The sequence below is a fragment of the Schistocerca gregaria genome, chromosome 4 (genome assembly GCF_023897955.1).
Source record: "Schistocerca gregaria isolate iqSchGreg1 chromosome 4, iqSchGreg1.2, whole genome shotgun sequence".
NCBI lineage: Eukaryota > Metazoa > Arthropoda > Insecta > Orthoptera > Acrididae > Schistocerca > Schistocerca gregaria.
The window spans coordinates 290,268,359-290,412,537 of record NC_064923.1 but is presented as its reverse complement, the minus strand read 5'-3'; the positions used below and the strand labels follow the sequence as shown (position 1 = coordinate 290,412,537).

Here is a 144,179-nt window from a genome sequence, read left to right as displayed (position 1 = left end):
AACGTTCTCAATCTGGGAAGAGATCTGGCGACCTTGCTCGCCAAGAAAGAGTTCGGCAAGCACGAAGTTAAGCAGCAGATACTCCCGTCACGTGCGGCCGGGCGTTATCTTGTTGAAACGTAAGCCCAGGACGGATTGACATAAAGGGCAACAAAAAACGGCATAGAATATTGTCGACGGACCGCTGTGCTGTAAGTGTGCCGCGAATGACAACCAAACAGGTCATGCTACGAAACGAAATGGCACCCGAGATCACGACTCTGATCCTCGGGCCATACGGCAGGCGACAGTCGGCTGGTATCCCACCACTGTTTGAGGCGTCTCCAGATACGTCTTCGCTTGTTATTGGGGCTCAGTTCGATCCAGGACTCATCGCTGAAGACAATTCTACACTAGTCAATGAGATTCCAAGACGATAACGTGTCTGGAGACGCCCCGGACAGCAGTGTGATCCCAACCTGACTATCGGCTGCCATACGGCGCGTCAACCAGGAGTGGTGCTCTGGGGTGCCATTTCATTTCCTAGCAGGCAGCTTTAGTTGTCATCCGCGGCCCTCTTATAGCATAGCGGTACGTCGACGATATTCCACGCCCCGTTTTGTAGCCCTTCACGCCAACCCACCAAATGGTTCAAATGGCTCCGAGCACTATGGGACTTAAGATCTGAGGTCATCAGTCCCCTAGAACGTAGAACTACTTACACATAACTAAACTAAGGACATCACACACATCAATACCCAAAACAGGATTCGAACCTCTGACCGTAGCGGTAGCGCGGTTCCAGACTGAAGCGCCTAGAACCGCTCGGCCACACCGGCCGGCTCCAACCCATCCTGGGCCTAAATTTCAGCCGTATAACACAAGCCCGCACACGGCGAGAATTTCTACTGCTCGTCTTCGTAGTTGCGAAACCCTACCTTTGCCAGCAAGGTTGTCACGTCTCTCCCCAGTTGAGAATGTTTGGAGTATTATGGGCAGGACTCTGAACCTTTCCAAATTTTGACGACCTAATGCGCGAATTGGACAGAATTTGTTCCGATATCTCCCAGGAGGACATCCAACAATTCTGTCAATCGGCGCCACGACGAATGAAAATTTTCATCAGAGATAGAGATGCACCAACACGTTATTCACTTGCTCACTTTGTAAAGCTCTTTCTCCTGAATAAACCATTCAGTTTTCGTGAAATTGTAATCATTTATTTTCCTGTACATGTACGGCACATCTACCAATTTCCGGCCCAATCGATAATTTCTTCACGGCGCGTCGTTTATTTTTGTCATAGAGTGCATATAGATACAACGTACTTCGTCAAAGCTTACTGAACAACACACAAACACGGGCGAAGCTGAATATCGTGACAGAGAACTGAGACAACAACAAATGGCCAGTAGCTGATGCTATAGGTAAATTTCAGGTAGCAAATAAGTTGAGTAATAAAAAGAGAAACAACGCATTAGCAAAATAAAATGACATAAATATACCCGAGTGTTATGTCTTCACTGAAGAGAGTGCAAATAGGGATATGTATTTTTATTATAATCAGTAAATCACCGATTCTTTCAAGAATCGAACTCCCGTGTATAAAACAGTTTCAAACGTCTGATGACTACGAACGGGTTAATGTGGTAAATATTTGACGTCAAACATGTAATCGAGAAAAAGTTTTTAAAAATTTTGAAATTATTCTGTAAGTTTGTTGGAAGTCGCTAAGTGCTCTTATTACGAAATACTGGATGAATATAGTCTGGATAATTTGCACTCCATTTTTAGCAAACCCAGTTTTTCATGCACTTCAATGTTTATGACGTCATATCTACTAAACTATGTGTCCTACAACAATATAATTTTACAGGTAGATCCAGTGATATGTGTAAATATGTCTGCAAAGTGTGTTGCGGAGGCCGGCCGGAGTGGCCGTGCGGTTCGAGGCGCTACAGTCTGGAACCAAGCGATCGCTCCGGTCGCAGGTTCGAATCCTGCCTCGGGCATGGATGTGTGTGATGTCCTTAGGTTAGTTAGGTTTAATTAGTTATAAGTTCTAGGCGACTGATGACCTCATAAGTTAAGTCGCATAGTACTCAGAGGCATTTTTTTGTGTTGCTAACAGATCTAGTAGTGAAGAAGTAATAAATTAAAACATCATGCCTGATGAAGTTTTCCTGTGTGCCATTTTAAGCGAAAGTTAGTTTTTCATGCATATACATGTCAATGATGCCGTACCTATGGATCTATGTATAGTACAACGATATAATTTTGCAGATATTTTCAGTGGTGTACGTGGATACTGTCTGTAAACAGTTTTTCGATTAGAGTGGGCAGTAAAGAAACAATAAATTAAAACTTCACTTCTAGGCTGAAGTTTTACCGTACGAACAGCGCTAAAACGTAGTAAGCTACAATCTTTTTTGCTTTCGTCATTTTGTGTATGTGAGGGGGTGTCAGAGAGAAACAGTTACACAAAGGTTCGAATTACCTGCAAAGTTTGTTGAAAGTCGCTGAGTGCTCTCATTCCGAAATACACTGGTGTCAAAAACTAAAGCAACAAATGGAAATTTACATGTTACGTTTATTTTGCACACAAAACAGTATCAACATGTGATAGTAAATACACTCCTGGAAATGGAAAAAAGAACACATTGACACCGGTGTGTCAGACCCACCATACTTGCTCCGGACACTGCGAGACGGCTGTACAAGCAATGATCACACGCACGGCACAGCGGACACACCAGGAACCGCGGTGTTGGCCGTTGAATGGCGCTAGCTGCGCAGCATTTGTGCACCGCCGCCGTCAGTGTCAGCCAGTTTGCCGTGGCATATAACACTGGTAGCATGCCGCGACAGCGTGGACGTGAACCGTATGTGCAGTTGACGGACTTTGAGCGAGGGCGTATAGTGGGCATGCGGGAGGCCGGGTGGACGTCCGCTGAATTGCTCAACACGTGGGGCGTGAGGTCTCCACAGTACATCGATGTTGTCGCCAGTGGTCGGCGGAAGATGCACGTGCCCGTCGACCTGGGACCGGACCGCAGCGACGCACGGATGCACGCCAAGACCGTAGGATCCTACGCAGTGCCGTAGGGGACCGCACCGCCACTTCCCAGCAAATTAGGGACACTGTTGCTCCTGGGGTATCGGCGAGGACCATTCGCAACCGTCTCCATGAAGTTGGGCTACGGTCCCGCACACCGTTAGGCCGTCTTCCGCTCACGCCCCAACATCGTGCAGCTCGCCTCCAGTGGTGTCGCGACAGGCGTGAATGGAGGGACGAATGGAGACGTGTCGTCTTCAGCGATAAGAGTCGCTTCTGCCTTGGTGCCAATGGTGGTCGTATGCGTGTTTGGCGCCGTGCAGGTGAGCGCCACAATCAGGACTGCATACGACCGAGGCACACCGGGCCAACACCCGGCGTCATGGTGTGGGAAGCGATCTCCTACACTGGCCGTACACCTCTGGTGATCGTCGAGGGGACACTGAATAGTGCACGGTACATCCAAACCGTCATCGAACCCACCGTTCTACCATTCCTAGACCGGCAAGGAAACTTGCTGTTCCAACAGGACAATGCACGTCCGCATGTATTCCGTGCCACCCAACGTGCTCTAGAAGGTGTAAGTCAACTACCCTGGCAAGCAAGATCGGATCTGTCCCCCATTGAGCATGTTTGGGACTGGATGAAGCGTCGTCTCACGCGGTCTGCACGTCCAGCACGAACGCTGGTCCAACTGAGGCGCCAGGTGGAAATGGCATGGCAAGCCGTTCCACAGGACTACATCCAGCACCTCTACGATCGTCTCCATGGGAGAATAGCAGCCTGCATTGCTGCGAAAGGTGGATATACACTGTACTAGTGCCGACATTGTGCATGCTCTGTTGCCTGTGTCTATGTGCCTGTGGTTCTGTCAGTGTGATCATGTGATGTATCTGACCCCAGGAATGTGTCAATAAAATTTCCCCTTCCTGTGACAATGAATTCACGGTGTTCTTATTTCAATTTCCAGGAGTGTATTAATGACACGTGCGAGAGAGACAACAGACGAACAGCATGGCTCATGGCTGTGTGTTCAGAGGGGAGTGGATGTTGTACAATGGCCTCTGCTTGAGACACGAAGTGAAACATTAGCCGTTAAGTACTAACTCGGCGAAGATGGTAGATTATTGTCAGTCTCAGGCTTCGTGCAAGATCTGCTTTTCTGGTTTACTTAAATGGGACATGTTCTGCGTTCTTGTGGGTGGAGCGTACCTGCAACACTAATTAGGTTGGCAGTCTGGAAGAAGCCAACATCCCATGTCCTCTGAAGCCATCGCGGGAGAAAGGTCACGGGTTTTGGAGCAGTGCGAGACTCCAACTGGTGACGAAAGTGTCAGAGTAGAGACGTACCGTGTGGCCACCTCCATTATGGATGAACCCCTTGCTTCCGATGCCGGGTGTGTGTGCTGTTGAGATCACTATCGCCGCAGCAGCTCATGTTCCAGAGTGCAGGTACACTTTCCGTCTGTAGGAAAGCCATGGCGCAATTGTCCCTCTGTTTTCTCCCAGGCTAGCAGGATTTCTCTGCCTTTTTGTCATTATAGCTTATACATTGAAATAAATTAGTGACATACGTAGTTTTCAGCAGAATTCCCGTTTTTATAAACTCTTTTACATGACCACCCCAAAACAAACAGATTTTACAGCCCTGGAATCGGTTCACGGCATTATTACTGTCGAACTCTGAAAGTAATGTCAAGATCATTATATATTACAGTGCATAAATCTGGCGACTGCATTTTATGCAATCATTTCGGCTAGTCATATAGGTGCAGTTGGCTCCATCAGCAGCATCATCATATCTAATTTTGGCTTAGGCACTGTTCCCTGTTCCAATTTCAAGATGACTGCTACTAATCTTTCCATTTCTTCTTAACAAGCGCAACATTTTATTTCCCTTGAAGTGTATATTTGCTTAGTAAAACAGCTATTCGTTCATCTGATATCCTCTGAATGTCAAAATCTTAAACATGGCTGCGAAACAGCAACTGTATAAATCTGAAGAGATTGAAAAATCAGTTGCAAACAAAGTTTTACTAGCCCATGACCTAGGTTTCGATATTTGTAAAAATATCTTCTCCAGAAGTAGTGGGCCTCGTTACTTCACATGATGCTACATTAGATTAAATGAACCAGAGCGGCTCTTATCATATACAAAACTGACAAAACAAAAGTTATCCCAAACCATGGCTTTTGAATAGCAGCCAGATTACATATATCATACAACAGAAGAATTCTCGCTAGTAAATGCCCACAGGTAGAGGCTCTTGTCAACATAAAATTGTAATAGTCCTCGCGGGATAAAGTATTAGCATAAGTTGCGTGTACATCATGTCAGAGACAAAGGCCAGCTGTTCTAAAGTACCTTAGCTGTGGGCATTTACTACTGAGCATTCATCCTGAAGTACAATGTATGTAATTTGGTTGCTATTCTAAAGCCATGGCTTGGGATAATTCTTGTTTTGTGAATTTTGTGTATGACAAGAGGCGCTCGGCTTCATCTAATCTAATGTACCATCATGTGATGGAACAAGGCCCAGTACTTCTGAAGAAGGTAATTTTACAAATGTCGAAACGTGGGTCAAGGGCTAATAATCGTTTGTTTGCAACTGGTCGGCAAATTTTTCAATCTCTCCTCTGAATGTGTCCATGTCATTTCTTTCTGTATCCTTCTGTTTTCTGCCGTAAGCTTTTGGTGCCCAGTTCATACATAATTATTTCTACGATACATGTGCTGGTAACCAATCAGTGATCTTAGAAGTCTCATCTTTGCTGCTTTTTAGTACTACCGCTTTTTTAACTTTTTTGTGGAGTTTGCAATTTATAATACCTGTTAACTGTCGAAACTTCTGCATTTTGTATTCTTGACCATTGGATGCAATATATGAGATCTTACATCCCAGGTATTTAAAACTACTCATTTGTTTCATCAGTTTGTCATGAATTACGCTTTTCGCTGTTAAATGCTCCTTATCATAGGGTGTTATTATCAGACGAAAGCGCGCCGGAAAGTAATGCCTCCGAATTTTTACGCGAAAACTCAAGCTTTTTAAATAAAGCAGACTCTATTAACATTCTACATCTTTATTCTTCTTGCCTACATACACTGATGGAAATGGAAAAAAGAACACATTGACACCGGTGTGTCAGACCCACCATACTTGCTCCCGACACTGCGAGAGGGCTGTACGAGCAATGATCACACGCACGGCACAGCGGACACACCAAAAACCGCGGTGTTGACCGTCGAATGGCGCTAGCTGCGCAGCATTTGTGCACCGCTGCCGTCAGTGTCAGCCGGTTTGCCGTGGCATACGGAGCTCCATCGCAGTCTTTAACACTGGTAGCATGCCGCGACAGCGTGGACGTGAACCGTATGTGCAGTTGACGGACTTTGAGCGAGGGCGTATAGTGGGCATGCGGGAGGCCGGGTGGACGTACCGCCGAATTGCTCAACACGTGGGGCGTGAGGTCTCCACAGTACATCGATGTTGTCGCCAGTGGTCGGCGGAAGGTGCACGTGCCCGTCGACCTGGGACCGGACCGCAGCGACGCACGGATGCACGCCGAGACCGTAGGATCCTACGCAGCGCCGTAGGGGACCGCACCGCCACTTCCCAGCAAATTAGGGACACTGTTGCTCCTGGGATATCGGCGAGGACCATTCGCAACCGTCTCCATGAAGTTGGGCTACGGTCCCGCAAACCGTTAGGCCGTCTTCCGCTCACGCCCCAACATCGTGCAGCCCGCCTCCAGTGGTGTCGCGACAGGCGTGAATGGAGGGACGAATGGAGACGTGTCGTCTTCAGCGATGAGAGTCGCTTCTACCTTGGTGCCAATGATGGTCGTATGCGTGTTTGGCGCCGTGCAGGTGAGCGCCACAATCAGGACTGCATACGACCGAGGCACACAGGGCCAACACCCGGCATCATGGTGTGGGGAGCGATCTCCTACACTGGCCGTACACCTCTGGTGATCGTCGAGGGGACACTGAATAGTGCACGGTACATCCAAACCGTCATCGAACCCATCGTTCTACCATTCCTAAACCGGCAAGGGAACTTGCTGTTCCAACAGGACAATGCACGTCCGCATGTATCCCGTGCCACCCAACGTGCTCTAGAAGGTGTAAGTCAACTACCCTGACCATCAAGATCTCCGGATCTGTCCCTCATTGAGCATGTTTGTGACTGAATGAAGCGTCGTCTCACGCGGTCTGCACGTCCAGCACGAACGCTGGTCCAACTGAGGCGCCAGGTGGAAATGGCATGGCAAGCCGTTCCACAGGACTACATCCAGCACCTCTACGATCGTCTCCATGGGAGAATAGCAGCCTGCATTGCTGCGAAAGGTGGATATACACTGTACTAGTGCCGACATTGTGCATGCTCTGTTGCCTGTGTCTATGTGCCTGTGGTTCTGTCAGTGTGATCATGTGATGTATCTGACCCCAGGAATGTGTCAATAAAGTTTCCTCTTCCTGGGACAATGAATTCACGGTGTTCTTATTTCAATTTCCAGGAGTGTATTTATTTGTCGATATAGTCACGCTAGCGACGACCACATTTTTCCCTAGGAGAGACCGGTGTGTTGACACCGTTGTCGTAGAACAGGATATCATTGGCAAGTGGCAACAGCCAGAGGAGTACATCCACAGTAGGAAATAAAATAATTGTGACGAAGATAATAATTCTGCGAGAGAATGCTCGTATGTTAGTTTCTTGACTCTGACAGTGTGGTGGTCGTTCACGTGCGACCTTGTATCACACTCGTAACGGGAGCTGGGCTACTGAAGCGCGCCGAAGCGAGGCGGAACACTTGTTCCAGGACATCGGGGCCGGCGCAGCCGCCTGGACCGGCACGCGTAGCGTTGTCTCCGAACTGGCGTTCTACTTTACGGCCGGGAACGGGACGAGGGAGCCGGCGGCGGTGTTTTTTGCGCTGCTCCGCCACTGCCTTCCGGAACGAAAGGCGACACCGGCGGGGCGGACGCGGAACGCTCGGGACTCGGGGTCGTGCCTGCCGTCTGCACACACGTGGCGGCCGCTGGCGCCCACTGCGTCCACACACCTCTCAGACGAACGATCCACAGCGCACGGTTCCCGATGTACAGGGTGAGCGAGAAGTCCCCGTACCCCCTACTGTTGTTGTGGTCTTCAGTCCACAGACTGGTTTGATGCAGCTCTCCATGCTACTCTATACTGTGCAAGTTTCTTCATCTCCCAGTACCTCCTGCAGCCTACATCCTTCTGAATCTGTTCAGTGTATTCATCTCTTGGTCTCCCTCTACGATTTTTACCCTCCACACTGCCCTCCAATACTAAATTGGTGATCCCTTGATGCCTCAGAATATGTCCTACCAATCGATCCGTTCTTCTAGTCACGTTGTGCCACAAATTTCTCTTCTCCCCAATTCTATTCAATATCTCCTCATTAGTTATGTGATCTACCCATCTAATCTTCAGCATTTTCTGTAGCACCACCTGTCGAAAGCTTCTATTCTCTTCTTGTCTAAACTATTTATCGTCCACGTTTCACTCCCATACATGGCTACACTCCATACGAATACTTTCAGAAACGACTTCCTGACACTTAAATCTATACTCGATGTTAACAAATTTCTCTTGTTCAGAAACGCTTTCCTTGCCATTACCAGTCTACATTTTAAATCCTCTCTACTTCGACCATCATCAGTTATTTTGCTCCCCAAATAGCAAAACTCCTTTACTACCGTAAGTGTCTCCTTTCCTAATCTAATTCCCTCATCATAACCCGACTTAATTGGACTACATTCCATTATCCTCGTTTTGCTTTTGTTTATGTTCATCTTATACCCTCCTTTCATGACACTGTCCATTCCGTTCAACTGCTCTTCCTGGTCCTTTGCTGTCTCTGACAGAATTACAATGTCAGCTGCGAACCTCGAAGGTTTTATTTCTTCTCCATGGATTTTAATACCTACTCCGAATTTTTCTTTTGTTTCCTTTACTGCTTGCTTAATATACAGACTGAATAACATCAGGGATAAGCTACAACCCTGTTTCACTCCCTTCCCAACCACTGCTTCCCGTTCATGCCCCTCGGCTCTTCCATGTGCCTTCTGTACAAATTGTAAATAGCATTTTGCTCCCTGTATTTTACACCTGCCACATTCAGAATTTGAATGCTAACTGATTTGATTGAAACTTCCTGGTAGATTAAAACTGTGTGTCTGACCGAGACTCGAACTCGGGACCTTTGCCTTTCTACCATCTGAGCTACCGAAGCACGACTCACGCCCGGTTCTCACAGTTTTACTTCTGCCAGTATCTAGGCTCCTACATTCCATACTTTACAGAAGCTCTCCTCTACAAATGCTAGAAATGTAGCTTTGCCTTTCCTTACCTATTTTCTAAGATAAGTTCAAATGGCTCTGAGCATTATGGGACTCAACTGCTGTGGTCATTAGTCCCCTAGAACTTAGAACTACTTAAACCTAACTAACCTAAGGACATCACACACATCCATGCCCGAGGCAGGATTCGAACCTGCGACCGTAGTAGTCGCGCGGTTCCGGACTGCGCGCCTAGAACCGCGAGACCACCGCGGCCGGCTCCAAGATAAGTCGTGGGGTCAGTATTGCCTCACGTGTTCCAACATTTCTGCGGAATCCAAACTGATCTTCCCCGAGGTCAGCTTCTACCAATTTTTCCATTCGTCGGTAAAGAATTCGTGTTAATATTTTGCAGCCTTGGCTTATTGAACTAATAGTTCGGTAATTTTCCCATCTGTCTACACCTGTTTTCTTTGGGATTGGAATTATTATATTCTTCTTGAAGTCTGAGGGTATTTCGCCAGTCTCATACATCTTGCTCATTATATAGTAGAGTTTTATTAGACCTGGCTCTCCCAAGGCTGTCAGTAGTTCTAATTGAATGTTGTCTAGTCCCGTGGCCTTGTTTCAACTTAGGTCTTTCAGAGCTCTGTCAAACTCTTCACGCAGTATCATATCTCCTATTTCATCTTCACCTATATTCTCTTCCATTTCTATAATATTGTCCCCAAGAACATCGCCCTTGTATGATGTCCATACAATGTTTGATAGTTCATGTCTCCCTGTAAATAACAAATATAATATCCACTGGTAAATGGAAAAGAGGTCGGATTAACGAAAGATGGATTGAATAGTGAAACTGTTGCAGAATTTGTAGTCTACGAGCAATAACTTGTGCACTTGAGAATGAGCCTGGACACACAATGCACAAAAGAAAGGACGTTAAACAGTCTTCGGTTAGTTGGTTAACTATCTGTGATTACAGGCAACGTGTATTTGATTCGGTAGTTAAAACATCTGTGCAATGCATAATTCAATGAAAGCTCCTCGAAGTTTCTGCTATTAAACAACACAACCTATATTTATCTGCAAAGGATGATAAACATTTTATACATGATAAACATTTTATACATGGAGTCACAACCACCTGAAAAATGATGAATATGTTGATGATGATTAGAAAATAGACAAACAAGTCGAACAGACCACACGAGAGGGGGAGAAAAAGTAAAAGAACAGCTCCGGGTTGGGCCACCGAGCCCAGACATTTTACGGCCCAATCTGGGCGGAGGAAGCAGCAGAGTGTTCTAACAAACCCTCAGTTGGCGAAAGGGTTAAATGGCCCTCCCTTAAAGAGAGTGGTAAAAGCCCCCTTCATGAATAAAACATAACACCAAGTCAGCCGGTGGATCATCGTTTCTTAACACCATGGATAGTTAGTTGGGTAGTGCTTAAGAGTCTGTCAGAGGATGACTAGATTGGAAAAGTTCAGCAAAATGTAGACCACCATCATACAGTACCCACAAAGACAGTGGGATGGGTCCTCACGTTGGAGGAAATGACCCTGAGTCAGCCAAGCATGGCAGGTGAGAGGCCTGTAAGGTGGATCTGCACAGATTTGTAGTCTCCTTTATCTCCTACAGTTTCTTGATGAAGTCAGAGTAAGCCACTCCATATACCAGATTTCTAAAATTGTTTCCTAAATACTGATTTCAGGAGCCATCTTACTGGTAACCAGTTTGACAAGGCTATCAGCGAGTTCATTCTCTGGGATCCCAATATAGCCCAGGGTCCAGACGAAGGTCACTGAGCGTCTACATTGTTCAAGGGCGTATAGGGAATTCTGGGTAGCCATGGACAAGGGATGGCAAAGATAACACTTCTCTAGAGTTTACAAACTCCTCAAAGTGCTCCAACTGTAGATAAGAAAGGTTATAAGTACGGAAATTCTCAAGAGCATAAAAGATGGCTACCAACTCCTCAGTGAAAACACTACAGCTATCTGGCAAGGAGCACAGTTCAGTATGTCCAGCGAGAGTATAAGCAAAGCCTATATAAGCAGCAACCATCGAGCCATCAGTATAGGCTACTTTTGAACCCCAAGCTGCGAAAGGGATGGAGAAAAATTCCTGGTGGAGGGAGTTGTGATTAACCAAGTCTTTCAGACCTTGTGAGAGGTCATGACGTGGCTGTGGCTGAGGGATATACCACGGAGATGTACATGAGTGGGCCAGAGGAGAGGTGGAACAGGAAACTAATGGAGTTCAGAGAGGAGGAATCGGACGCGGATTGACATCGTAATCCCCGACCTGAGCCGCCATTGTGGGAAATGGATTTCCGTGTTTGGAAAGAGGAGACGGTAGTTGAAATGCTTAGGAGAGTTACGAACCTGAGTAACAGAAGTAACAAACTGTATTAAGCTGTTCAAAGAGCTGGTTCAAAAGGCTCCTGTCGCAGTTTGAACCTCACAGTGAAGTATTGGATCCAGTATCCGCAATGCTGAGACCGTATCCGTATCCGAGACTCCCATATTCGAGACAGGACTATATCAGGGCTTTGTAAAGCTACAGAAAGAAAGCGTAATCTGCACCACAGCTGACGTTACTCAGGCAGCGAAGTTTATTAAGCTGCTGCCAACACTTTCGCTTAAACTGGCGAAGATGGGGAATCCATGTCAAGAGCGCACTGAAGACCAGTCCTAAAAAGCGAAAAGTCTCCACCATATTTAGCAGTTGGTCATCGAGGAAATGTTCTGCTTGAGAGTGAACGGTATGATGTCGACAGAAGTGCATGACATGAGTCTTGGCGAAAAAACCATAAAGCCATGAATGAGAGACCACGCCTGCGCCTTTTGTATGGCGTCTTGCAGTTGACGTCCAGTAACGCTCACACCAGAGCAGCAATAGTAGAGGCAACAGACGTCAGCATACAACGTGAAACTACCTCATTTTCTCCTACCATGGACAGAGGGAATGGGGATACTGTCTGGAGTAGGGGCAGCTAAGACACAATGGTCCTGGAGTGAAAGGTACTATGCACAAATGGTTCAAATGGCTCTGAGCACTATGGGACTTAACATCTGTGGTCATCAGTCCCCTAGAACTTAGAACTACTTGAACCTAACTAACCTAAGGACATCACACACATCCATGCCCGGGGCAGGATTCGAACCTGCGACCGTAGCAGTCGCGCGGTTCCGGACTGAGCGCCTAGAACCGCTAGACCACCGCGGCCGGCTACTATGCACAAAAAATGGAATTTACTTTATAGACAAAACCGTACATCGGCACTTGAGCAATGTGCATAATGATTAAGAAAACAGCATACAATTGACATTAGCTACATTACACAACAACACATTCCAGTTGTCAATTTAATTCGACAAGATCCGTCAAGTCAGGGTTCTTAAGTTTCAATCAGCCCAAACCGTGTTTAATACAAATGAAACGAGCTAACAAATAATCCTAATTCAACTAGCATTTCGTTATTTATTTAGCGTATGGCTCATAACATCACAGTAAAAATTACAGAAGCAACACGATTTAAAAAAATCACATATGTATAAACAGAACAATAAATAACAGTTTGTATATAAGGACACCACCAACTGTAAATTTACACTCACAGAAGAGCAATCACAAACAAACGTCCAGCTTAGATAATATATAGTCGATTGTCTCTTGGGTCGTCATTAGGAAATCCTCTGGGTCTCCCTCATATGCCCTTAATAGGCATTCCTGCACGATGTGTTTGACCGCCTGCCTCTCAGCGCCACAGTCGCAACGGCCAAAGGAAGTTTACCCCATCTGTGTAAGGAGTTGGCCTGATTGTGCCTGATATAATACGCATCGGGCACACAGTTTTAATCTGCCAGGAAGTTTCATAATACGCATTGTTGCATTAAGTTGGTTATCTACAATGTGTGTGTGTTCGCTGTTGAGCCACACTGGGGCACAGTATTCTGCCACTGGATGATATCAATTCAAACATAGAGGTGCAACTGATGGCTAGACATAAACCATTATACCGTCACAAATTCCTCTAAAACAACGCGTAATGTGGTACTGTCAGAATATGTTAAAGATGGCCGAAAGAATAATAACAACAGCTAGGCGGCTCTAGCCACTCACGTATCAAGCAATAGCTCACAGGAAAATTTTCTTTGCTAAAATAGTTCAGCAACCTATGTCAGCCCCAAACGTTTAATTCGAAAAATATCAGAAATAACCACTCTGCTACCACAACAGCCACACAACAGACGATTTTAACGGCCTTTTAGCCACTCTGTGTTACAGATGATTTCCAGGTACACAAGTTTAAGTACATAGGAAGTGGCTATTCGGCACAAAACTCCTGTTAATTTTAGTTGCAATGCTGTACATTTGCCCAGTATGGCACAGCTCAGGAGTCGACATCAAGGTTTCCACATTTCTAGACAAACCCGTGCAAGATTCCGTACAACCTGATCCTTTCAGAACACAACAACATTAGTTTTATTTTTTTTAAATGTAGCTGATAAATTATCCAGGGACGATACTCGACGATGGTGTTACCATGAATATAGAAGTAGTAGCTCCCGTTCCGCACAGCCAAACCTTCAGGATTTTAACGGCCTTTTAGCCACTCTGTGTTACAGATGATTTCCAGGTACACAAGTTTAAGTACATAGGAAGTGGCTATTCGGCACAAACCTCCTGTTAATTTTAGTTGCAATGCTGTACATTTGCCCAGTATGGCACAGCTCAGGAGTAGACATCAAGGTTTCCTCATTTCTAGACAAACCCGTGCAAGATTCCGTACAACCTGATCCTTTCAGAACACAACAACATTAGTTTTATTTTTTTTAAATGTAGCTGATAAATTATCCAGGGACGATACTCGACGATGGTGTTTCCATGAATATAGAAGTAGTAGCTCCCGTTCCGCACAGCCAAACCTTCAGGATTTTAACGGCCTTTTAGCCACTCTGTGTTACAGATGATTTCCAGGTACACAAGTTTAAGTACATAGGAAGTGGCTATTCGGCACAAACCTCCTGTTAATTTTAGTTGCAATGCTGTACATTTGCCCAGTATGGCACAGCTCAGGAGTAGACATCAAGGTTGCCACATTTCAAGACAAACCCGTGCAAGATTCCGTACAACCTGATCCTTTCAGAACACGACAACATTAGTTTTATTTTTTTTTTTTAATGTAGCTGATAAATTATCCAGGGACGATACTTGACGATGGTGCTACCATGAATATAGAAGTAGTAGCTCCCGTTCCGCACTGCCAAACGTTCAGGACACCACCCACAGTGGCTTGTTTCGTCCTCGCCGAACAGCACCGCGCCTGGCGCCAGTGAACTCGGTACGCTGGTTCACCCGCGCCCTCCAGAAGTCCACAAGCCGACTAAGCTGCGGCGTGACACCTGTTGTGTGCTGACGCCTACGTTACAGTGATTCCTCCTATTATTATCGCGCGCGCCACACTCGTTAAACCCATGTTCCCGCGACCTCGCTCGCCCTCTAGTCGCCCAGCCAGCGCTGCAACTGTCGCTGGTGCGAATCGATAGCCAGAGAACTCAGTGGCACGCAAGACAAGGAGCTTGATACTGAGGATCCCACAGCTGCTGCGAGACGATTGATGCCTGCTAGAAAGAGAGTAACATTCAGTGCAGAGCCCTGCGAGACCCCATTTCTTGGGTATGGCAAGAACTGTGGGAGGACCAACTTCGGAAAATACGATGAGACAAGAAGTTCTGAATAAAAATCGGGAGGGGTCCCCGGAGGCCTCACTCATGTAAGGTAGCAAGGGTGTGGTGTCGCCATGTAGTGTCATAAGCCTTTTGCAGGTAGAAGAAAACAGCTTTAAGGACTTGGAGAGCAAAAGCTGTTCGGATGGCAGACTCTAGGTAAATCAGATTGTCAGTAATGGAACTTCCTTGGCGGAAACAACCCTGGAATGGAACCAGACGACCCCGAGACCCAACACAGGCGCTGGCTCAATATGCTTTCAAGCAACTTACAGAAAACGCAGATGAGACTAACTGAGCGATAACTATCCATCTCTAGAGGGTGCTTACCCAATGTCAATACTGAAACGATTATATCTTCTCACCATTGCGATGGGAACTCGCCCTCACCCCAGATGTGGTTGAAGATGGGAAGAATACGACGCTGACAAGCCACTGATAAGTGCTTGAGCATTCGGTTATGAACGCGGTCTGACCCTGGAACTGTGTCTGGGCAGTGGATTTGGACACTGCCAGATTCCCACTCGCAGTAAGGAGCGTTATATGGCTCAAGATGGCGTGTAGTAAAAGATAAGCTTTCGTCACACCTGCTGTTTTAGGACATGAAAGGCTGGTACATAATTCTCAAAAAAATGGCTCTGAGCACTATGCTACTTAACTTCTGAGGTCATCAGTCGCCTAGAGCTTAGAACTAATTAAACCTAACTAACCTAATGACGTCACACACATCCATGCCCAAGGCAGGATTCGAACCTGCGACCTTAGGACCTTAGCGGTCGCTCGGCTCCAGACTGTAGCGCCTAGAACCGCACGGCCACTCCCGCCAGCCATAAATCTCAGATGCAGAGGCTCGAGCATAATGCACAGCAAACCGTTCGGCGACAGCGTCTGGGTCAGTGTAGACAGTGCCATTCAAGGAAACACCATGTGCATCTGCATGTGTCCAGTAACCATAGAGATGTCTGATCTTAATCCAAACCTGCAAAAGTGAGGTGAGTGATCCGATGGTTGGCATGTACCGTTCACATGATTCTCGCTTCCATTGATTTATTAGGTGGTGGACCTGGGCACAGAGTCACTTAAAGGCAATGAGCTTCTCCATCAACTGGTGCTGCCTATGGCATGGAAGAGCCCACCTACGATGTCTAATGGTCTCTGCGATTTCTGATTACCAACAAGGACTTGTCTTCCGTCAGGTTGGCCCCGAAGAACAGGAGATTGCTAAAGCAGCTGACAAATAAATGGGTGTAGTTGCGTTCTGGACTCCCTCATCGATATCTCCATGCAGTGGAGACCTAAAGGCGACAGCAGAGGCGAAAACACCTCAGTCAACACTCTTGAGAGCCCATCTGGGTAGGCATCCAGGAGAATAATACTGAGGCAAGGATAGGAAGATGGGTAAGTGGTCACTACCACACATGTCATCGATGACTCTGCAGTGGATGGATGGGAGAAGACAAGGGCTGCAGATGGAAAGGTCAATGGCCAAGAAAGTTCCATGCACCACAATGAAGTGTGTGGGGCCACCAGTATTCAAGATGTAAAGGTGAAGTTGTTCCAGTAAGTTTTTGAGATCCTTACCAATGGCAGTGATCATACTTCCAATCCACAAACGATTATGGTCACTGAAATCACCTAAGATTACGAAAGGTCGGGGAACTGAGAAACCAATGCTAACCATTTGTTCTGAGACACTTCACCATCAGGAGGGAGGTAATCATTGCAGATGGTAACCGCTGAAATGCCCTTACCGCTGGAGGATAACCTTTTCTACATATTGTGTGGCTATGAAGGGATGAAGGAGGAGGGTTATGTTCTCGGGTCGCCTGATGCCACTGATTGAGGAGTTATAGCATCAACACATGTAGGTTCTGCGTTATAGTGCGACCTGGGGCCTCATGGGCAGCCAGAATCTCCGCTTCAGTCACAGAAATGGGAAAAGTGGGATCTGGTGGTGAGGGAGCTACTTGAATCTCCTTCTTCTTGAAGGCCTTCTTCCTACCTTTCTCCTCCTTAGAGGATTTGGATGATAGTGAGGTCTTCTCTGAACCAGTTTCAGTTAATGATATCGATCGCAAAGACCTGCAACCAGTTGCCTCTGGCTCCTTCAGCCACTGTCTGATGTGCAGTTGTAGACTGGCAGAAACCTTGGAAGGAAATGCCCAAGGGACCCCTTCCTTCTCGCTGGGAAAATTGTATTTCTAAAGCAGGAAACTTTGTGGAAAAATAAACTGTAACTGTATTTTGTGTTTCAAGAAAAGAATTTAAAAAAATTAAATCCTGATTGTATTCGATTTCGTCTCATAATTTGTGAGCCTAGATGCTTGACACAATATATCAGCAAGATCCGTTATTCGTGGCATTCATTACCTTGCATTAGATTACATTACAGCCATACCTGTTCCGTAAATCATGAATACAACATTTCGTAATGACGTGGAACGTGTCAAGTTAACATATTTTCTTCATATTAAATATATGCTATCACGAAAAGCTTTGGTCATTTGCCAAGTAGCATAAAACGTCTGAAAGACATCTAAAAAAAATTAAAAGAGAAGTGACAACTTCTACTCAACAGATAAATTTTTAGGTGTGAAGTATAGCTGTAATACATACATACACACACACACACACACACACACACACACACAAACACACACATCTCCCAGTACCTACTGCAACCTACATCCTTCTGAATCTGTTTAGTGTATTAATCTCTTGGTCTCCCTCTACGATTTTTTCCCTCCACGCAGTCCTCCAATACTAAATTGGTGATCCCTTGATGCCTCAGAATATGCCCTACCAACCGATCTCTTCTTCTCGTCAAGTTGTGCCACAAATTTCTCTTCTCTCCAATTTTGTTCAATACCTCCTCATTAGTTATGTGATCTACCCATCTAATCTTCAGCATTCTTCTGTAGCACCACATTTCGAAAGCTTCTATTCTCTTCTTGTCTAAACTATTAATCATCCACGTTTCACTTCCATACATGGCTACACTCCATACAAATACTTTCAGAAACGACTTCCTGACACATAAATCTATACTCTATGTTAACAAATTTGTCTTCTTCAGAAACCCTTTCCTTGCCATTGCCAGTCTACATTTATATCCTCTCTACTTCGACCATCATCAGTTATTTTGATCCCCAAATAGCAAAACTCCTTTACTGCTTTAAGCGCCTCATTTCCTAATCTAATTCTCTCAGCATCACCCAATTTAATTCGACTACATTCCATTATACTCGTTTTGCTTTTGTTGATGTTCATCTTATATCCGCCTTTCAAGACACTGTCCATTCCGTTCAGCTGCTCTTCCAGGTCCTTTGCTGTCTCTGACAGAATTACAATGCCATTGTCAAACCTCAAAGTTTTTATTTCTTCTCCATGGATTTTAATTCCTAGTCCGAATTTTTCTTTTGTTTCCTTTACTGCTTGCTCAATATACAGATTGAATAACTTCAGGGATAGGCTACAACCATGTCTCGCTCCCTTCCCAACCATTGCTTCCCTTTCATGCCCCTCGACTCTTATAAATGCCATCTGGTTTCTGTACAAATTGTAAATAGCATTTTGCTCCCTGTATTTTACCCCTGCCACCTTAAGAATTTGAAAGAGAGTATTCCAGTCAACATTGTCAAAAGCTTTCTCTAGGTCTACAAATGCTAGAAATGTAGGTTTCCCTTTCCTTAACCTATTTTCTAAGATAAGTCGTGGGGTCAGTATTGCCTCACGTGTTCCAACATTTCTGCGGAATCCAAACTGATCTTCCCCGAGGTCAGCTTCTACCAATTTTTCCATTCGTCGGTAAAGAATACATGTTAATATTTTGCAGCCTTGGCTTATTGAACTAATAGTTCGGTAACTTTCACATCTGTCTACACCTGTTTTCTTTGGGATTGGAATTATTATATTCTTCTTGAAGTCTGAGGGTATTTCGCCAGTCTCATACATCTTGCTCATTATATAGTAGAGTTTTATTAGACCTGGGTCTCCCAAGGCTGTCAGTAGCTCTAATGGAATGTTGTCTAGTCCCGGGGCCTTGTTTCAACTTAGGTCTTTCAGTGCTCTGTCAACTCTTCACGCAGTATCATATCTCCTATTTCATCTTCATCTACATTCTCTTCCGTTTCTATAATATTGTCCTCAAGAACATTGCCCTTGTATAGACCCTCTATATACTTCTTCCACCTCTCTGCTTTCCCTTCTTTGCTTAGAACTGGATTTCCGTCTGAGCTCTTGATATTCGTGCAAGTGGTTCTCTTTTCTCCAAAGGTCTCTTTAATTTTCCTGTAGGCAGTATCTATCTTACTCTGTGATATGCGCCTCTACATCGATACATTCGTCCTCTAGCCATCCCTGCTTAGCCATTTTGCACTTCCTGTCGATCTCATATTTGAGACGTTTGTATTCCTTTTTGCCCGCTTTATTTACAGCATTTTTATAATTTCTCCTTTCATCCATTAAGTTCAATATCTATTAGCCCTCGTCTTTTTACCTACTTGATCCTCTGCTACCTTCACTATTTCGTCTCTCAAAGATATCAATTTTTCTTCTACTGTATTTCTTTCCGCCATTCTTATCAATCGTTCCCTAATGCTCACCTTGAAGCTCTCTACAACCTCTGGTTCTTTCAGTGTATCCAGCTCCCATCTCCTCAAATTCCCACCTTTTTGCGGTTACTTTAGTTTTAACCTACAGTTCATAACCAATAGATTGTGGTCAGAGTTCACATCTGCCCCTCGAAATGTCTTACAATTTAAAACCTGGTTCCTGAATCTCTGTCTTACCATTATACAATCTATCTGAGACCTTCCAGTGTCTCCAGGATTCTTCCATGTATACAACCTTCTTTTATGATTCTTGAACCAAGTGTGAGCTATGATTAAGTTATGCTCTGTGCAAAATTCTACCAGGCGGCTTCCTCTTTCATTCCTTACTCCCATTCCATATTCACCTACTACGTTTCCTTCTCTTCCTTTTCGTAATATCGAGTTCCCGTCACCCATGACGATTAAATTTTCATCTCCCTTCACTATCTGAATAATTTCTTTTATCTCATCATAAATTTCATCAATCTCTTCGTCACTTCGTCACTATTCATTATTAAACCTACTCCTGCATTACCCCTATTTGATTTTGTATTTATAACCCCGTATTCACCTGACCAGAAGTCTTGTTCTTCATGCCACCGAACTTTACTAATTCCCACTATATCTAACTTTAACCTATCCATTTCCCTTTTTAAATTCTCTAACCTACCTGTCCGATTAAGGGATCTGACATTCCACGCTCCGATCCGTAGAAAGCTAGTTTTCTTTCTCCTGATAACAATGTCCTCCTAAGTAGTCCCCGCCCGGAGATCCGAATAGGGGACTATTTTACGTCTGGAATATTTTGCCCAAGAGGACGCCATTATCATTCAACCATACAGTAAAGCTGCATGCCCTTGAGAAAAATTATGGCTGTAGTTTCCCCTTGCTTTCAGCCATTCGCAATACCAGCACAGCAAGGCCGTTTTGGTTAGTGTTACAAGGCGAGATCAGTCAATCTCCATACTGTTCCCCTGCATCTACTGAAAAGGCTGCTGCCCCTCTTCAGGAACCACACATTTGTCTGGCCTCTCAACAGATATCCCTCCATTGTGGTTGCATCTACGGTATGGCTATCTGTATCGCTGAGGCACACAAGCCTGCCCACCAACGGCAAGGTCCATGGTTCATGGGGGGGGGGGGGGGGGGGGGGGGGGGTGGATATATACGCTATTTGGCAAATGACCAAAGCTTTCTGTGGCACATTAATTTACCTCTTTCTGTGCAAAAGTCAGATTTAGCCCAGAACAGTGACGATCATCCTTTCTTCTAGTGTTGTAACTATACACTTCGTTATTATTTTTGAATTGGAGTGGATTATTAATAACAAATTTTTTAAATGAATATATGTATTGCCAAGGTACTGTGAATATCCTGAGTTCCTTAAATAAATGACTGCAACGAGATCTTGGGTGGCCACCAGCTATTATTCAGGTTACATGCTTTTGTGCAATGAATACTTTTTCTCTTAACGATGAATTACCCCAAAATATGGTGCCATATGAGTGCAGTGGATGAAAATAGGCGTAGTACGCTAATTTACTAATGTGTTGCGCTCATAGAATAAGTCGCTGAAACTGTTTCAGTAGATCATCAATGTGTTTCTTCCAATTCAAAATCAGTGATCAGATTCAGAAATTTTGAATATCTGACTTTAGCAACAGACTTCTGTTCATAGTCTATATTTATCAACGGTGTTACCCGATTTGATATACAGAACTGTATAAACTGTGTTTTCTCAAAATTTTGTGGTAGTCCATCCGCAGAGAACGACTTAATAATTTTCGGAAAGACATTGTTTACAATTTCTTCAGCTGATTATTATTTGTTGGATGTGATTACTATACTTGTATCATCAGCCAGAAGAACTAGATTTGCAGCTTGTTAAATGCAGAGTGGCAAATCATTAATATATATTAAGAACAATAAGGGGCACATGACAGAACCCTGTGAGACACCATAATCGGTACCTTCCCAGTTAGAGGACTCTGCTGATTTTTGCAGACTATCTGCACTGTTAATTTCAGGATTATTCTGCATTATTTCAGTTGAATATCAATTGAACCATTTGTGCACTGTCCCACTCATACCACAATACTTAAGCTTATCTAGAAGAATTTCACGATTCACACAGTCAAAAGGGTTTGATAGATCTCAAAATATCCCAGTGGGTGACTTTTTGGCTATTCAGATCATTTAGTATTTCATCAGTGAAAACATACAGAGAATTTGCTGTTGAAAAACCTTTATGAACACCAAACTGACATTTTGTTAGTACTTCATTTTTACAAATATGTGATGCTACACTTGAACACTTCACTTTTTTAGGAATTTTGAATAAAGCTGTCAGAAGTGAGATTGGGTGGTAGTTGTTAGTATCAGTCTGTCTGGAAAAATGCCCTGTTTAGTGAGCCACTACATATGTGGCTGAGAATCCCACTTATCTGTTGAGAGCAAGCTTTTAGTACTCTATTGGAAATGCTATCAGTTCCTTGGGAGCTTTTACTTTTGAGTGAATTTATTATTTTCCTAATTTCAGTAGGAGAGGTGGGTTGAATTTCAGTATTATCAAATTGCATATGTATTGCCTATTCCAAACACTGCTTTTCTTTTTGTAATGAACAGTTGAATCCTATTTTCTCTACAACATTAAAAAATGATTGAAAATATTTTCTACTTCAAACTTTTCACTGAGTTTGATAGAAACACAGTCTTCCTGCGCTCTCGGTTGCCCTGTTCCCCTTTTAATAATATTATAAATTGTTTTAATTTTATTATCACAGGTGCCACTCTAAGATATAATGCACATACTTCTGTATTTTTTAATAACTATTCTTAATACAATGAAACAGCTTTTATAATGTTTCACTGTTTCTGGATCGTTACTCCATCTATAAGATACATTTCTCTTTTCTGTTTACAAGATTTTTTATCCCTTTACTAAGCCATGGCTTTTTAGATGGTTTCTTACAATTATATTTCACTGTTTTCTTAGGGAAACTGTTCTCAAATATACTTACAAAGGTACTCTGAAATAGGTTCCCTGTACATCTCATCCCAGTTTAACTGTTGCAAGACTTCCCTAAATTTTGCAATTGTTAAGTCGTTAATTGAATGCACTGTTTTGGAGGACTGTTTTGCTTTACTGTATGAAGCTATATCAATCTCACAGCAGGTAACTGCACCGGTACACGTTGGTTGTAACTACAACTTTGTCTGCCAGCCAGTCACATAGCCACAATAACAAATCCGAGCAGGTTGGGGGAGATCTGCATTAATCTAGCTTCTTCTATAGAAGATCTACCTCATTATTAACGTGCAATCCGTTGTATATTCCTGGAGTGCTGCATGAAATAAATATCTGAATGTGTCGTTGTTCAACGCTACTATAAAAATAAAATTGGTACAGTTTTAGCAGGACTCGAGCTCTGTGGGTTCCATACAAACTTAATTACGTATGTAGATAGTGAATCCATCCCAGGAATCGAGATTCTCCACGATTTTTGCCTATTATTGATATCGATACCTCGCCAGATATGAGTGTTGAGAATTCCAAGACTTTTAGTGAATTTTTAATTTTAAGTTATTAGTTAAAATCTTCTGTGTAATTTCGCGTTTTCTATTGTAATTACTGAGAAAAAGGGCTATCCTTTGATTGCATTTATTTATAAGCTAAAATTTTTTATGCAGCCAAGTGACCATACACCTTAGTGTATGACTCAAATTTCAACTTTATGTGTCTATCCGTTCCTGAGAAGAAAAGGGGCCTTAACAGACCGGCTGATAGAGAAGGAACTACAAAAAAATATTTTTGTAACTACAAAAAAATATTTTTTTGTTTGATATAATCACAAATTAACTATTTTCGGGTTTCTTTCCTTAACTTATACTGTAAACCTTGCGTCTTGCCAAATTTTTTGATTCTAGATCAACAGGAAGTATCCCAAAGGCTTTGATGAGAGAGCGATTATCAAAATATGTGACATAAATGGCCATGCCTTGATTACATACTTAAATTCCTTACACCGCCTAGGTACCATATACCTTGGTATGTGACATTGATCTGAACTTGGTACGTCTACCTGTTGCGGGAAAAAAAGGGGGTTCTTAAAAGTCGGACAGACAAACAGTTGGACAATGAACTGACCCTATATGGGGTCCGCTTTTACCGTTTTTTTTATGGAACCCTAAAATGCTCAATACTCCAGGATGACACGTACTTGTACTTTTGCTAGCTAAAAGTACTAGAATTGAAAAGTGTTCATTATGTGGCTGGACAATTGTAAGGTTTCAGGCAAATCCAACACCTTCCATGAAAACCCTGATATGATAAGCAAATCCAGTAGTATGTCACATATCTCCGAATAAATCGTGACATTAAATTAACCAGAGTAATACGAGTAACAAGTGGGCAAATGGAATACCACAGACTAACACAAGAATGCCTAAATGCATGTCATACCTTCCCACCGCGAGACAGACGCAGTTCCAAGGGGAGAAACGAGAACAGAAGCCGAGAGCAGAACCGTGTTGAGCTGGATGGCCCTAAGATAAGGGACGGACACCCACGTTGCCAGCTAACCGCTAGGACCACCCCAGCCGCAAGTTTTAGCGTGAGACTTTTTCGCGTCTCTGTTACGTCAGGACCACCCCTCAGGCCATGTTAAAAGATAGAGTCCTCCTGAAGAACAGTATAGATCTTACGATAACGCTAAAAGGACCACACCAGCTGCAATTTTTAGCGTGAGACTTTTTCGCGTCTCTGTTACGTTGCTAACTTTAAAAACATTGCCCCACCACGAAAAGTATAACGTTTCTCATTGGATAGCCAGAATTTTTTTAGGCGGAGCTTAAGGTTAACATTGAGACACTGATTGGTCAGATGCAAACACAGCCAGATAATTCTTTTAAACCAGCTTCGGTAAATTGTAGTAAGGAGAAGTTAGAAGAGAGTTGCTTAGGAGACGGCAAAGTGAGTGGAGCTGTGCTGCCCGACGCCCCCTGACGAACACCGACAAGGTAATGAACGCAAGCGATGCCGCATAACAGCGCATAAAGCTTCACTCAGAACTGCAGAAGTCTCATCTGTGACACCCCTTTTTGCGTAATGCCAGTGTCGATCGTCAATTAAAGCTCATGGTGTTCACATTTGCCACTTGAAGTAAAAATCTGAAACGCGATGATCTTTCTGTTATATAGTTATTGAAAAGCCACATCAGCCACTGTAATTTACGACAAGTTAGATAAGTAATTAAAGATAATTGAAGGTCACTGCAGACCATTTTGATAGTTTTCTCTTTTGTGAAACTTAAATTAAACCTAGATTACAGATGTGATATGGCATAGGTCATCCTTCGATCCATTGTAGAACTTGGAAACCCATTCAGGGAATATTCGTCAACATTTTTGTTGAACGCAATTGGTTTTTACCACCCTCTACTAAAACATTTCCTTTTTTAATAGTGCAATTTATAAACAATGTTTTGTGAGTAGAATGAAATTTCCAATGGTAAACTTAACTGCTCTTTCGACGTTATTTTACCAGCTAACTAAAAATAGGAAAGCCTTGAACCCCTTCCACTAAATTTAGTTAGTATTAAGATTCTTTTACAGGGAGTGCAGTGGAGCTGACGCTGAAATAATTAAGTATTTGGTTATATCATCGCTAGTCTCACTGAACTATTCTGAACTCTACATGTCATGTGTGGTCTGGCGTCTCCTTACCAGCAACAGGTCCCAGGTTCAAACTAGTCAATTCCCTAAAAAACACGCTCAGAGCGCCGTTGCGCGAAAGTGGTAGGGAGACAGGACTTAGAACAAACAGACACCACGCAGAATGTTAGACAATGTCATTTACTTTCACTCTGCAAAGTTCTAAATACAATTCAAAAACTCTACTGGAATAACCGACAACTCTATGAAAATTATACTACACAGAGAAACAAATTCGAACCCCCCAAATGTCCATCTTGAAATGCCATCTACCGATGTTACTAATGTGCGACAGTCTCAACCATTGTGCTATCCTGTGTCTTTGCAGCCAGTCGCACCCAGTGTAGTTACTCTTTTGTTTCGTTAAATTAAGTCTAAAACTATTAAAAAGTAAACGTCGTTTCCCTTAGTCTCTCTCTAACGAGTGGTTACGCTTCTCATGTCGCTACACCAGCTCCGCCTAACTCATTTCGAGCTGCCATTCTGAATTATCGTTGCCTGGAAGCTCTTTGCCAGCATCATACAATTGCTCATCTCACTCTATCTCCCGACTACTGTAGCAAGATGTAAATATCTTAATTGGCGAAAACAATCTTCGGTGAAAATAAAAGTAAGGGTGATAACATTAAAAGCGGAACGGGAATTCCACTCCTAAATACAGAGGAGAGAGCGAATAGGTGGAAAGAGTACATTGAAGGCCTCTATGAGGGGTAAGATTCGACTGATGTGATAGAAGAAGAAACAAGAGTCGATTTAGGTAGGAGATCCAATGTTGGAATAAGAATTTAAGAGAGCTTTGGAGGCCTTAAGACCAAATAAAGCAGAAGAGATAGGTATCATTGTACCAGAATTTCTAAAATCATTGCAGGAAGTGGCAACAAAACGAGTATTCAAGTTGGTGTGTAGGTTATATGAGTCTGGCGACATACCATCCGACGTTCGGAAAAATGTCATCCACACAATTCCGAAGACTGCAAAAGCTGACAAATGTGAGAATTATCGCACAACCAACTTAACAGTTCGTGCATCCAGGTTGCTGACAAGAATAATATACATAAGAATGGAAAAGAAAATTGAGGATGTGTTAGATGACGATCAGTTTGGCTTTAGGAAAGGTAAAGGCATCAGAAAGGCAATTCTGATGTTGTTGTTGATAATGGAAGCAAGACTAAAGAAAAATCAAAGCATAGGATTTTTCGACCTGTTAAAAGTGTTCGACAATGTAAAATGGTTCTACATGTTCGAAATTCTGAGAAAAATAGGGGTAAGCTATAGGGAGAGACAGGTAATATACAATGTGTACAAGGGCCAATAGCGAACAATAAGAGTGGACGACCAAGAACGAAGTGGTCGGATTAAAAACGGTGTAAGACGAGGATGTAGTCTTTCGCCCCTACTGTTCATCCTGTACATCGAAGAGGTAATCATGGAAATAAAAGAAAAGTTCAGGAGTGGAATTAAAATTCAGTGTGTAAGGATATCAATGATAGGATTCGCTGATGACATTGCTGTCCTCAGTGAAAGTGAAGAAGATGATGTCCTGAATGGACTGAACAGATTAATGAGTACAGAATGAGGATTGAGAGCTAATCGAAGAAAGGCGAAAGTGATGAGAAGTAGTAGAAACGAGAACAGCGAGAAACTTAACATCAGGATTGTTGGCCACAAAGTAGACGAAGTTGAATTCTGCTACCTAGGCAGTAAGATAACCAATGACGGTCGGAGCAAGCAGGACCTCAAAAGCAGACTAGCAATGGCAAAAAGGGCTTTTATGGCCAAGAGAACTCTACAGTATTCAAACATAGGCCTTACTTTAAGGAAGAAATTTCTGAGAATGTACGTCTGGAGTACAGCATTGTACAGTAGTGAAACATGGGCTTTGGGAAGCAACTGAGATGTGGTCGACTGATGAGGTAAGGAATGAGGTGGTGCTGCGCAGAATGGAGAGGAAATAATATGTAGAGAACACTGACAAGGGGAAGAAATAGGGTGATAGAACATCTGTTAAGGCATCAGGGAATGACTTCCATGGTACTAGATGGCGTTACAGAGGCCAAAACCTGTTGAGGAATACATCCAGCAAATAGCTGATTGCAAGTGCTACTCTGAGATAAAGAGGTTGACACAGTAGAGGAATTGGCTGTCTACGTCCACTCATCTGTGTATCTATTTTAGACAGTCAACACATCTGCCTTTCCATTTCAGTTTATGTAACTCTCTATCTTTTTTTATATATATTCATGTGCTACACTCATTTTTCATTCATCTTTATCTATATTTTAATTAATCACCGAATCAACCTTTTATGTTTTAACTTATGCAACTGACGATCTGCCTTTTACAGTACAAAACATTTATTTTTGTCAACCACCAAGTCCATATTTCATGTTGTATTTTTAAAAAATTTCTCTCAAGTTTCTGAAGAGCGGCAGTTGTATCCTCTGACAGCCCACCCCCTGCCCATATGGGGTTGTGTGGATGAAATAACAATAAAGAAATAAAGAGCAGCTGCAAGCAGCTGAAGACGGTGGAAAGCAGGCTGGAAGATGGCGGTGGAAGAAAGATCGGCTGCTCAGCGCAGAATCAGAGCAACAGCAGCTTGCGACTGAACGTTCCCACGGGAGTCTGAGAAGCCCGACCTCCTAGCTAGTTGCACCGGCGTGAGGCACCAGCTGCTTCGCAGTGTGTCAGCATCAGTGTGTGCTCTAGCCAACGCAGGCTGCAGTGGACCTGATTTTCTTGCTTCCTGCAGCGAATATTACGTAAAACGCTCCTTAATAGTGTGCAGCTGTTCGTAAACTACTGCACGCAACACGATAAGCCGAATGACAATTCTCTTCTCCAAAAGAGGCGAACAATGAAATGAACGTACCTGGCACTTAAAAACTTTGCGCAGTATCTGTACTGAAATCGGTGCTCTGCTTCTCAAATATTGTCTTCATGTTCAAAATTGATTTTGGAGGAGACTGAAGCGATTACCTCGAGGTAAGGAAATGGATATATAGTTTTGTGATGACATAAATAACTTAATACTTATACAAAAAACTTAAGCTCAGGGCAAGTGATATTTGGCGGTCACAGTGGATGTATTACATGGCACATGTCGGGTGTCGCACATATCGAGCCTGGTGGTCTAATGGTAAAGTGCGTGCCTGGAAATCGAGAAGTCATGGCATTGAGTCCCTGTCGGACCGTGGAAATTTTCAGTCTGCCGTTAGTCTAGCTTTCACCTCTCATCGATGTGAGGAGTTTGCAGAGAATGACATGTGGTTTGGATTAGACTTCAAAATGTCAGTCTCCTTTCCCCTGGTAGATAGCTGAGGTAGATTAGGGACACGCAAGTCACTGATTGGCGCCCAACTGAAAGAGTTGCACGCGTCTATAGAGCCACACCAAATTATTATTATCATTAACGTCGCACAAAATGTTGCGTCAAACATTCACAGATCCATGTTGTTTGTTGTAGAATGAGAGGGTTTCCTGTTCATCGCCAGGAGTCCTCCAGAGAAACGAGACAGGACCGCTCTCGGTCTCTATATACACAAATGATCTGAGGGACAGAGTGAACAGCAATCGGTGACTATTTGCTGATGAAGCTGTAATGTGCGGGAGAGTGTCATCGAAGAGTGACTATAGGAGGACAGAGTATGACTTGGACAAAACTTCTCTTTGGTTATTTTAAATATGGAAAAACGTAAATTAATGCAGATGAGTAGGAAAATGTTCGTATGCAGCAATAGAGGTGTTCTGCTCGACACAGTCACGTCGATTAAACATGTAGGCATAACGTTGTAAGGTGAAATGAAATGAAACGAGCACGTATCTACATCTACATCTACAGGGTGTTACAAAAAGGTACGGCCAAACTTTCAGGAAACATTCCTCACACACAAAGAAAGAAAATATGTTATATGGACATGTGTCCGTAAACGCTTACTTTCCATGTTAGAGCTCATTTCATTACTTCTCTTCAAACCGCATTAACCATGGACTGGAACACACAGCAACAGAACGTACCAGCTTGACTTCAGACACTTAGTTACAGGAAATGTTCAAAATGTCCTCCGTTAGTGAGGATACATGCATCCACCCTCCGTCGCATGGAATCCCTGATGCGCTGATGCAGCCCTGGAGAATGGCGTATTGTATCACAGCCGTCCACAATACGAGCACGAAGAGTCTCTACATTTGGTACCGGGGTTGCGTAGACAAGAGCTTTCAAATGACCCCATAAATGAAAGTCAAGAGGGTTGAGGTCAGGAGAGCGCGGAGGCCATGGAATTGGTCCGCCTCTACCAATCCATCGGTCACCGAATCTGTTGTTGAGAAGCGTACGAACACTTTGACTGAAATGTGCAGGAGCTCCATCATGTATGAACCACACGTTGTGTCGTACTTGTAAAGGCACATGTTCTAGCAGCACAGGTAGAGTATCCCGTATGAAATCATGGCGCTGAATCGAGGAAGTACAGTACATACTGACGAAATTAAATGAGCTCTAACATGGAAATTAAGCGTTTCCGGACACACGTCCACATAACATCTTTTCTTTATTTGTGTGTGAGGAATGTTTCCTGAAAGTCTGGCCGTATCTTTTTGTACCACCCTGTATAAGGTGTACAACTTTGCTTCCGCCATTTGCCGATAGGTGGCAACAACGGTAAGTAGCGGTCGAAAGAAACGTATCGCAGACGTCAGACAGTTAGCTTGGACATCGGTCAACATAACCTCATTCAGGCATTAGTCGATTTGTGTCTGCATCATAAAGTGTTCTTGATTGAAAATGTCAGTTTACGAGCCTAATTCTTGTCATTTGCGGGAGGTGTTACTGGTTTTTTTTTCAGTATGAAGAAAACAGCCGCTGAGTCTCATCGAATGCTCTCAAATACGTACGGTAAAGACGGTATTAGTGAAATAGCGTGTCGTGAGTGGTTTCAACGGTGCAAGAATGGTGATTTTAATGTCGGAGACCGGCATAGCGGTGGAAGAGAGAATGTTTGCGAAGATGCACAATTGGAGACATTGCTGAGTGAAGACTCTCGTCAAACTCAAGAAGAATTGGCACGATTAGTGGGAGTGACACAGCAAGCCGTTTCAAAACGTCTCAAGGCTAAAGGCATGATTCAGAAGAAGGAAATTGGGCCCCGTCTGAGCTGAAACCAAGAGACGTTGAACGGTGTTTGTATGTTTGTGAACAGTTGCTTCAGAGGTGGAACCGGAAGGGATTTCTGCATCGCATTGTGACCGGCGACGAAAAATGGGTTCATTACGATTACCCTATATGCAAAAAATGATGGGGATATCCTGGCCATGCTTCCACGTCGACGGTCAGAACTTGACAAGAAGAAGGGACCGGTTAGTAGGACATGTTATGAGGCATCGGGGGGTCACAAATTTAGCATTGGAGGGCAGCGTGGAGGGTCAAAATCGTAGAGGGAGACCAAGAGATGAATACACTAAGCAGATTCAGAAGGATGTGGTTGGAGTAAGTACTGGGAGATGAAGAAGCTTGCACAGGATAGAGTAGCATGGAGAGTTGCATCAAAACAGTCACAGGACTGAAGACAACAACAACAACAACAACAACAACAACATAGTGCTAAATCATAGATTAATTTTTCAGGTTTTTTACTCCATTGTCTTAAAAATTGGTAATGAAGGACTTAGTATCATAAAGTGAAACATTTTGGACCTTTTAAATTTCTGCTTTTCAGAGATTTTTCAGTAATATTTCTTTAACACGCCCAGCAAGTAAACAGTGGCCAAAAAAGAAATGGTTCAAATTGCTCAGAGCACTATGGGACTTAACATCTATGGTCATCAGTCCCCTAGAACTTAGAACTACTTAAACCTAACTAACCTAAGGATATCACACAACACCCAGCCATCACGAGGCAGAGAAAATCCCTGACCCCGCCGAAAATCGAACCCGGGAACCCGGGCGTGGGAAGCGAGAACGCTACCGCACGACCACGAGATGCGGGCAAACAGTGGTAAGTCAATGGTAATTGTTTTTTAAGTGCATCCAGTTCGCAAGTAAACAACGTTAAGAAGAAAATATTGGACAGAATTTATGACTTTAAAATTCTGCCATTACTTCAGAATTATTTGTAAACAGCGATTTATATGAATAAAAAAATCACAATTGATGTGCGTGAAATAAGTTATGAGATTTTGTTGAAACTTTATTGTGCAGTTTCACAAATCAACCGTCCTTTATCACTGCTTCTCTTAGAAGTAAACCTTGTCAAAGACCTAGTCATTCCACCAGTGTGCCTCATGACGATGAAACGCATAGTTTTTTTTTTTCAGGACAATAATAATTTCGCAGTTAAAGCTATTTGAGTACGTGGATTTAAACTGGCAAAAAGCTTTGCCTAGAATATCATTTATTTTTACGCTGAGAACGTGTGATCGTTTCCGCCCGTGCAACTGGACCAGTGGTTCCGCCGACTGCAGTCAGAAGAAGGCCGCCTGTCCCCTTGACTCCGGCCACAGGCGGCCGCTACTCAGCTACTGTTTCCCCCCGCAGTCGCGCCTCCTTGCTGGGACCGCGCTGATAGCGGCCGCTCCTTACCAGATGTTTCCAATCTGGCTGCCGACGAGCCGAGCCATTGTTGCCAGCTCCCGGGCCGGCGTCTGTGACGGGAGCCAACAGCTGCTCGCTTTTCATCCTCTCCTCCTGCAGTCGGACTGCACAGTGCTCTCAGTATAATGTTACCGCGCTACGCCATAGATCCCAAGGGTGACAACCTGGGGTGCGAGCCTTGCCAGAGGAAAACTTGTGACGACTAAACTAAAAAAAAAAAACAGCATTTTAGAAGAATTTTTCGAATTAAAACCCTGCAACATAGTATTTAAGATTCATTATTAAATTCTAGAAAATTATGCTGTATAATTTACGAACTAATGAACTGATGAGATTAAAAAACAAAAATTGCAATCATTAAGGTATTCAGCTCCATGTTTTTACACTACTTGCTATTAAAATTACTACACTACGAAGATAACATGCTACAGACGCGAAATTTAACCGACAGGAAGAAGATGATGTGATATGCAAGTGATTAGCTTTTCAGAGCATTCACACAAGTTTGGCGCCGGTGGCGACACCTACAACGTGCTGACATGAGGAAAGTTTCCAACCAATTTCTCATATACAACAGCAGTTGACCGGCGTTGCCTGGTGTTACGTTATTGTGATGCCTCGTGTAAGGAGCAGAAATGCGTATCATCACGTTTCCGACTTTGATAAAGGTCGGATTGTAGCCTATCGCGATTGCGGTTTATCGTATCGCGACGTTGCTGCTCGCGTTGGTCGAGACACAATGACTGTTACCAGAATATGGAATCAGTGGGTTCAGGAGGATAATACGGAACGCCATGCTGGATCTCAACGGCCTCGTATCACTAGCAGTCGAGATGACAAGCATCTTATCCGCATGGCTGTAACGGATCGTGGGGACGTTTGCAAGACAACAACCATCTGCACGAACAGTTTGACCACGTTTGCAGCAGCATGGACTATCAGTTCGGAGACCATGGCTGCGGTTACCCATGACTCCTGCGATGGTGTACTCAACGACGAACGTTGGTACACGGATTGCAAAACGTCATTTTTTCGGATGAACCCAGGATCTGTTTACAGCATCATGATGGTCCCATCCGTGTTTGGCGACAACGCGGTGAACGCTCATTGGAAACGTGTATTCGTCATCGCCATACTGGCGTATCACCCGGCGTGATGGTATGGGGTGCCATTGGTTACACGTCTCGGTCGCCTCTTGTTCGCGCTGACGGCACTTTGAACAGTGGACATTACATTTCAGATGTGCTACGACCCGTGGCTCAACCCTTCATTCGATCCCTGCGAAACCCTATATTTCAGCAGGATAATGCACGACCGCATGTTGCAAATCCTGTACGGGCCTTTCTGGATACAGAACATGTTCGACTGGTGCCCTGGCCAGCACATTCTCTAAATCTCTCACCAATTGAAAACGTCTGGTCAATGGTGGCCGAGCAACTGGCTCGTCACAATACGCCAGTCACTACTCATGATGAACTGTGGTATAGTGTTGAAGCTGCGTGGGCAGCTGTACCTGTACACTCCATCGAAACTCTCTTTGACTCAATGCCCAGGCGTATCAAGGCCTTTATTACGGCCAAAGGCGGTTGTTCTGGGTTCTGATTTCTCAGGGTCTATGCACCCAAATTGCGTGAAAATCTAATCACATGTCAGTTCAAGGATAATATATTTGTCCAATGAATATCCGTTTATCATCTGCATTTCTTCTTAGTGTAGCTACTTTAATGGCCAGTAGTGTACATCGCTATGAGGAACTATACACATTGCCTGACATGAAAAGTGAGGCACACGTAAGACACCATCGAATGTCAATGTAACTTCGAATACGGACACACCATCAGCCGGCATGTGAATATTACAGCTGCAGTTCTATGTGAAAGGTAGGACGGCCGCCAGAGTACATTAGTGCTGTTCCTCCTTAGTGTTGTTACGAGCCAGGTAGGATACATAAGAGGAGTGGACAGTGGCAGAAGTTCAGTGATCACTGTGAAGCACACTGAGATGACGTGTACACATGTGAGACAGCGCTGTAAGCACCCGACGGAGGTTTAAAGAGGACTCATTGTGGTCTCCATTTGGCCTGCTGGCCGAATCGTGCAATATGCAAATATGTGGACCATTCGGATGTGAGACTGTATGGGAAAATGAGTTCAAGCATACCAGCTGTCAAGTGTCCGATCGACCTGTCTGGCCACCACAAGGAAAGATCACCGTATTGTGCAGCAAGCACTTCCTAAATTGTTCATACCTGCATCTACCATCCGAGAGCAAGTAATGAACTCCCTGTAACACTGTGTCTCATCCCACAGCCGGCCACTATGGCCGAGTTAGCCGGCACGGTAGCTCAGCGTATGCGGACAGAGCGTTAGCTACCCTCTGTATTAACAAAAACTGAGTGAACGGATCAATGAATAGCCTGAACGGGCTTCCTCCCCGAACTAATTCAACGAACAATATAGAACAAAAATGATATCGACCAAAAAAAAAAAAAAAAAAAGCGGTTCAAGGTACTTCAGTCCGGAACGGCGCTTCTGCTACGTTCGCAGGTTAGAATCCTGCCTCGGGCACGGATGTGTGTGATGTCCTTAGGTTAGTTAGGTTTAATTAGTTCTAAGTCTAGGGAACTGATGACCTCAGATGTTATGTCCCACAGCGCTTAGAGCCATTTGAACCATTTTTTGTGATCCCACATCATTCGTTGGTGAATAGCAACAGCCGGACTGGGGAATTACCGTCCCATGAGTAGGCTGCTGTTTACACTATAACACGCAGTACTTCATAGGGGCGCGACTGCTACTGTCGCAGGTTCGAATCCTGCCTCGGGCATGGATGTGTGTGATGTCCTTAGGTTAGTTAGGTTTAAGTAGTTCTTTCTAGGGGACTGATGACCACAGACGTTAAGTCCCATAGTGCTCAGAGCCATTTGAACCATTTGAACTTCATAGGGGCACTGCCAGGTTTGTTACCGATACGTTCGAACAACAAGCAAGTGTTACAGAGATTCGTCGTGGACTCAAATGGAAATCCCTTGATGCAAGACAATGATCTTTTCGCTAAACACTATGGATAAAATTTAGAGAACAGACGTTTGCAGCTAATTGCAAAACGGTTCTACTGCCACCATAGTACATCCCGCATGTGTTGTTGTTTTTGTTGTTGTTGTGGTCTTCAGTCCAGAGACTGGTTTGATGCAGTTCTTCCGTGCTAGCCTCTTCATCTCCGAGTAACTACTGCAACCTACATCCCTCTGACTTTGCTTAATGTATTCATCTCTTGATCCCCCTCTATGATTTTTACCCCCCACGCTTCGCACCAGTACTACATTGGTGATCTATTGATACCTCAGAAAGTATCCTACCAATCGATCCCTTCTTTGAATCAGGTTGTACCACAGATTCCTCTTCTCCAAAATTCTGTTCAGTGCCTCCTCGTTAGTTACGAGATCTACCCGTCTAATCTTCAGCACTCTTCTGTAGGACAACACTTAGAAAGCTTCTATTCTCTTCTTGTGCAAACTATTTATCGTCCATGTTACAAATCCATACATGGCTACACTCCATACAGATACTTTCAGAAAGAACTTCCTGACGCTTTATACTCGATGTTAACAACTTACTCTTCTTCAGAAATGTTTTTCTTTCTATTGCTAGTCTACATTTTATGTCTTCCCTACTTCGACAATGATCAGCTATTTTGCTGCCCAGATAACAAAAACGCGTCTACTACTTTCAGTGTCCCGTTTCCTGCTCTAATATCCTCATCATCACTTGATTTAATTCGACTACATTCTATTATTCTCGTTTTGCCTTTATTGATGTTCATCTTATATCCTCCCTTCAAGATACTGTCCATTCCGTTCAAGTGCATTCCAAGTCCTTCTCTGTCTCGGACAGAAAAATGCCATCGACAAACCTCAAAGTTTTTATTTCTTCTCCTTGGACTTTAATTCCTACTCCAAATTTTTCTTTTGTTTCCTTTACTGATTGTTCAATATACAGATTGAATAACATCGGGGATAGGTTACAACCGTCTCACTCCCTTCTCAACCACTGCTTCCCTTTCGTGCCCCTCGACTCTCCTTACTGCCATCTGCTTTCTGTACAAATTGTAATTAGCCTTCGCTCCCTTTATTGTACCCATACTACCATCACAATCTGAAAGAGAATGTTCCAGTTAACATTGTCAAAAGCTTTCTCTAAGTCTACAAACGCTACATACGTAGCTTCGCCTATCCGCAACATATCATCTATGAGAATTAGTAGGGTCATTAACGCCTCGCGTATTCCTACATTTCTCCATAATCCACACTGATACTCCCCGAGGTCAGCCTCTACCAGTTTCTCCATCCTCTGTGAAGGATTCGTGCTAGTTCAAATGGTTCAAATGGCTCTGAGCACTATGCGACTTAACTTTTGAGGTCATCAGTCCCCTAGAACTTAGAAGTAATTAAACCTAACTAACCTAAGGACATCACACGCATCCATGCCCGAGGCAGGATTCGAACCTGCGACCATAGCGGTCGCTCGATTCCAGACTGTAGTGCCTAGAACCGCACGGTCATACCAACCGGCGATTCGTGTTAGTATTTGGCAGCCGTGACTTATGAAACTGATAGTTCGGTAATTTTCACACCTGCTTTCTTTGGAATTGGGATTGTGCGGTTCTAGGCGCTTCAGTCTGGAACCGCGTGACCGCTACGGTCGCAGGTTCGAATCCTGCCTCGGGCATGGATGTGTGCGGTGTCCTTAGATTAGTTAGGTTTAAGTATTTCTAAGTTCTATGGGACTGATGACCACAGATGTTAAGTCCCATAGTGCTCAGATCTATTTCAACCATTTTTTGGAATTGGGATTATTATATTCTCCTTGAAGTCCGAGGGTATTTCGCCAGTCTCATATATTTTGCTCACCAGATGGAAGAGTTTTGTCGTGGCTGGCTAACCCAAGGCTATCAGTAGCTCTAACGGACTGTTGTCTACTTCCAGGACCTTGTTTCGACTTAAGTCTTTCAGTGCTTTCTCAAATTCTTCACGCAGTACCGTATATATCTTCTCATCTTCCTCTACGTCCTCTTCCCTTTCCATAATACTGCTCTGAAGCACATCTCCCTTGTACAGACTCCGTAGCGTAAGGACGGCGAAGACAAGCTGAGAGAAATTTTGGACTCGTACACAGGCATACAGACAGTCGTTGTTCCCTCGTTCCATTTGCTAATGGCGTAGTGAAGTAAATGACTGGTAGTGGTGCATGGTACCCTCCGCCATGCACCGCACCGTTAATTGCGGAGTATGTATCTCGACGTAGATGTATATGTGTTGAATCGCGGTTCTGCACTACCCTTGATGACTGTCGTCGGTGAGTATGGCGGCGACTTGGGTAGAGGTCCCATTCTTCCAATGTTTTGGAAAGGCACATTGGTGTTATTCCGGGCGTCATGGTATGTGGAGCCTTCGTGTAGGTCTTCAGGACACAGCTGATAGCGATTCAGGAAACTCAGACGGCAGAACGATGTGTCGCAAACGTCCTGCGGTCCTCAAGCGTTGCCTCGCACAGGAGAGTGTCATGGTACCATTTTTCAGCAGAAGAGTGCTCGTTCACAAATTTCACGTGTATCTATAAATTATCAGCCCCAAGTTGAATTACTGGCGTGGGCAGCAGGATCCTCAAATCTGTTCCAGATAGACCTTGAGTTGGAGCGATTCGGACATCTTCAGGATGCCAAAGACCAGTTAAATAGTTGTGAACCATCTTGCCTCACGAAAGCATACAACAGCTTCATGACACCCCAGCAGAATCAGTGCAGTACCTCTACTCTCTATCCTGAAGAGAAAACTGCACAACACAGTTTTAATCATTGAACTCCAGAGTGACCAATCGATTGTCACACTTTGCTAAAATATTAGGTAATATTCTCTCACAGTGTACGGGACGCTAAGGATTAAAGGGCATAGGGCCATGTGCTGGGGTGCACTCTGGGGAGAACTGCAACGAAGCACGTAGCTGCGAAACTAACATATATTTCACAAATAGAGCGTATTCCTGAGATTACATTTACATGGAAAGCAAATAAAAATACTAAACCCTAGATTTCATACAAGCAAACAGAACTAACGCACCGATGATTCTTTAGTGAAAGAACGAGTAGAATGTCACGCAACATGGACGCACAATTACTCACACACGAAGATTTGCAAGCAAAATTAAGCACTTTCCATTACTAAATGAATAATCAAATCGTGAGTCACAGCGAAATGAATCTTGATAATTAACTGAGCATACGTTGCATGAAGTGCTTTGTGACCCATCAAGCACCCAACTCGGTACCATCTGAATTTACCTAAAAGCGATACTCAAATCGTCACTCATGAGAATTGCGCACTGCTCCCAACTATTGAATATCATCGTTATAGAGAAACCCAACTCAGAATCGAAACTACCTTCCATCCAAAATGATGACTTACTTTATCACAGAGCAGCGACTGCTTGCTCTGACTGCTATCATGCCAGTTCCAGTAACTTCTCTCTAAGACTTCAACTACCTCGCCTCTGGATCCAGAGAGCGGCAGAACTTGGCGGAGGCGTATTGACCAGTACGCGGAATGCTGCTTCCAGAAAGAGCAAGCGTTTCTTCCAATAAGAAGACGGGGACGAAACGTCCGCGTCTTTCTCCCAAAAACTTTCCATTCCATTCGACAGCTGATATTCTGAAGACCGTCCCAACACCCGGATTCAAAACAACTGGCCATACAGCCACACGTCTAGAGACGCGCACCTATGTCTGGCGACACAGTGTGGTGCCGACTTGACGCTATTAGAAATGGCCTTGAAAATATCGTTCAGCTGCCTTCCCAGGTTCCTGCTGCAAAAATAAACCAAGAACGTCCACCTGAATTTTCCCAGATGCGTGCGCTTGTTGTGAGGCCCAGTCATTCACAATGCCTGAGCATCCATGTTTGGGACAGGCGATTGTATGTATATGTTGTGCAGACTGTCAGCTGCCATTAAGGTGACAATAAGGTGACACAAATTCAGGTTCCCACAGTGGTCTTTCTCACTGGCATGGAAACATGAGCATTGAAAATACTAGCGGTGTTTTCCAAGCTGGGGGGTAATTAGCCCATGAAAGGTTCAAAGTGGTTCAAATGGCTCTAAGCACTATGGGATTTAACATCTTAGGTCATCAGTCCCCTAGACTTAGAACTACTTAAACCTAACTAACCTAAGGACATCACACGCAACCATGCCTGAGGCAGGATTTGAACCTGCGACCGTAGCAGCAGCGAGGTTCCGGACTAAAACGCCTAGAACAGCTCCGCCACACCGGTCAGCATCTGAGAGGTAAAATGAAAACTACTGACGCGTAAAAACTTAACGATTCGATTCTAATTCAGTCACGAAAATAAATTATTTTCAAAATATCATTACTGTTCAAAAATGGCTCTGAGCACTATGGGACTTAACTTCTGAGGTCACCAGTCCCGTAGAACTTAGAACTACTTAAACCTAACTAACGTAAGGACATCACACACATCCATGGCCGAGGCAGGATTCGAACCTGCGACCGCAGCGATCGCGCGGCTCCAGACTGTAGCGCCTAGAACCGCTCGTATCATTACTGTTTTCACAATTTTGTAAGCCTCTAATACTCATTATATAAGTTACCAGTAATTACTTTTTCTCAATTAGTAGCATTAATGCAATGGAGGTTACACGTTTCTCACATAGTCCACCCAGTACATACATATGTTGTGCTTTGTCCCATACATAGCTGATGATAAAAGCGAGACATATACGTGGCAAACGCTAAATATCTCAAGAAAATGTGTCCTCCAAGTTGTAGATAGTACCTGCGGTAGTTCAGAAATTGCTTCATTACTCGCTTGTAACAGATAATTGACTTAACTGACAACACGACACAGAAGTAACTACATAAGGGCTACTATAGTACTGTACACAATATTATGATTATTACTATTGCTGTTAGTGGCTGTGGCCAGACACAAAGCCCTAACAGCCTGAAGTCTTCCAATTTCTTCCAGTTCAGAAGTAAGGAGTGCAGCAATTCAGTGCTTTACGAACAGTAAGTATAGTGCCCACATTTTAACTTGTTTGATTTTAAATGGGATTGCAGTGTCAGGTCAAGCAAGTGCTTCAATGGCGAGGAGAAATTCAGGGGAAGAATGTTATGTAACAAGTGTTCATCATCATTGTGTAATTAACTTTCTTATCTGAGAAGGAGTTGCGGGTAGTCATTGGGATGCGCCACTGATTCCTTCGTCATTCATTCTAACACACACACGCAAACTAAACATCATTCATCGTTCATCATTTTAAAAATAAATGGGTTCCAAGAAAAGTCTTTCATTCTACAGTTCAGAAAGATGCTCAAGTTAGTGATAATGTGGCGGAGTCGGGGTGCGGGGGAAGGGGCAACAGACGGCAGAGAGGGAGGAGTTGGGAATTTGACGTATGGTTTCAGAAGTGAATGCTGACCACTGAATAATTTACCCACATGTGCCCATACAAAATAATTATGTCTAAGGCTTTCACGGTTTTAAGAGAACCTCTACCACGTTGAAAACTACAGTTTTTTTATTATTTTAAACGTTTGTGGTGCTTGCTTCATTGAGGTACAGGCTTTTACCCTGCAGCTTAATAGCCTGCGCACAAACGCGGCCGCGTTTACTCAAAATCTTGGCGAAGGAATTAGGCTTCTCGCACTGTATACTTGACAGGAGCGTCATTTTCTGCGAACGACTTCCGTCAGTATATTCACGCAAGTTCCGACAGTTACTTCTCAGTTCAAAGACCTGCAGGCGCCTATCTGTATGCTAGCGTGGTATATCCCTAGGTAAGAACTGCAAAGCATACCGTGGACGGCACGAGAGAGATGCGTCAGGCTTTGGGCGGTCACAGTGCTGAGCGGTATATTTTGGTTTCGAAGTATCGTGGCCACGGCAGAGAGGGACATACCGAAGTCGCTCTTGCTGTCGTGACGACTGTCTCGTAGTACCGATGATTGGTCTTGTGACTGTGTAATGAGCACATTCAGTCAACGTTGTCTGGATTACAGTAAGATCATTACTGGCTTTGCACATCTGCTCTGCATTTACGTCATTGTAAATTATTTGCTGTTTCAGGTCATGGAGTAAACTAAAGTAATATCTGACACCTAATAATGAGCCCTTTTACAAATGCCAAAAATTCATGTAACGTTTCAAGAGGTTAACACGTAGCGATAATTTTTCAGAAAGAAAATAAAGAAAAATCCAACTCAAGAGGGCAGACAAAGTGCTGAAACGTAACTGGGTAATAACAAAACTGTAAAACAGTGTCTCACATACCGTGGAATTGATCTCTAGCTTTGTCTTAGGAAGCATGGAAATAAGAAGAGCTACGACTGCCAAAAGATGATTATTATTTCGCTAGGACGGATATTTTCCTTGCAACTCTTCAGACATTTCCAGAACACAACCACCAATCTTCAAAAAACCCGTATGTAATATAATATTTAACAAAATACATTTGACTTATAACCTAATTCCCAGCTATTTAATTACAGTTGTAAGCAGCATGTCATCTACAACACAACAGAAAAAAGTAAAGCTCAAATCATGTCGATAAAGCAAGAAATCCTTTCTGTACATTTCAAAAAGCAAAATTGAATACTGAAATATACATACTGCATATAGAATTAGAAAATCATGTTAAATATGCACCACTTTAGGTGAATTAATGCCCGGGGCTATAACATGCTCAGATGTTATCATCGAAAGAAAACAGAAAATTCGGCTGAAGAAACTCACCAAGAAGATAAAAAACACAAATGCTAGCCATCATAACATCAATATGATAAACACTCCTTTCACAAATGAGTGATTAAACTAACAGAGATAAATTTATCAAAACAATAAAGCAACCTGTTTGAAAATGGCCCTCAGCATACCATAAATACAATGGTGTCCCAAATGACAATAGAGAGCATTATAATGGGAACTGAATACACCTGTATTCAGTTCCCACCTGTATTCAAGAGAACTAGTCGCTAAAATAAACAACAACACATAATTAAAGAAAACAAAACCACCAAAGCTGAAAACACAAACACAACTAAAAAAGACATATAGAGAGCAACAGAAAAAAACTACAGCAGCCAAATACCATTATCAGAAAAGCTGACAAGGTAAACACAATTTAATCGGAATAAATTGACAAAACATTAGAATTCATCCAAATCAACAAACGTCTCAGGATTAACAAGTTGTGCAACCAACAGATACCAAAGATACTTACAGAAGTCAGCAAAAAAAAAAAAAAATGCAAACCATATTCACACTGACACAGGTAAAAGAATTATACAGACAAAAATTTCAAAGCCCCATTTTGAAATCATTACCTCAAATTTCCAACCTAATGTCGTAGTAATACCTGTGACAAGCTTTACCACTGTTACAACATACCATTTAGCCAAACTGACACACACAGGTTCCTACAGACAATCCATAAATACACAGGAAATTGAACCTGAGCTACTCAAGTGATCTAGCGGAAAAAATTAAAGAAATGAAAACATAGCAAACATGGCACTACTAATTTCATTTAACATAATTTTCGTGTACATCCATTCCAACAGAAGGAACTCTGAACACTGTAGAACTAAGCCTGAGACCACAGAGAAACACACCTGTGGCAAACATACAAGAAATATCAGCCATATTCAAGCTGATCACAGGAAAAAAAACTGCTTTTAGATTCAACAAAAATTTTTAGTCTCGAAAGTAAGGACCATGTACGAGATAGTGCCCCCTTAGCTGACATATTCATGAACAGAAAATCAAATCTTCGACAAAATTGTGAAACGAAAGCAGTGTGGTACAAAACAAAATATTGTTGCATATACGTAGAGGATATAAATTGCCTAATAGATGAACCACACCCTTGTATAAAGGGATTTCAGGATAACGTAAACACCATGTACCCACAGATGCAGTTCACCACAAACAGAAAAAAGACTTAGCTTCTTAGATCTCACCATACACAAGAGAAACAAGAAACACGAGATCAGAATGTACAGAAAGACTACAATCATCAAAATTGCACCCAACCAATAGAATTATCCTACAACGCATACATAATCCAATTTAAGATACCTAATACACAGACAAAGCAGAATGCCTATGAACAAGTATGACTACTTAGAAGAACTACACACAATAAAGCAAATTACATAGAAGAATGGTTCTAATGGAAAGACAATAGATGAAATAAACAACAAAATACAGAAACAGAGAACACATAATCAAGAAACATACACACAGACTGCCACAATACAACATAAAACAAATCCGCAGGCAGTTTGCAACAAATAGCATGACTTACAACAACAAAGATACACACAAGATGAGCAACTTACAGAAGAGATAAGGACTTAACATAACACACTGAACCATCAGCACAACATGGAACAGACTTGGAAGACAAGCCACCAACACTGTTAAGCACAGCTGCAAGGGTCTACGGGTTTGCACGTAGCCTTACAGTACGCAACACGCGCTCGCCAGACGACCTGCCTTGGAATGCTGACAATCTGCTTGGTCAGTAGAGGTGCGTGCGTCTGGCCGCAGTGCGCCACAGGAGAGTAAGCGGCTGGCCGCCGTCAACAGCGAGCTGTATAACTAGCATGGGTTCGGGTGCGAATATGTCTCTTTTCTTAGCTCACCATGCAGCCTTTCGATAGCCAGTGTTAATATGTCAGACACAGTGATGATGGGTGCGCGTAGCATGCGTGTTTTATAATCAGTCTTTTGTTAATAAATAGTTTAAACTTACTTCCCGGTGTTTGCGTGTTCTGTACCTCTAGGACACACTGCTAACAAATCCTGACAAATATTTCGTGTAATTATCGTCCGGCGTCAACAACACAAACAACCTCCATTATAGAAATGGTGTCTGTATGGGGATAGTTATGGAAAACCTACATTCCTGAAGAGATGCAGCACAACGTGAACTTCGAGCAGCAGCATTTTGCACAAAGTAAGGTTAATTACCTTGGTCATGTTATAACCAGTGAAAGTGTGTGACCTTATCCATAATTAATTGAAGATGTAAAGAATTTTCATGGACCACAGAATTTGAAAGAACAACAATTATTCTTGGGATTGTCAAATTTCTACTGATGATTTACAGTGTGTTATGCAAATATAGCATGTCTAGTGACACAGCTACTTAGGAAAGGAGCCACATTTAATTGGTCAACAACGGAAGAACTTGAAACTGCTGAAAATACAGCCCCAGTTATAGCTTATCCAGATTTCAGTAAACCTTTTATTCTTCCAACGGATGCATCCACTTATGCCATAGATGCAATCTTGTATCAAGAAGTTGATGGTCAAGAACATCCAATCTCATTTGCTTCCAGACAGTTAAACAAAGAAGAATGTAATTATACTATTACTGAGAAGGAACTTTGTGCTTTGGTTTTTGGTATAACACATAACAGATGTTTCTTAACAGGAAGAGAATTTACAGTTATTACCGATCATGCTACACTTAAATAGTTATTGAGCTTAAAGGATCCTAGATCCAGATTAATAAGATGGGCTTAGACTGAGTGCATACCAATTTAAGGTAATTCACCAACATGGGAAACAACATGTGAATGCTTTTGCAATGAGTCGAAAAGTCAATGTTTGTGTTACAATAAGTGGAGAAGAAGAGTTAAAGGCAGCTCAAGAAGAAGATCCACAATGCAAATTATGGAGAAATGATCAATGTTTTGTCAAAATAGATGGATTATTGTACAAAATCACTAGTAAAGGAAACTGCCTAGATATACCAGAAAGCATGAAAGAGCAAATCATGAGGGAACAATGCGATTCTTTATTATCTGGACACTGCAGTTAAAAAGCAATAAACATTAAAACAGCACAAATGTTTTGGTGGCCGAGCTTCAAAGCTGACGTTTTAGAGTTTGTTTCACAATGTGATTCCTGCAACTGACAGAATAATGTAGGAAAAGGTGGAGCACCATTTCAAGAACTGCCAGAGACAAGTGAACCATTTGAAAGAGTAGGTGTAGACGTTGTAGTACCGTTGCCTAAGACTAAAGATGGAAAGAAATACATATTGACAACGTTAGATCATTTCTCTAGATACCTTCTCATGTTACAAATACCTAATCAGAGTGCTGAGATTATAGACAAAGTTTTTGTAAAAGCTTGGATTCTTAAGTTTGGATCACCATTAAGTGTAATTAGTGATCAAGGAACGAATTTTATGAGTGAATTACTTTATCAGACTTGTAAACTCATGCAAATAACTCAGTTGACGGAAACACCAGCATGCCCTGAAGGAAACGGAAGAGTCGAGCGAGTCCACAGAACAATTATTAAAATGGTTAGCTATTATGTGGGCAGCACATACGTTTACCGTACTTGGTAAGTTATTACAACGCCAAAACGCACAACTAAACTGGCCTAAGTACATATGGGACCGTGTATGGAAGAAGACACCCTCCTACTTTGCATGATTGATTGCTGGGAGCAGTAATGAGCACATAATGGATGTAGCACACAAACTAAAGGAAGCATGAAGGGAAGTGAAACAGTGAAGTCATCAATCCTTTCTTCAGCAAGCAAGACAACGCAACCACCAAGCAGCAGTGCCACAGTATCGAGTTGGAGAGCTTGTGTATCTGAACAATGTGGTGTTAAAGAAGAGTGGAGTCAAAAAGTTTTGGAAGTTTTGGAAAGGACCATATCCAATCTAGGAGATGCTGTCGCAAGTCACTCTTAAGCTCCAACTGCCCTTTCGTTCGATGTCAATAGCGTAAAGCCATTTCTGGGTAGATTTCCTGTAGTATCACACGACGACGAGGACCGACAGAGAGGCAGACCTGCTGTTCTCAAACTCAGGAAGTGAGAATCTCGAGGTCGCAGTCCAGGCTTTGAGGCTGAGGCATCACCCCGTTCTGAGCGATCCTGTTCCAGACACCCCTACAATATGCGTAAACGTGTGTAGTGTGTGAGGGTGCAATGTGTGTGTTTATTTCAGCCATGTGCTTATGTGAATGTGTTGAGAAAATTTAGTATTGAAGTTAGTACACGAGTGTACAAGTGAAACTAAACCTTTTATTCCACAGGTTACTACAAGAAAAGCATTTATTTTATGTTCATTGTTAACTTTTATATTTGGAACTAATTAACCATGTTCATTTTTATTCTAATGTTTGCTGTGATAGCGTATTCTACCAATGTTGTAGTAATAGTACAACTGAGTACAGGTGTTTTGTTTGAACCACGTCAGACAAGGTAGTTTCAGCAAGTAATGCAAAGCTTGTACTCAAGTACAATGTGAGTGAAATTCAGCAACAGTTCAATTCTGTAGAATAGCAAATTGATCTAATTCATTCTTTTAAGGGTAATGGTACAATTTTGGAAATGGGTACATCTTGGTATAATAACTGTATCACAGCCAAAATGTAGGTGGAGACTACATTTGCTAATTATGAACAAGAGATTTACTGTTTTTAAAGCTTTTGCTGCACAAAACTAATTAGATGTAAATGTGCCTAGTTTGATTTTGGAGGGAGTATCCTTCACATTGTATTTGGTACTTTAAGTAGTCGAGATCTACTGGAAGTTAAAGGCAAAATATTAGCTCTTGAACAATAGTCCAGCACAAATTCAACTAACCTCTCTAATGAAGTTATTGTATTAAAGAATATGCAAAGAATCATTACTAACCACACAGTTTTCACTGGACAGACTGTAAAGCAATTTATCTCACATTTCCACGTAATTCATAATGAAACAAACGCAAATATCCAAGAACTATTCCAAGGATTAAATGCTGTAAGTGCACACTTAGATTTAAACACTTTTCATTGAGGATTACTGATAGATTATAAAATTCTAGAATTGATGTCCTTAACTTAAGTACAGCCTTAGAAAGTAGTTCAAATGATTGTTTGAGCAGTGTACTACTACATCCAGAACAGTTTTTACAGATCCTACTATCAATTGAACAAAATTTGGATGCAACATATTCTATGATTTAGCCAATTTATATGCTTACTATAAGTTTACCACCACACACTCGTTAATGATTGAAGATTAATGAACTGTTATTGTTTCTATACCCATTGCTAGCGAGCCATGGTTGGTTCGGGTTCATGCTGTTTATGGATGTCGTCTTGTCTTATGGTACTGCCACCCCATTATCTTATTCCATTTACTGGCATCGCTAACTTCCTGCCTTACCTGCCGTGAGTGGCAGCAGCAGCTCTTACCGATAACTGCATTGTTGTACCATCTCTGGAGCGACCGAAGTATTTCTGGGTCGTCGTGCGTATGGAGTTCAGTCAGAATGCAGCAGCAGTGAAGTCTGGGACAGAGCGCTGGTGAGGAGCTCACGGCCAGTGCTCACCAACCGCTGACAACACTCTTGAACTGGAGACTGAAGCTGGAACGACTGAAGCTGGAACGACTGTTGGTTGGGCATTCGGTCAGTCATCTCATCGGGCAATGTGTATTTGGTCCTTTGACTGTCTCTGGGCCTAGGCAGTCAGTCGGTTGGGGCAAAGCAGCGAGGAAGTCTCCATGGTGCATAGTCAGGAAGCAGCCGCTGGCGGCGTGCACACGTGGTTGGAGTTGTGAGGCGCTTCTTGTGAAGGTTACGAAGTTCGTCCCCCACTGATCGTGGACACTAAGGTTGAGTGCTCACTTTACCTACTATCAAGCCTCAACTGTTATCACATTTCTTCGTTTGATCCTGGTTTTCGCCTTCTGGGAGATTCCTGTGATCAACAATGTGTATGCATTGAAGTCAGCTAGAGTTTCAGCCGTTTTCCTCTGTGTGTTTAACTTAATTTAATTCATTCATTCATAAATGAAGTGTACCAGAGGTATCTTCTGTCTTGTGGCCGTTGACGTTCCAGTTACCTGCCCTGGACGTTGACGTAATTTTCGGCAGTGTAGTTTCCTTGTCGTGTTGATGCTGTCCAGCATGGCAGAGTTCGACAGCTGAGGTGTGTTGGTAGTTGTGAGCGTTTATTCTGACGTGGCTGGATTGGGCACCAGTATCAAAAACGTTGTGCTATTGACATCTTGTTGTCGTTTTGCCAGTTGGATGGAGCAGAAATGATCTGGTTCGTCTGCTAGCTTTCGGTTGGGTTACCTTCCGATTAAGAGGTTGTCGGTCTGGTTGCCTGTCTCATCTAAACGTGTGTTAGTGTTACTTTCCTGGGCCGACCCTTGGAATCTTCCGAGCGCCACTCCTTGTGTTTTACATAGAGGTTTCATGTTTAGTCTTAAGTACTCTGTGTTGCCCTCAGCCAAGTTTTAGCTTATCCAAATTGCAAGGCTTCTTCTTAGGCCTTAAGAAGTAAAAAAGCTGTTTCTTGTTTGTTATGTGGCTCTCAGTCGAGTTTCAGTGTTTCAGGATTAAAATTGAAAATTCCTTGTATCTAGGCCTTAAGCCATAAATTTATTTCAAGTTGGTATGTGGCCCTCAGTCGAGTTTTCAGCCTTTTCAAATCAAAAGTTGAAAATTTTTGTCTAGAATTTAAGCCATAAGAAATATTTTCTAGTTTGTATGTGGCCATCAGTCGAGTTTTCCAGCTTAAATTAAAAATTGGAAATTTCTTTGTCTGGGCTTTAAGCTGTGAGATTGTTTGGGTTTCATATGTGGCCTTCAGTCGAGTTTTATGTGAAGCGTTTTAGGATAAAGCCTTTAGCCTACTTTAGTTGAAAATTAGAAGCTCTTCCCTTTAGGCCTTAACCCGCAAAATAGTTTTCTGCATGGTGTGTGGCCTTCAGCTGAGTTTTAATCTCTCTAAAATTAAAAATCCTTGACTTGCCCTTAAGTCGTAAGATTGTTATTCGTTAGTATGAGGCGTTGAGCCGAGCTTTACACGAAATATTTGAAGATAAGGCCTTCAGACTTTTCAAATTGACAGCTCTTTTTCTTAGGCCTTTAGCCATTAAATTGTTTTGTTGATATATGGTCTTCAGCCGAGTTTTCAGCCTGAAAATCTTTGTCTCGGTCTTAAACCGTAACACTGTTCTTGATTAATGTGTAGTCTTCAGCCTAGTTCTATGGGAAAAATTTAAGGTAAGTCTTACAGCCTATTTTTATTGATGGAAAAAAATTTTAACGAGCGAAACCTCCAGAAGAACTCCTGTACCTCAGTTTCTTGCTTAGGCCTTGTGCCTTGGATTTACGATGTGGCCTTCAGCTGATCTAAATTAAATCAAAGGAGGTGTTTCGTTAAAAGCTTCAGAGTTTTTGATTCTTGCTTGTGTGATTGTGTGTTTTAACAAATAAAGAAGTTTATATGATGAGTGCAACTGACACTAACTTATTTTGGCCCTTTTCCACAAATATAAACTCATCTGCTCTGTCCTGCTAGCCCAGGGATTTCAGCTAGATCAAAGCATAAGTTTGAAACGTATAATGCATATGTGTAAATGTAGTCATAAGTTAATTTGCCCTAAATTGGCAGGATTTTTAGACAGTAGAGTGTACAGCTGTGAGAAAGAATTGTTTATGAATCATCCCCCAAGAGATGATTGCCCTAGAATTTCAATGCATCTTTATCATCTGTTTCTTAAGCGATGTTCTGAAGTTATAATTTTCTCATTTAACTCCACCCTTGCATGTAAAAAATTATGACATACCTGAGCTACCCTTTACACTCAATTTGAATATAGAGGATTAATCATGAATGCCACACATTGTGATTTATAATGTGAACCACATTTCATGCAACTGGACATTTGCCGTTGAGGAAATGTTATTGGTTTATTATAATGATTCATACATATTAACATATGGAAAGCATTCCTTATCACGTTTTTCTGAAGACAATGATGTAATTAAGAATATCCATGAAAATGAAATTTCTTCCAATAATGAGTTAAACTTCACTGAAGCAGTAAATAGATTTAAGTCATTAAATTCATCCAACAATGTTAATGGTGTGTTTCTACTGCATTTATTAATTTGTCTTTAGTCAACAGCATTTGTCATGTATGAAATTGTTATCCTGAAAGCTCGCTTTTCTGTACCGAACGTTACTGTGTCTCCAAATGAAATACACGTTGCAATGCCTTCTGATATTCCGTGTAATTATCATCCTGGGCAACAACAATAACAACCTTCATTATACAATAAATCTGGTATATATCAGTTAACTTGTAATTGTTGTCAGTCTGTTCAAATGGTTCAAATCACTATGGGACTTACCATCTGAGGCCATCAGTCCCTTAGACTTAGACTTTCTTAAACCTAACTAACCCAAGGACATCACACACATCCATGCCGGATGCCGTAGCAGCAGTGCGGTTCCGGGCTGAAGCGGCTAGAACCGCTCGGCCACAGCGGGCCTTTGGCAGGCTGCATACACTGGCCAAACCTGTAGGAATTTTAGAAGAAGATGTGTAGAACATCACAGATCTTTAAATATGATAGTTTCCAGTAAGGGTCTGCTAATCAACTAATAGCACAGAATGCCCATCGCATGGTTATACACTGAAGAGCCAAAGATACAGGTACGTCTGCCTAATATCGTGCATGCAGAAATACCGCAACACAACGAGGCAAGGAATCAGCTAATGTTGAAGTAGTGCTTGAGGGAACTGTCACCGTGAATCCTGCACGGCGGTCCACAAATCCGTGAGAGTACGAGGGGAGGAGATCTCTTCTGAACATCACGTTACAAGGTATCCATGATAAGCTCAATAATGTTCATGTCTGGGGAGTTTGGAGGCCAGCGAAAGTGTTTAACCTCAGAAGAGTGTTCCTGGATCAACTCTGCAGCAATTGTGAACGTGAAGGTTGTTGCATTGTACTGCTGGAATTACCCAAGTCCGTAGGAAGCACAATGGACATGAATGGATACAGGTGATCAGACAGCATGCTTATACACTCCTGGAAATTGAAATAAGAACACCGTGAATTCATTGTCCCAGGAAGGGGAAACTTTATTGACACATTCCTGGGGTCAGATACATCACATGATCACACTGACAGAACCACAGGCACATAGACACAGGCAACAGAGCATGCACAATGTCGGCACTAGTACAGTGTATATCCACCTTTCGCAGCAATGCAGGCTGCTATTCTCCCATGGAGACGATCGTAGAGATGCTGGATGTAGTCCTGTGGAACGCCTTGCCATGCCATTTCCACCTGGCGCCTCAGTTGGACCAGCGTTCGTGCTGGACGTGCAGACCGCGTGAGACGACGCTTCATCCAGTCCCAAACATGCTCAATGGGGGACAGATCCGGAGATCTTGCTGGCCAGGGTAGTTGACTTACACCTTCTACAGCACGTTGGGTGGCACGGGATACATGCGGACGTGCATTGTCCTGTTGGAACAGCAAGTTCCCTTGCCGGTCTAGGAATGGTAGAACGATGGGTTCGATGACGGTTTGGATGTACCGTGCACTATTCAGTGTCCCCTCGACGATCACCAGAGGTGTATGGCCAGTGTAGGAGATCGCTCCCCACACCATGATGCCGGGTGTTGGCCCTATGTGCCTCGGTCGTATGCAGTCCTGATTGTGGCACTCACCTGCACGGCGCCAAACACGCATACGACCATCATTGGCACCAAGGCAGAAGCGACTCTCATCGCTGAATACGACACGTCTCCATTCGTCCCTTCATTCACGCCTGTGGCGACACCACTGGAGGCGGGCTGCACGATGTTGGGGCGTGAGCGGAAGACGGCCTAACGGTCAGCGGGACCGTAGTCCATCTTCATGGAGACGGTTGCGAATGGTCCTCGCCGATACCCCATGAGCAACAGTGTCCCTAATTTGCTGGGAAGTGGCGGTGCGGTCCCCTACGGCACTGCGTAGGATCCTACGGTCTTGGCGTGCATCCGTGCGTCGCTGCGGTCCGGCCCCAGGTCGACGGGCACGTGCACCTTCCGCCGATCACAGAACCTAGGGTTTTCAGAGTTAAATATTCAATTTTATAACGATATTATCAGGATGGCATTTACGGAAAGCAGTAAAACGAAACAGTAGCAGAACACATTTATTCTCCTGGAAACGAAAAATGTGAAATATCACACTCAAGTTTTCAACATGAAATTTGAAGATGGCTTTGACATATCACACACTAATGTTTTCTATATTCTGTGAAGTTTTATGGAGCATGTATGTCCCACTAGGTACAAATTACGTACAAACCAACAGTATTACTGAGGAGCGTAAAATGTTTCAAACCAATGTCTATGATGTATAAGAAAACAATTACTTACTCCCGATGTTCATGGAATGGAGAAGATGGTGATTTCATCTGATTTTTGTGAAACAGACAAACTAGAACATTTGCAGCAGCGTTCTACAATCCAACTCACGGATGGCACTGTATTGCTCCAGTTCCGAAAGCATCACGCTACATGCTAGCATTAGAGAGAGGTGAGATACAGAAGACCCAGCACTGAAAACTGCGTGTTACTTTAGTGGGACATATGTGTTTCGTCAACCACGAAAGTTTTAAAAAAGAAATTTAAAACTTCGGCTTTCCTTTTGCTTTCATCTATTGCCATATCAAACTGATCAATGAGAGACTGGATAGGAGCCTTCGATTCGATTAGCGACTTAACGTAGAACCAGAATTTTCTCGTCGCTGTTGATACATTGTGGCTGTGGGACAGCGGCTAGTCAAATATTTAACGAAGAAATTCGCCAAACAGCAGTGCAAATTGAGAAGTTATTTTATTTTCGATACCAGGTTAGGCAGTTCAATATGCCATTTTCAGGTCCCACATGCACCACTCAAAAATTGTCGATATTGGCATACTGGGCCATCTGTTTCTGTATGTCGTGAATTTGTACCTCAAGTGCTTCCTTCGAAGACTTGATTGCAACTCAATGAGTTGCAGTGCAGACATCCAGAAATATATAGCCTCAGTATGCCAATAACTATAATTTTTAGAGGTACATACGGGACCTGAAGATGGCCTGCTGAATTACCGAAACTGGTAGCGAAAATAAAAGAAAATACTTCTCAATTAGCACAGCTGTTTGGCGATTCTTTTTTTTTTTTTTTTTTTTTTTTTTTTTGTTAAGAAAAGAATTTTCTCGGGTCCTAGGAAAGATATGTTGCCAAGGTATGATAGTGATTGTTACCGTATGCTTCATGCACCGTTCTTTTTACGCTACTGGCCATTATAATTGCTACACCAAGAAGAAACGCAGATGATAAACGGGTATTCATTGGACAAATATATTATACTAGAACTGACATGTGATTACATTTTCACGCAATTCGAGTGCATAGATCCTGAGAAATCTGTACCCAGAACAACCACCTCTGGCCGTAATAACGGCCTTGATACGCCTGGGCATTGAGTCAAACAGACCTTGGATGGCGTGTACAGGTACAGGTGCCCACGCAGCTTCAACACGACACCACAGTTCATCAAGAGTAGTGACTGGCATATTGTGACGAGCCAGTTGCTCGGCCACCAATGACCAGACGTTTTCAATTGGTGAGAGATTTGGAGAATGTGCTGGCCAGGGCAGCAGTCGAACATTTTCTCTATCCAGAAAGGCTCGTACAGGACTTGCAACACACGGTCGTGCATTATCCTGCTGAAATGTAGGGTTTCGCAGTCATCGAATGAAGGGTAGAGCCACGGGTCGTAACACATCTGAAATGTAACGTCCTCTGTGCAAAGTGCCGTCAATGCGAACAATAGGTGACCGAGACGTGTAACCAATTGCACCCCATACCATCACGCCGGGTGATACGCCATTGTGGCGATGACGAATACACGCTTCCAATGTGCGTTCACCGCGATGTCGCCAAACACGGATGCGACCGCCTGCCAGTGTGGCTGTGCGGTTCTGGGCGCTTCAGTCTGGAACCGCGTGACTGCTACGGTCGCAGGTTCGAATCCTGCCTCGGGCATGGATGTGTGTGATGTCATTAGATTAGTTAGGTTTAAGTAGTTCTAAGTTCTAGGGGACTGATGACCACAGATGTTCAGTCCCATAGTGCTCAGAGCCGTTTGAACGGATGCGACCATGATGATGCTGTAAACAGAACCTGGATTCATCCGAAAAAAGTAACGTTTTGCAATTCGTGTACCAACGTTCGTCGTTGAGTACACCATCGCAGGAGTCATGGGTAACCGCAGCCATGGTCTCCGAACTGATAGTCCATGCTGCTGCAAACATCGTCGAACTGTTCGTGCAGATGGTTGTTGTCTTGCAAACGTCCCCACCTGTTGTTTCAGGGATCGAGACGTGGCTGCACGATCCGTTACAGCCATGCGGATAAGATGCCTGTCATCTCGACTGCTAGTGATACGAGGCCGTTGAGATCCAGCACGGCGTTCCGTATTATCCTCCTGAACCCACTGATTCCATATTCTGGTAACAGTCATTGTATCTCGACCAACGCGAGCAGCAATGACGCGATACGATAAACCGCAATCGCGATAGGCTACAATCTGACCTTTATCAAAGTCGGAAACGTGATGGTACGCATTTCTCCTCCTTACACAAGGCATCAAAACAACGTTTCACCAGGCAACACCGGTCAACTACCCTTTGTGTATGAGAAATCGGTTGAAGGTGTCGCCACGAGCGGCAAACTTGTGTGAATGCTCGAAAAGCTAACCATTTGCATATCACAGCATCTTCATCCTGTCCGTTAAATTTCGCGTCTGTAGCACGTCATCTTCGTGGTGTAGCAATGTTAATGGCTAGTAGTGTAGAAACGAGCCAGAGATGATACAAAAGGTTGACATTTCAGGGTATCAAAACGAGTGTCGTAATCGCAATTGAATTTCCAGATGAAATCAACTAAAGGAGGGCACGATTTCATACTCTCGTTGCAGTGATTCGTTTGGCGCTCAGACGAATCGAATTACCAACGGCCGGCGCCCGCCTGGCTGTTCAGTATTCACGGTGAGCGGCAGGCAGGCAGCAGACACGTTGGGAGAATGCCAAAGGCGGCTGCCAGGCACGCTTCACTGGCCCGCACTGATTGTGAGAAATGTTGGCGGTCCGAGTACGGGGTACGCACCGAGCCGCATTTAGGTGCGCGATGTCTGTCTGCAGTCTGCGGAACCCGCACCACAAGAGTTTGGAAAAAAGAAAGTTTCTCTGTCTTATTACTGTGGCCTGAGCCCCACTGTCGATGGAAAAGACGTGGGTGTAATTACGGGGGCTATTCGGAAAGCAAGTTCCCGTTGTGCGCGAAATGGAAACCACAGTGAACATCCAATGAAGGTTCGCACAGATTTGTTGCGGAGTGTCTCTAGTATGCCTGTCAATCGTGTCACGCCGCTCTTATCAATCCTGAGTGCACAGTAGAACGTAAGGATATCTAGAAAATAGCGTCTCCCGCCACGTATGGGGGCCTGCTGAGTGATTTCGCCTGATGTCATGCATCCCACATAACATAACTGTCACGCGTTTCCTCCTTCATAACAATTCTCCGCAGCACTGTGCAGGAGCAATGTAGATGCCCCCGCAGTATTTCGATGGCAAGTGTTTGATCACCCACAGCATATTATGTAATTGGCTACCCTTTAATGTCATCTCTGCTCACGTGAACTCTTAGTTATGAAGACAACATTTTGGCACAGGCAATGAGCCTTATACCAGCATACAGAATTACCAGAAACACAGGCAGCAGCCTTTTATGACGAGAGTATTGAAAAGTTTGTACAGCGTTACTACAGAAGTCGGAGCGGCGACTAAGTAGACGAGTAGCTGGAAGGTGTACCTAACTGTTGCTAGTAAAACATTTTTGGTTATCAAAGTGGATTCCACTTCGCGACCGATCGGACCTTACTTTCCGAATAGCTCTCGTATTGTTTACGGACTTATTCAGCTGACTTTTTTCAGTGGACAGTTAATACAAATTAAGATACAATTCGTTTCTCAAATTCTGCGCCCCTTCGCGTCAAACTCCCAGTGGCATCAGATCAAACACGTAGCACTTCAGTTGGCAAAATCGCCAAGACTTTCTAAAGAACTGCTAACGGCATCCATCAGTTCGAAGTGAGTTTGATTTTATGAAAATCCGAGTTCTTTCATTCATCATTTAATCCAAACAAGACCCATAACTTTTTTTGTTGACTTCCATTGGATACGAGATCGTTAGCTCCTTAATCTCAGGAAAACAATTTGCTGACAGGCTAATTTTATTCGTTAACAAGATTCTGCAAAAAAGTACAAGGTATCTTAATGCCGTATGTATTTTTTTAAAACTAGTACTGTACTGCTACTCATAGTAGACAACTCTACACATTTGTCAACATCCCTATTCTAGCATCGTGGCTCCTGAACCGTCTGCAGCGCAATATGTAGAACTACTGTGGCGTGTCGACAGATTACTATAACGTAATAGCAAAATAAAGCTATGAATTTAGTAAGACCATATCTGTATTTCCTCTGTAATCTATTACCAACAACTATTATAAAGTACGAACAAATCACCATGGAAAAAGAAGTTTATTTTAAATTACAAAAATACGTTAAATCATAAAATACACTCCTGGAAATGGAAAAAAGAACACATTGACACCGGTGTGTCAGACCCACCATACTTGCTCCGGACACTGCGAGAGGGCTGTACAAGCAATGATCACACGCACGGCACAGCGGACACACCAGGAACCGCGGTGTTGGCCGTCGAATGGCGCTAGCTGCGCAGCATTTGTGCACCGCCGCCGTCAGTGTCAGCCAGTTTGCCGTGCCATACGGAGCTCCATCGCAGTCTTTAACACTGGTAGCATGCCGCGACAGCTTGGACGTGAACCGTATGTGCAGTTGACGGACTTTGAGCGAGGGCGTATAGTGGGCATGCGGGAGGCCGGGTGGACGTACCGCCGAATTGCTCAACACGTGGGGCGTGAGGTCTCCACAGTACATCGATGTTGTCTCCAGTGGTCGGCGGAAGGTGCACGTGCCCGTCGACCTGGGACCGGACCGCAGCGACGCACGGATGCACGCCAAGACCGTAGCATCCTACGCAGTGCCGTAGGGGACCGCACCGTCACTTCCCAGCAATTTAGGGACACTGTTGCTCCTGGGGTATCGGCGAGGACCATTCGCAACCGTCTCCATGAAGCTGGGCTACGGTCCCGCACACCGTTAGGCCGTCTTCCGCTCACGCCGCAACATCGTGCAGCCCGCCTCCAGTGGTGTCGCGACAGGCGTGAATGGAGGGACGAATGGAGACGTGTCGTCTTCAGCGATGAGAGTCGCTTCTGCCTTGGTGCCAATGATGGGCGTATGCGTGTTTGGCGCCGTGCAGGTGAGCGCTACAATCAGGACTGCATACGACCGAGGCACACAGGGCCACAGGGCACACAGGGCATCATGGTGTGGGGAGCGATCTCCTACACTGGCCATACACCTCTGGTGATCGTCGAGGGGACACTGAATAGTGCACGGTACATCCAAACCGTCATCGAACCCATCGTTCTACCATTCCTAGACCGGCAAGGGAACTTGCTGTTCCAACAGGACAATGCACGTCCGCATGTATCCCGTGCCACCCAACGTGCTCTAGAAGGTGTAAGTCAACTACCCTGGCCAGCAAGATCTCCGGATCTGTCCCCCATTGAGCATGTTTGGGACTGGATGAAGCGTCGTCTCACGCGGTCTGCACGTCCAGCACGAACGCTGGTCCAACTGAGGCGCCAGGTGGAAATGGCATGGCAAGCCGTTCCACAGGACTACATCCAGCATCTCTACGATCGTCTCCATGGGAGAATAGCAGCCTGCATTGCTGCGAAAGGTGGATATACACTGTACTAGTGCCGACATTGTGCATGCTCTGTTGCCTGTGTCTATGTGCCTGTGGTTCTGTCAGTGGGATCATGTGATGTATCTGACCCCAGGAATATGTCAATAAAGTTTCCCCTTCCTGGGACAATGAATTCACGGTGTTTTTATTTCAATTTCCAGGAGTGTATATAGGCAAATTTTATACATTTAAACGATAACCTTAACTGCTACGTTAAAGGCTTTTAAATTTGAAACTTGCTCTAAATCGTTGTTTTGCACTTATCATAAGGTTTTGCCGTTATAGGGCCCACACCACAGGTTTAGTCTACGGTCTGTAGATCCAAAACACATGGGTTGGACAAAAACTTTGAAACACCAGGCGGAATGCTTGCTTGAACATAAATGCAGATGATAGCAAAGCCATCAGGTGGCGCTGCTGTATCTGACTATGAAAGGCACCTGTGAATCGCCCTCAATACACTGCAAGTATCACTCGTGGTCAGCACAGTGTTCTGTATAATTATGTCGGAGACAAGTGGATTCGAAAGTAGAAAAATTTTTGGTGCTCGTATGATGGACGTTTTCGACACCAATGTAGCTGAACTGTTTGGTGCTTCAAGAGGTACTGTATCGAAGATCTATGCTGCATACAGTGGAAGCGGAAAAACATTGTCCGATAAGTCACGACGCGGACGAAAATATGTACTGAGTGATCGTGACTGATAGCCATTGAACAGGATTGTGACGAAGAATAAGAGGAAGACAGCCAAAAGAGGCTCTGCAGAACTGAAAGTCGTTCTGGCGAATCCTGTCAGCACCAAAACAACACGAAAGGAAACTTCCTGGCAGAGTAAAACTGTGTGCCGCACTGGGACTCGAACTCGGTACCATTGCCTTTCGCGGGCAAGTGCTCTACCACCTGAGCTACCAAAGCACGACTAACGCCCCGTCCTCACACCTTTACTTCTGCAAGTACCTCGTCTCCTACCTTGGTAGAGCACTTGCCCGCGAAAGGCAAAGGTCCCGAGTTCGAGTCTCGGTCCTGCACACAGTTTTAATCTGCCAGGAAGTTTCATATCAGCTCACACTCCGGTGCAGAGTGAATATTTATTCTGGAAACACGAAAGGAACTCCATAAGCAGGGAATTTCAGGGCAAGTAGGATTTCCACAACCACTCATCAGTGATGCAAATGCCCGTAAAGGAACTGCCGAAGCCATAAAACGAGGACTATGGAGCAATGGAAGCATGTCATTTGGTCTGATGAATCTTGTTTAATGTTGTTTTGACTTCTGGCCGACATTACTTCCCAAGAGTGAAACACGGCGGGGATTCGATGGTGATTTGGGAAGCCATATCGTGGTATTCTGTGGGCCCCATGGGTGCACTGAAAGTCGCATTACTGCCAAGGATTAAGTGACCATTTTGGCTGACCAGGTCCATCTTATGGTACAATATTTGTTCCCCAATGGTGATACTGTTTTCCAAGAAGACAGGGCCCCTGTTCACACAGCGTACATCACTCAGGACTGGTTTTGTGAACACGACGATGAATTGTTGCATCTCTTGGCCAGCATAGTCAATATGTCTCCATATTATTGAGCCTTTGTAGTCTGCTTTGGAGAGAAGTGTGCCTAATGCTTTTCCAGCTCAGTCGTCGTTACCTGTACTTGTCACTGTTATCCAGGAAGAAAAGTATAAGAATCCGTTGAAAACCTGCATTTATCCATTTAGTTTGGAACGCCAACGGTTTTCGTACATCGTTTGTACACTGATAAAGTGAGGTGTTGTTTTTTTTGTTTCCATATTTTCATGGCTCTAAGCACTATGAGACTTAACATCTGAGGTCGTCAGTCCCCTAGACTTAGAACTACTTAAACTTAACTAACCTAAGGACATCACACCACATCCATCCCCGAGGTAGGAGTCGAACCTGCGACCGTAGCAGCAGCGCGGTTCCGGACTATTAAGCGCCTAGAGCCGCTCGGCCACAGAGGCCGCCCCATATTATTATTCACCCCCCGTACAACGCTGGGACGCGAACGTTTGAAGTCGATATCTGACACTGTCCTGCCTTTATCCAGTTCCCTACCCTATCTCGTTACCTCTTTATATTAATTTCCTTTTTTTAACCTTTCTTAGCTATTTGCAACTTGTAAAGAAACCAGACTGCAGTTATGGGGCGAAAGACCCGGAAGGAAGGCAGTAGTCTGGAAATGTCCCCAAGCTGTTCGGTCTGCACGTTGAGTAGGCGGTGTCATAAAGACAAAAATTTTGGAAAGTGAAATACACTTCAGAGAGAAGAGATAAAAACTTCGAGATTTGCTTACGTCAGAAACAACAAACTACTTGGAATATCAGTGGAACTTAATATATAGTGTCTTCGAAATGTAGCTATGTAGCTGATACCTCTGAAAAGTAGCTGACTCAACTGGAGATTATTGCAGAATACGATACTTCGAGTTTGTGAAGTACTGGATACTTTCCTCTTTCACTTCATGCTTGATTTTTCAGGAATTTGACACTTTAATGAGCTTTTAGGTGGTGGTGTAATATTTTTGGCTCATAAAAAGCGGTGTTTCCTGTATTTTTAATTTCTTTTTTGTAAAATTGAAGAATAATGAGGAGTAAAAGAACACAGGTACTTGATATTCAAGAGTTTGGGCAACATAAATTTTCAGATGCGGCACAAAATAAAAACTGCACAAAGACAACACAAATAGTGCAAAACTTTTGAAAATATATGAGCGAGTGTTAGTCTTTTAAACATGGAAAAATGACTATGGTAAAAATAACGACAGCTAGGATATAGGAATTGCATTTTATAATAGAAGAAACAACACTTCATAAAAGATTGCAGTGCTATTACTTTTAGGCAACAATATTAAATAAATTTTCTAAAGAAAATCAATTGTAACGCATGTCACAACAAAGACGTATAATGTATGAATCGTTAGAAAACGGCCGACCGCGGTGACCACGGGCTTCTAGGCGCTTCAATCTGGAACCGCGCGACCGCTACGGTCGCAGGTTCGAATCCTGCCTCGGGCATGGATGTGTGTGATGTCCTTAGGTTAGTTAGGTTTAAGTAGTTCTAAGTTCTAGGGGACTGATGACCTCAGATCTTAAGTCCCATAGTGCTCAGAGCCATTTGAACCATTTGTTAGAAAACTATAAAATGTTTCGCAGCCGTGTCTGTCTTTGTTACGGTGCTTTTGATTTTGAAGTTGGATCAACTTCTTTATTGGGATTATCGTTGGCTGGATACCGTCAAATAAAGCAACTGTGTCGACACACAAGTATCTGATTTATGAACTAAAAACTGCAACTAACATCCACGTAGTTTTAAGATAAATATTTTCATTTTAAAACTGTTTGTGCTGTAGTGAGATGCACTTCGAGAAATACATGTAGCGCAACTAACTTTTAATTGCAGCCAAACGACAAAATCTATAAAAACATATTAATTTTCGCTAAATTTTTTATTGCATTTCATCTTCAAAAAAATTTATAAAACAAAGATCGATTGACGTAAAACAAGAGTATGGGAAGGAATTTGAATTAAACCAGGTAATGCCGAGGTAACTAGATTAGAAAATAACACAAGGAAAATAGCATACGAGCTCTGATATCAGGGTAGAAAAATAGCTGACAATTTCCTTAGTAAAGAGGGTGAAAAATGCAGAGTAGCAATTGCAATCACAGTCTTCCTGAAAAAGATAAATATGTTAACACCTCATATAAATGTAGGTGTTACGAAGTCTTTTCTGAAAGTATTTGTCTCGAGTGTAGTCTTGTACGCAAATGAAACTTGGAGGCTAAATAGTACAGACCAAGAATAGAACAGAAGCTTTCTAAATGTAGTGCTATAGTCCAAAGCTGAAGATTATATGGACAGATCGAATAACTAATGGAGAGATATTATATGGAATCGTGGAGTAAAAGAAATTTATGGTTAAAAGAATGTATCGTTTGGTGGGACACATCCTGAGGACTGGTAATGGAAGGAACTGTTTTGGGTTAAGTTGTAGAGGGAGAGCAAGCTTTGACTACAGCAAGCAGGTTCAAATGAATGTAGGTTGCACTGGCTATGCAGAGATGAAGAGGCTTGCATAGGACAGACTAACGTGTAGAGCTGCATCAAACCAGTCCTTAGTTACGTTTAAGTGGAAACCACTTGTGCATGGAACTGGACACCAAGTACATTGTTCGCTCGTGATAACACATACGAAGTCAACGTGAAATGCACTTGCCCTTGCACGGATATGGAGCTGATACCAATGAAATTTTGATTTTGCTACTGAGCGAGATAGTGGAGTGGTTAAATAACTGAATTACTGAGTACACGCGTATTGCTTTAATACCATTTCTCTCTTTAAATAATTACATACAATCCTCACCGCTTTTCGAAGTTAGAATGACCACGTACATTATGAAGTTGGCCACCACGATCTGCAGGGAAGCAGGGCAAGAACGTGAAATAATTATTCTTTGACTTCAGACATTTTTAATACCTTATTTATAGTCTTTATTTTCTTAAATTTATATATTCAGCTGTTATCTTCGTAAGGGAAAAGAGAAAACTTCCACGAAAGACTGACTTTTTTATTAGTAGAAATATCTACTAAGAGACCATCCCGAAACGCGAAACCCAATCCCAGTTGCTGGCTGCCTCTCTGGCAGTGTCCAGAGACAACAAAAATTTGACTTACATTTCTCGTAATCACTGACCGAAAAAAAGAAAAAAATGCAGTAATTATCTACTTATTAAGAGGAATAATCTTATGTTAAAAGGATGACAATAACAAACTGTGTATATGAAAACGAGCTGTGCAACACTGGAGGATCGACGCTACAGCCTGCATCGCATCGAGATACTGTGATTACGGAAATAACGTCTTCTCACCATTACAAGAATAAGAAAACTTGATTCGTCACCGGTTGCATCCTCCTGCCTGGGGGAGGACATAAATGAGCTCATCTCGCTGAATTAGTGTATCCCGCGTGGACGCATAAGGGTTTGCGAATCCACAGCGAAAGGGTAACGCTGGTAATTTCCTCCGCGAGAGCGGGACTCTGATTTAATAAGGAATAATTTCCGAAGGTAACGGATTGCTAGTTCTGCTGTAACACATGTCGCTAGAAGCGAAATTTCGTGGTAGTTAATGTGGAACTACTTTCATTTCTAACTTTTAATTAGCGATACAAATATATATGCGATTTTTTTCTACTCGTTGGGAAGTAGGGGTTTATAAACAAAAGGCATAGCGCTCAGACTACATGAACGACACACAAAACCAAAAACAGTACTGACACAGAAAGCCATGACACTGAAAAGGGAAGACAGAAATAAAACCTGTCTAAAATATGTACCAGCAACATACTTTGGCAACATATCGAACAAAATGAACGAACTGTTAAAGAAAACGAACGTAAGACTAGCGCTTCACACAAACAATAATTTAGGGACAAAACTTAGATCAGGGAAAGCAAAAGCTCACGCTCAAGACAGGCACCTATGAAATTTCATGCAACGACGGCACTAACTTTTACATTTAGCAGACAGGAATATTTACAATTCGATTTAAAGAACATAAGAGAAGAAACTTGCTGGTAGACTATGGAAACATATGAGAAACTGTGAAACCAACTAGTCAAGTTTCTAATTGCACCTAAAGAACTAAAACCACACAGCAAAACACGTCGAATTGAGTTAAAAATTCTACGTATAATGTCCAAAGGCTCTATTATAAACTTTTTGGAAGAACTGAAAAGTTAGTCGTGTGCGAAAAAATATCTCAACGACATCCTCAACGAACAAACTGATATAAAGGATAAAAAATGTTTAGAAATATTCACTGAAAAATTTAGAAAAACGAAAAAAAACGTTTGACACATAAAAAACAATATACAATTTTAAACTATAGAGAACAACAATATTCTAATATCTATGATATACAACAGTCATCTTTGACATTCAGAGATACGATTTACTCTGTTAATATGAAGCATAGTAGGAGCGAGAACTGTCATTTTAAATGTCAAAAATATTAGTCTATACAGACGAGATTACTCTATTCTTGCATCTTGTCACCACACAAATATCCTCCCCAAGATGAATTATGAACGTCATTCCATCCAGACGTAAGTAAATTGTAAAACAGCTTTATATGAAACACACTCGTACATAGACGTAAGTAATGTCGTCGTACATCTACAGGTACAGATGAAATTGGATACTAGACGAAACAAAAGCTTGTAATGTAAAAATACGACCAGCACGAGTTAAATAAAATGTTTTACAGCTAACTGGAAATCAATTTTGATGTTTTATAGGCTGCGAGATCTTGTCGTCGGCTAGGGGATGTGTTTCCAACACACACCCTTTCGACACTAATGTCAGTGAACAGGTGAACAATAGATATTCTCATTGTTAGACTGCAAGAGGTGGTCCTGATGGCCAGCACCGTAGCCAGATCTCACTAACATTGAATTTCTTTTGTTCTAAGGGCTTGCATGAAGTCATCGGTGTAGAAAGTGGAGCCAAGTGGAACCCTACCAGAAACTGAAGAGAAACTATTCGATAGGTTCATTGCTGTCTGTATCGTTGCACAGTACAATGAATAGCAAGATATTTGAATGAGTGCCACAAAAATGCATGCTGCGTTATGGTGGCATGCATTGAGCCTGGCAGTAGTCACTTTGAACAGTTGATATAAACCAAATGTAAGTCGTGTATGTCAGTAAAAAGCATCCTGTCAGTTGCAGATCCAAGGGGAGTGTCTCATGGAGGAGAGTGGAGGGGGAATGGGGGAAGGGGTGGAGGAGCATCGTGATTCACGCCCCATCTCCCATCTGGCTCTTTAAAGGAGAATCCCAATACTAACTACTTATGTAAACAAATTTTTGTGGTCATATTAAAGCATTTTATTCATTTTATTGTTATTATTATTAAAATCCCTGGAATTTGTGGCTCGTTAAATGTGAAGGTGATGGCAAATGTGTGTATCATTTTTTGGGGGGAAGGTAAGGAGGGAGGAGATTCATCTATGGAATACGAATAAGGATACTGTAAAAACTTAATGTAAAACGTAGGACATCTCTTATCTCGAAGTAGTGAATTAGGATCCTTCACAATATACACTGATGAGCCAAAACATTAATGATCTATTGGTGCAACTCCGGAACGCAATACAGCACCTATTCTGCATGGCTTGGATTCGAGAAGTCTTTGATAGGTTTCTGAGACATGTGGCGGCAGATGTCTAAGCGCACATCTCGCAATCCAAGTACATCTACATCTACATGGATACTCTGCAAATCACATTTAAGAGAAACTTCCTGGCAGATTAAAACTGTGTGTCGGACTGAGTCTCGAACTCGGGACCTTTGCCTTTCGCGGGCATGTGCTCTACCAGTGGTAGACTTGCCCGCGAAAGGCAAAGGTCCCGAGTTCGAGTCTCGGTCCGGCACACAGTTTTAATCTGCCAGGAAGTTTCATATCAGCGCACATTCCGCTGCAGAGTGAAAATCTAATTCTGGCACACTTAAGTGCCTGGCAGGGGGTTCATCGAACCACCTTCACAATTCTGTATTATTCCAGTCTCGTATAGCACGCGGAAAGAACGGACACCTATATCTTTCCGTACGAGCTCTGATTTCCCTTATTTTATCGTGGTGATGGTTTCTCCCTATGTAGGTCGGTGTCAACAAAATATTTTCGCATTCGGAGGAGAAAGTCGGTGATTGGAATTTCGTGAGAAGATTCCGTCGCAACGAAAAACGCCTTTCCGTTCCTGTATCACTTCAGTGACTCTCTCCCCTTTATTTGGCGATAACACAAAACGTGCTGCCCTTCTTTGAACTTTTTCGATGTACTGCGTCAGTCCTATCTGGTATGGATCCCACACCGCGCAGCAGTATTCTAAAAGAGAACGGACAAGCGTAGTGTAAGCAGTCTACTTGGTAGATCTGCTATATTTTCTAAATGTCCTGCCAATAAAAGGCAGTCTTTGCTTAGCCATATCCACAATATTTTCTATGTGTTCCATCCAATTTAAGTTCTTCGTAATTGTTATTCCTAGGTATTTACTTGAATTTACAGCCTTTATATTTGACTGATTTATCGTGTAGCCGAAGTTTAACGGATTCGTTTTAGCACTCATGTAGATGACCTTACACTACTCGTTAATTGGCGTAAACTGCCACTTTTCGCACCATTGAACTATCTTTTCGTAAATTGCGGACCGGCGCCTTGTAGGCGGCGAGCTGGCACCCAGTAGCGTCCTAGATGTGTTTCACTGGGTTCTTATCAGGTGAATTTGATGGCCAAGATATCAACATGTGTTCACTATCATGCTTCTCAAATCACCGTGACCTTCTGACACGGATAGTTATCCTGTTGGAAGATGCCACGCCCTCGGGGAAGACACCAAAAATGAGCGGATGCAGGCGATTCGCAGTAATGTTTACGTAATCCACAGCCGTCATTGTGACTTCTGTTACTACCATAGTCCCCAATGAAGCCCAAGATAATGTCCCCCCAATAGCATAATACTGCCCCCACTTGCATGCTTCCGCGGGGCACATTTCGAACAACCGGTTGCCTAGACGGCAGCATATCCGTACACATCCATCGACTTGGTAAAACAAGAAACGAGATTAATCGTACCAGGCGAGAAGTTTCCGCTCATTCACGGTCCAATCTCGAATATCCAGTGCCACAGCAATCGTAACTGACGATGTGTTTGTGTCAGCATGGGACCACATCGGGTCGTCTCCTGGGGAATCAACAATGTGGTCCGAAACACTTGTGACTGCCCTATATTGTATTTTGTAGTTAGATATACACACATCAAAAAAAGTATTGCATCACTCCGGTTCCCAGAACTCCTGAAGACAGACGTTGACTGTGGATATTGTATCACAGTCTCTTTGACTCTTATGTCACTAATCCCTCCCAAACATGTAAACAACCATGCATGAATAGCGCCTATTAGACGGAGGGGGTGTGACAGCCGATCGGTTCCAGTCATTCGGAAGGAGGTTCACGGCTCGTGTTGTCTGTAGCTCGACCATGCCTAGGCGGTCAATACCGCGGTTCGATCGAGTCCGCATTGTTACTTTGTGCCAGGAAGGGCTCACAACAAGGAAAGTGTTCAGGCGTCTGGGAGTGGACCAAAGCGATGTGATTCTGGCATGGAGGAGATTCAGAGAGACGGAAACTGTCGATGACATGCCTCGCTCAGGCCGCCCAACGGCTACCGCTACCTACGGATTATGGCTCGGAGAATCCTGATAGCAACGCCATGTTGAATAATGCTTTTCGTGCAGCCACAGGACGTCGTGTTACGACTCTAAGTGTGCGCAATAGGCTGCATGATGTGCAACTTCACTCCCGACATCCATGGCGAGGTTGATCTTTGCAACCATGACACAGTGTAGTGCGGTACAGAGGGGCCCAACAACATGCCGAATGGACCCCTCAGGATTGCCATCACATTCTCTTAACCGATGAGTATCGCATATGCTCTAAGTACCCGTGGTCTAGAGGTAGCGTCTTTGATTCATAATCAAAACGTCTTCGGTCCCGGGTTAGATCCCCGCCACCGCCTAAATTTTAATAAATAGTCAGCATTGGCAGCCGAAGACTTCCGGCATAAGAAGTCAGCCTCATTCTGCCAACGGCCTTGTCAAAGAGGGCGGAAGAGCGGATCGAGGTTCAGGGCACTCTCTTGTCCTAGGGGTGGGAAATTGCCCCTAAAGGCGGAAGAATCAGCAATGATCAACGACATGAGGATGCAAAAGGCAATGGAAACCACTGCATTAAAGACACGTAACGTGTATCCACAGGACATGTGGCCTGTAGCTGAAGAAGTGTCATGATGATCTCTCCATTGGCAGGTATACATGCCGACGTCGCAAGCTGAAGATGAACAGATAGAGAAAGTGTATGTGGATATTGAAAGGGTAATGCAGCATGCAAAGGGGGACGAAAATCTAATAGTCATGGGCGACTGGAATGCAGTTGTAGGGGAAGGAGTAGAAGAAAAGGTTACAGGAGAATATGGGCTTGGGACAAGGAATGAAAGAGGAGAAAGACTAATTGAGTTCTGTAACAAGTTTCAGCTAGTATTAGCGAATACCCTGTTCACGAATCACAAGAGGAGGAGGTATACTTGGAAAAGGCCGGGAGATACGGGAAGATTTCAATTAGATTACATCATGGTCAGACAGAGATTACGAAATCAGATGCTGGATTGAAAGGCGTACCCAGGAGCAGATATAGACTCAGATCACAATATAGTAGTGATGAAGAATAGGCTGAAGTTCAAGACATTAGTCAGGAAGAATCAATACGCTAAGAAGTGGGATACGGAATTTCTAAGGAATGACGAGATACGTTTGAAGTTCTCTAACGCTGTAGATACAGCAATAAGGAATAGCGCAGTGGGCAACACAGTTGAAGAAGAATGGACGTATCTAAAAAGGGCCATCACAGAAGTTGGGAAGGAAAATATAGGTACAAAGAAGGTAGCTGCGAAGAAACTATGGGTAACAGAAGAAATACTTCAGTTGATTGATGAAAGGAGCAAGTACAAACATGTTCCGGGAAAATCAGGAATACAGAAATACAAGTCGTTGAGGAATGAAATAAATAGGAAGTGCAGGGAAGCTAAGACGAAATGGCTGCAGGAAAAATGTGAAGACATCGAAAAAGATATGATTGTCGGAAGGACAGACTCAGCATACAGGAAAGTCAAAACAACCCTTGGTGACATTAAAAGCAACGGTGTCAACATTAAGAATGCAACGGGAATTCCACTGTTAAATGCAGAGGAGAGAGCAGATAGGTGGAAAGAATACATTGAAAGCCTCTATGAGGGTGAAGATTTGTCTGATGTGATAGAAGAAGAAACAGGAGTCGATTTAGAAGAGATAGGGGATCCAGTATTAGAATCGGAATTTAAAAGAGCTTTGGAGGACTTACGGTCAAATAAGGCAGAAGGGATAGATAACATTCCATCAGAATTTCTAAAATCATTAGGGGAAGTGGCAACAAAACGACTATTCACGTTGGTGTGTAGAATATATGAGTCTGGCGACATACCATCTGACTTTGGGAAAAGCATCATCCACACAATTCCAAAGACGGCAAGAGTTGACAAGTGCGAGAATTATCGCACAATCAACTTAAGAGCTCATGCATCGAAGCTGCTTACAAGAATAATATACAGAAGAATGGAAAAGAAAATTGAGAATGCGCTATGTGACGATCAGTTTGGCTTTAGGAAAAGTAAAGGCACGAGAGAGGCAATTCTGACGTTACGGCTAATAATGGAAGCAAGACTAAAGAAAAATCAAGACACGTTCATAATATTTGTCGACCTGGAAAAAGCGTTCGGCAATATAAAATGGTGCAAGCTGTTCAAGATTCTGAAAAAAGTAGGGGTAAGCTATAGGGAGAGACGGGTCATATACAATATGTACAACAACCAAGAGGGAATAATAAGAGTGGACGATCAAGAACGAAGTGCTCGTATTAAGAAGGGAGTAAGACAAGGCTGTAGCCTTTCGCCCCTACTCTTCAATCTGCACATCGAGGAAGCAATGATGAAAATAAATGAAAGGTTCAGGAGTGGAATTAAAATACAAGGTGAAAGGATATCAATGACACGATTCGCTGATGACATTGCTATCCTGAGTGAAAGTGAAGAAGAATTAAACGATCTGCTGAACGGAATGAACAGTCTACTGAGTACACAGTATGGTTTGAGAGTAAATCGGAGAAAGACGAAGGTAATGAGAAGTGGTAGAAATGAGAACAGCGAGAAACTTAACATCAGGATTGATGGTCACGAAGTCAATGAAGTTAAGGAATTCTGCTACCTAGGCAGTAAAATAACCAATGACGGAGCAAGGCATTTCTGGCCAAGAGAAGTCTACTAATATCAAATACCGGTCTTAATTTGAGGAAGAAATTTCTGAGGATGTACGTCTTGAGTACAGCATTGTATGGTAGTGAATCATGGACTGTGGGAAAACCGGAACAGAAGAGAATCGAAGCATTTGAGATGTGGTGCTATAGACGAATGTTGAAAATTAGGTGGACTGATAAGGTAAGGAATGAGGAGGTTCTACGCAGAATCGGAGAGGAAAGGAATATGTGGAAAACACTGATAAAGAGAAGGGACAGGATGATAGAACATCTGCTAAGACATGAGGGAATGACTTCCATGGTACTAGAGGGAGCTGTAGAGGGCAAAAACTGTAGAGGAAGACAGAGATTGGAATACGTCAAGCAAATAATTGAGGACGTAGATTGCAAGTGCTACTCTGAGATGAAGAGGTTACCACAGGAAAGGAATTCGTGGCGGGCCGCATCAAACCAGTCAGTAGACTGATGACCAAAAAAAAAAAAAAAAAATCGCATGTGCCTTCAATCAGACAATCGCCGGTGATATGTTTGGAGCCATCGGGTCAGTCTGAACGCCTTAGACACTCTGTGAAGAGAGTGCAGCAAGGTGGAGGTTCCCTTCTGTTTTGGGGTTGCATTATGTGGGTCCGACGTACGCCGCTGGTAGTCATGGAAGGCGCCGTAACGGTTGTACGATACGTGAATGCCATCCTCCGACCGATAGCGCAAGGACATCGGCAGCACAATGGCGAGGCATCCGTTTTCATGGACGACAATTCGCGTCCTCTTCGAGCACATCTTGTGAATGACTTCCTTCAGGATAACATCATCGCTCGACTAGAGTGGCCAGCATGTTCTCCAGACATAAACCCTATCGAACATGCCTGGTATGAATTGAAAAGGGCTGACCCACCAACCACTCCGAGAGATCTACGCCGAATCACCGTTGAGGGCAATCTGGACCAACAGTGCCTTGATGAACTAATGGACAGTATGCCACGACGAATACGGGCATTCATCAATGCAAGAGGACGTGTTACTGGGTATTAGAGATACCAGTGTGTACAGAAATCTGGACCACCGACTCTAAAGGCCTCGCTGTATGGTGGTACAACATGCAATGTGTGGTTTTCATGAGCAATAAAAAGGGTAGAAATGATGTTTATGTTGATCTCTATTCCAATTTGCTGTAGAGGTTACGGAACTCTCGGAACCGAGGTGATGCAAAACTTTTTCGGTGTGTGTATAACAGACGGATCGCCTGCCGTTCTGTACGTTCTGGATGAGACGTGGACGTCCAACACCTCCACTACTTTCCGTAGATGGTGGCGCCGCGCGGAGTGGCCGCTCGGTTAGAGGCGCCATGTCACTGATTGTGCGGCCCCTCCCGCCGGAGGTTCGAGTCCTCCCTCGGGCATGAGTGTGTGCGCAGTTCATAGCATAAGTTAGTTTAAGCAGTGTGTAAGTCTAGTGACCGATGACCTCAGCAGTTTGGTCCATTAGCAATACACTTACATTTGAACTTTTAGTTTGAACTTTTAGACGCTCGCGACAGTAGCACGTAAACGGCCGACCAGCTTCGCCGTTTCCGAGATGTTCGTCCCAGGCTATCTGTCCTTCGTCAGAGTCGACTCTGTCAGTAGATTTCCCCATTTGCGGTCCGCATCGTCGCTCAAATAATTTCTATAGAGACATGATAGTACATTTTCTTTACTTTGTTGTTTAATGACATTTATTTCTTTTTACGGCATATAATGGTCTGACTATAGAATATGTTATCTATAATAAGAAAAGAACTTACATGTTTGATATGTAAAATCATAAAAATTCTATTAGTTAAATTCTGAGGAACAGACTGTGTGACATGACCATTTTTGTAAAATTATATTCACCTTTTGCCTGACGTCCATCACCTGTCCCTCTTCACTTCTCCTCCTCCTGGGCTTCGTGTGTTAAGATGTAAGTACCGTTGTAAATATATTGATGCGAATAATTATCTATTTTAGACCAGTAATGACTTTCGTTGTATTACTTCTTAACATTAACCTCTCTTTTATGTCATTAACAGATTACCAAGTGGAAAATTGGGTGAGTGGTCTACAAGCTGCAATGAACGGCTTGGGGGAAGTTTGCACAGCCGTCATTGCGACCATCTCACCGAGATAAGTACGAACTCTAGTAATGGTTTAGAGTCTGCTCTTCATTTAACTAAAAAGTTCGATTGCCCAGAGCAAATTAAATTATCGCACTTGAAATGTTTCAAATTTTCACCGTCGCGAAAATAGGAAGCGAAGCCAGTTATTCCCGAAACATAAAATATTTCCTGCAGTTTGAAGATTTTCAATCCATCGTCATTCTAACTTCCAGTGGAGCTAAATTCCCCATACGTCTCTGCTCCGCTGACGTCGTTTCGTTACTGCGTCACGTGCCCGTACCGGCACTACCCAGCGTTAAGTCTCTTAGTGAGCAGCGATCATTATATTTTGGCTCATTAGTGTATATAATTTTATGTCTGAAGGTAACCCAGGATCTGTCGCATTATGACCATGCTGAAAAGTTAGACACACTTTATAGTATATAGTTTATACGAATCTGGGTCCCATCGAAAATCGTTCTTCCCGCTCAGGTGGAATAGCAATGGATTAGGGATAACAGCGGTACACTAAAAACCCACCACTACTCACCGTATGTTGGCCTATGTAATATATGTGTTTTAATAGTAACAATTTAAAGTCAGAGTTTTCTTTTGGTATCAGTATTTCGTTCTACAGCCGATCACTCGCTATAACGAAACTTCATACACGTGAGAATTGTGTGCTGATCCGGGACTCAAAGTACATTGCCCTATTCAAACACTTGTGTCCTTACTGCCTTTCACATTATGTTTGCGCTTAAACCATTAAGTATCTGACAACAGTCACTTACACCGATGTTTAATCTTATATTCTGAGAGACACATTTCTTCCTCAGAACACTTATTGGTTCACGGAGCTTTTAATGGAATCTTCTTTGTTGTTTCTTTTTTTTTCTCCTTCTCGCTCCGTTTAATTCCATTTTTTTCATGCTTTCTACTGCTTGCATCAGCAGGCTAGTAACATGTACATTACTGGTATTCGTAGAAACACTTCCGTACAGTATGTGTGGATGGAAAAACAACAGAATGACTGCCAGCTGGAACAAAGACAAATACCCCGCCCTACATGAGTTCCTCTTCGTCCCAAGTCGCCCCTACGTCCGCTTTTAGCACAAGAGAAGCCGGATGCTATAAACGTCGAGGGTGCGAAGAAAGTGGAGAGGCGACGTTTTTCTTCCAAGGCCTCTTTGTAAGCCATTAACAAAACGGCAGTAGATTCATTCAGTAGATTTATGACTCTCTTAATGGTTATCTTCCTACACAGAAAAATTTTTCTTTTACGGGAACCTCATAAACGAAATTTCATAAAATTGGATGCTTTTGTACAAAGGATCGCGGGAGAGATCAATAACATATTTCCCCAAATTTGTTGCAGCATGCAACTTAATGAACTTATGTCAAAAAAGCAACGTGTGCCCAGAACTTTTTGAATGTTGTTGGCCACCCTTAAAAAATGTGTAACTAAGAAATGTCAATGCCTGTACGATACAATTTTTCCAGTCAGCAGTTCTTTTGTTTTAGAGATTCTTATGCTTAACGTCTATATATAGTGTGGTTTATACTTATGGAACCACGCTTATAAAACAAAAATAAGTGGATGAACAGAAGTCTTTATGACACTACGAGATGGGAGGGGGAAGACCATTAAGGTTTAATTACCAACATGATGTCTATTTCAGAAGTCGTAGTCATGGACGTAATTAGCTATTTTCGAATGGAAAGGGGGTCATGTGACATATCAAGCATATAAACATGCGAAAAACGATAGTATCTTTCATCTGAGCATAACTTTATTCATTCTCGACTTATGAATGACTTTTCTTCCTTACAGGTGACGTGAAAGCTGACGGCGTTAACAAGATCCGAACGCTCTGAGAGCGTCTTTATATCAGGAGAGAGGAGCACCTGTGACATCGCAGGTAATTTCAACCAACGCTATCCAGACAAACCACTCATTACCCCCAGAGCGAAATTTTGTGTGACTTGCTTTGTCGCGTGCAAACAGAAAGCTAATCCATCGAAAACGTCCGTGGATTAAACAACATCAAATACCGTTGTGTTGTTCTGGTGTCGTCTAGAGAACAGTAATCGCCGCATGTTGCATCAAACTGCGGTCAGTCGTAAATCAATAATGAGAATTTTGGCCAACACAAATGACACCTTTACAAAATGCACATGTTATTCGGTTTTTGAACGCAGCGATGCGGACTGTGTGAACAGGGGCCACGGTGTCTTGGAACACAGTTCCATCACGGGGGAAAAAAAGAAAAAAAACATTGCTCCACGGGATGGACCCGATCAGCCAAAATTGTCACACAGTTCTTGTAAATAATGTGACCTTGCAGAGGAACTGTAGGCCTGTGGAATACCACTATATGGCTGCCGAAATCATCACTGAACCCCCACCATGTTTCACTCTTGGAGTGCAAATTCGGCCAGAAGTTGGAAACAGGGCGAAAAAAGATTCATTTGACTAGACGACTTTCTTCCACTGGCGCATACTCCAGATTTTATGGTTTCGCCACAACGTTTTCTTGTTACTGGCATTTTCATCAATGTTACACTAGTGGCCATTAAAATTGCTACGCCAAGAAGAAGTACAGATGATAAACGGGTATTCATTGGACAAATATATTATACTAGAACTGACATGTGATTATTTTTTCACGCCATTTGGTGCACAGATCGTGAGAAATCAATACCCAGAACAACCACCTCTGTCCGTAATAGGAGTGGCCGAGCGGTTCTAGGCGCTACAGTCTGGAATCGCGCGACCGCTACGGCCGCAGGTTCGAATCCTGCCTCCGGCATGGATGTGTGTGATGTCCTTAGGTTAGTTAGGTTTTAATTAGTTCTAAGTTCTAGGGGACTGTTGACCTCAGCAATTAAGACCCATAGTGCTCAGAACCATTTGGCCGCAATAACGGCCTTGATATGCCTTGACATTGAGTCAAACAGAGCTTGGATGGCGAGTACAGGTACAGCTGCCCATGCAGCTTCAACACGATACCAGTAGTTCATCAAGAGTAGTGACTGGCGTATTGTGACGAGATAGTTGCTCGGCCACCATTGACCAGACGTTTTCAATTGGTGAGAGAGCTGGAGAATGTGCTGGCCAGGGCACCACTCGAACATTTTCTGTATCCAGAAAGGCCCCTATAGGATCCCCAACATGCGGTCGTGCATTAGCCTGATGAAATCTAGGGTTTCGCAGGGATCGAATGAAGTGTAGAGCCAAGGGTCGTAACACATCTGAAATGTAACGTCCTCCCATACCATCACACCGGGTGATACGTCAGTATGGCGATGATGAATATACGCTTCCAATGTGCGTTCACCGCGATGTCGTCAAACACGAATGCGACCATCATGATGCTGTAAACAGGACCTGGATTCATCCGAAAAAATGACATTTTGCCATTCGTGCACCGAGGTTCCCCGTTGAGTACACCATCGCAGGCGCCCCTGTCTGTGATGCAGCGTCAAGGGTATCCGCAACCATGGTCTCCGAGCTGATATTCCATGCTGATGCAAACGTCGTCGAACTGTTCGTGCAGATGGTTATTGTCTTGCAAACGCCCCCATCTGTAGACTCAGGGATCGAGACGTGGCTGCACGATCCGTGCGGATAAGATGCCTGTCATCTCGACTACTAGTGATACAAGGCCGTTGGGATCCAGCACGGCGTTCCGTATTACCCTCCTGAACCCACCGATTCCATATTCTGCTAACAGTCATTGGATCTCGACCAACGCGAGCAGCAATGTCGCGATACTACAAACCGCAATCGCGATAGGCTACAATCCGACCTTTGTCAAAGTCGGAAACGTGATGGTACGCATTTCTCCTTCTTACACGAGGCATCACAACAACGTTTCACCATGCATCGCTGGTCAACTGCTGTTTGTGTATGAGAAATCGGTTGGAAACATTCTTCATGTCAGTACGTTGTAGGTGTCGCCACCGGCGCCAACCTTATATGAATGCTCTGAAAAGCTAATCATTTGCATATCACAGCATCTCATTCCTGTCGGTTAAATTTCGCGTCTGTAGCACGTTATCTTCGTGGTGTAGCTATTTTAATGGCCAGTAATGTAGTTTCGTTGTGTACAGATGATCGACGTCTGTTGTTAGGAGCCAACTGGAGACGGTGTATCAACTATTGGCGGTGAACACATTTCAGTCCAGTGGACGACTCTCGGAATCTTTATAAAAATATTTGGATTTCTACGGGGCTTTTAATTGCAGACTTTGGACCGGTGAGAGGTTTAAACATGTCTCGCTGGTCAAATTGAGGATGGCGACCATTACTTATATCGATTTTACACGTGTAGCAGAGCAGAGATCTAATCCTGGTCCTCCACTAAAGCTTTCCGTCAAATCCGCGGAGCAGTACGTCGCGCAATTTGCTTCCCGCTCCACACATCGCCAAGAGCGCGACTTAGTGTGTGATTTCTCGCGAGCCTACGGAAGCTACGAGGCAAGGACGAAAAGAACGTTTCACATCGTATGTACCGGGTGATCAAAAGTCAGTATCAATTTGAAAACTGCATAAATCACGGAATAATGTAGATAGAGAGGTAAAAATTGACACACATGCTTGGAATGACATGGGGTTTTATTAGAACCAGAAAAAAATACAAAAGTTCAAAAAATGTCCAACAGATGGCGCTTCATCTGATCAAAATACAATAATTAGCATAACAAAGTAAGACAAAGCAAAGATGATGTCCTTTGCAGGAAATGCTCAATATGTCCACCATCATTCCTCAACAATAGCTGTAGTCGAGGAATCATGTTGTGAACAGCACTGTAAAGCATGTCCAGAGTTATGATGAGGCATTGGGGTCGGATGTTGTCTTTCAGCATCCCTAGAGATGTCGGTATCACGATACACTTGCGACTTCAGGTAATCGCAAGGGACTGAGGTCTGGGGACCTGGGAGGCCAAGCATGACGAAAGTGGCGGCTGAGCACACGATCATCACCAAACGAAGCGCTCAAGACATCTTCCGCGCATTTAGCAATATGGAGTGGAGCGCCATCCTGCATAAACATCGTACGTTCCAGCAGGTGTTTATCAGCCAGGCTGGGGATGATGTGATTCTGTAACATATCGGCGTTCCTCTCACCCATCACGGTAGCTGTCTAGCGCCATCCCATCTGTTTGACATTTTGTGAACCTTGTTTTTTTTCTGATTAAACCCCATGTCAGTCCAAGCATGTGTGTCAATTTTTACCTCTCTATCTACATTATTCCATGGTCTATTAAGTTTTCAAATTCATACTGACTTTTTGATCACCCAGTAGATAAGGATTTCTTGCCGCGTGATAGTGGACCCATTGGCAGTCTGGTACGAGGGTTGCGTTCTACTGAATAGCGTCTTTGCGGCGAGGCTGCTAGCTATACAAAGGGGCTGTGGGGGAGAGGGGCCCTCGAGAGAGGTGCGGGTTTTGTGACAGCCGCAGGAGCATGGGTGCCGCCGCCCGCGGCGATCCCAGCGGCAACGTCGCGCCGTCTAATTCTCCCGCCCTCCCCTTGTGGCCCTCGCAGCAGCAGGAGCCGCCGCCTCTCGCACAGTGGCAGTCGGACCCCAGTGCTGGCCGCCCGCTCTCCGCTCTTCCCGGCTGCAGCTGCGCTCGCCGCCGACACACGTGTTTCCAGTTAGCCGGCGCCGCGTCAGCTGGCCGCTGTCTGCGTCACCTGCTCCGCGACCCTCAACGACACCGGGATGCTGGCTCGTCGCCCAGCGTTCTGACGGAATGCGTGCACCTGCGTGTCGTAAAAACCTCCAACGTGCTGCCACCAATAGCGCGCTTACAATCAGCGCACCGAAATGCCGTGTGCCCTAGCTACAGAATGACACGAACGCGTGCAGCTAATTACGGCGTGAAGATCGTTGTCGATAATGTGCAACACTTCGCGTGAGACTTCGCTTGATCCTCTTTTCACATTACATACCGAACGTTGCGAAGTGTTTTTCGCTTGATCTGCACGGGTTCTAGTGGAAGCACAGTTTCCAATCATCCAGTTTCAAATCATTTCAGCCCTTGAAGAGGCAAATGTGTTGCAAGATCTCCCACTGTTGGTGATAACAAGGTTGCCTCACTTGGTATTAATTATCATGCAGCTGAGTCTTTTGAGATTACCAAATTAGTGTGAGTGACTTGAGTGTCATCAGCATCTCTGAATTACCTAAAAAAAAATCTGTACTTAGTTTGTGACTAGTATTTTGGCATTTTAAGTAGTAAATTTGTGTAGGAACAGTGATATTACAAACTGATGCAACAGCCGCGAAGAGGCCATTTCTTTTTCTCCAAACTGCATCTCGGGACGCTTTAATTTGACTTGATTATTCTAGACAGAGTGTGACACGTAACGTTCACTCCAGTACTCTCAATGTTCGTTATCGGGACCAACTACTATTAGATTTTTCAAAAAAACGAAAGAATCGTCCTGTTCGGTCTGTGTCACGAAAGACTGCATCATACGTCGTGATATTTGGCACTAAAGAATGAAACGCTAAACCAGCTCTGCAATATTTTGTAAAAAAAAACGTGTGGCAGAAAACTGATGGTGCACTGCTTATACAACAGTTCAGTCCGGATCGCAATTTGATATTAATCAGCGACACGTTCCGGCCGACAGGTATTTACCATTATTTCTCTTAAGAAAAGGGGAATAGGTAAAAGATGTTTCTCAGGCATATCAAAACCATTAGCAGGTTTCACCGTGATCATGTAGTGACAGCAAATCAACGGATGGGAAGCCTAGGGATTTTTGTAGTGAAGCTGTGATGGGAAAGTGAACACTTCCCGGAGGCGAGGCAACAAGTACAGCACTATTTTTTCTTAATAGCTTAACAGATGTTTCCGCAGTATGAGACTCTATTACCAACTGGAGGATGACGTCTTCTTGTAGCCAGTTAAAGAGATTTTCTATTACAGAACGAAACGCTCTGAGACAAGTTGATCATGATTCCGATATTGTAAAAGGCTGTTTGCGCTTTTTGGACTGACTGTGGAGGTTCTCATATTAGTTTAACAGACTAAGAAATTCGTATTTTTTTCAAAATTTGTGAATTTTTATAGTAGGAATACTTCAGATGTAACTAGTGCTTGATATATGTGATTTTGATGACTACGGAGAAGTGAAAGCTTGTATGTGTGCACCGTGGCGGTTATTCCCGAGAGACAAGTGGTTCTCCGTGCTTTCCTGCTCGATCTCGAGTTTACACTAGTGGCTACGACGTTGCAGAACCAGTCGTTCAAGGTATACGTGAACGGAGGAGTCGATCACGGTGATAACAAAGTAGATCGTCTGAGTTGTATGAAGTGACGTCCGACATTTTTGGACCAACAGTGTAACAGTCTAAGATTTCGCAATTTGCCAACAGTAACTAGTGCTTGATATATGTGATTTTGATGAATACAGAGAAGTGAAAGCTTGTATGTGTGTACCGTGGCGGTTATTTCCGAGAAACAGATGGTCCTCCGTACTTTCCTGCTCGATCTCGAATTTACACTAGTGGCTACCACGTTGTAGAACCAGTCGTTCAAGGTATACGTGAACGGAGGAGTCGATCATGGTGACAACAATGTAGATCTTCTGCGGTGTATGAAGTGACGTCCGATATTTTTGGACCAACACTGTAACAGTCTAAGATTTCGTAATTTGCCAAGAGTAACTAGTGCTTGATGTATGTGATTTTGATGACTACGGAGAAGTGAAAGCTTGTATGTGTGCACCGTGGCGGTTATTCCCGAGAAACAGGTGGTTCTCTGTACTTTTCTGCTCGATCTCGAATTTACACTAATGGCTACGACGTTGTAGAGCCAGTGGTTCAAGGTACACGTCAACGAAGGAGTCGATCACGCTGATAACAGTGCAGATCGTCTGCGTTGAATGAAGTGACGTCCGATATTTTTGGACCAACAGTGTAACAGTCTAAGATTTCGCAATTTGCCAACAGTTTTGCATTTTTATAGTAGGGATACATCCAAGTAGTGACAGATGTGCATTTGGAGACAGTAAAGAAGTGAAAGCTTGTGCGTGTGCACCGTGAGGATTATTCCTGAGAAACTGGTGGTTCCCCGCGTTTTCCTGCTAGATTTCGAGGTCAGAAGAGACGCTGCAACGCCGGCCGAGGGGGACGAGGAAGCGGCGACTACCGGCGACCCCAGCGCACCGCGAGCCTGCAACAAGTGTCCGCGCAGCGCGGCGCTTCCCGTTAGGCCAGTGTGCCAGTTGGCGCGGCTGACCCCGATGCGGGCGGACAGGAGGAGGTGACGGTCGCCATGGCCGACGGCAACTGGACAGCGGCGGCGGCGCCGGCAGAGGAGGGCCCCGTGGCGCCGGCGTGGGCGGTGTGGGCGTTCGCGGGCCCGGTGGGCGGCCTGGGCGCGCTGCTGGCCGCCTGGCTGGCGGGCTCCGCGTGGCGGCACGGTCGGTGCTCGCAGGGCCGCGCGCAGCTGCTGCTGCTGGCGCAGCTCGCCGTCGCAGACGCCGCGGCGCTGCTCGCCGTCGCGCCCGCAGAGCTGCTCGTGCTCGCCGCCAGGGGCGCCTGGCCGCTCTCTGAGGTACGTGCTGCGTCCCCACCGGCGTCTGTCTGCTCCTTTGCTGCTACTGCGCTCCGTACCGTACATAAAATTCCACAACACTGTGAGCATCTGCCTAATAGCCGGTATGTTCGTTCACCTTTGGCACAGATAACAGCGGACAGCGGCAACGTGTCGTGGCATGGTAATTCCCGTAAATTGCGGTAAGCGGAGGGGGGGGGGGGGGGATGCCAGCTCTGATGTCCTGACCAATTACATCCCAGATGTGTGCGGCTCATCAATTGGAACTCGCCACTCCATCACACTCCTGGCCTTGTAACATGGTGCGTTATCCTGTTAAAACATATCGCTGCCCTCGGGGAAGCATGATCGCCATGAAGGGTTGTACCTGGTCTGCAACCAGTGCGCAATACTCCTTGGCTGTCATTTTGCCTTGTACGAGCTCCACTGGACCCAATGATGCCCACGTGAATGTTCCCCAGAGCATAATGGAGCCACCACCAGCTTGTCTGCGTCTCGCAATGCAGATATCAAGGACCTGTTCCCATCGGCGTGACGGAAAAGGTATCGGGTTTCATCAGACCATGCAGTGCTCTCACACTACGCCAACGTCCAGTGCCGATAGTGACATGCCCATTTCATTCGTAGTTGCCAATGTCAGGGTGTTAACACTGGCACATGCGTGGGTCATCGTCTGAGGAGGCCCATCGTTACGGGTGTTCGGCGCACTGTGTGTGCAGACACACTTGTATTCTGCCCAGCGGCCGACTGCGGAGGCCACGCGGTTCTAGCCGCTGCAGTCCGGAACCGCGAGACTGCTACGGTCGCAGGTTCGAATCCTGCCTCGGGCATGGTTGTGTGTGATGTCCTTAGGTTATAATTTCACTGATTGCTGTTGTCCCAAAAGACATTATGTCCGTTTTTGCAAAGTCCTTAGGTTAGTTAGGTTTAAGTAGTTCTAAGTTCTAGGGGCCTGATGACCACAGATGTTAAGTCCCATAGTGCTCAGAGCCATTTGCACCATTTTTTTGTTAAGTCCCATAGTGCTCAGAGCCATTTTGAACTCTGCCCAGCATTGAAGTTAGATGTTCCGCCACAGTTCGCCGTCTCTTCTGTGTTACCAGTCTGTCCAGCCTACGACGCCCGACACCTGTAATGAGGGGTAGCCGCCCATCCCCAAGATGTTTGGACGAGGTTTCGCCACGGGTTGAAGACACTCACCTCCGCACTCCTCGAACACCCGACAAGTGGTGCAATTTCTTAGATGTTCGAGCCGAGCCTCCGGACCATCACAATCTGCGCCGGCCGTTGTGGCCGTGTGGTTCTAGGCCCTTCAGTTCGGAACCGCGTTGCTGCTACGGTCGCAGGTTCGAATCCTGCCTCGGGCATGGTTGTGTGTGGTGTCGGTTTAAGCAGTTCTAAGTCTAGGGGACTGATGACCTCAGATATTAACTCCCATAAGTGCTCAGAGCCATTTGAACTATCTGCCCTGGGTAACACTGACATAGATCGCGCACCTTCCCCATTCTACACACGGACAGCACGCTCCCGGATACTACACACACAGTGAGTATGACGCACTAGCAGTTATTCCTCGCCAGGGGACGCTGCTATCGCTTGGACTGTATTGATAGTAGGTCATAATGTTCCGGCTGATCAGTGAAATTGCCTAATGTTTCACATTTCGTCTCTTCTTCTTCTTCCTATATTCGCCATCCCCTTCTTCTCCCTACTTTTTCCCTGTGTCTTGGGTTATTCAACAACAGTAATAGTCTATGCCAAGGGCAATGTCGTTATCTTGGTGTGCATTTCTTTGAACCAGTGTAGTTTCAGTTTCAGCATGTCTTCCAGTGGGTAGTTCCTATTCTGTCAAATTAAAAGCTCCAAATCTGCCAGTTTTGTAGGTTTTGGTCTCGAAAAGATACCGTAGCCTGGAAAGAAGGTTCAACAAAGCTGACCTCTATAAGTTGTGCTCTATATAAGGTATACAATAGCGACTACCTGATATCCACATCGTCATCAGGTGTCACAGTCGCACCTAGAGGTGGTATTACATAAGACCGAAACCTTCTGCCTTCTACACTACTGGCCATTAAAATTGCTACACCAAGAAGAAACGCAGATGATAAACGGGTATTCATTGGACAGATATATTATACAAGAACTGACATGTGATTACATTTTCACGCAATTTGAGTGCATAGAGCCTAAGAAATAAGTACCCAGAACAACCACCTCTGGCCGTAATAACGGCCTTGATACGTCTGGGCATTAAGCCAAACAGAGCTTGGATGGCGTGTACATGTACGGCTGCCCATGCAGCTTCAACACGATACCACAGTTCATCAAGAGCAGTGACTGGCGTATTGTGACGAGCCAGTTGCTCGGCCACCATTGACCAGACGTTTTCAATTGGTGAGAGAGGTGGAGAATGTGCTGGCCAGGGCAGCAGTCGAACATTTTCTGTATCCAGAAAGGCCCCTATAGGATCCCCAACATGCGGTCGTGCATTATCCTGCTGAAATGTAGGGTTTTGCAGGGATCGAATGAAGGGTAGAGCCACGGTTCGTAACACATCTGAAATGTAACGTCCACTTTTCGAAGTGCCGTCAATGCGAACAAGAGGTGACCGAGACGTGTAACCAATGGCACCCCATACCATCACGCCGGGTGATACGCCAGTATGGCGATGACTAATACACGCTTACAAGTGCTTTCACCGTGACGTCGCCAAACACGAATGCGACCATCATGATGCTGTAAACAGAACCTAGGTTCATCCGAAAAAATGAAGTTTTGCCACTCGTGCACCCAGGTTCGTCGTTGAGTACACCATCACAGGCGCTCCTGTCTGTGATGCAGCGTCAAGGGTAACCGCAGCCATGGTATCCGAGCTGATAGTCCGTGCTGCTGCAAACCTCGTCGAACTGTTCGTGCAGATGGCTTTTGTCTTGCAAACGTCCCCATCGTGGCTACACGATCCGTTGCAGCCCTGCTGATAAGATGCCTGTCATCTCGACTGTTGGTAATACGAAGCCGTTGGGATCCAGCACGGCGTTCCGTATTACCCTTGTGAACCCACTGATTCCATATTCTGCTAACAGTCATTGGACGTTGACCAACGCGAGCAGCAGTGTCGCGATACGATAAACCGCAATCGCGATAGGCTACAATCCGACCTTCCTCAAAGTCGGAAACGTGATGGTACGCATTTCTCCTCCTTACACGAGGCATCACAACGACGTTTCACCAGGCAACGCCGGTTAACTGTTGTTTGTGTATGAGAAATCGGTTGGAAACTTTCTTCATGTCAGCATGTTGTAGGTGTCGCCACCGGCGCCATCCTTGTGTGAATGCTCTGAAGAGCTAATCATTTGCATATCACAGCATCTTCATGCTCTGAGTTAAATTTCGCGTCTGTAGCATTTCATCCTCGTGGTGTAGCAACTTTAAAGGCCAGTAGTGTATACATAGAGTTGTACAGGTTCCGTAGGCTATGGTAGACTGTCGTAACTAAGCGTACACTACTGTAGTTTCCTATACCTTTGGTCTGTTAACATCGTATCCGCGTTACCTGTACGTTAGGTGCGTTGGATACCAGTCGGGTGTTACCTAATGTCGATCGCTTTGTTTGCCTATGCAATCAGTGTCTTATTAGAAAACAATTGCATATTATACAATTCGTGATATGCAAATGTTTTCGATCTCTCTGTCCTAAAACGCCCAATAATTTGAAAACCCTGAGCTGGTGTGGTAACAGAACTCACCTTTATGTCTCAATCTTCGCTGTCTCAAAGTTAACAGTATCATAAACTTAAGAGTACAGCTGGAAACTTTATTTAATAAAACTGTAACCTCTGCTTCAAGCAGGTTATTTCCTAAGTAATCCTGTACTTGAGTGCACACATGTAGAGTATGAAACACGTGGAACGTTAACTTAAACACAAACTATGGAAATTCAAAATAAAGTCGTGGTAATCCCAAATTATGTTCACATATAATGTTCAATTCTTGTGTACAGTATCTCATATTTCATATGTTGTTGTTGTTGTCTTCAGTCCTGAGACTGGTTTGATGCAGCTCCCCATGCTACTCTATCCTGTGCAAGCTGCTTCATCTCCCGGTACCTACTGCAACCTACATCCTTCTGAATCTGCTTAGTGTACTCATCTCTCGGTCTCCCTCTACGATTTTTACCCTCCACGCTGCCCTCCAATGCTAAATTTGTGATCCCTTGATGCCTCAAAACATGTCCTACCAACCGATCAATTCTTCTAGTCAAGTTGTGCCACAAACTTCTCTTCTCCCCAATCCTATTCAATACCTCCTCATTAGTTACGTGATCTATCCACCTTATCTTCAGTATTCTTCTGTAGCACCACATTTCGAAAGTTTCTATTCTCTTCTTCTCCAAACTAGTTATCGTCCATGTTTCACTTCCATACATGGCTACACTCCAAACAAATACTTTCAGAAACGACTTCCTGATACATAAATCTATATTCGATGTCATCAACTTTCTCTTCTTCAGAAACGCTTTCCTTGCCATTGCCAGTCTACATTTTATATCCTCTCTACTTCGACCATCATCAGTTATTTTACTTCCTAAATAGCAAAATTCCTTTACTACTTTAAGTGTCTCATTTCCTAATCTAATTCCCTCAGCATCACCCGATTTAATTCGACTACATTCCATTATCCTCGCTTTGCTTTTGTTGATGTTCATCTTATATCCTCCTTTCAAGACACTGTCCATTCCGTTCAACTGCTCTTCCAAGTCCTTTGCCGTCTCTGACAGAATTACAATGTCATCGGCGAACCTCAAAGTTTTTACTTCTTTTCCATGAATTTTAATACCTACTCCAAATTTTTCTTTTGTTTCTTTTACTGCTTGCTCAATATACAGGAATAACATCGGGGAGAGGCTACAACCCTGTCTCACTCCTTTCCCAACCACTGCTTCCCTTTCATGCCCCTCGACTCTTATGACTGCCATCTGGTTTCTGTACAAATTGTAAACAGCCTTTCGCTCCCTGTATTTTACCCTGCCACCTTTAGAATTTGAAAAAGAGTATTCCAGTCAACATTGTCAAAAGCTTTCTCTAAGTCTACAAACGCTAGAAACGTAGGTTTGCCTTTTCTTAATCTTTCTTCTAAGATAAGTCGTAAGGTCAGTATTGCCTCACGTGTTCCAAATTTCTACGGAATCCAAACTGATCCTCCCCGAGGTCCGCATCTACCAGTTTTTCCATTCGTCTGTAAAGAATTCGAGTTAGTATTTTGCAGCTGTGACTTATTAAACTGATAGTTCGGTAATTTTCACATCTGTCAGCACCTGCTTTCTTTGGGATTGGAATTATTATATTCTTATTCTTCTTGAAGTCTGAGGGTATTTCGCCTGTCTCATACGTCTTGCTCACCAGCTGGTAGAGTTTTGTCATGACTGGCTCTCCCAAGGCCATCAGTAGTTCTAATGGAATGTTGTCTACTCCGGGGGCCTTTTTTTGAGTCAGGTCTTTCAGTGCTCTGTCAAACTCTTCACGCAGTACCGTATCTCCCACTTCGTCTTCATCTACATCCTCTTCCATTTCCATAATATTGTCCTCAAGTACATCGCCCTTGTATAAACCTTCTATATACCCCTTCCACCTTTCTGCCTTCCCTTCTTTGCTTAGAACTGGGTTGCCATCTGAGCTCTTGATATTCATACACGTGGTTCTCTTCTCTCCAAAGGTCTCTTTAATTTTCCTGTAGGCAGTATCTATCTTACCCCTAGTGAGATAAGCTTCTACATCCTTACATTTGTCCTCTAGCCATCCCTGTTTAGCCATTTTGCACTTCCTGTCGATCTCATTTTTGAGATGTTTGTATTGCTTTTTGCCTGCTTCATTTACTGTATTTTTATATTTTCTCCTTTCATCAATTAAATTCAATATTTCTTCTGTTACCCAAGGATTTCTAGTAGCCCTCGTCTTTTTACCTACTTTATCCTCTGCTGCCTTCACTACTTCATACCTCAAAGCTACCCATTCCTCTTCTACTGTGTTTCTTTCCCCCATTCCTGCCAATTGTTCCCTTATGCTCTCCCTGAAACTCTGTACAACGTCTGGTTCTTTCAGTTTATCCAGGTCCCATCTCCTTAATTTCCCAAATTTTTGCAGTTTCTTCAGTTTTAATCTACAGGTCATAACCAATAGATTGTGGTCAGAGTCCACATCTGCCCCTGGAAATGTCTTACAACTTAAAACCTGGTTCCTAAATCTCTGTCTTACCATTATATAATCTATCTGATACCTTTTAGTATCTCCAGGGTTCTTCCATGTATACCACCTTCGTTCATGATTCTTAAACCAAGTGTTAGCTATGATTAAGTTGTGCTCTGTGCAAAATTCTACTAGGCGGCTTCCTCTTTCATTTCTTAGCACCAATCCATATTCACCTACTATGTTTGCTTCTCTCCCTTTTCGTAAACTCGAATTCCAGTCACACATTACTATTAAATTTTCGTCTCCCTTCACTATCTGAATAATTTCTTTTATTTCATGGTACATTTCTTCAATTGCTTCGTCATCTGCAGAGCTAGTTGGCATACAAACTTGTACTACTGTAGTAGGTGTGGGCTTCGTATCTATCATGGCCACAATAATGCGTTCATTATGCCGTTTGTAGTAGCTTAACCGCATTCCTATTTTCCTATTCATTATTAAACCTACTCCTGCATTACCCCTATTTGATTTTGTGTTTATAACCCTGTATTCACCTGACCAGAAGTCTTGTTCCTCCTGCCACCGAACTTCACTAATTCCCACTATATCTAACTTTAACCTATCCATTTCCCTTTTTAAATTTTCTAACATACCTGCCCGATTAAGGGATCTGACATTCCACGCTCTGATCTGTCGAACGCCAGTTTTCTTTCTCCTGATAACGACATCCTCTTGAGTAGTCCCCGCCCGGAGATCCGAATGGGGGGCTATTTTACCTCCGGAATATTTTACCCAAGAAGACGCCATCATCATTTAATCATACAGTAAAGGTGCATATCCTCGGGAAAAATTACGCCTGTAGTTTCCCCTTGCTTTCAGCCGTTCGCAGTACCAGCACAGCAAGGCCGTTTTGGTTAATGTTGCAAGGCCAGATCAGTCAATCATCCAGACTGTTGCCCCTGCAACTACGGAAAAGGCTGCTGCCCCTCTTCAGGAACCACACGTTTGTCTGGCCTCTCAACAGATACCCCTCCGTTGTGGTTGCACCTACGGTACGGCCATCTGTAACGCTGAGGCACGCAAGCCTCCCCACCAACGGCAAGGTCCATGGTTCATGGGGGGGAAAAGTTGCTATCTCACCCATAATCATAAAAAATAGATACCGCATGGTTATAATTGGATTGCAGCTACTCTAGGAGGTGCAATATGGGTTTTAATTATCATATGGCAGTGAAGACTTGTAAACATGATAATGCGTTAATGAGGGAACGATTTACGCTGAAAAACAAATTAGTTCCAGTTTTGGCCAACAAGTTCAAATCTGGCACTGCACATTGTCTAATGGTGTAACATCCACACTGGCATTTGACAAGCCACAACGTGAGTGAACAATGTGGCTATCGAAAAGGAGACCATGCCCTGTTAGTGAAACTATTTTACATGAATTACTGTGCTGCATTGAGACAGGATCGCCGACATCGAAATAAGTGTGCAAGGAATAGAAAAGCAACTGAAATCACTCAACAAAGGAAAGTCCACTGGACCTGACGGGATACCAATTCGATTCTACACAAAGTACGCGAAAGAACTTGGTCCCCTTCTAACAGCCATGCATCGCAAGTCTCTAGAGGAACGGAAGGTTCCAAATGATTGGAAAAGCGCAAAGGTAGTCCCAGTCTTCAACAAGGTTCGTAGAGCAGATGCGCAAAACTGTAGACCTATACCTCTGACATCGATCTGTTGTAGAATTTTAGAACATGTTTTTTGCTCGCGTATCATGTCATTTCTGGAAACCCAGAATCTACTCTGTAGGAATCAACATGGATTACAGAAACAGCGATCGTGTGAGACCCAACTCGCTTTATTTGTTCATGAGACACAGAAAATATTAGATACAGGCTTGCAGGTAGATGCCATTTTCCTTGACTTCCGGAAGACGTTCGATACAGTTCCGCACTGTCGACTGATAAACAAAGTAAGAGCCTACGGAATATCAGATAAGCTGTGTGGCTGGATTGAAGAGTTTTTAGCAAACAGAACACAGCATGTCGTTCTCAATGGAGAGACGTCTACAGACGTTAAAGTAACCTCTGGCGTACCACAGGGGAGTGTTATGGGACCATTGCTTTTCAGAATATATATAAATGACCTAGTAGATAGTGTCGGAAGTTCCATGCGGCTTTTAGCGGATGATGCTGTAGTATACAGAGAAGTTGCAGCATTAGAAAATTGGAGCGAAATGCATGAAGATCTGCAGCGGATAGGCATTTGGTGCAGGGAGTGGCAACTGACCCTTAACATAGACAAATGTAATGCATTGCGAATACGTAGAAGGAAGGATCCTTTATTGTATGATTATATGATAGCGGAACAAACACTGGTAGCAGTTACTTCTGTAAAATATCTGGGAGTATGCGTGCGGAACGATTTGAAGTGGAATGATCATATAAAATTAATTGTTGGTAAGGCGGTTGCCAGGTTGAGATTCATTGGGAGAGTCCTTAGAAAATGTAGTCCATCAACAAATGAGGTGGCTTACAAAACACTCGTTCGACCTATACTTGAGTATTGCTCTTTAACGCATTATCATGCTTACAAGTCTTCACTGCCATGTGATAATTAAAACCCATATTGCACCTCCTAGAGTAGCTGCAATCCAATTATAACCATGCAGTATCTATTTTTTATGAATATGGATGAGATAGCAACTTCCCCCCCCCCCATGAACCATGGACCTTGCCGTTGGTGGGGAGGCTTGCGTGCCTCAGCGTTACAGATAGCCGTACCATAGGTGCAACCACAACGGAGGGGTATCTGTTTAGAGGCCAGACAAACATGTGGTTCCTGAAGAGGGGCAGCAGCCTTTTCCATAGTTGCAGGGGCAACAGTCTGGATGATTGACTGATCTGGCCTTGCAACATTAACCAAAACGGCCTTGCTGTGCTGGTACTGCGAACGGCTGAAAGCAAGGGGAAACTACAGCCGTAATTTTTCCCGAGGACATGCACCTTTACTGTATGATTAAATGATGATGGCGTCCTCTTGGGTAAAATATTCCGGATGTAAAATAGCCCCCCATTCGGATATCCGGGCGGGGACTACTCAGGAGGACGTCGTGATCAGGAGAAAGAAAACTGGCGTTCGACGGATCAGAGCGTGGAATGTCAGATCCCTTAATCGGGCAGGTAGGTTAGAAAATTTAAAAAGGGAAATGGATAGGTTAAAGTTAGATATAGTGGGAATTAGTGAAGTTCGGTGGCAGGAGGAACAAGACTTCTGGTCAGGTGAATACAGGGTTATAAATACAAAATCAAATAGGGGTAATGCAGGAGTAGGTTTAATAATGAATAAAAAAGTAGGAGTGCGGGTAAGCTACTACAAACAGCATAATGAACGCATTATTTTGGCCAAGATAGACACAAAGCCCATGCCTACTACAGTAGTACAAGTTTATATGCCAACTAGCTCTGCAGATGACGAAGAAATTGATGAAATGTATGATGAGATAAAAGAAATTATTCAGGTAGTGAAAGGAGACGAAAATTTAATAGTCATGGGTGACTGGAATTCGTCAGTAGGAAAAGGGAGAGAAGCAAACATAGTAGGTGATTATGGATTGGGGCTAAGAAATGAAAGAGGAAGCCGTCTGGTAGAATTTTGCAAAGAGCTAACACTTGGTTCAAGAATCATAAAAGAAGGTTGTATACATGGAAGAATCCTGGAGATACTAAAAGGTATCAAATAGATTATATAATGGTAAGACAGAGATTTAGGAATCAGGTTTTAAATTATAGGACATTTCCAGGCGCCGATATGGACTCTGACCACAATCAATTGGTTATGACCTGTAGGTTAAAACTGAAGAAACTGCAAAAAGGTGGGAAATTAAGGATATGGGATCTGGATAAGCTGAAAGAACCAGAGGTTGTACAGAGTTTCAAGGAGAGCATAAGGGAACAATTGGCAGGAATGGGGGAAAGAAACACAGTAGAAGAAGAATGGGTAGCTCTGAGGTATGAAGTAGTGGAGGCAGCAGAGGATAAAGTAGGTAAAAGACGAGGACTACTAGAAATCCTTGGGTAACAGAAGAAATATTGAATTTAATTGATGAAAGGAGAAAATATAAAAATGCAGTAAATGAAGCAGACAAAAAGGAATACATACGTCTCAAAAATGAGATCGACAGGAAGTGCAAAATGGCTAAGCAGGGATGGCTAGAGGACAAATGTAAGGATGTAGAAGCTTATCTCACTAGGGGTAAGATAGATAATGCCTACAGGAAAATTAAAGAGACCTTTGGAGAGAAGAGAACCACGTGTATGAATATCAAGAGCTCAGATGGCAACCCAGTTCTAAGCAAAGAAGGGAAGGCAGAAAGGTGGAAGGAGTATATAGAAGGTTTGTACAAGGGCGATGTACTTGAGGACAATATTATGGAAATGGAAGAGCATATAGGTGAAGACGAAATGGGAGATAAGATACTGTGTGAAGAATTTAACAGAGCACTGAAAGACTTGAGTCGAAACAAGGCCCCTGGAGTAGACAACATTCCATTAGAACTACTGACAGCCTTGGGAGACCCAGGTCTAATAAAACTCTACTATATAATGTGCAAGATGTATGAGACTGGTGAAATACCCTCAAACTTCAAGAAGAATAAGAATATAATAATTCCAATCCCAAAGAAAGCAGGTGCTGACAGATGTGAAAATTACCGAACTATCAGTTTAATAAGTCACAGCTGCAAAATACTAACTCGAATTCTTTACAGACGAATGGAAAAACTGGTAGATGCGGACCTCGGGGAGGATCAGTTTGGATTCCGTAGAAATTTGGAACACGTGAGGCAATACTGACCTTACGACTTATCTTAGAAGAAAGGTTAAGAAAAGGCAAACCTACGTTTCTAGCGTTTGTAGACTTAGAGAAAGCTTTTGACAATGTTGACTGGAATACTCTTTTTCAAATTCTAAAGGTGGCAGGGGTAAAATACAGGGAGCGAAAGGCTATTTACAATTTGTACAGAAACCAGATGGCAGTCATAAGAGTCGAGGGGCATGAAAGGGAAGCAGTTGTTGGGAAACGAGTGAGACAGGGTTGTAGCCTCTCCCCGATGTTATTCAATCTGTATATTGAGCAAGCAGTAAAGGAAACAAAAGAAAAATTTGGAGTAGGTATTAAAATTCATGGAGAAGAAGTAAAAACTTTGAGGTTCGCCGATGACATTGTAATTCTGTCAGAGACGGCAAAGGACTTGGAAGAGCAGTTGAACGGAATGGACAGTGTCTTGAAAGGAGGATATAAGATGAACATCAACAAAAGCAAAGCGAGGATAATGGAATGTAGTCGAATTAAGTCGGGTGATGCTGAGGGAATTAGATTAGGAAATGAGACACTTAAAGTAGTAAAGGAGTTTTGCTATTTAGGGAGCAAAATAACTGATGATGGTCGAAGTAGAGAGGATATAAAATGTAGACTGGCAATGGCAAGGAGAGCGTTTCTGAAGAAGAGAAATTTGTTAACATGGAATATAGATTTATGTATCAGGAAGTCGTTTCTGAAAGTATTTGTTTGGAGTGTAGCCATGTATGGAAGTGAAACATGGACGATAACTAGTTTGGACAAGAAGAGAATAGAAACTTTCGAAATGTGGTGCTACAGAAGAATGCTGAAGATAAGGTGGATAGATCACGTAACTAATGAGGAGGTATTGAATAGGATTGGGGAGAAGAGAAGTTTGTGGCACAACTTGACTAAAAGAAGGGATCGGTTAGTAGGACATGTTTTGAGGCATCAAGGGATCACAAATTTAGCATTGGAGGGCAGCGTGGAGGGTAAAAATCGTAGAGGGAGACCAAGAGATGAATACACTAAGCAGATTCAGAAGGATGAAGGTTGCAGTAGGTACTCTGAGAGGAAGAAGCTTGCACAGGATAGAGTAGCACGGAGAGCTGCATCAAACCAGTCTCAGGACTGAAGACAACAACAACAACAGCAACTTTTCGTTACAACTACATGCAACTTTTGGCTGAACGCTAAAAGCCTTTGATACCTCTATTTCTTTCCGTCTAAACCGTATTCTCCTGTGCTCTTCTCTTTCTTTTTCTTCCCCGCTACAGCGTACCTGTCACCGAAATTTCACAGATGTTGACGTTCTTCACCTGGAGGTGTAAAGATGCACAACGATGGTTGGCGTTTACTTCTTCTCAAAACTACGAACAAAGATTCTGCTTCTGTGTCGCTCTAAGTAAGTCACTTCATATTCACAACAATCTCATCAGCTGCATTACTATTCACCGATTTGTTGTTATTACCGTTTGGACGCCTTACCTGAGCTCTTTACCCTTGCTCCATTCCACTTCACAAAATCATACCTCACTTCAGCTGGTCCACCTTTCTTCTCCATTTCACCCGCTTCCTAACAACATATAAATTTCTATAGGTGCACGCCCAGTCGCAGAAGGTCATATCTATTCGCCCCCCGATAACCCACTCCTGACCTCGTTTACTTTTTTTTATAAAGGACGACAGAACACAATTTGTAAAAAGTCCATGTCTCCTTTCTTAATGTAGTAAACCTCGTAACTACCTGTGTCTCCCTGCCCTTCATCACTTACGACTATGACCTTTCTAAGGACTGTTTTCCACTAGGGACGGGAGGGCACTCTGAACTGTCAGCTCCTCTGCCCTCGCTGAAATGATCGACGGAAGATTTACCGTGTCTACATTTATCGGAAGTTTTTCAACCACCATTATTCATGAGATTCTTATCTGCAGCGTCAGCTGGAATTGAGGCTGAGAGCTTTAGATTAGTAGTTAAAGACACAAATCATTAGAATAAGTGTTATTGATACATGGCATGAACAGCTGGTAACGTTTCTAGAATTTACAACGCCGATGGATGGATATGTTTCTGTTGCGATGTGGTTATTGTTGTTGTTTTCTTCAGTCCGAAGGGAACTTTCATGCAGCTCTCCACTTTAGTGTATCCTTCGCGAGTCTCTTCCTCTGTGCATAACTACTGTGATCTACATCCATTTCAATGTGATTTTACTGTACGAGTCTTGGTCTCCCTCTACAATCTTAATCCAACTCACTTTCTTCCAGTACCAAACTGAGGAATCCATGTTGGCTCAGGAAGTATCCCGTCAAGCGATTCACTATTTTTGTCAGTTTTTACCACAATTTTCTTTTCTCCTCAGTTAGATTAAGTATCTCATTATTACTTATACGATATATAAGGTGATTATAATTTAAGTTAAACTTTCAAACCGCTGTAGAAATAACACCACTGGTCAGAACGACGTCAAATTGCAACGGAATATTATCGGAGAAGGGGGAAAACGTATGGCAAAAGAAAAATAATTAGTGACAAAATCTAGCAATAGATGGCGCTGAAAGCATCATAATTTAATAGTGGTCGACTACAAATGACTAATTAATCATACAACAATGCCTGAGGTGTACATTTGACGTTAAACAAACTGTACCACTCAGTGTGAATTGGTGTACAGGTGTGGTACTGTTAGTTACGTAAGCCCATCCACCAGCAAGGTCATATCACATCTGATGGGAAAAACAGCATAAAAAGCATCAATCAAAATCAAATCGGATTATGAATTTCCGAGTGACTGGCTCAAAACATGTTCAATATGCTGTCCACCGTTTTCTGCAACAAGTTGAAATCGCGAAACAGCATGTCCCACAACTGTTTCCGGGGTCACGTTCAGAACGTGTTGCGAAATTCGTGCCTTCAATACAACTATGTTTGCCAATCAGATCACTGAACACAACATCTTTCGCATGGCCCCACGGACAGAAGTCACACGAATTAAGATCAGGTAATCGGGACGGCCAGGCTGTAGGAAAATGGCGGCTGATGATTCTAGCATTTCCGAAATGGCGCTTAAACAGCTGCTTAACTGGATTTGCAATGTGCCGAGGTGCGCCATCTTGCAGGTAAAAATGACCCCATTCACACATTCACGCTGTTGGAGAGTTGGAATGACGCGCTTGTGCAAAAGGCACTTATAGCGCTTACGAGTGAAGGTACAGGTAACAGGACCGGAAGACCTGTTTCTTCCAAAAAATATGTCCCTATGATAAATGATGCCGTAAACCTGCACCACAGAGTGAGTTTTTGAGGATGAACTGGCACTGGTTGATTTGCGTGTGGATTTTCTGTTGCTCATATTCGACAATTCTGTTTATTGACATATCCTATCAGGTGGAAGTGGGCTTCGTCTGTCCACAAAATCTTCCACGGCCAATCATTACCCACTTCCATGCGAGCAAGAAATTCTAAAGCAGGGCTTCCCAACATGTGGTCCGCGGACCCCTTAAGGGTCCGCCGGCTCTTTCTAGGAGGTCCTCGACCACCCTTCACCAAATCGTGTAAAATGAGTAATATTGAATAAAAATGTGAAAATCAAATTCATCACTATTTTTTTTTTCGTCTGAAAAAAATGTGTACTTTTACTTCAGGTCGTATTCCCAAGCAGCCTTTGCAGTTCCTAAGTGAGAACGCATAAATAGTTTAGTGCCGGAAAATGCGGCTTCTCTGATCGACTGTTTCGCAACAATACGGGGGTCGTTTGTGCTTGCTTTCAGCTCTCTGGTATGGACAACCTCTCCTGAGGTGGTCTACAACATCGGAGTCTGTTGTCAGTTGACATTTACTCCACAAGTATAAAGGTAAAATTGACTGGGATTAAAAAGGGCTTGCTAAAACTTGTCTGAGCTCGACAGGATAAAGTACAATGGGTGCTAGGAAACTAGCGGCGAGAGGAAGAGGAATGTTTGTTCTTCTTCTGCTTAATTCTCGGAATAGCAGCGATTATACGCTGCCAGTCATGGTAAAAATAGGGAAGCGGTTTATAAGGTCCAAGTCCCTCTTAGGAATGACGGCAGTCAGATTTGCAATTGCCGAGCCGAAATCATAAGGCTTATGGGGTAGAGGTGGTTTAGGAACATTGGAGGCGGTAAAAGGGTACGGGGTATTGAGATGCGCGAACGTCTTGTCACCCAATGATTTTGTGACCATCTTCAGCAGTTCTGGCGCAGTGATCTCTGTCTCTGCTGGCGGTGTGTGGACTCCCTCTTCTGTGTCCTGTTCTTGGATGGGCGCAGCAGTTGTGACTTCATCTCCCAGCAGCGGCAGTCCCGCCTTGTCTTCGGAAGGGCGGGCGGACGTTTCGATGCCTTTGGTCACGTCATCTGGTATTGCTGGTGGAGCTGGCTTAGAATCTTGTTTCCGCTGGCCCTCCTCCTTCGAGGAGGGGGCAGACATCTCATTTGCCACATCCATGGGCACCCCCATAGCACACTGCGTTACCGCAGGAGCCGGGAGAGCGTCCGTCTGCGTGGCCATGGTGGCAGTCGTAACTTCTCGCCCCTTGCGACATTTGCAGGCCAGCAACTCGCGAATCTGCTCGAGCTGGAGGCTTACCTCGTCCACCTCGGCCCGAAGTGCAGCCCTCTCCCCTGCCATGGCAGATTTGAGAGCAGCAACTGCGTTGGCGACAGCATCGTCGATCTTGTGAATGCTGTAGGGGTTGCAGCAACACGGCCCTCCACTCGCACCAGCACCGGCAGAAGTGCCAGTGGCGTGATGCGCGGGCAGAGCTTCCTGACTCCTTGTCATCTCTTCTTACACAGTAATTCGCCGTCGGTGTGTATGCCGCTCCTTCCCGCGGCCACAGCTCTTGAGGTAACTGCAGCCACGGTGGTTGGCGGCGTGAGAACCGCCGCAATTACAACATGTAGCAGCGGTTTCCCTGGGCTTCGTACAGTCGCGTGTGAGGTGCGGCTTTGCACACTTCAAACACGCGAGTACTCCTGTGCAATCCGCGGCGAAGTGCCCCAACTTCTGACAGCGGAAGCACTGTACAGGTTTCTTCCTCTTCTGCTTGCTGTCCAGTCCAAGCGCTTGGCCCAGGAGGCTAACGATTGCGGCAACTTGTCTTCCTCGTCTTCCCTTCTGGCGTCCAGACATGTTGGCGCGGCGAGCGAGAATGTCGTTTGTGCACCGGCTCTCGGTGTTAGATGCGCTGAAACCTTTTACGCATGCGCGGAACGAGCTATGTCGACCAGTCACAGCACTCGCTGGCACGTATGCGGCCCCAGGCATCATTAAATGTTAAACTTGCTTTGTCAGCGCACTACCTATTACATAAGATTATTTTTGACCTTCAAGTTGTTTTCATTCATCTCTAAACCAATGACTATTGATACTTCGGGGGGGGGGGGGGGGAGGAGGGGGGTCATTTGGAACAGACTTCGGGCCCGCCATGGATTTTCGACTGAAGAAGGGGTCCACCAGCTGAAAAGGTTGGGAAGCCCTGTCCTAAAGCAGAAGGTCTCTCTTGCTGGCAGGTCAACAGGAAGCAACTCGTGCACATGCGTAATTTTAAATAGATAGCAAAGAAGGATGTTTCGTAGGATTTTACGCTCACGGGTATGACCAATGTTCGGACAATTCTCCGTGCACTACACGTTTGCACACCACCAGTCGTCTCCTCCTGCGTTGACCACTGCTTCCTCTGACGTCGAATAAGTTAGTTTCCTCCGTCTACCAGGTTGCAGACCAAAAGAACTCGTCTTTTCTAATTTCCGAATCATTTTCTCCAGACCCACTACAGTCGTCGGACCAACGCCTTTCTTCAAACCCTCCAGTGTCCGGAACTTCTGCAGAGCGACCTGTGCAGAGTCATCATTCTTGTAACCCATCTTTACAAGCACAGCGTGTTACAACTTCTATGGCGTCTGCATGACAGGTGTTTTCACTTATGTATTCTGACACAATCAGCGCCATCTTCTGATCAATTTTCTCACTATTGTTTCTTTCTGCCATACGTTTTTCCCCTTCTCCGATAATATTCCGTTGCAATTTGACGCCTATCTCACCGGTGGTGTTATTTCTACAGCGTTTTGAAAGTTTAACTTTAACTATAATCACCTTGTATGTATCTAAATTTCAGCATTTTTGTAGCTCCACATCTCAAAAGCTACTGTTCTCTTCTTATATGAACTACTTACCATACATGTTTTACTTCCATACTAAGCTCTAAATAAATATCTTCAGGAAAGACGTTCTAACTTTTAACTTTATATTCGATGTTACCAAACTGCTCTCTTTTTCAGAAATTTTCTTCCTATATCCGGTCAGCATTTCATATCCACCATTCTTCGACCATTATTAATTATTTCTCTGTGCACATAGCAAGACTCATTTACTATTTTTAGTATCTAATTTTCGAATGTAATCTCCTAATTTTAATATGGCTACATTCCATTACCCTTGTTTCATTTTTGTTGGTGTTTATCTTATATCCTCTGTTCTATACCCGTTCCATTCAACTGCTCTTCCGAGTTCTTTGCTGTGTCCTATAGAATTACAATCTCATTTTCAAACCACAAAGTTTTTTATTCTTCTCTGTGATCTCTAATGTCTTTTCCAAATTCCCTCTAGGTATTCTTCACAGCTTTCCCATGTACGCAACGAATAATGTCAGGGATGCGACATAACACTGTCTCGCTCCCTTCTCAACTGCTCCTTCCGTTTCAAGTCCTTTGACTCCTATAATTGCAGTCTGGTTTCTGTAGAAGTTCAGAATAACCTTTCACTTGTTGTGTTTTATCTCTGCTACCATCAGAAGTTCAGAGTGTGGGCTAGCCAACAATGTAAAACGCTTCCTCTAAATCTACAAATTCTACAAATGCTCGTTTGAACTTCTTAATTTCTGCTGAATCCTATCTCCTCCGACTCTGCTTCCACCAATTCTTCCATTCTTCTATAAGTAATTCGAGCCAGTATTCTGCAGTCATGATTTATTAGACCGACATTTTATTGATATTTATACTTGTCGGGACCTGCCTTTTTTAGCGTTTCTCTAATGAAGTTTCCACATGTCCGCAAATGGCTCGTCGACCGAGGTGGTGAAAGTGGCTAAGATACTAGACCGGCATTCGGGAGGATGGGGGTTCAAATCCCCAACCATCCACCGATATTAAGTTTTTTCATGATTTCCAAAATTGGTTCAAGCAAGTGCAAGTTTGATTCCTCTGAAAAGGAAAAAATGGTTTGTGCTCTAGTCTCTATGAAATCTTCGTCGACGGGGCGTTAAATCCACATCCACCTTCCTTCCTTAGAGTTCCAGTGGCACATACGGTGGCTGTTATCCCAGTTTTTTTCTGAGAATGATTCCCCCTTTTTTGCTGCTTGTATTGTTCAGAGCCGAATGACAACGACTGAATACCTTGGCGTATCCATTGTTTTCTACCTGATGTGACTTCTCGCGCACCGGCGGCAAGCAATCCGGCACGCGTCCAGCGTTCCCCCCAAACATTCTTTCTGAAGCTTTGCCAACCGCCCATTTTCCGGCCTTCTGCATCTCGTGGCCCTGTACGGCGGCCATCAAGGAAATCTGGCCATTGTTCGCGGCGGATCGCATTCTTTGCGAGAAGTAACTCTCTGCATACGCCATAAGGTTCACTTCAGTGGCCTTGTATTAAGCACATCAACGCGTGACACCATTTTTATAGCTACTTATCACAGTAGTCGATGTCAACGTCTTTCTGATATGAGATTTCATACGGAAAGCTGACGAGTTCTGCCCTGCATTTACATCTACATGCATACGCTGCAAACCACTGTGAACTGCAAGGCAGAGGGTACTTAACGTGGTACTGCAGCTTAGGGCATGGAAGGGGATTCTTAGCTTGGTACGAGTTCGGTTTCCTTCCCGTCGCAAGGAGTGTGCGGCACGGGAAGAATCCCTGCTTAAATGCCTCTTTGCGTGCTGCAGGTAATTTAATTTTGTCTTCTCTGTTCCATCAGTAGTGTTGCACAGAAGGCTACAGGATATCTCTAGAGTCATCATTTAAGGCCAGTTCTTGAAATTCTGCAAGTAGGTTCAAATGGCTCTGAGCACCATGGGACTTAACATCTGAGGTCATCAGTCCCCTAGAACTTAGAACTACTTAAACCTAACTAACTTAAGGATATCACACACGTCCATGCCCGAGGCAGGATTCGAACCTGCGACCGTAGCGGTGGTGCGGGTCGAGACTGTAGCGCCTAGAACCGATCGGCCACCCCGGCCGGCTGTAACTAGGCTTTCGCACGTAATTTGCATCTATCTTGAAGAGTATCAGTTCATGTAATGCTCCAGGCTTTTCCAGCGACAGGTTGACATGTTGAATAATTGGGTCTTCTGCCGATTACTCGCGTCCTTCTCGCACGATATTTTGAAGACATGACCCGCTGTCGTCTTCAGCTAGACCGGCCGAAGACACAACCATTCAACATGTCAGTATCAGTTCGTGTTTTTCAAAATCCCCGTGACCTTCTCCCGTGAGTCAAACAAACCTGCGACCCGTATATAGGCAGACTGAAGCGACGAATGAAAATCTATACCAAGACCAGGATTCGAACCCAGGTCTTCTGCTCACTAGGCAGATGCGCTAACCACAACGCCACCCTGGCACAGTGGTTTGGTACAACTGCATGGACTATCTTAGCTCGCCTCTCTCCCCGGTCCAAATTCCCATTCACACCTCAGCCAATTTGGTATTCCCCCTAAACTCGAACAGCAGTAAGATGATTGAGACTCGAAAAAGTCTCCGAACCATATTGTTTCATTTGATTAACGCACCTATGCCTGGGTTTCAGGCAGGCTCCCCTGTTTGTTTCAATACTGAGGTGCTATTCCCAAACTGTTGGAGAGGCTCTGTAAAGCTGTTCGAGACTAGAAGGAATACCAAGTGGCCTTTGGCGTGAATAGGAATTTGGATTGAGAAAAGAGGCGTGAAAAACCCATTGTGCCAGAGTGGCATAGTGGTTAGCGCATCTGCTAGTGATGAGGAGACCTGGCTTCGAATCCTGGCCTTGGTATAAACTTCTATTCGTAACTTATGAGAAATGTCAGAGACTTGAAAAGATCTCTGGAACAATATAGTTTCATTTGATGAAACCTGTGGCCGTTTTACTGCGCTTTTCCATGCGTTCAGTACCCCTGCTAGTCTTAGCTGTTGTGGATCTCACACCTTTGAGCAGTATTCTAAGATGGGACGCACAGTGAGATTCAGATTGTCTCCTTTGTAGACAGACTGCTGTTTCTCATTATCCTGCCAATGAACTGATGTCTGCCACCTGCTTAGCTACAAGTTAACCTGTGTAATCATTTCACTCCACATACCTACATACTGTCACAGCCATGTCTTTTTATGAGTTGACTAATTCTAATTTTGAATATTGATATTGTAGTCATTGCATTCTAAGTCTTTTTCGTTCGCGAAGGACATCATTTTACATTTCTGAACGTTTAAAGTATGTTACTAATTTATGAACCACTTTAAAATCATAACAAGATCTAGGTGAATATTTGTACATCTTTTATAAGACTTTATTTAAGATTTTATTGTAGATAACTTCATCATCTGCGAAAAGTTTGAGGGTTCTGTTAATATTATCTGCCAAGTCACTGAAATGTAGCATGAGCAGCAGGGATTCCAATACACTTCCCTGGGGCACACCTGACTTTATTTCTACAGCTATTGATGACTTTCCATCCAAGGTAAGATACTGTGCCCTTGCTACCAAGAAATCATCAATCCAGTTATATAATTTTGCTTGATGCCCCATACTGTGACACTTTCGACAGTAAGAGTACGTGTTGTATTGAGTCAGATGCTTTTCGGAAGTTAAAAAATACTGCATTTACTTGTATGTTTCCTAGATTAATGTACTATATAGAGTTGCTGAAAATGTGTTATGGCACGGAAATAAGTCCTTCTGGAACGATACAAATGTAACTTTTTTTCTGTGTGCGAGGGGTATATCCTGAAAGCTTCACCATACCTATGTCACACGCCATATTCGTTGCACAACACATATAGTCAGTTTTTTTGAAACCCTGCATTTGTCTCTCATTGTGGCGCATGGGATCGACGGTGTGTACAAACTTCGAAGGATCCCACTAAGATGCCCCAGTTCTGCAACACTCTCTGTGCAACCTGTGCACCTTCGTTGAACACTTTGAAAATGTACCTGTACAGAGATTTCGACTCCCGTTCAGCTGAGTGGCGCTCCGTTGCTTTAGCGCGTGCTTGCGGGCATGCGGAGTCTATGTGGTATCAAAGACGTTGCCTGCCGTCAGGCGCTGCTAGCAGCAATGGAACATCACTCAGCTGACTGGGTGTCACAGTCTCCGTACAAGTGCAAATTTAAAGTGCTCAACAAAAGTGCACGGGCGCCGTAGAGGTTGTTTCCGAACTGGTGGGAGGGGTGTGGGCAGTTTTGGCGTCTTACAGGGACCCTCTACCGTTTTATTCTTGCATATGTCAATGTCGTACCTCTCCCCTCACCCGACCCCAGTGATCATACCACAGAAGGGCGCGAAACGAGAAGGCTCAAGAGGTATAAAGACCCATTGTTGCTTCGGATCACGTTCAAATTTTGTCGAATGGTTTTGAATGGTCCCTAGTGTTTCCACCCTGTACACCAGAGCAAAAATTGCTACTGCACTACACTCCAAAGGGGTCATATCACATGCGAGAGGGGTTGCAGCCCTACAAGTTTGTAGAGAAAGGTAGACTTCTCCAGGGGTGTCAGAAGTCTCAAACGATGTCGAGAAAGTCATCACACTGCAAACTGTCAATTACGAGCGCAAAATGTGTGAAAAATGAAGAGCCCAGGAGAAGGGGTTGTTTCGTTGACGCCCTTCATGACATCTCCTGAGGCCTTTTTGTATCGATTCTGAGAGGCGGTGCCACCCTTAAGAAAGCCACAAGATTTCAATGCTGAGCGTCGTGTTTCCGAACTTTATCGCAGAGGCGTCAAGAGAAGGAGTGAAATGTTAATAAGAGGAGGGGAGAGGGTGATGATCTTCCCACCATGTGACACGTCCATGGTCACGTTGGGCAGAATTGTGGTGAAGTTTGGTGCCAATGTGACATCACTAACCCACCTTACACTTAACACTAACTTCCAAAATCTGGCCTTTGTTTCGCAGGTGTCGACTCTCTGCTGCTTGAAGGACAGCCGAGCGCAATGTTCAAATGGCTCTGAGCACTATGGGACTTAACATCCGAGGTCATCAGTCCCCTAGAACTTAGAACTACTTAAACCTAACTAACCTAAGGACATCACACACATCCTTGCCCGAGGCAGGATTCGAACCTGCGACCGTAGCGGTCTCGCGGTTCCGGACTGAAGCGCCTAGAACCGCTCGGCCACTCAGGCCGGCTGAGCGCAAGGGTGACGTCGCACGGCGCCGCGCTTTTGCAGAACTGCAAAAGAAGGGCTGTGGGCGCCTTTGTGCCGAATTTTAGACTTCTGCGTTGCAGTGGGAGACAACTGCAGGGTTTTAAAAAAAATGATCCTTTAATAGCGTTGTGCAGTGCAATCAGTAAATAAATTCTTGCCGTGCTCGAATGGCTGAGTAAAGATAATTACTAGATCATATAAGTAGAATTCGTCGACGACAAAAGTAGAAGAATCTCGTCCCTCATACTCTGCCTACTTTCAAACGAAATAATTTTTTTAAACGTTTAAATGGTTCAAATGGCTCTGAGCACTATGCGACCTAACTTTTGAGGTCATCAGTCGCCTAGAACTTAGAACTAATTAAACCTAACTAATCTAAGGACATCACACATATCCATGCCCGAGGCAGGAGTCGAACCTGCGACCGTAGCGCTCGCTCGGCTCCAGACTGTAGCGCCTAGAACCGCACGGCCACACTGGCCGGCTTAAACGTTTAGAATTGTTCTTTTCGTCGAAAGAGTTGAGCTCAGTGAGAAATGACAGCTTTTGGGTCCCCGACAACCTGCACCTATTTCATGCGAACAGATTTTTAACACTGAACGTCTTTATTGAGACATCCTTAGTCCTTTAGAACGTAAGGACATCTGGTCCTATACTGCGGACCCTCGACGAAAAGTTCATAAATTGAAATTTGGGTTTAGAGGCTTTCGCGAGTCACAAGCAAAGAAGAAAACCAGAAATTATGTTTTTCCTCCTAATCAGCTTAGTTAATTATCTGTCTGTGGAAATGTTCTCAGATAGTCAGGTGCTAGGGCACACACTCAAAACTGTAATTTCATTTGACCAGCTGACTTGAGTGTTACTAGCACTGCAGTTATCTATAAGAAAACCGTGTCACTTAATGTATGCTTGATTCTGATGAGCGAATTCGAAAATATTAATGAAAAGTAACTCTAAAACGAATCTTTCTGTGTGCAGCGCAATTTGCGCTGTTTTGAAACTTCCTGGCATATTAAACACTGTGTGGCGGACCGATATTTGAAACCAGAAGCTTTCCTTTCACAGGCAATGCTCTTACCGCGAAATACAAGGGTCCTGGGTTGGGTCCCGACACGATACAGAATTTTAATCTGTAATTATGTCTTCTCTAAATGACAACGCCTTCGTCTTTTGGCCGTTATTCTAATACTTCTGGATACATTACGGCAATTTCAGCTTTATAACTATTGTCAAGTGATTCAGTATTATCATTTCTACGTTAGTTACACTGTATGTCGTAGTCAGTCTCAAGAATATCTTATTCACAATTTGACAGTACAGGGATCGGAGATATTGATACCCCTTATATCGTACTAGTGACCTTCCCCAGCTTTGCACAGGTATCTTCAAAACTGGCTCTGAGCACTAATGAACTTAACATCTGAGGTCATCAGTGCCCAAGAATTTAGAACTACTTAAACCTAAGTAACCTAAGGACATCACACACATTCATGCCCGAGGCAGGATTCGAACCTGCGACCGTAGCGGTTGCGCCTAGAACCGCTTGGCCACACTGACCGGCCAGGTATCTTCAGTCAAATGACACTTCCCGAGATTAGTTTTCACGTACAGACAGAAAAACGCTGCTGGGGACTTTAATTTATAATACCTACAGATATAGATATTATGGATTCTGGTGAAGCTTCATTGAGCTCTGGAGTTACGGCGGCTATTTACTCTACCACTTTTCCCGCCAGAACCTGTTAGCTTGTCGCTTCCATGATTGCACAAAAAAAAGTGTTAAAATGTATGTGAAATCGTATGGGACTTAACTGCTAAGGTCATCAGTCCCTAAGCTTACACACTACTTAAACTAAAGTATCCTAAGGACAAACACACACACCCATGCCAGAGGGACGACTCGACCCTCCGCCGGGACCAACCGCGTAGTCCATCCATGATTGCCACGAAATGCCACTCCAAACGGGCAATTAAATATGGATATGATAACAATATATATGTTACACACTAATCATTATTATAATAATAAATTACAAAGATAAACGTTCCTCATGAATTAGTGTATTTATTAATGAAAACCATATCAGAATCACTGTGGTAGTTTCTAAAATTAGCCTTCACACGCAGACAAATGGCTCTGAGCACTATGCGACTTAACTTCTGAGGTCACCAGTTGCTTAGAACTTAGAACTAATTAAACCTAACTAACCTAAGAACATCACACACACCCATGCCCGAGGCAGGATTCGAACCTGCGGACGTAGCGGTCGTTCGGCTCCAGACTGTATCGCCTAGAACCGCGCGGCCACTCCGGCCGGCTCACATACAGACAGAAAAACGCGACAGGGGTCTTTAATTTTGTAGTATGTGTAGATGTTAGTGTATGAAGTTAAGGTAATCTTTCTGTTATGAATAATTATTGACACCCTACATGTCACTCTGAATTTGTAGTCTGACTTAAGTGCAGCCATTGTGTGATGAAATGATGAATACATTTAGAAACGTCCAATAATGAACCACTTGACAATGCCTCCGAAGCGAAACTAAGAAAGTGTGTACAGGAGTAACGAAAAAACAATAAAATGCGAAAGCATTATCATTTAAACAATTCTACATGACTGTGATTCTTAATAATAACAAAATCATAGAATTATGTTTCAGAACGATATATTTTCAGTAATTACTCTTTTTTTAGCTGTCTTTAGAAATACGGCGTAGTTTGAATGTAATGCCTTCTCTCTTTGTGTTAATCTAGTCAGTGTATGAATAATCCACCAATTAACCTTGAATGTGATAACTAGCTTTTAAAATGAAAATTGCCTACAGTATGAAAATATGCACAATTTCATATTCAACATAAAAAATTGGTTCCAAATAGGATCGCAAATACAAGTCTATTTACTCGTATTTGTAAATCAAATGTACTCGAAAGGACAGCGAGACACAGCTGTAATTATGTTCCTCTACATCACCTCGGTTAAACGTTCGTTAAAAACGAGAATCTATAAAAACTGGCAAGATTTAACAGCAAAGATATGGACGACAAAAATCAAAAATAGAGACATTTAAGGGTAAACACCGTATGTACGTCGAGTCCGTAAGAGCAGTTAAGAGAAAACACAGAATAGATAATAACTTTATTTCCCATGACGGCGTTTCGAGTGTCGTCCTCGGTAAGTTAACACCGTGTGCGTGCCAGGACAGCGTTGACGAGCACAATTTGCGCAATTAATTTAATTTGAGCGAGGACATATCACGCGTCTGCAAGAGACAGAATGTTCGCAACACTTCGGACGTGATGTTTCTTTATAATTGTATTTACATGGGCTGTAGCTGCCCAGCTGTTTAACGAGTTACGTCATTATTTAATATGTCTACAATTGCACATTCATTTGTTATACTTGCGCTGAGTTTTCAATGCAGATCAATCTTTTTTTTAATTGCATATTATCACTCGACTTAACATAACATACGAATTTTCTTATTCGTTTGCTGAGAATGATAACAAGTGGCAGTCGTTTTCATTCATTGTTTAAGTTTCATGGAGTTCATCGTTGAAAATAAATAATTAATAGGACTAGAGATTAGCAGTGTACACAGATAATCAGTTAACAAAATGATTACATAAGTATTACTGTTCTGGTATTAGTGACTCGTGTACACCTGTTGAGCCAATGACATGTGCAGTTCCTGTGTTCAGTCTGTTCACACCTTGAAATTTAAAGATGAATGCCCGTGTCTTGGATGTGTTTTGCGATGTGGACATCGATATTTGGCTGTTGGGCGAGGTTCATGACACTGTTGGATAGGGAAATTCCCAGTTTGACTATTTTTTTTTTTTTTTATATATAGTTTGGTCTGCTGTGTGGCGTAGCGGGAGAAACCGCACGGTTGGTGGCTCAGATCTGGTAGTTCCGAAGGGAGAACTCTGTAATATGGAGAGGCTGATTCTCTTGAGGTTTACAGGATAACGCCCGTTTCCATTTCTCATTGTTATTGTTGACGTTGTATGTCACCGTGAAAGTATTACGGGAATTAATGGGTGAATCCCTGAAAACTTTTGGCCTCTGAGCTTTCCCACGATCGGTACCATACATGAAGTGCTCCTTTCGTGGTAGTTATGAGTTCTGTATAAAGAAGACGTGATGTGTGAATGTGTGCCATCGCTGGTGCCAGCGGTTCAAGGAAGTTACAGATGCTCGTCGGCTACTGCACAGTGTAGAGACGGGTCGTTCGCGAACAAACGGGTCCAAAGGAACGGTTCACCAAGATGAACGGAACGAGCGAGGAACGAATTCTAAGGAACGGTCTTTCATAGTTCACTTCGGTCGCGGCTTTCCACTTACAGTTCGCGGGACCGGGAAACGGTCGGTCTCATTCCCGAACGGCATGTGGGCCGGTCTCGTTCCAGCCTCGGTCCCGTTCCCGTCTGTCTCGGTCTCTGTCTCGCTCGGCCGTACTCGTCCTTCTTCGCCTGGCCACTCGTCGCAGTTCCACTGCCGACTGCTCGTAGTTCAGTACCGAGTTGTTCGTTTCGTTCGCTTTGCACGCCCATTCTAGATGTGTTTCAAACCTTTTTTGAACTCCGTACTTCTGGTTCTTTTCGTATTCTATTCAGCGCCCACGACCGGTAATTAAAATGTATTTTATAATTACGTAAATTACATAAAAATTACACCTTTTCAGATAACAAAACGGCGAATCAGCTTACTTCACTATTTCGACAAACAACAGAAGAAATACTTGTAAAAAGGCAAGTTTTTTGTTATTCCACACAAAGGACGTTGGCACGGCACACACGAGTGGCCATTTACCGTATTTTTTTTTTGATCCAAGGTAAAAGAGCATGTTCATTGTTATGGAAGGCAGACCGACTTAACAAACGAATGAAGCCCGCGCTCCGTAATCGAGTGTATAGTTTTACATTTTATAAAGAGAATATGATAACACCTATGATATTACACTCCTGGAAATGGAAAAAAGAACACATTGACACCGGTGTGTCAGACCCACCATACTTGCTCCGGACACTGCGAGAGGGCTGTACAAGCAATGATCACACGCACGGCACAGCGGACACACCAGGAACCGTGGTGTTGGCCGTCGAATGGCGCTAGCTGCGCAGCATTTGTGCACCGCCGCCGTCAGTGTCAGCCAGTTTGTCGTGGCATACGGAGCTCCATCGCAGTCCTTAACACTGGTAGCATGCCGCGACAGTGTGGACGTGAACCGTATGTGCAGTTGACAGACTTTGAGCGAGGGCGTATAGTGGGCATGCGGGAGGCCGGATGGACGTACCGCCGAATTGCTCAACACGTGGGGCGTGAGGTCTCCACGGTGCATCGATGTTGTCGCCAGTGGTCGGCGGTAGGTGCACGTGCCCGTCGACCTGGGACCGGACCGCAGCGACGCACGGATGCACGCCAAGACCGTAGGATCCTACGCAGTGCCGTAGGGGACCGCACCGCCACTTCCCAGCAAATTAGGGACACTGTTGCTCCTGGGGTATCGGCGAGGACCATTCGCAACCGTCTCCATGAAGCTGGGCTACGGTCCCGCACACCGTTAGGCCGTCTTCCGCTCACGCCCCAACATCGTGCAGCCCGCCTCCAGTGGTGTCGCGACAGGCGTGAATGGAGGGACGAATGGAGACGTGTCGTCTTCAGCGATGAGAGTCGCTTCTGTCTTGGTGCCAATGATGGTCGTATGCGTGTTTGGCGCCGTGCAGGTGAGCGCCACAATCAGGACTGCATACGACCGAGGCACACAGGGCCAACACCCGGCATCATGGTGTGGGGAGCGATCTCCTACTCTGGCCGTACACCTCTGGTGATCGTCGCGGGGACACTGAATAGTGCACGGTACATCCAAACCGTCATCGAACCCATCGTTCTACCATTCCTAGACCGGCAAGGGAACTTGCTGTTCCAACAGGACAATGCACGTCCGCATGTATCCCGTGCCACCAAACGTACTCTAGAAGGTGTAAGTCAACTACCCTGGCCAGCAAGATCTCCGGATCTGTTCCCCATTGAGCATGTTTGGGACTGGATGAAGCGTCGTCTCACGCGGTCTGCACATCCAGCACGAACGCTGGTCCAACTGAGGCGCCAGGTGGAAATGGCATGACAAGCCGTTCCACAGGACTACATCCAGCATCTCTACAATCGTCTCCATGGGAGAATAGCAGCCTGCATTGCTGCGAAAGGTGGATATACACTGTACTAGTGCCGACATTGTGCATGCTCTGTTGCCTCTGTCGATGTGCCTGTGGTTCTGTCAGTGTGATCATGTGATGTATCTGACCCCAGGAATGTGTCAATAAAGTTTCCCCTTCCTGGGACAATGAATTCACGGTGTTCTTATTTCAATTTCCAGGAGTGTATTTCAGTGGTACTGTGTGGCGCACGAAAAATCGGCCCCGAGTACTAGACTGCTCATTGTCGCTTACCAACCGTCATCTGCTGTTTCAAACTTGTTTGCATTACCTTATTTGTTATTTCTTCACTGCCTAATTATTACATGTTTATCTATTCTGCTCGTAGCGGTCAACAGATCGTCCGTAATTGACTAGCAGTCTGTACTCGGGAGCGGTTTTTTGTGCGCCACCTTATATTATTTCACTGCGACCAGCCACATAACGATGCAGTTGGCTAAACGAGACGTTTTGCAGAGTCACGAAAATTACAAGTGTGTGAGAATTCTGTTATGAATAAAAACTCTGTACGCAAGGAGGAAGGCAAGTGCCCCCTCATGACGCCTTCCATCTGCTGTGCTACTAATTTCCAATTTTTCATAAGAACCATATACCAAGCACAATGAATGGTGAACGAGTAAAAATGAACCGTTCCAAAAAAAGAGCGATCACCAGTGAACTAGTTCCCAAGGATGAACGACTTTGTCCATCTCTAGCACAGCGGCAGCGTACAGATACATAGCTGGCAGGTGTAGTCTGTGGCGCCTCGTGCAGTGTTCCAACTTTCGAGCTTAGGCACAGGTCCATCTGGTACAGATATATCCCGAGACTAGCCGGGCAGCATCAGTCAGAAGCACACAACATTGCTGAGCTCTTGTAGCCTTACGAGTGGCGTAGACACAACCAACTGAAAAGCGAGAGACTGCGACATCTTTAAAGTGATGCTCGTCGAACGGTTTCCTTAATGAGAAAATTTACCCCCGTAAAGGTTCCGATGCTTGTAAGCTCCAAAAATTTACTTCTATCCATTAAAACTGCAGCACCAGGAAGAACACCAAATAGTGTGAGTGTATGTTACAGACACTGTAAGGGGTGACCTACCGAGCGGTACAGGAACAGTCACAATAGCACGGCATCTGCAACACATATCGCGTTACGCAACGCTTTCGTTGATGTGGTTAGTACAGCAGGATGATTAAATTTCTAGGTGATTTCGCATCGTGCGAAATTCAGGACACGGAGCTGCCACCTCTGTGAGCAGCAACGGCTCTAACCCGGATGTGCATCGAGTCGAACCGAGCTTGAGTGACACATAAGCTATGTGATCAAAAGTATCCGGGCACCCCCCAAAAAAAACATTTTTCATATTAGGTTGATTCAAATGGCTCTGAGCACTATGGGACTTAACTACTGTGGTAATCAGTCCCCTAGAACTTAGAACAATTTAAACCTAACTAACCTAAGGACATCACACACATCCATGCCCGAGTCAGGATTCGAACCTGCGACCGTAGCGTCGCTCGGTTGCTGACTGTAGCGCCTCGAACCGCTCAGCTACTCCGGCCGGCTTCATATTAGGCGCATTGTGCTGCCACCTACTGATAACGTTCTGTATTCTTTACATTATTTCTACTTTACTATCACCTGTTTCTACTGTTTTGTGGCAAAATAAACGCAACCTTGCAAAATTTATTTGTTGCTTCAAATTTGGACAGCAGTGTATTTATAACATAGTATTTCTTTTTTACATTTTTTCTTACTTTTTAAAAGTTCGAAAGGTAGATGTCATAATTCTGATTACTGCCCTGCATGCTGAATTTACTGTAACTTGTTGAGACAGATTAAATATCAAGAAAGAATAACATAGAAGAGTCCACTTTTTTTCGTGTACTCGCTGTTTATTAAATTTTTCAGTTCCAACAGAATATCCGCAAATTAATGTGTGGCTGCTCAGTTTCATCTGCCTCCGTTGAAGTAGAGACGCCAACAGATGCTGATACAGAAAGCTCTCATCTGCCCTCCTCCTCTTCTTGACTGACAATCTGAGGCGGCAAGGGACACAGAAACGGTCTGTCCACAGTCGTACGCGTTATCGAGTAGTTCGGCTGCCTTCCGTCTGTATGACTCACAGCGTAACACGAGAATCTCCGTGCGGCGGCAGCCGCAGGGACGTGGCCACCTTGCAGCGAGCGGTGCAGCTGAGTCATCTCTCAGCTTTCGCTATGGGCACTTCTTAACAGGCGCCGGCGACCTTAAAGCTAGTTCCAGTTTGGAGAGAAACAGATACTACAGCACATCAACTGTCTATGCTGTTTCGCTTTCCACAGAAATTAATGAAGTTGAAAAAGTGAAGATTAGTGTTGGATCCATAGATCGTTTACAAAGTCACAGTCCACTACTGTTTCTTGTGTGTATTAATGACCTGTCATTTGTTACATTACCAGATGCCAAGTTTGTCTTATTTGCAGATGATACAAACATTGCAATAAATACTAAATCAAATATAAATTTAGTAAGAGCAGCTAATCAAATTTTTACTGACATTAATAAGTAGTTCATAGCCAATTCACTGTCATTAAACTTTGAAAAGACCCACTATATGCAGTTCAGAACTTCCAAGAGATTTCCTTCTGGTGTGCGTATAAAATATGATGACATGGAAATAGGAGAAATTGAGAGTGTAAAATTCTTGGGATTACAATTTGATAATAAATTCAGTTGGGAGCAACATACTAACGAACTGCTAAAGTGCCTAAACAAGCCTGTGTTTGCAATGTGAATGATGTCAGACATAGGAGATATAAATATTAAAAAAAAACTGGCATATTTTGCTTATTTTCACCCCATTATGTCATATGGAATCATATTTTGGGGTAACTCCAGAAAGAGAGAAAAATTTTTTAGAGTACGGAAGCGTATAATAAGAGTTGGTTGGTTGTTTCGGGGAAGGAGACCAGACAGCGAGGTCATCGGTCTCATCGGATTAGGGAAGGACGGGGAAGGAAGTCGGCCGTGCGCTTTGAAAGAAACCATCCCGCCATTTGCCTGGAGCGATTTAGGGAAATCACGGAAAACCTAAATCAGGACGGCCGGACGCGTGATTGAACCGTCGTCCTCCCGAATGCGAGTCCAGTGTCTAACCACTGCGCCACCTCGCTCGGTGATAATAAGAGTAATGAGTAGTGTAAATCCAAGAACATCATGTCGAAACCTATTCAAAGAATTGGGCATATTAACCACAGCTTTTCAGTATATTTATTCCTTAATGAAGTTTGTTGTAAGTAATACATCTCTTTTTCCAACTAACTGCTTAGTACACAGTATCAATACTAGGAATAAGAACAATATACATAAAGATTTAAAATCACTTACTCTTGCCCAGAAATGAGTCCAGTATTCAGCAACGCATGTTTTCAATAAGTTACCAGCAACCATTAAGAGTTTAGTTTCAGACGAGGCACAATTTAGACATAATTTAAAAGAATTTTTGGTGGCCAACTCCTTCTATTCCATCCATGAGTCTCATAACAAGTGCAGTAGACCATTTTAATGAAAATTTATTATACATTAATTTTTGACAATACTTGGTTGTAACAGCCAAGTAACTACCTACTTTGTGAATGATGGATGTATGGAAAGCAGATGTAAGTCTTTAAGTCTGTATATAGTGGAAGTTTAATTTTAAATCTTGCACATAATGTGACTGTTCTTAACTGAGGATCACTGAAATGAATAATTTACTTTAATTTTTGACAGTACTTGGTTGTGATAGCCAAGAAACTAGCAAAAGTCTGAATGGTGGATTTAATTAAAGCAGATGTAAGTATTAAACCTGTAAATATTAGAAGTTTAAATTTAATTCATGTACATAATTTTACTGCTTTTTGACTGAGGATCATTAAAATTAATGAAACTCAAGTTTTTCTAATTGCGTTTTTGTAATGTGTTTATCTGACATGTTCCATACCCAGGAGATTTCCCTCTTTTATGGGTATATGGAAATTAATCTAATCTAATCTAGAAAAAGACATTCCATTTTAACTTGAAAAGGTAACACCAAACATTCTAAATCCTTTTACTCAGTCTCTTTTTGTAATGGACCCTTCAAACTCAACATCTCCCTGTCACTTCCATGGTCTGCATATGTCTCTTTCCTACTGTCTCCTTTTTCTTTCACTGGCACTTACTCCTATCTATGTCTCCCACTATCGCTGTCTTTATTCTTTTCTCTAGTTCCGTCTCACCACTCTCCTTCTCTGGCAAATTCACTTTCTTTGTCTCCAACTGTCATTGTCTTTGTCCCATTCTTTTTCTCTCTCACTGCCACTGTCTCTTCCTTTCATGTTCACAGTCTGCTATCTTTCTCTTCAACCATCATTGTCCCCTGTCCACAAATATCCTTGGGGATGCTTTGCTCAGGTTTTGAACTCTAGACCGGGATATTTTAACATGTGGCTACAAGAATTTGGGGGAAAGTTGGAATATTTTTCGTGTTGAAATTGGCCGGTCTTCTGAGGGGCGAGCGGTTCCAGACCTTCCAAGCCCATGTATGGTCCCCACTCAGCTCTCTTTTTTATTCTCAGTGTCTTCTCTCTCTTTTGCTGCCACTGAGACACTCCTCATCCATCTCTCTCTCACTGTTTTCCGCACTTTTCTGTGAGAGTCTTTTAAAGACGGGCATATTTGCATTTTTGTGGTGCGACAGGAGCATTTTTCAGCTGATTCCACTCTTTTCCCTGTTACAGCAGGGTGTGCTGCTTTAATAAAACGAATTCTCTAGGTCAGTAAAGTTTCGACACTTTATACACTTCAACGCATTTAAATACTTTGACACAAATAAACAACAAATAAGTGAACTAAGTATGCATAATGTAAGGTTAACACAAAATTGCTCACATCCAGCGAAATTCCGCTTTTCATTACTTTACAGAAAAATGTATCTATAGTATACCACAAAATGCGGTGTCTGTTCTGCAAGTACAAAGAATTTCGCTTTACAAAATAATTTTCTGATAGGTGCTTACGCCGTCAAGTGACACCATCGAATAATTCCCAGGTCAAGATAGCTTGGTAGGTGTGAAGTGTCCATTATAAAGAGACAGCACTTTATGAGGTTTTATTGATGAAAAAATGGCGATTTAAAACATAGTTTGGTGACATAAAAACCCTTTCGATAATCCCAGAACGTTGCTACATATTCACGACGTCAATTAAAGCTATATTTACGCCTCTGTCCGGGTGTTTTGTGCATATTTTTCTTGCATAAGTACGGTAACTTTGAACCTCTGTATATAGGTATCGGCTAATAGGATGGGAAAAGTTTTCAAATTTCCCGGAGAGCAGCATCTTAAGACCATATGAGATAAAAATTTTGACGATTTGAAATTCGTAGAAATTATAGGAGTGGCTATCCCACAATTGGTACTTTTGGTACCCAAAAATCAACGTTTTTTGGGAGTATCTTAATGACGAATAAAGATTTTCTAAATCGGGAAAATGGCGCTTCTAAATACATATCTAAAGAACGTACAGTTAAAATCTGAGCCATTTTCTAGGGCTAGTTATTTAGATAATTGCGACCCATGGTATAAAAAAGTCTAAAAACTGATTTTTGCTGTTATCCGCATATTTATGGTCACTTTGAACTCTAGATCTCGATAACGGGTACTGATACCGAAAACAAATGGTTCAAATGGCTCTGAGCACTATGGGACTCAACTGCTGTGGTCATCAGTCCCCTAGAACTTAGAACTACTTAAACCTAACTAACCTAAGGACATCACACACATCCATGCCCGAGGCAGGATTCGAACCTGCGACTGTAGCAGTCGCACGGTTCCGGACTGCGCGCCTAGAACCGCGAGACCACCGCGGCCGGCGCCAAGGATAGTTTAGGTAATACAGAGTAGGGAGCGATAAGACGTTAATATTATTTAATAATAAACAATTGCTACTCTACAGTACACTGTCATAGTTTAATGATTATTACTGTAAAATCCTATTCCCAGGATCTGTAAGGACAGTTGTAACATTTACAGTTTTCTAGAGCTCGACATCGCATTGACTGTGGAGAGTCGCTGACTCAGATGGGTCAAAGAGACAACACCAGAAAATCAATAGAACGGCGAAAGTATCAGCCGCTCCTGATGCCAGCCATATACACTGAAGAGACAAAGAAACTGGTACACCTGCTTTATATCGTGTAAAGTCAACGCGAGCACACAGAAGTGCCGCAAGACGACGTGGAATGGACTCGACTAATGTCTGAACTGACACCTTGAATCCTGCAGGGCTGTCCATAAATCCTTAAGTGTACGAAGGGGTGGAGATCTCTTCTGAACATTGCGTTACAAGGCATCAAAAATATGTTCAATAATGTTCACGTCTGGGGAGTTTGGTGGCCACAGGAAGTGTTCAAACTCAGAAGAGTGTTCCTTGAGCCACTCTGTAGAAATTCTAGATGTCTGGGGTGTCGCAGTGTCCTGCTGGAATTGACATAGAGAAAGCTTTTGACAATGTTGAGTGGAATACTCTCTTTCAAATTCTAAAGGTGGCAGGGGTAAAATACAGGGAGCGAAAGGCTATATACAATTTGTAGAGAAACCAGATGGCAGTAATAGGAGTCGAGAGGCATGAAAGGGAAGCATTGGTTGGGAAGGGAGTGAGAGAGGGTTTTAGCCTATGTATATTGAGCAAGCAGTAAAGGAAACAAAAATTTGAAGTAGGTATTAAAATCCATGGGGAAGAAATAAAAACTTTGAGGTTCGCCGATGACATTGTAATTCTGTCAGAGACAGCAAAGGACTTGGAAGAGCAGTGGAACGGAATGGACAGTGTCTTGAAAGGAGGATATAAGATAAACACCAACAAAAGCAAAACGAGGAAAATGGAATGTGATGCTGAGGGAAGTAGATTAGGAAATGGGACACTTAAAGTAGTAAAGGAGTTTTGCTATTTGGGGAGCAAAATAACTGATGATGGTCGAAGTAGAGAGGATATAAAATGTAGACTGGCAATGGCAAGGAAAGCGTTTCTGAAGAAGAAACTTTGTTAACACCGAGTATAGATTTAAGTGTCAGGAAGTCGGTTCTGAAAGTATTTGTATGGAGTGTAGCCATGTATGGAAGTGAAACATGGACAACAAATAGTTTGGACAAGAAGAGAATAGAAGCTTTCGAAATGTGGTGCTACAGAATAATGCTGAAGATGAGATTTGTAGATCACATAACTAATGAGGAGGTATTGAACAGAATTGGGGAGAAGAGGAGTTTGTGGTACAATTTGACAAGAAGAAGGGACCGGTTGGTAGGACATGTTCAGAGGCATCAAGGGATCACAAATTTAGCGCTGGAGGGCAGTGTGGAGGGTAAAAATCGTAGAGGGAGACCAAGAGATGAATACACTAAGCAAATTCAGAAGAATGTAGGTTGCAGTAGGCACTGGGAGATGAAGAAGCTTTCACAGGATAGATTAGCATGGAGAGCTGCATCAAACCAGTCTCAGGACTGAAGACCACAACAACAACAATTAGAACTACATGGTATGTACCCATGAAAAGTTGCTGTCCCGCCTTTCACATATTTTTCTTTACATCCGTAGCAACAACAGTAATTCACCATCGCTATCACACTATCATAAACTGGTGAAAACACAACAAAAACTCTTGATATTATAAACTTCAAACTCTGTGGAAAGCACACACGCACAGCGAAGTCCCGAAAACACGTGACAATCCTGGTTTAATGTTGTCAACATGCGAAGAACGCAATGCTCACTCCAGAGATAATTACTCTTTGCGGTAGACGTGCGGCGCCCTCTGTTGAAGCTCGAAGGCGCGCCAGCTGCAGCGCGCGCGCTGTGTGTTTGCAGGCGTGGTGCGCGGCGTTCGTGGGCGGCGAGGCGCTGCTCGGCGCGGCGGCGGCCTACCTGGTGACGTGCGTGTGCGCGCACGCGCTGCTCGGCCCCGCCGCGGACAACAGCGTTGGCGCGCTGCCCGCCGCCGCCGCCTGGCTGCTGGCCGCGTCGCTGGCGGCGCCGCTAGCCTGGCAGGCCAGGGCCGTCGCCCCCAGGCCCGGCCTGCTCGCCTGCTCCCTGCAGCCGCCCCAGGTACTGAGCCACTGTCCGTCTGAAACATCTGTACACACGGCGGCCACTTCTAAATATCATTAGTCTGCACCGACGCTGAATTCAAACACTGAATAGAACTTAAACTAACAGGAACAACAGTAAGATAACAGAAAAATAAAAACAAGTAAACAGATAAGTAACAGAAAAACAGTACAAAAATTTAATAGAAACTGAAAAAAATTGCTTCTTCTTATTTCCAAATACTAGTTTCATTTCATAATAATTCTTTCCTCGGACTATTTTCTTTACATTGCAATCCAATATTAAATGAAGCTAAACTCATAAAAAACGGAAAAAACATAGAATAGTAATTAGAAATAACTAGGAAAATAAATGGGAAATAATTTAAAAAATAAATAGAGTTTTTTATAAAATATATTCTTGTAACTTCCAAATATTATTTCAGCTCATAATGATTATTTCCTCACTGATATCTGTCTTGCTGTAACTTTAGTACACCTAACAAGCCCTGTAAGTTTGCTTTAAATTTACATCCAGTACTGAATGAAGACACTAAACAGATCATCATCATCATCATTTAAGACTGATTATGCCTTACAGCGTTCAGTCTGGAGCATAGCCTCCTTATAAAATTCCTCCACGATCCTCTATTCAGTGCTAACATTGGTGCCTCATCTGATGTTAAACCTATTACTTCAAAATCATTCTTAACCGAATCCAGGTACCTTCTCCTTGGTGTGCCCCGACTCCTCCTACCCTCTACTGCTGAACCCATGAGTCTCTGGGGTAACCTTGATTCTCCCATGCGTGTAACATGACCCCACCATCTAAACCTGTTCGCCCAGACTGCTACATCTATAGAGTTCATTCCCAGTTTTTCTTTCATTTCCTCCTTGTGGACACCCTCCTGCCATTGTTCCCATCTACTAGTACCTGCAATCATCCTAGCTACTTTCATATCCGTAACTTCAACGTTACTGATAAGATAACCTGACTCCACCCAGCTTTCGCTCCCATACAACGAAGTTGGTCGAAAGATTGAACGGTGCACAGAAAACTTACTCTTGGTACTGACTTCCTTCTTGCAGAAGAGAGTAGATCTTAGCTGAGCGCTCACTGCATTAGCTGTGCTGCACCTCGCTTCCAGTTCTTTCACTATGTTTCCACCCCGTGAGAATATGCATTATAAGTACTTGAAACCGTCCACCTTTTCTAACTTTGTTACTCCTATTTGGCACTCAATCCGTTTATACGAGGGTCAGTCAAAAAGTAATGCCTCCTATTTTTTTTTCTACGTTTAATTGTCAGGAAATTTAAATGCAATTACATAGGTTGAAAACCACAACATTGAGGATCATTTTGTCATTTTTCAATGTAATCTCCGCCCATCTCTACAGTTTTGGTCCATCTTTGAACAAGGGCATGTATCCCAGCACGGTAAAAATCACAGCTCTGCTTCCTAAGCCATTGACGCACGAATGTTTTGATGGCCTCCTCATCTTCAAAATGAATCCCACGATGAGCTTCTTTTAGTGGCCCGAACAGATGGAAGTCTGATGGTGCCAGGTCAGGGCTGTATGGGGGATGAGGCAAAACTTCCCATCCAATTTTGACAATCTCGTCAGAGGTGTGACGACTGGTGTGTGGTCTTGCATTGTCATGCAAAAGAAGAACATCTGCCATTGATTTTGTTGGGCGAACTCGCTGAAGACGTGCTTTAAGTTTTTTGAGGGTTGTGACGTATTGAACAGAATTTATTGTGCATCCCTGCTCCAAAAAATCAACCAGAATCACACCCTCTGTATCCCAGAAAACTGTTGCCATAACTTTCCCTGCCGATCGCACAGTTTTGAATTTTTTCTTCCTCGGCGAGCTTGTGTGACGCCACTCCATTGACTGCCTCTTTGATTCATGTTCAAAAAAATGCACCCATGTTTCGTCCCCGGTCACAATTTTTTTCAGAAACTCATCTCCCTCCAAACGGAAGCGCTGCAAGTGTTGGGAGGCTATTGTTTTCCTTGCCTTTTTATTCTGATCGGTTAACATTCTTGGAACCCACCGTGCACAAACTTTTGAGTACCCCAATTGTTTAATAATCGTGATCACACTGGCTTTACTAAGAGAAATAATGCGACACACTTCATCTGCAGTCACCCGACAGTCACCACGAATGATGTCATCAACTTGCTGAATGTTGTGTGGAGTCACTGCACTCACCGGCCTGCCGCTCCGCTTTTCGTCAGTCAACGGTGTTTGCCCTTCAGCTTCCTTACAACGACGAAGCCTTCGTCTAACAGTGCTGACATCCACTGTCACAACACCATACACCTTCTTCAGTCTTTCATGAATGCGTATGGGCGTTTCACCTTCTGCATTCAAGAATTCAATCACACAACGCTGTATCAAACGAACATCGATGTCGGCCATCTTACAAACTTCTGCTGTGCTGCCACCTGTTGACACAGAAAGTTACTACTGCAGTGGATTGCAGAAGAAGGTTTGAGGAATGGCGCCAAATTCAAATTTTTCACTTAACTTAATTTTTTTAAGTAGAAAAAAAATGGGAGGCATTACTTTTTGACCGACCCTCGTATTTCTTTCCCACTGACATTACTTTCGTTTTGGAGATGCTAATCTTCATACCATAGTCCTTACATTTCTGATCTAGCTCTGAAATATTACTTTGCAAACTTTCAATCGAATCTGCTATCACAACAAAGTCATCTGCATATGCAAGACTGCTTATTTTGTGTCACATATCTTAATCTCACCCAGCCAGTCTGTTGTTTTCAACATATGATCCATAAATAATATGAACAACAGTGGAGACAGGTTGCAGCCTTGTCTTACCCCTGAAACTACTCTGAACCATGAACTCAATTTACCATCAACTCTAACTGATATATGTAAAGACCTTTAATTGCTTGCAAAAGTTTGCCTACTATTCCATAATCTCGTAGAACAGACAATAAGTTCCTCCTAGGAACCCGGTCATATGCCTTTTCTAGATCTATAAAGCATAGATACAATTCCCTGCTCCACTAGTAACACTTCTCCATTACTTGCCATAAGCTAACGATCTGGTCCTGACAACCGCTAAGAGGCCTAAACCCACACTGATTTTCATCCAATTGGTCCTCAACTAATACTCGCACTTTCCTTTCAACAATACCTGAGAAGATTTTACCCACAATGCTGATTAAAGAGATACCTTTGTAGTTGTTACAATCTTTTCTGTTTCCATGTTTAAAGATTGGTGTGATTACTGCTTTTGTCCAGTCTGATGGGACCTGTCCCAACTCTCAGGCCATTTCAGTTATCCCGTGTAGCCATTTAAGACCTGACATTCCACTGTATTTGATGAGTTCTGACTTAATTTCATCCACCCCAGCTGCGTTATTGCACTGCAATCTATTGACCATTTTCTCCACTTCCTCAAATGTAAACCTATTTCCATCATCATTCCTATCCCATTCTACCTCGAAATCAGAAACATTACTGATCATATTTTCACCTACATTGAGCAACTCTTCAAAATATTCCCTCCATCTGCCCAAGGCATCCATAGGATTCACCAGCAGTTTTCCTGACCTGTCCAAAATACTTGTCATTTCCTTCTTACCTCCCTTCTGAAGACTGCTAATTACACTCCAGAATGGTTTTCCAGCAGCTTGACCCATAGTCTCCAACCTGTTTCCAAAGTCTTCCCAAGATTTCTTCTTGGATGCTGCAATTATCTGTTTGGCTTTGTTTCTTTCTTCAACGTAACTTTCTCTGTCTACCTGAGTTCTAGTATGTAGCTATTTTTGATACACTTTCTTTTTCCTTTTACAGGCTGCCTTGACTGTATCATTCCACCAAGCTGTTTGCTTCATCCTACTTTTACACACTACTGTTCCAAGACATTCTTTAGCCACTTCTAGTACTGTGTCCCTGTACCTTGTCCATTCCTTTTCCAGTGACTGTAATTGACTACATTCAACTAACTGGTACCTTTCTGAGATCGCTGTTATGTACTTTTGCCTGCTCTCCTTATCCTGAAGTTTCTCCACTCTTATCCTCCTACATATGGACCTGACCTCCTGCCCTTTCAGCCTCACAATCCCAATTTCACTGCAGATTAAATAATGCTCTGTCTCATCAAAGAATCCTCTGAATACACGTGTGTCCCTCAGAGCCTTCCAGAATTCCTGATCTGAAAAAATAGAAATTAAAAAAATAGAAATTTAAAAAATAGAAAATTAAAAGATAAAGAAAGAAACAGAAAGAAAATAAGAAGTAATGAGGAGATCTACAAAAATATAGATAAAATATCTGAAGTAGTGGCCAAACGAAGATTAACCTTTGTTGGACATCTCTACCGAATAGATGGAAATAGACTAACAAAACAAATATCGGCAGTAGCATGTATTACAGAAGTAAGAAAAGATCTTGAAAGAAACAACATCAAAGAATCAGAAATAGCAGAAAGAAACCGTTTTAAAAACGAGATACTAAATTTGGAAGGCTTTCAAAGCAGAAGAAATAAAAAATCTGGAACAACATGGACAGAAGAAACGAAGAGACTTTATTCGGAGAAAATGAGGGAATACTGGAAAAATAGGATACAACAACAAAGGAAGAAGAGGAACTGAAGTTGTTAACATGATCCTAGTTGGTCAATACGATTGCAAAAAAAACAGAAGTTTAAAAGAGATTACTTCTCCAAATTTACAAATACTAGTTTCAGTTCATGATAATAAGAATTTCCTCACTAATGTCTGTAGTATTGTAAGGTTAGTGTATTTAACTAACTCCATAAGTTTCTTTCAATTAAAATCCAACACTAAATGAAGATTCTGACTATAAATTAAAAAAAAAGGATGCTAAATAAAAATAAATAGAAATTAAAAAACTTCAGTAAAAGTTAATGCTGTTAATATCCAAATAATTTCAGTTTAGAATGATCATTTTTTCATTCATACCATACTGATTCTTTAAACTGAAAGGCAACACCGAATTCTAATTCTAAATATAACTTTATATGTTACTGTTAATCATTTTAATACACAATTTTTAATTTAGAATAACAATTTTGTCTCTGATACCACTATTAATTTAATCTGAGCTTTTTAAATTTTGTTCACATCAAACTCTACAACTGAACCCATATAAAAATAGATTATTAAAAATGAAAATATTACTGATTTTTAAATACTATTTTCAGTTCATAATAATTACTTCTTCTCTGATATTTCCATCAGTTCAGTGAACATAACCAGGACTACCAGTTTCATTCAAACTGAAATCAAATATTGAACTAAGATAATAAATAGAACTTTAGAAAACTTTAAATTTTGGACATTTTCCAAATACTATTTTCAATTTAGAAAAACTGTGTTCTCCCTAGTATAAGTGTTAATATGATGTAATTAAACACCTCTTTCAATTTTCTCTACATTAACAGCCAATATCAAGCTATGATACTAAACAGAACTTCTAAAATTTGCTCTTGTTTTTCCAAAAATTATTTTCAGTTTAAAATAAGCACTTCCCCTTGATATTTGTATCAATGTAGTATCAATATTATCAACTAGTTCTATAAATTTTCTTAAAATTCAATGCAAATACTGAAATAGTATAGTAAACAGGGATAAAAATTAGGTATTGTTGATTTCCAAATACTAATTTCAACTTAGAGCAAGTTTTTTCTTCCTGGTATTTGCATTAGTATAGTGTAATTAACCATCTCTATAAAATTTCTTCACATTAAGGCCAATACTTAACTAAGACATTAAATATCAATATAAAAAGTTCATGTTGATCAATTTCACATAATATTTTCTATTTAAAATAAATAGTTTCTCCTAAAATCTATGATAACACAGGGTTATATTCTAACATCAGCTCTCAGGAATATTTGGTTTGATATCATCGACTGTTGCTCAATAACCTGAAAACTCATGTTATTGTGATTAATTGTGATATTTTGTTGGTTGTTTCATATACTGTCTGTGTGACATTGTTAGGAGAAATAAGGAGAAATATTCTGGTATCAGTTTTAATACAATTTCCATCTTCTGTGGGACTGGAGTGACATAAAATGCATGTCTGTGTAAGTGTATTTACTTTTGCCTGTGTGGTTTAAAGTGTTTAGTAGGTTCTTTGAGCACAGGTAAATGTCAGAAGTCCTTTCATTTGAATTTTTCTTCTTGATAGAATAGCGCTGAGGAAATATCTTTCTTTACTTTCTCTCTCTGTCTTGGATAGCTAGTGCTCATAGAGTTTACATTTGTCAGCCTGTAACTGTGGCTCTTATGTTGCTTTTGTATTTTAGTAAGATAATGTATGTAATTAATGGGTGGTCTGTGTTGTGTCGGCTACTGTGAGAGTCATCACAGACAAAAATAAGTAAGGAGAGAAGTTGCGATGGCCAATAGCAGGAATCCAAAGTGATCTGTACATATCAGATTCTGAATGATATAACACTTTATTTCTAGAAAGAAAAGAAACAGTTTCTTGTGCCTCCTACGTGTGGTTACATTTGTCTGCTATTACAGAATGCAGGCTAAGTAATTTCTTCCTATTATTCAGTACTGATGCTCTCAAAGTCTGTGACTGAACTGGCAATGACCAGTAATGGGCAGCTAGTTAAATCACCATTGACAGAGGTGCCGAACTCTTCCTGGAGATGTGGCGCTACTTGCCCTTTCCATTGGTGCTCAGGTCAGAGCTTTCTTGATGCCATCTTGCGGCACTATGCTAGCCAGTGTGCAGTGGATACTTTAGGACTGACTGTGTGACGTTCCCATTATTTCTCTGTATTTATTAAAAGATGTAGTAAAGTTTGACCATGAGCGAGAAGTTCATCAGTTGTCACAGATTAGTGAGTTGTGGGGCACATGGTGAAGTGTATAGCGAGTGGTTTCAACTGTGTGAATGTAATAGGAAAGCTAGGGAGGAATTTAATGGGATCCTCTCTTGAAGCTACAGGACACAAAGAATGACGAGATTAACAGTGGAGCAGGAAGTGAGTATATGTGCCCTTCAGGCACTGTTAGAGAATGTCAGACAAAAGGTGAAGAGACTACAGGTGAAGAAGTGGGAACTGGCAGTTAGCAGTAAAGTTAAAAGGAAGAAAACACACTCTGACAGTTTCATTTTCATTTTGAATGTTGAGACTAGGCTTAGCCAACAGTCAGAGCCATGTGGAGAGTAGCCTCCAGTAGTTGTAGGCAGGTAAGATACAGCAGACACTCAACATTGCTAGGAAGCCTAAGAAGCATTAAGACAAAGAGGATTCTACTACTAGGTAGCAGTCACAGGTGCAGTATAGGTCCACACTGGAGGGGCCATTATGTAGGGACTAAAAATTCACCAGTATTTTTAAACTAAGTGCTGGGGTCAATAAGGTGACAGAACAGATAGGAACTGTATGTAAGGACTTCCCTAAAGAGGGTAGCAAGAGGGGCTCAGAATAGCCTTGGTAGAGACTGGGCTTGTGATATAGGCCAGTTACAAACACCAGTTGTACATCATGTGATGGATACTGGCTACCAATGTTCACAAAAGTGTTTTGAGAAGTTAATATATGTGAGAGTGGTGGCATAATTCAGTGCCCACACTTTACTGTCATACTCGCTGTTTTGCTTCTGGAAAGAAGTACCCATAGATAATGCAGTGTATTCTTTTGTGTGTGAGGCATTATCTGGGCTAAAATATAGGTTGAGGACAGTACACGTTTTCTTTGATTTAACAAAAGCATTTGACTGTGAAAACCAAGAAATACTTCATGTAAGCTGGATCATTACAGATTTAGGGGAAAGTTTCAGCAATCTTTCACTCCATGTTTGGAAAGTAGAAAACAGAACACTGTTGTCCATTGTCAACAAACATTGAAGGTATTTGAATCTGACAGATGTTATGTAAAGTAGGAGGTGCCATTGTGTTCTGTTCTGGTTTCGTTGCTTTGCTATATAGAGACAATTTAATGATAAAAATTTGACAGTTGAAGGGTCTTTACTCTAAGTGCAGACTGATTTTGCTATCTGCACATCAACTGGAGAATGTTCACCAGAGTACCTCAAACTACCGCATTGCCTATAAAACCCCATGTGCACTCCACAATGTAGGTACTAGGGATGATGAAGTTTATCAATGGCAAAATCGATATTCATAATGGATGTTCTCAGCAACGTTTGCATGGTGACCTGTTGAGAAGTAAAACAATAGGACAAGTGTCATCCAAAAATTTCAAACCATAGGCATTTATGTGCTAACGAAAACATTACATATAAGCACATCAAACAACATTCAGAAGGCAATACATAGACCCTTGTCACCTTTTAGTTGTGTTTCATTCCAAGCACTAAATAATGTAAAAAACAAATGCACTTCTGTCTTTCAATAGAGCTGGCTTTGTATCTGATAACAAAAGTTTTTGATGATATTTGTTTCATCAATTTAACCCATCAGTCCAAAGAGTTTCGAGAGTGGATTAATAAAAACAGAGAAAAGTTAAGGTGGTGGTCTTAAGAGTTCAGGTGTTGACATAGTCTATCCACATTTGAGTACCATACACAGAACGTTCATACAGCCATGTGAAACTGTCAGAAAAGTCATTGCTTGGCATGTTGATCAACTCATCCATCAGTCTGACTTGAATGTCAGTTATGTCATCTAAGTGTTCAGCCCTCATGTCAATTTTTGCACTTTGTCATTCGGTAGTGATTTCGTATTGATAACATCAAGCCTTTTTTCAAGTAACAGCAGGCACTCATGAGCTGCTGTTGTTCAGAAGGTTCTGAACACTTGATTTAGATACGTTGCTTTATCGCAACTGGTGACGCTACAGTGTTGACACACTACAGTTGCATGTCCACTACTTAACAATTCTTAATCACAACTAACAGGCCAAATGTATGTGTGTTTTTTACAGTTGTTAGTTCAAGCTACCAGTATAGTTACTGCACTGAGTCAATTATTAACTAGGAATAAAATCAGTCCTGGGACTTTTTGCATAGACCATAGTGTGTTCGTATTTAAACACGTGTAGTCTATTTCGCTGAACCAGTATTGTAATACGTAATATATTTCAAATAATGAAATAAATCTCGGGTGAACAGCCTGGTATGAGTGTGCATAGGACATAACATTTCGGCAATCGACCACGTTGCGATCATCAGGTGCGCTGATGTACTGACCGGCTGTGGGCCAGCGCCAGATATATATAGGACAATCCCGGTCCTGCTCGTTCCTCAGGCGCTTCCTATGAGTCGGTGCGGTCCGCGCCCCGCGCGCTGTCCAGGTACAGGGGCCGTTCTCCCGCCGTCTGGGCGCTGCGTCCTAGGTCTTCTCGTCCAGGAGGGTCTGCCGGCACCGCTCTCGTTATTCTTCCATCCTCCCCCGAAGTCGGTACATTCTAGGAAATATCCTGTTTCTTCTTAATCCGGGTGATCGCGGGTACCCTCGCCTTGCTAAGGATGTAACCGCTGTCACGATTTCGTTGTGGCTCCCTTACTCTGATCTCTACGGCTTCTTTGATGACACAGTCCCAGTATTTGGAAGTCTGTGTCGGGACTTTGGTTTGGTCATAATTCATGCTGTAGAGTTCCGGCAGGTAATGCTCAACGATTGCCGACTTACTGGGCTGTTGCTATCTAGTGTGCTGTTGATGTTCTCGGCATCGGTCCTCAATGGTACGAATGGTTTGGCCTACGCACACACTACCACATTGGCAAGGTTTCTGATAAAACCTCTGATTTACAAAGACCAAAGTTGTCCTTGACACTATCAAGAAGGCTCTTGGTTTTGCTTGGAGGATGGAAGATGTTTTTCACTTGGTGTTTACGTAAAATGCGTCCAATTTTTCCAGATAAGGCCGCACAAGACGGAATAATAGCCAAGGCTGCCTCCTCCTGAGGTTCATCCTCAGTTTCCGCCGGTGCTGTAGGTGTGGGATGTAAAGCCTTCCACATTTGCCCTTCCTTGTAACCGTTCCTCCGAAACATGGTCTGCAGATGTCCATTCCTGTCGGAGATGGTGTGAGCTCTGTGTACAAGAGTGTTGGGCACGCCATTCTTTTGTACTGGATGGTGGCAGCTATCAGCATGTAGACACAAATCGGTGTGAATCTTCTTCCTATACACGCTATGGCCCAAAGTGCTGCCAGCTCGTCTTCTAATCAAAATATCTAGGATAGGGAGCATCCCATCCGTTTCGATCTCCATGGTGAACTTAATATTCTCGTGTCTGGAGTTAAGATGTGTGAGGAAGTCTGCCAGTTTCTCTCTTCTGTGTGGCCAGATAACGAAGGTATCACATATTTCAAATATCTGGCCTCCTTTTTGGAAGGACAGTCATGAAAAAAGTCGTTGTCATCCTGGAAGATTTACAGTATGTCACGAAAACATAGGAAATAATAAAATAAACGATAAGAAGAAACAGAAACACAAAATGTAAGTGAGATGGCAATGGGTCAATTTTCAGTGTTAGCAGATTACAGCATCACATCCATGGAGGTAACAATAAGAGGAGTTGTCATGACCCCACAAACTTGAAGCCGACCCAAGTGAAGATCCGCCATGTTAGCTACCCCAAAACAGTCGCTCCTGTTAGTTTGATTCGTGTAGTCGTGAAGTGTTTTGACAAAAAAATGCACGCTTGCGTCACTTACTTGTGTACAAAACGTTCTGATTGTAGTCTAAAGTTTAAACAAATCACATTTCAATCGTAGTGGACTTATTTAAGCGCTATTTTCTTATATGTACTTGAAATTCTGATGCACTGTTAAGTTTTACAATATGGTTTTATTTCTGTGATTTGACTTTAGATTTTCTATCAATCCAACGCGAAGAGCAATACACTTTGTTTTTCATTGTTTGGTTATTCCCAAGTAACTGAAAAGTCCTGGCAAGAAATATCCTGGAAATGGGGACTAACGTTTTAAAATGCGATAATTTAATGTGAAAGTAATGTAACTACATGTAGTTAATTAAATCTTCAGTAACCTGTTACAGTGGTTAAATTATAAGTACAGTACTTAAAGCGTTACATATTTGTTAAAGCAAAGTTCCCTATCTATGTCCAGATCTATGTTTAGATCATTACATGAATCACTGTGTTGTCGTGTTACCCTGTAAACTGTTGTTATTTGCCACACTGTATGTCACTTGGTACGTACAATTTAAAAACAAAGCAGATGTGTAAACTACAATAGGCCTAACATTCTTAAATTCCATTCCTTCCCTTCGTAATTTAACGACTCTTTCACATTGTTGACATGAAAGTTGGCTTGTTTATATCATCTCTGCATACATCTATGGGACACCAAAGGAAATAAGGCAAGTTTTTTGCAAACTTGAACATTTAAAATTTTCATTTGACTTGAAAATGCAATGAATACAAATCGGTACCTCTAAACTATCAATCACTGTGGGTTGGAGTTCTGGATTTATCAATTATCGACACAAACACAATGAAAATGAATAGAAATTGATTACGAAAGCATGCTTTTCGTAGCACATACTTCTCTTCTCGGTTATTCGAAGTGTTTAATCAAAAAGGAATTACAGTACTGAGGCCACAGCGTCGTATTTTCGTGTCGCATTACTGTTTCAAATACACATTTAAGAGCAGAGAAATGTTTGAAGTTGCGTTCCATATGCTGTGTTGTTCACTAAAACAGTGTAACATTTACCATATAAAATAAATATCGCGTGCACATGATAGAAATAACGAATGAGAAGGAATTGTAAAGACTCGTCTGGTAATGACTTGGGGGATCCAAGATGGCGGCAATCCCCACCCAATGGCTTCAAAACAACGTACAGCGTAAGGCTATAGCGCCATCTACCTCCATGATCACATCTCACTAATATCAGCATAAAAACTTTCTTCCTCAAAAACTTAAAGTTGCTTCCCACTTCTATTCTGTTGAGGACATGTGTGAATGCTAACATTAGTGATACAGTGTGGATGTACTGACGCTCCATTCCACCCTATCAAATGTGACAAATGGTTAATCGACCTCCAATTGATGTGGCTGTTGCAGGAGCTGGCGCAGTTGTTAGTGGGCGTGGTGCGCGTGGCGCTGCCGGCACTGCTGCTGCTCGCGTGCAGCCTGGCGGCTGGCGTGCGTCTGTTCTCGCTGCGACGCGGACGCCAGCGCCAGGGGGCTGGCGAGGACGATGCGGAAGGCGAGAGCGCTGCGACTGCGGCGCGCCTGCGGCTGGCGCTCGTACTAGCGATGGCGCAGCTGGCGCTCGGGCTGGCGCGGCCTGCGCTGGCGGCGGCGCGCGCGCTGCTGGCGACACCCGCGGCACTGGCGCCAGCCGCCGCCTTCAGCGCACCACCGCTGGCTGCGGGCCCGCAGCCACTGGCCACGTTGGCACTCGCCATGCTACACCACACTTTACCTGCGCTGCGGCCTCTGCTCTGCTGCGCCGCCTCGCAGCACGTGCGCGATGCCCTCACCTGCGGATGCCGCGCCAAGGCCAGGAGGGTCTGCCGGCCGTTACAGTCCTGATGGCCTCTGCATAACTGCCATGACGCATGATTGCGTCCATCCACTGGATGCCGGAGAAAGTTGTAGGACTCGATTTTCTCTACTACCCCGTTCGACACCACCCTCCTCTCCCCCCACATAAAAAAAGCTGGGCAAGGCATTGAACTGGATGCGAATTTCGTGCAGTTCATTTTATTTTATCCATTACAAATGGTCGATGTAAGCACCAAAGGTAAAAACTAGTTTTGTTTGTTAGAAAATCTGCTTCTAGTCTCAATTTTCTTTTATTGATTTTCTGGGTTATGCATTTCAGACAATAGTTTCGACTATCAAGTGGATTTTTTGCGTATTATTCTATTTTTATGCACGATGTTTGTGATGTGTGAGCTACTGTATCATTCTGGTACTTTTACTGTAATGCATGCAAGGTTTGCAATTACTGATGCAGTATTTGTACATGTAATGTCGTATTTGGATACAAAATTTACTTATGAATTTCTTGTTGTCCTCTACGTAGAAAAATGTCCTTAATAGTGGGAATTGTTTTCTGAAACACATTGTCCAGAAAACCAATAAAGGAAAGTTGTAACTGACATTAGCAACCAACAAAACCATCATACAGTTAACCCCAAAAGTCCAAAGCAGACTACATGCTTAAATCAGGACAACAATATCCAGTTGACACAAGATAAAACGAATTTCATGAGATCATATTTGTAGATTTCATAATAGTTGACAGATTTTATGAGAGAAATCCAGACTGCAACTGCTAATGAGTTAATTACCGATTCCTTTCACAGTGACAAAAATGCTATGCTACTGTAATGAATCTTAGTCAGTTGTAAACTCTCATGGGCCTGCTTCTCACTGCCCACTCCCCATTCCTGAATCCTTCTTCACCCCTTCATCATCTAGATACGCTTCTGGAGACTTTCTCTTCGATTATTTCACTGATGTAACAGAGTTGCTCAATGAAAAACTTAACCAGTGTCTCCTATGTATAGTACAGTGTTTCCAGAAAGACTGGAACTATGTTTTCTGACCTACTACTTACGCTGTTTGTGGTATCTTGACTGAAGTGTTATCCTATTGTGTGATTGCCTATCTTGTAAAAAAGAGAAGCAAGTTACTTTATATCTGTATATGTTTTACATATTGATAAGAAATGTGATAAATTACCAACTTCTTGACAGTTTTTTCCCTTTCCTGTTTCCATTCCAGAACTATTTTACTTGAAACCTCAACAAATTAAGTTTGTATGTCCTTCTGAATTTTGCATTATGTACTTTTTATAGATTTCACTTATTTACAAGCATCATTAACTCAGTGCAATAATGTAGTGGTATTTCGTCATATGGAATGGCCAACACAGGATGAAACTGTTGAAGTTTCCTAATAGCAGTGACCTTGCTCTGGTAAAAAGGTAGAACACTGAAAGAGAAAAAAAAATGTTTCTGTTACCTCTCACAACAAATGACACTGGTAGCTTGAAGTAAATTGTTTAGGTGCTATGTTAGAATATACATTTACACCGAAATATCTTGATATTACCTTCCACAGAAAGTTCAGATATCGAATTAATAATGTCAAGTGAATCATTTGTGAACTTACATGTAGTAATTGGGAAGCCAAGATGTTTGTTCAAAAAAGAATCCTCCAAAGTGCTTAGTATCCCCTCTAAAGGGTTTTGTAGAAGTCTGTTCATAAAGGCAGGTTGATATTGTCTTTAATGGATCCAGAAAAATAGTTATTGGACACATGAAACAAACACCTGTGAAAACGTCTGCTGTCTGATGAGGATTGTTCGTCAGAAGATTGTGACTGACCTAAGAAAGAAAGGAATGTAGAATAAAATCTATTCACAACATGTGTATAAAATAACAACAAGAATATTGAAATCCAAATATAGATTTCTCGACCCGTTATCAACACTGAATATCCAACTACAAGAAATCGCAGGAGAACTTTCGGCATTGAGACTACAAGCATTTTGTACCAGATGATGATCAATTTACAGTCGCCCATTAACAGTTTAAAAGTAGGTGTATACAGAAACTGATTTTCTCTGCTGAGCAAGCATTTTAATAATGGAGTTTCATTACCCCTTTTGTACAGTTGACATGAAAGATCATTTGCTATTCAGTATAAATAATTACTGTTAATGATTCTTTTGGTCACTGGTAAATCGTTGACACAAATAATTATTTGAAGCAGCAAGTGTTCCATCTCCAGAGAAAACAAATATGTGAAGGAAACAACTCTGTAAAATGAAACTCACTAGGTAATCAGTATTCAGCTAAGTAACATGGAATATTTCAGAAGCATTCATGATAAGCTCACCAACTATAGAAACAGAACTCCATCAACAAACTTTCAGATGATGTAATATGGACCAAAACTAGAACAGATGCCCAGTAAACATGGGCTCTAAAATCAGTACCTTAAGAGCTACGAGCACTTGCTCATCTTCAATATTTGAGTCACATCTCTTTTACTGGAATCTCTTTGCCTTTCGTATTATAGGAGGAGGTATTGTGGACCAAAACAAAAAACAAATGTCAAGTAAACATGAGCTCTAAAATGCATGCCAATACCTTATGACTATGAGCACTTGTTCACTAGAAGAAATGTGCTTCACAGTAGCAAAGAAGAAGAAGCTCATTAAGATACAGACTTGGAGCCCATATTTACAGGACATTTTTAATGTTTTGGTCCATACTCCTACCTCTGAGTATATGTAAGCAAAGAGTTTCTCTAGGAGAGATGTTTCTCACAGCAGGGAAGATGAACAAGTGTTCATAGCTCATAAGGTATGTATTTTAGGTCCCATGTTTAGTGCACATTTGTTTCTTGCTTTGTTTCATAAAACTGGATCTGAAAGTTTGTTGGTGAAGTTCTGGTTCATCCTGTATACCTACTGTCTTTGAACCAATCGATACTGAAAGGGTTACTCCGAAAATATTTTAAGAGTTTTGATACTATAAAAGGTAATGCAACCATCAAAGCATAACCTGATTCGAACATGACAATATTTTACTATCATTGGCCCTATTTATAGCTATGGTTAATCTAAATATAACCTAAAAATTTCTTTATCGTCAAATATATAGAAGAAATCTACAGATTAATGTGGAAAAACCAAGCAGTAGGGGGTATTTTTATACATATAAAGTACTGTTGGGGTGAAAGTTATGATTGGTATCAGTGTAAAAAAAAAAAAAAAAAAAAAAAACTGAAGAGCCGACATCCAACTTTTGGATTTGTAATATGGTACACGCAAAGTCATCGCATTACATAGTTAACATTGTTCTTTTTTACTTTGCTTTACTGTACAAAGTAGGAAATATGGAAGAAAGATTAGGTTTAACATCTTGTTGACACTGAGATCATCAGAGACAGAGCACAAGGGCAGAATGTTTCAAGGATTGGGAAGATAATCAGCCATAATCTTTTCTGAGGATCCATAACAGCATTCGCCTGGAGCGATTTAGGGAAATCATGGAGAACATAAATCAGAATGGCCAAATGTGGATTTGAACCATCGTCCACCCAAATGTGAGTCCTGTGTGCTAACTACTGCATCACCTTGCTTGGAATGAAGTAGGCTACTTAATGCCTATTATGTCCCATATCTATTATTTTATCTGTGAGGATCTTTCATCAAATTTAAATCAATTGTTTTGCTTGTTCACAGTATTCTGCAACAATTCTCTGTAGATGTGCATTCAGTTTATTCATTACTTCTTTAAGATTTTCATGTGTTCTTCAAAAGTATCAAGAAATGAAGGGCTTCAACTGTATTAATGCTGAATTAGCCAAATATGGAGAAACACATATTCATTATAGTCATCTACTTGTTTACACTATATGTTTGGAACATAAAGTGATTTTACATTGCAATAACTGTTTTCAATTTCTATAACACGTTACATGCTAGATTGTAAGTAGCCATAGAATGTTTGCTTACAGAGGAACAAATGGGTTCTAGAAAAGGATGTACCACTTTGCAGTGCAATACCTATTTTGTGCCTCTGTATTGTGAAGAAGCCGTCATTCAAGAAAACAATTAGCCTTCAATGACTTTGATGACTTCTTCAATTTCATGATTTCTGGATCCCACACCATGTTGAGCTGCAGGCTACTGCCTCTATTAAGAGTATTACTGGTGTTTCTTATTTCGATGCTTCTTTAATTACAGAGTCCTACTGTGAACCATGAGGTAAGTTTCGTCAAATTTTATCGAGTGACCATTTTCTAAAGCGGCCTGGCCAACAAGTGCTCTGTGAGGGCGAGCACTTCGGCCGCTCTCTTACGTAGTGCTTTGAGCACAGTGGTGAGTGGGGCTGAGGGACAAGGAGGAAGAGGACAATGAAGGCTGCAACCAGACACCACTAGATCTGGACAGTCGCCATGTCAGATGCCAAGCAGTTTGTTGATAGTACTGCTTCCTTTAAAATAGATTTACATACTGCATTGCATAATTGTCCAACAAAAGAAAAAGTGGAGAAGCCAATTGCACAATGTCAAATGGGAGGTACATTGTTTTTCATAACATTTAAAGGCCAAGCAAAGAGCTAATATGCCATTGCAGTATTAGGAGCTGTAAAAACATTTATTGGAACGTCATAACATCAGCCACAATGATGATACGATGCCTTTGCTATCTTACGGACATTGGTGAATGCTGGGTGAACTGAAGGTGGCCATAGGAAATAAAACTGATTTCAGGGTAAGTAGAATGGTGACAAAATCTTTTATTCTTGACATCACAAATTATTTGCGTTCACTAAGTGTCTTAATGGAAGGGGAGAATCATTTTGTAACAAATGTATGGACAAGATTGATTCTTTTAAAAAAATTAATCCTATGGAAAAATCAGTTTCAAGTTCATGACGTGAAACATTTCCCATGACTCAAGGCAATCATTTGTGGATCAGACATGACCATACATCTTTCAGTAATTGAAATGTTGCATCATGAGTTTTCTGATTCCAAGACACTGTATGACTGAAGACGGATTTCGATTTGTTTGTCGGACAATTTAGCTGTTCGCTGGTAATATACATCATTACTTCTGACTTAAGATGATAGATGTACAGTGGAGCTCCCAACTCAAGTACCTCTTTAGCCTAAGCTAGGAATTTACAAGACTTCAATAAAACGTCTCCCCAAAAGCAGACAAGCAGCTGAAGTTATTTCAATACTGGATTCAAGAACGTTTGTAGGCTTCTTCCTTCTCTTATGAAATTGACAAAGTTCCGCCAACGTTCGGGTTTAGCAGATATAAATCCGCATAACTCTGTGAGTTTCACTTCAACATGAACCATAGTTCCAGATATATATCATGTTCTAAAATCGAACTGTTTTTAAGTTTATAAACCACACATCGTAACGTTAAATGCCTGTATGTAATACCTTTTTGTAGTTTTACTCTCAGTATTAGTACTATCTAATGCATTTATTTAGTCAACTAATAAAAGTGATTGCTTTGGTGACAAAATAAAAAGTTGAAAATTGACACATGTGATAAATACCTACTTATAACAGTATACTGATATAGTTGTCTCTTAGAGACACTTGCACTGTGTTACAAACAGGATTCCCTAAGCTTCCTGTGTTTGTAGCCTTCAGCATATAGCCATCTCAATCACGCAACTGCTCGGAATAGAGCATTGATGTGGGGAGCTGGAGCACTCAACAGACTCAGCTGCACTCACAGAGTGCAGGCATCCTTCAAGAGTGCGCATGTTCGTCAGGTCTGTTCTACAACATGCTGAGTGAAAGCGAATTTCTCGGGTTAACAAAGGTGATAAAATCACTCATGCTCCTTGCTGCATTGTCCTACAGTGTGGGTTTTTTTCCCCACCCTGTACAAACTCTAAGGACTGATCGATGAGAGGATATGGAACAAAAAAGATCTGGTCAACTTATGTCCAGAAATGCATGGTTTCCATGTTGTAGACCATTATTCAATCATATAGTGTTACAGAGGCTTCAATATAATACACACTGCACCACACAGCCACAGTTACAATATGTGTTGAGAATGGTTTCCATGTACCTCAATGCCTGTGTATACGCATGTAGCATGTTTCGTCTCACATGTATTGGCCAGGCTGTGTCCGAACAGTGTTAAAGGAAGCTGCTCCAGCGTCTCCACATCTGGAATGAGATACTTTTGAGGTGGCCTCATAGCCAGAAATTGTGTGGAATGAGATCCAGTGAACGAGCAGGCCATGAAACTCGACCCCTTCTTCCAATCCATCGACCAGGGAAGACACAATTCAGATGCATCCATATTTTAATAACAAAGTGGACTGGACCACCATCACATAGCATCCACATAACCTTTAGAATCATTAGTGGCAGCAGGGGAGACAAAGTCATCTGAAAGAAACGATGATAGCTCCAGCCTGTTAGGCGACATGAAGGAAGATGGGTCCCTAATTATGGTCGCCAGTTATCCCTGCCCACCCACTCTGGCTGCACTAATGCTGATGATTCGCTGTCACCATACTATGGGAGTTCTGCATACTATCCCACAGATGTCTGTTATGAAAGTTGAAGATACTACTCCACATAACAGTGCCCTCATCTGTGAATAGGATGGCTGACACAAATACCACAATCGTGGTTGCCTGGTGGAGAAACCAGCAACATAACTGCTCCCGATGTGGAAAGTCCCTCGCTAATAAGCTCTGCCCACGCTGTAAGGATAGTGAAAAATGTCATGGAGAATGTTCCACATGGTTGTCTGGCTTACCCTGTACTGATGAGTCAAGTGCCTGGTACTGACATGGCAATTGCATTCCACAGTATTAATCACATTTTCCTCCAAGTCTGCGGACCAAACAGTTCGGGTACATCCTTCATGATTTCCTGCTTCCTGAAACGACCATGTCGCACCAAACGGCGAAACACTGTTGCAAACATTGAATGCTGTGGTTGTTGTCAGTGGCGATAGGTCTCCTGATACAACCTCGCTGGCTGCCGCTTATTGCCATTTGCCTTTCCATAAATAAACACTTGTCACCAAGCTCTCGATTCGAATATGGAACCATTGTGTACAATGATATATCACATCCCTACCAGATGAGTCAGCAAGAGAAATGAATCGGACACAACATTCCAATTACTATGACAGGAGAGACCGATAGGGCATGACGTGTGAGGAACAGTACCACTGCCGGCCGATGTGGCCGAGCGGTTCTAGGTGCTTCAGTCTGGAACCGCGCGACCGCTACGGACACAGGTTCGAATCCTGCCTCGGGCATGGATGTGTGTGATGTCCTTAGGTAGTTAGGTTTAAGTAGTTCTAAGTTCTAGGGGACTGATGACCGCAGATGTTAAGTCCCATAGTGCTCAGAGCCATTTGAAACATTTGAACAGTACCACTCTCTAGGAGGAAACCATGCATACTGGAATTGTGGCTGCATAGTGCAATGGAAATCAGACAGCAGTCTCTGTGACAAAATATTATTGAATAAACAGTCTCTAGCACGGAAACATGCATTTCAGGACATAATTTCATTAGACCTTTTTTATTCTGTATCCTCTCACCGATGTATCCCTAGTGTTTGTACACGGTGGGCAAAAATCACCCTGTGTAGTGCACACTGCTTGTCAGACAAAAGGTGGCCATGCTCACACCAAGTGTTCTGAGACCTACTGCTTCTTTAACTCAGCTCAGCAATTGTCAGATTTTTGTCAAAGGCCTAAGACTGGTTTGATTTTGTGTCTCATCTTGCCTGACACAAAGCCACAGAATGGATAAAAAGTTTCTTTTTCTGCTCCTATTCGATGGTCTTACTGTGATTCTTGCTTGAGATCATTTCCTTTACTTAGTGAACGTTTTAGCCGTTTTTCCTGACGAGCTTGTGTGAGTGGCTCAGCTCATGGGGCAGGTTATCGATGTCTATCATTCTTGCACATTGCGTCAATGTTTGTAACACAGTGCCCTACTGTGCCAGTTGGTGATGGCTAATGTTGTAGAAGTACAGATCGGTTTGAGTACAGGATTCTCGTGGTTCCAGACTGTAGCGCCTAGAGCCGCTCAGCCACCCTGGCAGGCAGATGTGAATTGGTTCCATATGCATAACATTACCCTGAATTGCAAGAACAAAGTTGTCATTTTGGCGAAGAGATGGTGTTACAAAAATGAAATCTCTTCTTCATATTGTTGGTTCATGTTGCAAAAAAATTTTAATCTGGTGTCCACAAATCAGTTTTGTCTGATGGTTTTTTACTGTACTCGAAGGCCTGCTCCACACATTTCATTCAGTTGAATAAAATGCAATACTGTGCCATCATAAATAACTTTGGGTCGTTTATTTATCATCACCATCCATGCACCAAACAATGGTGAGTGTTTATGGATAGTGTACTCCTTCATTTTTGGCCTTTAAGAAATGATTGACTAAAAAGAAGTATGGTATACTAAAATCCTTCTTGCAAACGGTATCCCTAAACTGCAATCACAAATAAAAATTCTAAATTTGAAATAACACAAGCATATTAGAAAGAAGCATATCGTATTTTTATTAGAGAACCATTATGTAAAACCTTTATGCAAGAAGGGCTCATTTTTAGGCTCTACAAGAGTCACTTATTAATTCAAATAATTATAGCCAATATAGCAGCAGTAAAAAATTAGCTAGTCCTTATTTGACACTAGACTATGACAACTAATTGGCAGTGTCCTACTGTCTGATGGAATGATCACTGTGTATAACAGTATGTATGTGAAAACATTGATGGTTAAACGACTTGCAAATGTGTCCCTATGTTACAGTATCTGAATGTAAAAATCTGTGAATTTCCTGATGTCTCTTTACACATTCTCTGTTGTCTGTCATCCATCTATCGTATTTTAGGCAGACTCTAGATGGCGGTGCATACAGAGATAGTGGTAAATCTATAAATATCGGTAAAATACACTCAATAAAATGTTTAACATTTGAAAAATGCGATAGAAGGAGTCATAACATATGCAATCACACATAAATGGTACCACTCACGTTCTTTTGTGGCAGCAAACCTAAACAAAAATTCGTGTGACAATGGAACTGAATGCAACAGTCTTGAAGGTGCTTTGGAAGTGAGTAGCGCTGAACATCAAGTAAGTGTGAGGGATGAATTCCCAAACAACCGAGTAAAGCTAGGCAGCATGCTCAAATGCTGAAAATTTGATTCAGTGCATGGACATACCCACAGAGAGACAAAGCTTTAAATAAAAGAGCATATAGAAGCCTATACACTATGCCTAAGAAATTCTTTTGCCCTGTTTTAAATTAAATGTTTTTCATGTCCCACTGATGAATAAACACAATTTTCTAAATGTAAGTAGTCCCAGTGCTGAAAAAAGTGTCATGATGATCTCTCCAATGGCAAAAGATTCTGGAAAAGTCCCCATTCGGATCTATGGGAGGGAATTGCCAAAGAAGAGGTGACCATGAGAAAAAGATTGAATAACCAACGGAAGGATAACGTTTTATGAGTCGGGACGTTGAATGTCAGAAACTTGAGGGTGGTAGGGAAGTTAGAAAATCTGAAAAGAGAAATGCAAAGGCTCAATATAGCTATAGTAGCGGTCAGTGAAGTGAAATGGAAAGAAGACAAGGATTTCTGATCAGATGAGTATAGGGTAATATCAACAGCAGCAGGAAATGGTATAGCGGGTGTAGGATTCGTTATAATTATGAATGTGGGGCAGAGATGTGTTACTGTGGACAGTTCAGTGATAGGGTTGTTCTTATCAGAATCGACAACAAATCAACACCGACAACAACAGTTCGGATATACATTCCGACATTGCAAGCTGAAGATAAAGAGATTTAGAAAGTATATGAGGATATTGAAAGGGTAATATAGTATTAAAGGGAGATGACAATGTAATAGGCATATCAGGGTCGAATGCACTTGTAGGGAAAGCAATAGAAGAAAAGGTTACAGGGGCTATGGGCTTGGTACTAGGAATGAGAGAGGAGAAAGACTAATTGAATACTGTAATAATTTTCAGCTATAGTTCAATTCTTTCATCTTGGCGGCTCGTGCATGCCCGCCCAGATGTGGGGGATTGCTGCATTGCCAGTTGCACACGACTCACATGCCTAGAGAAGCAGCGCCATAGTATAGCATAGTTCGCAAGTTTACGTTTAGGGGGGAGCGCACAGTTCATGAAGTAAAGCCACCACGGCCGCATTAACCCTTTCGCTGCTACAGAGATGTGCTCCCCCCATTGCGCGCTGTGCGCGACTTTGTAACTGCACTGCTCGTCTGTGCAGACACATGGTGTTCCGACTGCTTTGACACTCTTATCATTCGATTTCACAAAAACTATTTGGCCCAAAAATTAGATTTTTTCACATCTTCTTGACTGATACCTTCCCCCAATAAATGACTTAATTTTGTTTCGATGTTCAACGCAGTTATTATGCAGCATTAAATATAGTAAACCATTGCACGAAATTTTGAAGAGTTTGCAGAGGTAAAAGTCCATAGCGTACACTCTCCGTATGGTCGATTTTAGTTGCCATAATGTTGAGAATGAAATGTGGACAAGATACCTAAATTTTTTATATAAAATTTACTGTACAACAATATCTCATTTGATTTAAGTACCACATAGGTGTTGTATGTAATGTTGAGATATATTCTGTCTTTCGCGACTGTAACAAAAGTTTTATTTAATGCTGCACAATAGCTGGGTTGAACATCGAAACAAAATTAAGTCATTTATGGGGGAAAGGTATCAGTCAAGAAGATGTGAAAAAATCTAAGTTTTGGGCCAAATAGTTTTTGTGAAATCGAATGATAAGTATGTCAAAGCAGCGGGAACACCATGTGTCTGCACAGGCGAGCAGTGCAGTGATGACAAAATCGCGCACAGCGTGGAGTGCCGGGAGCACGTGTCTGCAGCAGCGAAAGTGTTAATGAAGAGACAAAGCACTAGAAACTTCAAAAAATTGCATTCAAACGACTAAAATCCGTGAAGTAAGACACTTCGATATTTTTTAAAATAAAAACAATATTAAGCACCGCACAAGGTTTGAACTCCTCACCTTTCACAATTACTAATCTAACGCCTTAATCGTTACACTAACGCAGCTCGTTTTACAATGTTACTCCATGAGGACTGCAGCAGGTCACGCAAAATACTGACAAACACTGTTGGTATGACTATGAATTAGTCACACTTCGTCGAAGTAAATAGGAAATAAACAATTACCGCTGTTCTTTATTGCAAAAAAGCAGTTGGTGAGATTGATACTAACACCTTTACTTGCTATCGCCTGAATTAGGAGTCTTATTGGTTGTTTGGTTGAATTAACAGAATATGAAGCAATTGGTATAAAGAATGCTTTTTCCAAACTTTCTATAAAAGAAAGTCTGCTATCAAGACATTGCTTTTCTTCTATTACTTTATTTATGACTGAACGTTTCTAAAACTGAAGACACTCGTCCGTGCTCTGCTCTACAGTCGAGATCTGGCAACGTCGTTCTCTGTTCATTGGCTGACTGTGTTTTGTGACGTCAGATGCGCAGAACGAACCTAAACTCAGCCGCCAGCATAAATGACGCGCACTATAGTAATAGCGAATACTCTGTTCAGGAATCACAAGAGGGGAAGAGATAATTGGAAAAGGCTGTGTGATACAGGGCGATTTCAGTTAGACTACATCCTGGTCAGACAAATATTCCGAAATCAAATATTGGATTGTAAGGCCTACTCTGGAGCGGATATAGACTCAGATCACAGTGTAGTAGTTATGAAGAGAAGGCTAAAGTTTAAGAGACTAGTAAGGAAGAATCATTAGGCAAAGAAGTGAGATACAGAAGCACTAAGGAATGATGTGATCGGGTGAAGGCCTCTAAGGCTATAGATACAGCAATAAGGAGTATCTCAGTAGGCAGTACAGTTGAAGAGAAATGTACATCTCTAAAAAGGGCAATCACAAAAGTTGGAAAGAAAAACATAGGGTCAAATAAAGTAACTGTCAAGAAACAACAGAAGAAATACTTCAGTTGGTGGGTGGAAGATGGGAATACAAAAATGCTCAGGGAAATGCAGGAATGCAGAAATACAAGTTGCTGAGGAATGAAATAAATAGAAAGTGCAGGGAAACTAAGACGAAATCGCTGCAGGAAAAATGTGAAGAAATCGGAAAAGAAATGATTGTCGGAAGGACAGATTCAGCATACAGGGAAGTCAGAAGAACCTTCGGTGACATTAAAAGCAAGGAAGGTAATATTAAGAGTGCAACAGGAATTCCACTGTTAAATGCGGAAGAGAGAGCAGACAGGTGGAAAACGTATACTGAAGGCCTCTATGAGGGGGAAGACTTGTCAGATTTGATAGTGGAAGAAACAAGAGTCGATTTAAAAGAGATAGGGGATCTAGTATTAGAAACAGAATTTAAGAGAGCTTTGAATGAGTTAAGATCAAATAGGGCAGAAGGTATAGATAACATTTCATCAGCATTTCTAAAATTATTGGTTGAAGTGGCAACAAAACGGCTATTCTCGTTGGTGTGTAGAATGAATGAGTCTGGCGACATGTTATCTGAATTTTGGAAAAATATCATCTACATAATTACAAAGATTGCAAGAGCTGACACATGCGAGAATTATCGCACAATCATCTTAACAGCTCATACATCAAAGTTACTTACAAGAATAATGTATAGAATAATGGTAAAGAAAATTGAGGATCTGCTAGATGCCGATCAGTTTGGCTTCAGGAAAGGTAAAGGCACGAGAGAGGCACTTCTGACACTGTGGCTGGTGATGGAAGCAAGACTAAAGAAAAATCAAGGCACGTTCATAGGATTTGTTGACCTGGAGAAAGTGTTCGACTATGTAAAATGGTACAAGGTGTTCGAAATTCTGAGAAAAATAGGAGTAAGCTATCTACATTTACATCTACATGACTACTCTGCAATTCACATTTAAGTGCTTGGCAGAGGGTTCATCGAACCACAATCATACTATCTCTCTACTATTCCACTCCCGAACAGCGCGCGGTAAAAACGACCACCTAAACCTTTCTGTTAGAGCTCTGATTTCTCTTATTTTATTTTGATGATCATTCCTATCTATGTAGGTTGGGCTCAACAAAATATTTTCGCAATCGAAAGAGAAAGTTGGTGACTGAAATTTCGTAAAAAGGTCTCGCCGCGACGAAAAACGTCTTTGCTTTAATGACTTCCATCCCAATTCGCGTATCATATCTGCCACACTCTCTCCCCTATTACGCGATAATACAAAACGAGCTGCACTTTTTTGCACCCTTTCGATGTCCTCCGTCAATCCCACCTGGTAAGTGGGATGTAATTGTGGTGTAAGCTGTCTCTTTAGTGGACTTGTTGGATCTTCTAAATGTCCTGCCAATGAAACGCAACCTTTGGCTCGCCTTCCCCACAATATTATCTATGTGGTCCTTCCAACTGAAGTTATTTGTAATTTTAACACCCAGGTAGTTAGTTGAATTGACAGCATTGAGAATTGTGCTATTTATCGAGTAATCGAATTCCAATGGATTTCTTTTCTAACTCATGTGGATCACCTCACACTTTTCGTTATTTAGCGTCAACTGCCACCTGCCACACCATACAGCAATCTTTTCTAAATCACTTTGCAACTGATACTGGTCTTCAGATGACCTTACTAGATGGTAAATTACAGCATCATCTGCGAACAACCTAAGAGAACTGCTCAGATTGTCACCCAGGTCATTATATAGATCAGGAACAGCAGAGGTCCCATGACGCTTCCCTGGGGAACACCTGATATCACTTCAGTTTTACTCGATGATTTGCTGTCTATTACTACGAACTGCGACCTTCCTGACAGGAAATCACGAATCCAGTTGCACAACTGAGACGATAGCCCATAGGCCCGCAGCTTGAGTAGAAGTCGCTTGTGAGAAACGGTGTCAAAATCTTTCCGGAAATCTAGAAATACGGAATCAACTTGAGATCTCCTGTCGATAGCGGCCATTACTTCATGCGAATAAAGAGCTAACAGCGTTGCACAAGAGCGATGTTTTCTGTAGCCATGCTGATTACGTGTCAATAGATCGTTCCCTTCGAGTTGATTCATAATGTTTGAATACAGTATATGCTCCAAAACACTACAGCAAACCGACGTCAATGATATAGGTCTGTAGTTAGATGGATTACTCCTACTACCCTTCTTAAACACTGGTGCGACCTGCGCAATTTTCCAATCTATAGGTACAGAACTATCAGTGAGCGAGCGGTTGTATATGAGTGCTAAGTAGGGAGCTATTGTATCAGCGTAATATGAAAGGAACCTAATCGGTATACAATCTGGACCTGAAGACTTGCCCGTATCAAGCGATTTGAGTTGCTTCGCAACCCCTAAGGTATCTACTTCTAAGAAACTCTTGCTAGCAGATGTTCGTGTTTCAATTTCTGGAATATCCCATTCTTCTTCCCTGGTGAAGGAATTTCGGAGAACTGCATTCAATAACTCCGCTTTAGCGGCACAATCGTCGGTAACAGTACCATCGGCACTGCGCAGCGAAGGTTTTGACTGCGTCTTGCCGCTTGTGTACTTT

At 42.9% G+C, this 144,179-nt stretch overlaps 1 protein-coding gene and 1 non-coding gene across 3 annotated transcripts; one reads left to right on the top strand and one right to left on the bottom strand.

Annotated features, from left to right (window-relative positions):
* Positions 1-77,375: 77,375 nt before the first annotated feature.
* LOC126266692 (uncharacterized) lies at positions 77,376-130,780 on the top strand. 2 transcript variants are annotated; one of them, XM_049971128.1, is made up of 4 exons: positions 77,391-79,071; positions 79,360-80,378; positions 116,896-117,132; positions 129,146-130,780. In XM_049971128.1, exons 2-4 carry the CDS (start codon positions 80,097-80,099, stop codon positions 129,617-129,619), a joined length of 993 nt encoding a protein of 330 aa, XP_049827085.1. In that variant the 5' UTR covers positions 77,391-79,071; positions 79,360-80,096; the 3' UTR covers positions 129,620-130,780. The 2 variants fall into 2 exon arrangements, with proteins under 2 accessions (XP_049827083.1, XP_049827085.1); XM_049971126.1 differs by having other exon boundaries at positions 77,376-80,378.
* Trnat-agu (transfer RNA threonine (anticodon AGU)) lies at positions 99,978-100,049 on the bottom strand. Its single transcript has one exon. It is a non-coding gene; the product is annotated as a tRNA-Thr (tRNA).
* Positions 130,781-144,179: the final 13,399 nt, after the last annotated feature.

Excerpts from the sequence above, each read along its gene's own strand:
- LOC126266692 (XM_049971126.1), top strand. The coding sequence starts at position 80,097 with ATGGCCGACGGCAACTGGACAGCGGCGGCGGCGCCGGCAGAGGAGGGC. Across the intron at positions 80,379-116,895 it reads GCGCCTGGCCGCTCTCTGAG|GCGTGGTGCGCGGCGTTCGT; the intron begins GTACGTGCTGCG and ends GTGTGTTTGCAG. Across the intron at positions 117,133-129,145 it reads GCTCCCTGCAGCCGCCCCAG|GAGCTGGCGCAGTTGTTAGT; the intron begins GTACTGAGCCAC and ends TGGCTGTTGCAG.